Source organism: Mustelus asterias, chromosome 16 (genome assembly GCF_964213995.1).
Source record: "Mustelus asterias chromosome 16, sMusAst1.hap1.1, whole genome shotgun sequence".
In the NCBI taxonomy this organism is placed as follows: domain Eukaryota; kingdom Metazoa; phylum Chordata; class Chondrichthyes; order Carcharhiniformes; family Triakidae; genus Mustelus; species Mustelus asterias.
In genome coordinates, this window is record NC_135816.1 from 34,323,436 (window position 1) to 34,467,614 (window position 144,179).

Sequence of the window (144,179 nt, forward strand, 5' to 3'; positions counted from 1 at the left end):
TTTAACACAGATTTTAGTAACTTCTAATATTTGTTAAACCTGGAACAAATTATGGTGAGAGGGAACTGTTTTATGTACATAGCTGAGTGTCCAAGTAATTTAAGGACCAGCGTGTGTTTCCAAAAGGCTGTCGACAGAATGTTTTAGTTTGAAGTTATTTTAGAAATCCTGTATGAAGGAAATAGGTGATGAAAATAAGAAATACAATGCATTTCACTCCAGACCCCACAGTGCCATCCATGATTATCAAGGGTAACACCTTCTATTGGGTAAATAGATCAAACTATTTTCCATTACCAAATGAGTCAATTACAAATAATGTATTAAGTGTGTTGACTATTTTGGTGAGTTCCATAAGCACATAAATGGTACAAACTAATTTAAGAGGCTCTGTTAACTTCAGCTTCAATTGAGTCTAGAAGCAGTTCAATCAGCTGTTTGCACCTCGGTAAAGTTGCAAGTAATTTTGTGCTGAGATTTTGGATGCAACTGCAAACAATTAGGAGATGCAGTTGCAAGTAAGATTTCCTGTTTTTGTCTTAAATATGTTGGCTAATTATCTTTCCGTTTTTCTCATCTACCCACACAACAGGAAAATTGCAGCTGTGGGAACTGTAACTCACTAAAAGATGTAGCGCTCTTCAAAGTCATCTTGAGACCTTCATTCCACTTGTCATAAAATGCAATGTCAAATGTTTCAAATCAGCCCAACACAGGAATAGGTCTCATTCTGCTTAGGACAACGGGTTTTCATTCTCCATCATGGGGAGTCAACCAAATTTCATATTGCGCTCATGGCTTCACATCAGCTATTACTAGCCAACATCAGAGCTCTGACAAAGGGTCATACAGGCTCAGAATGTTGGTTCTATTCTCTCTCCACAGATGCTGTCAGACCTGCTGAGATTTTCCAGCATTTTCTGTTTTTATTTCAGATTCCAGCATCCGCAGTATCTTGTCTTTAACAATTAATTTGCCCTTGTTCCTGCCACTTCTGCTGTTATTGAAATTTGTGTTGCCTATGCAGGCAATTTCAGTGTAAAAGGGCATATAGCAAGATTCTTAATACATACATTGTACATGCAATTAATATCAGTGGAATTGCCTAGCAGAAATTCATTTATACTCCACTGTGAAGACTAGTGAAGAAGGCGTGAAGGAGTGCAGTACTGGCTTACTTGAGTGATGGGCTCAAAAGGCAGTGTGAACCTTCAGTATGAACTTTCAAAAATGAAGATGCTAGACAGTACATTGAGAGTTAAGGAGAGAGAGAATAACACACAAACTGGAGAGCTGAAACAAGCCCATTGGAGACCAAAGGAAACTAACAGATGGCAAGCAGTCATTATCAAGCTGTTACTGCGGTCTCTGCTCTCTGAAAAGGGATGTCAGTTAAAATGTGGCCTAATGTTAACACAGGCTTTGGTTCTCTTGGAGAGGTTTTGTGGTATTACAACAAAGACATTTGTGTAATGAACTCCCCAGTAGATAATACCTTTTTTTTTCTGAAGTCAAATCAAACTGGCAGTGAGGTTACAGTCTTTGAATGGTCTTTTCATGTACATGATTGGTTGAAGCATCCACTACTCTACGTGTCATGTATATTCATGAGAACTGGCTGCCAATGACTTCGGGCCCTGAACATTTTCTAGCCGAGTCTGTTGCTTGAGTCCTGAAGCATTTTTGGGTCATTGATTCAGAAATTTTGGAGCATTCATTTGGATTTGCTTGAAGAATCCACCTTCAAAACCTGGAATAAGCCTGTTTCGGAGAAATTCAACTCGAATAGACCATGAAGGAAAAAAAAGACAAAATGCAGTGGATGCTAGAATCTGAAACAAAAACAGAAAATGCGACAAAATCTCAGCAGGTTCTGACAGCATCTGTGGAGAGAGAATAGAGCCAACATTTCGAGTCTGGATGACCTGAAGGAGGAAACAGTGTTCAGGGTCACACCGTTCAGAGATTGCTAAATCAGTGATGTATCAGAGGGAGTGAAACACTCTAAGTTATGGATGCCCCCCTCTGGCACCTTGCCTATAGCAGCCATTGTGCACCATTTTGTCCTGCAAGTATTGAATAGTTCTTCAGAAGGAGATTAAGACCGCATTTGAGAAGTGTGTGCCAAGTGGATAAGGGTGAACCAAGAGATGTGGGTGTATGAGATTGTTAAAGTGGAGGGATTGAGTTTTAGGATTGTACATGCAAGCCATTGCTGTAGAAGGACATGGACAGGATACGAATTGAAGGAACCAGGCAGTGTTTCTCACTTACCAGTGAACGGGTAAATCTCTTTGTCTTTTGGGTGCATTAGGGGCACTGAAAAAAGTGCCATTTTCATAAGTGATGTAATTTGAGTGGAAGTCAGTTTTGCTGCACGTGTGTTTTTAGAGTACTTGCCCTGAAGTTTCTTTGCACTTTTCTAAGCTTCCCCATAATTTACTCACTGTCCCACTGGTCTAATTGGTTTATGGCCACTTGTCAATCCTGCCAGGCATTGTAGAAGTTAGTAGCCTTGCTTTACACACTTTTGTCCTTGTAGTAAGACAGACTGAAGTATAGGATGAACAGCTACTGCCTGTGTCACCTGATCTGAACAGAGGCGAGGGGTGAAGGCTTACTAACCCCTAACTCCCACTCATCTCCCCTCCCCCACATCACTCCCCCCACCTAATAATTAGAGAAGTCTAGGAACAGGTACGGCTGTTCCCAGTAATGGTCGGGGGTGGGGGGGGGGGGGGGGGGGGGGGTGGATGAGGGGAGGAGAAAGAGCAGCTCCAGGTTGGAAGGAAAGAGACAGCATAACCAGGCCTCCAGATATTAGCAAACCCCACTCCCCTACTACCCCATTAAAAATAATTTACAAGCAATAGAGCATCAGTGAGACCCTCTCTGAGGAGTTCTGCAATTGAAGAGCTTGTTTCTCAAAAGTCAGGGCATGAAGTTCTCAAACCACCTTTCATCAATCAACATCGCTCATTCAATGGCTAGTGACTTCAGCCTCAACTTTTCAATTTTCTTTCAAGATCCTCAGGCTATCTCTGCAACAAGTCATAGGATACAGCAAGTGCAGGCCTGTATCCATTTGATCACTTATGCCCTTTATAGCAGGGTAGCCTACTTCCTAAGCTTTGACATGGCATTCTGTTGCTTTGTACAAAGGTTTTACTGGCTCTCTGTGTCATGCAGCGTAACCATCAAAAATGCTTTCGATTAAAACGGTACAGAGGCTTTCGCTGCGCCACAAAAGATTGGCTGTTCTGCCAGAATACGGTAGCCATCATTAATAAGACAGGGAACAATCTGTCTGTAATGAAATGCCACAGTGCAGCATACAGAGCACAGAGCAGACATCTGGAAATCATTTGACTGAGGGGGAAGTCAGGACAGGCTGTGTGATGGTGAAAATCTTCCAATCTCCCTAGGTTGGTTCTATGCAGGGGGATTTACTGCTTTGGAAGAACGCCTTAAAAGGAGAAAACACCGCAAGTACATTTTAAGAAATAAAATGGCTTCTTAAAATCAATAGAGGGGAAGGAGAGGAGCAATAAAGACACTCGACCATATTAACTGCTGGCTGCATACATCCAAGTCGACCAATCACTCAAAATATATGATTCTAAATATCAAATAAAGACGCATTTCTCTTGCAGTGTAACATAAGCGTTAAAGTGGCTTCATTATCTGTAAGAATTAAAACAGCCAACTTAAACTTTATTTTTAATTATGTTTGCAGACTGTTGAGAAATGCCAGACATCTTTACCCGCATGGTTTGCAATTTGTCAAACTTGCACTTTGCGCAAAAGACTTAATGAACAGAAGTATGTTCAGCAACATAATTCCACATGCAGACATTCCAAACTGTGGAAATTTTAGCCAAATACTTTCTGATACTATCAGCTTTGAGTGACAAAAAATTGATATCTTAAAAATCATGGGATTCAACAAAATGCTAATTTGATTCCATGCATGCCACTGTGGTAAGGTTCAAAATATGTCAAAGTGACTCAGGCTGAGATAATTGATATGACTTTGATAGATAGAGTCTGAAACTGATGAATAGGTAATGGAAAAGTTGATATAATTTGAAATATTAGTTACATACATGAAAGATATGGAGCTAAACACACTTTGAGAGTTGCAGACAAATTCTGAACTCCAAAAATCTAACTCTGTTATATGTGGTTTGGGAGCCTTGTGTACCAGTGGCCTGGATTTTACTTCAATTGACATACTTGTGGTGGATAGTCTCACCATTCACCAATGTACAACAACAACAAGTTGTAATTATGTAGTTTCTTTGACATAATAAAATGTTCCAATGTGCTATATGGAAGCATTAGAAAGTTAAAACTGATACCAAACTACATAGGATGTTTCAAGTCAGATGACTGTCGAGCAAAGGATTAACATCAACAGCAGAGATGATGCTGATAAAAATGTCAGATTACATGATTGAGAAGTAAGAGTAGTAGAAATAAGAGAAATGTCTTCATATATAACCAGTTTATATTCAAATAACTAAGGTTTGTAACTACTCTATGGCCAGCATATTTTCCACATGGCTATCTGCATCTCCAACTCACCAATCTTAATTCCAAGTCTTTACTACTTGTTCTCTTACACTCAACCCACCAAATGCCTTAATTCCTACACTGGTACTAATATCTCTCCCAATATTTTTTGGATGTTTGTATCCCTCTCCAATATTACTTCCTGGTCACCACACCCCTGACAAGACCGTTACACCCTCCTCAATAGCGTTAGCTTATTGTCCACAAGGAAATTGGTCCTGGCTCTGTTTAGGTGCAACCCCTATGGTCTATATAGGTTTTATCTCTCCGAATGTCCCAAGAATCTCCCTGCACCATCTCTCCAGGTATGCTTTCATCTGCTCTATCCTTTTATTTCTATATTCATTTGTGTGGTATGGGGAGTAATGCAGAGATTATTACTTACCCCAACCTGCTTTACATTCCTCTCCCTGTTGTGTATGAGAGACATGCACTGGAATTTTACCGCCCTGCCCGCCACAGAATCGGAGCGGGCGAGGGGCAGACAACGGAAATGTCCATTGATCTCGGGCACGAATTTCTGGTCTCAATCGAGCGAGGCTGTAAAGTCCTGCCCATGATATGTGGGACAGATTGGAAAATGAATGGAGCTTTATTAATGGTGTGTGATCTCTTCCATGGCTGCTTCTTCTCACTTTGTTTCCCATGCTAAGTCGATCCATGTGCATGCATTAATACAAATGAACTCCAGCGAGCCAATAGGAATAAAGACAAATACACAACTGCACCAGTCTTCTTCTCAATGATTCTGGCTTGCTGCATTCATCTCCCAGTCAAGATGCACAAGAGCTATACACAAGTATCAATCGTGACAATGTTAAAAGATAAGGATAGGGGGCAAGGAGGCTTCCTTGACCAATATGTTCTCAGTCAAATGAGAAAGAAGGCATTTCTAGATCTGGTACTGGGGAATGAGGTGGGCCAAGTAAATCAAGTGGCTATGGGGGAACACCTGAGGGGGAACCTTTTTACAGAAAGGGTGGTAATGACTTAGAACTCACTGTCTACAAGGGAGTAGAAGCAGACATGTTGAATTATTGGGGGTGGGGGGGCGGGGGGGGGGGGTGGGGGGGTGGGGTGGGGGGGGTGGGGTGAGCCTGGGTAGGATACTCTGGTGAAGAGAAGGTGTAAACTCAATAGGTCAGATGGCCTCCTTCTGCACTGCAGGGATTCTTTGAAATAAACTTTTGATTTGATTTATTACTGTCACATTTATTAGGAGACAATGAAAAGTATTGTTTCTTGCGCCAAAGAGACAAACCATATTGTAAATAGAGAAGGACAGGAGAGGATGCAGAATGTTGTGTTACAGTCATACCTAGGGTGTGGAGAAAAAACAACTTAATATAAGATAAGTCTGATGGCAGCTGGGAAGAAGCTGTTCTTGAGTCGGGGTTGGTATGTGATCTAATACTTTTGAATCTTTATCCCGATAGAAGAAGGTGGAAGAGAGTATGCCCGGACTGCGTGGAATCCTTGATTATGGTTGGACTAAACTTGGAGCACTATGGGGAAAAGGTTAGGGAACAGGATTGATGGGTTTGCTCGATGGAGATCTAACGTTAGGTGGAATTTTACGAGATTTTTTCCAAGTGTCCAGCTAGCGTGAAAACAGGAGAGTTCCTGATCTGTTTTTCAGGTGGGGTTTTCACTCCCAATCTTATGGACTCAGACGTTGAAAATATGGACTAGACCATTTCTAGCCACTAGAGGCAATGATCGGGGCTTAATTCACCAGTAAACCAGCAGCTCAGGTCAGAAAAAGCACAAAAACAGGAGCTCTCCTGATAGAACACCTCAGACCAGATACAGCCTTCCCTCCCCCCCCCTTCATATATTGGGGACCCCCCCCCCGACAACATTATCGATCCTCTTACCACCTCACCACCCCCCCCCACCCCCCCAGGCCCCCTTGCACATGGCCCCCTCATCAGCCCATTGCCCCCAATGGTTGAGTTGCATGACCCTTTCTCTCCCCTGCCCCCAATCATCACAGAGGCACATTTTCCCCACTCCACCCCCAGCCATCAGCACACCTGTAAGTGCTGACTTGGCTTTCCCTCCATGGTAACAAGGCAAATTGCATTAAACTCACTGGAATGCTCTAATAGGCGCGTGACCTGCCCAAATTGCCTGCAGCTGATCTGCCCTAACAAGGGAAAGCTCCATAAAAACTCCAAGGATGGACAGGCAGGCAGTGCAGGAAGAAAGAGCCTCCAGGAAGACAGCCTCCCAATTTTCCAATGCAGATCTTGCCAGGTTGCTGGAGACGGTGGAGGCCCCCAGCAGAACAGCACCCCAGAGGAAGGGATGGAAACAAGCCTGGGAGGTGGTGGCAGCATGCGTGAGTGCCAGGGCACGGACCAGGAGAATCCAGAAGCAGTGCTATAAAAAATTGAATGACCTAATCTAGGCAGCAAGGATGAGTGTTTTAGCTCATCTAGCCTCTTCCCCCTAAATGATCCCCAGATCCCCCCAGCCCTAGCACCCAGCATGCTTCCAGCACCTGACCCCGAGCATCTCCCTTCTCCCACCCATGAGTCACACAACCCTTGCCCTCTGAGGCAACGTGCTGGCACCCTCCAGGCCCCGGGCCATCAGGTTTTACACAGGAGAAGAATATCCATAATCGCCGGGAGAAGGTGAAGATAGGGGGTGGTGTGCCTGAGATCTGTCCTCACCCTCTTTGAGGAGCGGGTACTGGATCTTGTGGGAGTGTAGAGGATCCACACAATTAGCGAGCATTGAAGTGAGCACCTGCCAATCCCACACTCATTGGAGATATCTCAAGTAAGTTGTATGCTGCCCAGATTCCTCTCCCTCCATTGCACTTTCCAGCCCATCCCCCGCCACCAACATTGCTTGCTGCTGCTAGCACTAGGACGCTGATTCAACGCTAATACCGGTGGTCAGCGCTCAGTCCTGGGTCCGTGCTGAGAGGCCGAAGTCGGACCCCATTAGCAACAACAGCCCCCAACTTCCACACGCTCGGAGGCTCACCTGACCCGAAACACAACATGGCTGCCATGGAACAACTCCCCCCCCCCCACCCCCCCGCCCCCCCTTGCAGCACGGAGCCACTTGAAAATAGAGACTTACCTCCTCACTCACTCTCACTGCACCAGCGCCTGAAGCCGACTTTTATACATGAGGTGTTTCCCTCACCGGTTGCAGCTGCTGCGAAGGCAAGTGAGCTGGGACTATTGGAAATGAAGCTCGTTAATTGCATTGTGATGAATGCAAAAAAATGCCAATTAATGTTTAGTCCGTTGTAGGTGAGATCCCGATCGTGCTGATTTTTTTTCTTGGTAAGGTGGGAATGAGCGTGAAAAGGGGCGCCACTCTCCCTAGTCGGCTCACTCCCGATTTTACAACATTATTGCGCCAAAAAACAGGATCGATGAGATCATAAAATTCCGCCCATTGATTCAAGGGTCAAGTGATCTCATTCCTTGCTATAAATGACTCCATATTAATATTCTTTTTTTTATATAGAGTTCTGCATTGCGTAGGGATCATGTAAATGCAGGACCCCCCACTGTAACTGTTCGCAGCCCGATTTGTATATTTTTAAATATATGAAGTGTGATGATAAGATAGTTCTCTCCCTTTCCACCCTCTACATTGAAACATTTGTTATTAATGCTAAAATTGCTAATTCCATTCACCCATGTTCAGTTGACACGTTGGTGTAATCTGAGTATCTGCTGAGGATGGGAAACCTTGCAGGACCCAACAAGTGATTAGCAGCCATTCCCATCCTGCCCCTACAAGTAGCAAATCTTTACTGGCACTTTGGAATTATCCCAAATATATCTGTTACAAAATATGATGGTAACATTACGGGCCAATGGAAAATACCAGCCAGCATGTTTAATCCTTATGCATACATTCCTGTCAGAATTTCTAACTTGTGGAGACATTTTCCTTAAATCCAGGATTGAAAGAAATAAACATTTAGAATAGAATGGTCAATACTTCTTCAAGTTTACAAGTTCAGTATCCTTTCAGTTTTCAAAAATATGTGATTGACGATCATTGCTGTTAGTCTAATGAAGAATGGATAGCATGGAAGTTGCTACAAAAAGGAATCCGCTTTCAAGAATTTCACTCTGGGGAAGGATCATTTTCACCGGCTCTGCTGAAAGACTTTGCCTGATTGCCAGTGTGTGCAAAATACACAAAGCCAGAATGTGTCCCAAATTTTAATATTGTTCCACTATATGAATGAAATTGCTTAATAATATGTTGTCCTTTGGGAAGACAGCATCATTCTTTCCAGTAACCATCTGTTTATTTATACTGGAAAATGCATTTTGAAAATAATCAAATGGCAAATGTCACATTCTGTTGATCTCATACTGCGGTGCAATTCCAAACAGTCAGATAAACGCGAAAGATCACTGAAGGAACACTATAACTCCAGTCTGAGAGGGTGCCGACATGACCCGACTGCTAGCTTCTTGACTCCACACACTTGAGCTCCACGGACAACATTGCCAGCAAATTGAGTTCAGTAACCAGGATTTTCCCCTCCTATTTCATTGCATATGTCACAAGATCGGGCTCTGCTCTGACCCTCAAGGGAAATCCCAACAAATTGACAAAGGTGTTGAGAGGGGGAGGCGATGGCCTGGTGGTATTATTGCTGGATTATTAATCCAGAAACTCAGCTAATGTTCTGGGGGTCCAGGTTTGAATCCCACCACGGCAGATGGTGGAATTTGAATTCAATAAAAAATATCTGGAAATAAGAATGACCACAAAACCCATTGTCAATTGTCGGAAAAAAAAAACATCTGGTTCACTAACGTCCTTTAGGGAAGGAAATCTGCCTTCCTTACCTAGTCTGGCCCACATGTGACTCCAGAGTCGCAGCAATGTGGTTGACTCTCAACTGCCCTCCAAGGGCAACTGGGGATGGGCAATAAATGCTGGCTAGCCAGAGATACCCATGTCACATGATTGCATAAAAGAAAACCAGAGAAATGTGGCCTCACCCCTTTGTTTCCTGAACTTTGCACCCAGTCTCCATCTCCTCCATTACCACTGAACTTGTTTGAATTGAATGGAGACTCTGGCCCAAAGGTTTGAGTGAAAACTCTGATGCAAAGCTGGAACTCCATGTGGCATAATTTGCGTCCATGCAAACAACTATTGAGGGCAATGGCACCAGACCATTGATCTGCTGATTCCAGTGTCGACACTAGCAAGAGCGGAACAGTGGAGAGAATACTTCACTGCCCCTCTCTTGTGTATTGCCTAGAGGGTACCTTTTATGCAATTGGCATAGGACAGGAACTAGGTACACAACACAGGAAATAATTTGAAGAAAGTTTAACTTGTACAGTGACACTAAACTCGCTCCTCAAATTTTGTCCCACATCTTATGCCATCATTCTATTCTGATTTATATCTGGCTTGATCACTTGGGTAATAGACTGTCCAGAAATTCATTCAAATACAGTGCACATAGTGTAGAATGACACATACTGCATGAAAAGACTATTTAATGTTAACTTTTGCTATTGAGGTAATAGTGATGGTTTTAAACATGTTTAGTCTAGCATCTTGCCTTGAATTCCGTCAGTGTCTGGGCTCTCTGGACTAGCTTGGGTTCTGATTATGTCATGTATGCTAATCCCACATAGCTGCAGGTACTCATCCCATTAATTAAGCCTTAAGTCATATTCCCAGAAACATTAAAGCCTCTCAGTGACTCATTAATGCTAATTCTTCACACAATATGTTGCATCTAAATATGGAAACCAATCTGTTACAAACTTGGAATATATTAGGTGCACTGGCCTGATATTATTTTCCAGGTGGCAACGATTAGAATGAAGGAATAACCTGAAAAAAATAGACATTTCTGTAGAATTGCATATTAAATATGAGTGGAATAGGAATGAACAATTCATTGTCCCATATGAGGTTTCCTGGACAAACGCCAGTTAGAATTTTTACTTGAAATGTATATAAGACACCTTCTTTGTCAGAACAAATAGGTAAGGCCGTTAAAAACATTATACAGGTTCCTTTGTTTTCAAAATAGAGAACAAGAATAAACAAATTATCCTAAACATTAACAAATCAGGCCTCAACTGGAGTATCATATTCAACTTTGGCCTTCACCTTTTCTGAAGGATGCCAAGGCTTAAGTAAGGGAACAGAGAAGATTTACCAGAATGGTACACAGGATGAGGGTCTTTAGTTCTGTGGAAGGACTAGAGGAGCTGGGATTCTTCTCCTCAGAGCAGAATGATTCAGGTTTAAAAGTCCCAAAGGATTTTGATAGAGCTTTTAGGGGGAAGCGTGGCAGACAAGTCAAAAGCCAAAGGACACACATTGAAGGCGATTGGCAAAAAAGCCAGATATAAGTTGAGAAGAATATTTCTTATGCAACCCATCATCATGATCTTGGATGAAGTGCCTGAAAGGGTGCTGGCAGTAGATTCAATCGTCAATTTCAAAAGAAAACTGGATAAAACAGTCGATAGCACTGCTGCCTCACAGCGCCAGGGACCCAGGTTCGATTCTCGGCTTGGGTCACTGTCTGTGCGGAATCTGCACCTTCTTCCTGGGTCTGCGTGGATTTCCTCCAGGTGCTCTGGTTTCCTCCCACAGTCTGAAAGATGAACTGATTAGGTACATTGACCATGCTAAATTCTCCCTCAGTGTACCCGAACAGGCGCCGGAGTGTGGTGGCTAGGGGATTTTCACAGTAACTTTATTGCACTGTTAATGTAAGCCTACTGGTGACACTAATAAATAATAAATTAAAAGAAAAGGACATTGGAAAATTGCATAACTCTTTCAAGAAGCCTGCACAGGAATGATGGAGCAAATAATCTCTTTTTGTGCTGTCAGGATCTATGATTCTACCAACACATCAATGCGAAACATTAAAGATATCAATACTGAATATCAGAACCAGACTAAAACAGTGAATAGATAGATAGATAGAACAGTACAGCACAGAACAGGCCCTTCGGCCCACGATGTTGTGCCGAGCTTTATCTGAAACCAAGATCAAGCTATCCCACTCCCTATCATCCTGGTGTGCTCCATGTGCCTATCCAATAATTGCTTAAATGTTCCTAAAGTGTCTGACTCCACTATCACTGCAGGCAGTCCATTCCACGCCCCAACCACTCTCTACGTAAAGAACCTACCTCTGATATCCTTCTTATATCTCCCACCATGAACCCTATAGTTATGCCCCCTTGTAATAGCTCCATCCACCCGAGGAAATAGTCTTTGAACGTCCACTCTATCTATCCCCTTCGTCATTTTATAAACTTCTATTAAGTCTCCCCTCAGCCTCCTCCGCTCCAGAGAGAACAGTCCTAGCTCCCTCAACCTTTCCTCATAAGACCTACCCTCCAAACCAGGCAGCATCCTGGTAAATCTCCTCTGCACTCTTTCCAGCACTTCCACATCCTTCTTATAGTGAGGTGACCAGAACTGCACACAATATTCCAAATGTGGTCTCACCAAGGTCCTGTACAGTTGCAGCATAACCCCACGGCTCTTAAACTCCAACCCCCTGTTAATAAAAGCTAACACACTATAGGCCTTCTTCACAGCTCTATCCACTTGAATGGCAACCTTTAGAAATCTGTGGATATGGACCCCAAGATCTCTCTGTTCCTCCACAGTCTTCAGAACCCTACCTTTGACCCTGTAATCCACATTTAAATTAGTCCTACCAAAATGAATCACCCCATATTTATCAGGGTTAAACTCCATTTGCCATTTTTCAGCCCAGCTTTGCATCCTATCTATGTCTCTTTGCAGCCTACAACAGCCCTCCACCTCATCCACTACTCCACCAATCTTGGTGTCATCAGCAAATTTACTGATCCACCCTTCAGCCCCCTCCTCTAAGTCATTAATAAAAATCACAAAGAGCAGAGGACCAAGCACTGATCCCTGTGGCACTCCGCTAGCAACCTGCCTCCAATCCAAAAAATTTCCATCCACCACCACCCTCTGTCTTCGATCAGACAGCCAGTTACCTATCCAATCGGCCAACTTTCCCTCTATCCCACACCTCCTCACTTTCATCATAAGCCGACCCTGGGGGACCTTATCAAACGCATACAACTGCATGCAGCAATATGATGCACTTCTACTTTTGATTATCTTCCAGTTCTTCCATTTTATTTCAAGTAAACAGGCCTGAGAAAAAAAACTTCAAGTAAAATTCCATACTTGCGTCAGCTAAGAATTATATATCATCCCAATACAGACATCTCGGTGAAGTTGATACAGTTATGCACAATATATGTTTCAAAAAGGATAGGTATTATAGAAAAGGATTTATTGAGGATGTGGGATTTCATTATCCCTGAAGGACTGTAGTATGTTTAACAATGTTGGGTTGTGTAATTGATAGCTGGATTTCAGATCAGAAGGTTTAGGATCAAACACTGGCAGGTTTCAGTCTGCCTTTCATTGTGCCGAGGTGCATAAATTAATATCAGGTGTTGGAACATGAGGTGTTGGCACAGATGTATGATCTAACCTTCCTTGTCCTACTAAGGCAACATCTCCTGCCTGATGTTGGAGAGATAGATTATCATTGTATCCAATAAATACTTCATACCAAATCAAGATAATTTTTTGTGACTAAGCTCGCTCTCTGTCTTTCTTGTGCAGTTTGAATATCGTGCCTATGTTTTCATACTGGTTGATTGTTAAAACAGCTCAGTCATCATTAGTACCAAGTTGCCCTGAGATTGATTCTTTTTTAGTTCTCATATCTGAGGAGTGGTGATGAGCTGCAGCAGTTTACATCATAGAATCATAGAATTCCTACAGTGCAGAAGAGGCCATTTGGCCCATCGAGTCTGCACCGACTTATTGATGTGGAGATGCCGGCATTTGACTGGGGTAAACGCAGTAAGAAGTCTAACAACACCAGGTTAAAGTCCAACAGGTTTATTTGGTAGCAAAAGCCACTAGCTTTCCTGACTTATTGACACAGTATCTTACCCAGACCCTCTCCCCCGCCTTATCTCCGTAACTCCACACATATTTCCCTTGGCTAATCTATCTAACCTAAACATCTTGGGACACCAAGGGGCAATTTAGCTTGGCCACTCCACATATCCTGCTCATCTTTGGACTGTGGGAGGAAACCGGAACACCCGGAGAAAACATCAGCAGAAAATGGGGAGAACATGCAAATTCCAGACGGACAGTTACCCAAGGACAGAATTGAACTCAGGTCCCTGCATCTGTGAGGCAGCAGTGCTAACCTCTGTGCCAGCATGCCACCCATATGGTATGGGTACACCCATAGTGCTGTTAGCGAGTTCCAGGATTTTGATCGAGCAACAGTGAAAAAATGACAGTGTAATTCCGAGTTAGGATGGTGTGTGGCTTGCAGGGGAACTTGCAGGTATTGGTGTTCTCAAGCAGCTGCTTTTCTTGTCTTTCTAGGTGGTGGAAGTTGTGGGTTTGGAAGGTGCCATCACAGGAAATTTGATGAGTTGTTGCAGTGCATCTTATAGATGATACATCTTATGCCACGCTGTGCCCATAGTGGAGAACTAAATATTTAAGGAAGTGGATGAAGTGCCCATCAAGTGGATAACTTTCTCTTGAATAGTGTTGATGTTCTCGAGTGTTGTTGGAGCTGCACTCAAGGAGGCAAAGGGAGAATATTCCATCATGCATTGGAATGCAGAGACATGATAGGCTTTTGAAAAAAGGTAGATCTTGAACGTTTTTTCAGGGTCTGGCAGTGCCAAAATGAAACATTTTTTGATCTCTCAGGGATCCCTAACAATTTAATTTCTCACTGGCGGGTACAGCACAATACCTTGTCCTGCTCTCAGCCTTGTAAGTTTGATACTCTGGGCTGGATATTCACAGAGTTAGGAGACCCTGCAAACTTTTAACAATGGCAGGCCGGATGCACATGCAGAAGTCCTGGTCCCATTTGTGACAGATCCCGTCTTTGCTAGCAGGGCATAATTCACACAAGCAGGAAACCAAACACAGCGGAGCTTTTTGAACTACACGCTGAGTTCAAACAGACCCATTTTGGTTGTTCCAAGAGACTCAGGCCGGAATTTTACTGCCCTGCCCGCCATGGGAATTGGAGTGAGCGAGGGGCGGAAAATGGTCCGTTGACCTCGGGCAAGTTTTGGGGCAAGTGAGGTCGTAAAACCCTCAAATCTGTAGTATGGGAATCACATATTGATGGAATTGACAAAATATGGTCTCAAAGGCTGGATAATGTCTTCTTAACTGTCATGATCTGAAATCTTTAAATCCCTTGCTCTTCAAACTTAGAAAAAACCAGGGTTAAGCTGGCAGTAAGAGTTAAAAGAAACATCATCAGCAGCAATGCTTTGATTTATAGGTCATCTGGTTTTGTTTAGAAAAACATAACCATCTGTTTATGCAGTTTAATAAAGTTATTTGTTGATGTTTCCAAAGGGTTTTCTTGTATGATTCTGAATGTTTGGTGAGTTTCAAAAACTATAACTTTCTCTGCAGGGTTTTGAGTTCCCAGTTTAACTGACAGTTTAAGAAGGCTATTAAAGGATTAGTTGTCTTTGATGTCAGATCTGAACACAAGTAGTTTTGATAAGAGAATGAAAGTTCAAGGAGATTTAAAAGCTTTGAATAGGGTTCACAAATGGAAGATTTTTTCCACTATCAAACGAGTGTGAGTGAGAGCTGTATTAGATTGCCAGAAGTTTAATTTTTTCACACTGGATCAGTATCTGTAGAGGTGGCAAGGATGTTCTGAGGGAGCATGGGGCTGGGGAAAGCTTGAGGGTCGTTGGGGAAACGAGTTGGCATGGAGGGGAATTGGGTTGTGGGTGAGGTGTCGGGGCATTTGGGTGAGGGACAAATAGTAGGCCTAACAGCTTCTAAAATAACTGCAATGAAGACCCAGAGAACTGAGCTGGGCCTTCTAACCAGGCCACCCTCAGCATGCGCCCACCACCGTTGCCACTTAGCATCCGCATCTAGAATCTAACAGCCTTACTTAAATTGGTCCCCATCTCTGCAGAGTGAAAATTTGGGCTAACGGGGCCTTGTAAATCAAAGCAGGTCTACTGATTTGGAAAATATCCTGACTTGAGCTACCTGACTTGGTAGTAAAATTCAGCCCTTTACCCAAGAGGAGTCTGAATACAAGTCGCATTGTTAGCTTCTTGCAGCATTGAATCTACAAATATATGTCCTGAGGCCAGGAATAAAGCATTCAAACATCAAAGGATGGATCTCTGGTAAATGCGAATCAGAGCTGGTTGAGGTTCACTCTACTTAATTGCTTCTCGGCTAGGAATTCCAACTCACCCGTACCCATGGGGATATCTGGAAAAAAACATGCAGCAAGATTCTTTAATGCTGCTGCTCCCAGAAAGCCTGTGGATCCACTAGCTTGAAGCTTTTCTGCTGTCCTTGCTGATGACAGTTTTTATGCACCATGGTTTACCACAAGAATCCAGTAAAATTGGATGAATTCTGAGGTGAAGTAAAATATTCGAACTATGGGCAATTCTATCCCTGAGTACATCACTTGGCGATTTACACAGGAGCATTCAGCATAATATATTTATTGTTTCTGGTGTCTTTTAGTTTTCAGTAATACTTTGTTTTTGTGACTTGAGCCTGTTCAAATTTAGGAAAAACACATATGACAGGCTGCATTGCAAAAGGATTAACCCAAATTTTCAGCTTGGCAATGACATGGCAATGAAGTATTAACATTGACTATTTGGCAGCTGAGTAAAAGCTGTTACTATGACAACATATCCCGCGGTTCCATTGTTTGTGCTTCAATTAGAGCGAGGATATTGAAGATGTTGACAGTGACAGATTCCAGAGCTTTAGAAATACAATACCGAGGCATCTTGTTCGGAAATCCCTGTAATTTTTATCATGGTGATTGTGGATGTTATGAAGGTATAAGAGGAAAGTAAGAGTTCTGGGGAATATCAGCAGACCGCCTGATCACCATTTTATCAGAAAACGGTACACTTTGTGGGGAGTAGGCTACCAGTCCACCCTCTCAGCTGGGAATACTAAGTGGTATGGATTGGGAGTCTTCTTGCTCTTCGGCGATCACTCGCTAGTGAACATAATTGTCCACCTGGGCAGCACAGTGGCACAGTGGTTAGCACTGCTGCCTCACAGCACCAGGGACCCGGGTTCAATTCCTGGCTTGGATCACTGTCTATGTGGAGTTTGCACATTCTCCCCGTGTCTGTGTGGGTTTCCTCCCACAGTCCAAAGATGTGCGGGTTAGGTTGGCCATGCTAAATTGCCCCTTAGTGTCAGGGGGACTAGCTAGGGTAAATGTATGGGGATACAGCCTGGGTGGGATTGTGATCAGTGCAGACATGATGGGTCGAATGGGCTCCTTCTGCACTGTAGGATTCTATGATCTATGATTCTACCTAGGAAACTCCATGTCATTGGTCATGGGTTCTGTGGGTCCTTGCGTGGTTGATGAGCCCAATTCTAGAGCCATATCTCTGACCACCCACTTGGAAGGTGTTTCTGGGAGGTTGGATTGGTCCTTGGACTCCTTTCTCGGGCTCATTTTTTTGGGCTCTTGCAATCGGGTCTTCTGGAAGAATTGTGTCCCTTCAAACAGAAGGTTCCTCCAGATAGGTTTCTTCTGAACAAGGGTCTCCCAGGTGTTGCATTTCTTGAAATAAGCCTTCAGGGTGCCTTTGAAACATTTCCTTTGTCCTCTTCCTGTTTGGACATCTTCCATAAGCTGGGTGAAAAAGATTTGCAGTTGGGACTCCGGCATCCTAAGCCTGTGGCTAGCTCAGTGGAGTTGGTTTCAGATGATCATAGCCTTGATGCTGATGATTTTGGCTCCTTCAAGGACGCTGTTGTTAGTACACCTGTCATCCCAGCTGATGCAGAGAATCTGTCTCAGACAGTGTTGATGGTACCTCGCCAGGACCTTGAGTTGACACTTGTACATAGTCCAAGTTTCTGAGCCATACAGAAGAGTTGACAGGATGACTGCCTTGTACACGAGGATCTTAGTGCCAGCATGATCCTCGTGTCAAAAACTCTAATTATTAGGCATCCGAAAGTGGTGCTTGCTGATTGGATACGATGTTGGATCTCTGCATTAGATGAGTGGTGGCTCCCAGGTAGGGGTAATGTTGCGCATTTGGGAGGGTTTCCCTGTTGATCATGGAGGGAGAGACCAGATCTTGCTCTGGGGTTAGTTGGGGTAAAGTACTTGAGTCATCTTAAAGTTGAGGCTGAGACTGATTCTTCGGTGTGATTCCACAAAGGCAAAGATGGTGGCAATGGCAGTGTTGCGGAGGTCGGCAGCAACTTCTTCTCTGTCCCAGGTTTTCAGGAACAGCTGATGAAGATGATGGGTGATCTCTTCTCCTCCAAATCTGAAAATCTCTGCTGGAATCCTGTCCATTCCTGCAGCTTTTCCATTCTCCATGTGTTTAATGTGGCTTCAACTTCATCCACGCTTGGTGGAAGTCCAAGATCATCTTTGATGGGCATTTAGGGGATTTCCTTGAACGTGTCATCTGCAATTGTATCATGGTTTAAGAGTTCCTTGAAGTGTTCTCTCCATTCTCTCCATGATGTTTTCTCTGTCTCTCAAAAGGGTTCAGTCCTTAGTTTGCACCAACTTGAGGCCTCGGGTGTTGGGTCCATATATTGTCTTGGTGTCACTGAAGAAGACCCGGGTGTCGTGCTTGTGGGTGAGGAGTTGCAACTCCTTAGTTTTCTCAATTCACCATCGGTTCTTGATTTCCCCAGTTTCTCTTTGTACTTCCACCTTTACTGTTTGATAAGTTCTCCTCTTTGTCTTGCTGGTGATGCTGTTTTGCCAGGCATGGAGAGCTTTCCCTTTCTTGTCGATGAGGTCTTAGATGATTCGCTTCGAACCAGTTTGTGTGTTTCCTGATCTTGTAACCTTCACAACTTAAGATGATGGCTGTCTTCAGCTCTTTCCAGTTTTCCTCCACTCCAGTAGAAGGAATGCTTTGGGAGTAGACCATTTATCGATCCCTCAACTGTTGAATGCTGCTCAGCGCAAGGATCTGATTCTGAGATATCTGGGAGATCATAGAGTATGAATAGTTCACCACCTATATGTTCAATCCCCTGGACAGGGGATGATGCAAAGTACGGGACACAGGAGCAGCGCCTGAAAAATGACTATTTTTGCTTTAAAAAAAATCCAAATTTTACCTGCTTATTCTCCCGAGAGGAATTCACATAAAAAAATGCTTCAATAATAAATGTTCAGCCACACAGCAGAAATAATTATGATGTACGTTTGGCTTTAATGTCAAATTTAATTTGTAGAATTAAAACAAGACATATAAGCAGTCAGTTTAGTACAAATTTACAGCAGAAGACAGCTTGAGAGCATTGTTAGCATTCCTTCAGAGAAAGCCTTGACTGAGGTTTTATTGCTATGATCTCGACAGGTAGCTGAGAGAGATTTTTAAAATTTATGTCAGTGACAGCGCCATCTGGAAGTTGCCATAACCTTCAACAAAATATATTCAAGAGACTGAGAAAAGATAGTGGGCCCGGTTTTACCAAAACTTCGTGCCTGTTTTCAGGTGCAAAATTGCGGTAAAGTCGGGCGTCGGACCTATACCGCGATCTGCACCCGATTCCGTGCAGATCGCGGCTTTACCGACACCCGATTCGGACGCGGGTCCGGCCCGTGCCCGAATCGGGCAGCCCGACGATTTAAATGCATTAGCATGCATTTAAATGGACTTAATGAACCGCGGGTCCAACCCTACCGCCAAATCCCACTTTACCGTCTTCTGGCCCGTTCCGGATCCGCGCTTTTAGCGATCTGCCGAATAAAAATCCGAAGCGGATCTTCATTCTGCAAGGGAACCTCCGAAGCGGGTCCAGGTCTCTCTGCCCTTGTGAAGTTAGTCTGCGGCCACCTTTGGGATCCTTCTCGACCATCTTCAGTCCTTCGAGAGCCTCAGCACCTTCCTGGCCACAGACTTGGAGCCACGGCTAAAGTGCCTGGGCTTCTCACTGTTCTGCTGGCGTCTGCCATAAATCTTGGTCATGGCGCCAACTCCAACACCACCCCGCAGGTACAGGTGACGCACCATAGAGGCAGCTCGGGAGTAGAACCAGTTCTCATCATAAGGTGCCAGTTCTTTGTGTTTGCCCAGCTTCACTGTGTCAACCCAATCGGATCTCTGGTTCATAGAATCATAGAATCATAGAAACCCTACAGTGCAGAAGGAGGCCATTCAGCCCATCGAGTCTGCACCGACCACAATCCCACCCTGGCCCTACCCCCACATATTTACTCGCTAATCCCTCTAACCTATGCATCTCAGGACTCTATGGGGCAATTTTTTTTTTAACCTGGCCAATCAACCTAACCCGCACATCTTTGGACTGTGGGAGGAAACCAGAGCACCCGGAGGAAACCCACGCAGACACGAGGAGAATGTGCAAACTCCACACAGACAGTGACCCGAGCCGGGAATCGAACCCGGGACCCTGGAACTGTGAAGCAGCAGTGCTAACCACTGCGCTACCGTGCCACCGTTGGGTGGGGGTGGGGGGGGGGGGGGGCGGTGGTGGGGAGGAGGAATCACTGACCTCAGTGGCACATCGGGATCAAACTTATATAAAGAGTTTGAAGCTGAAGCAAGATAGGTAAACAGTTGAAGTAAGAGACACTGCAGGAACACCATTGGAAGCAGTGCAGTGAGGTTAATTTTGGATTGGTTTAGCAAATAACTGGCAGACAGGATGGGGAAAATGTTCTCTGTCTGTACTTTTAGTGCCTGTGGTTCTAAGGGTTAATGATAATTTTAACTGATGATATCAGACAATACTCCAAGCCAGCACCCTTGATGGCATCATGCAATTGTTGAATTGGGAACATTAAGAAATTCTCAACAGGTGGATTATTTCAAGCTTATCTCTGAGGGTTTTATACTGTTCTGCTTTCCCATTCTCTTGGTTTTGTCTCAAACCAACTACCCCAGAGGGTTCCTTCCGAGTTATCTTTTCTTCCTCACTTTAACCTTGTAGATCTGGTGATCACAGCTCGTTTTTATTAAAAATGTCTTTATTTTTAAAAAAATAAAAGAAACAACTTCAACCAAAAAGAAAAGCCCAATAAAGATATATGTTTTTTAAATTATTTTAGTCAATCAGGGTGCGATAGGAGGAATGCAAAGCCGGCAGTGGGTTTGAGTGAGGCAGCATCAGTAGGTAGCAGGCTGACTTGTCCACTTCTCCGCTTTCTTTGTCTTTCGCGCCCGGGAGCGCTGCTTCAGATTTTTTTTCGAACTGCGCACGCGCAGTTCAGAACTCCGATCATTCCGGCAGCGCTAAGCCCCGCCCACTGCGCGGATCGGACCGGAGCCAGCAAAAAGCATATGGGCGCGCTGCAAAGAGGATTCCGGGCTCGGATCTGCATTACGCCCGGATCCGGCCCTTAGACTCCAACTGGTAAAATCGGGCCCTGTGAATTTACAGATTGAGAATAAAACACAGTTTTTGGACACAGCTTTTCCAGGTATTAACATTTTTGTTCAGAAATCTGCTGTGATTAACCGAGTAACTATTAATTTCTCCAGAAAATTATCTTACCAACTGTGGTGAACCATTGTTGGTTCCCACTAGGTAGTGCTGAGCCATGGTCTGGCCAGTACTATGAGTCTGTGTATATGTTACTGTTGGGGTTAGGGTTGGGCTGTTCTACCTGTTAATATAGTTGTTATGGTACACCCCAGTCGGCTCCGCCTCCTGGGAGAGGTATAAAGGTCACTGCTCTGCCTGGTGACCCTTTAGTCTGGGATCGTGTACTGTATATGGTAGCTCTGTTATTGTTGGCAATAAAAGCCTTTATTTCCCGAGTACATCACACCTCTCGTGTGTTATATCGCACATCACCAACCACTTGGTGTGGCCTTCTTTGTCGCAGTTTAGGTCACTACGAGCACCAAATTCTTCACAGATATCTGCTAAGAAAGGGGAATTAACTTCTGGTAAAGTTGAGCTTTCTCCTCAGCCCAAATAAAGATTTCATATAAGCCAATGTTTCTTTGTAAACAGATTCCCAATAAGAGCAGAAATAAATAAGGATGTTAATTTAACCACTCAATGACAAATATCTTCCTGGTCAAGATAAATGGGGATGAAGTGGAAATGGTTGAGAGTTTCAAGTTTCTAGGTGTCCAAATCACTTGTCTTGGTCCCTCCATGCCAACGCTATAGTTAAGAAGGTTAAGGAAATTTGGCATATTTGCTACGACTCTCACTAACTTTTACAGATGTACCATAGAAAGCATTCTTTCTGGTTGTCTCACAGCTTGGTATGGCTCCAGCTGTGTTCAATACTGCAAGGAACTACAAAGGGCTATGAACACAGCCCAGTCCATCATGCAAACCAACCTCCCATCCATTGACTCTGTCTATATTTTCCGCTGCCTCAGCCAGCATAATCAAGGACCCAACACACCCAACACATCCCGGACGTACTCTTTTCCACCTTTTTCCATCAGAAAAAAGACACAAAAGTCTGAAGTCACGTACCAACCGATGCAAGAACATCTTCTTCCCTGCTCCCATCAGACGTTTGAATGGACCTACCTCACACTGAGTTGGTCTTTCTCTACACCCTAGCTATGACTGTAACACTACATTCTGCACTCTCTCCATTCCTTCTCTATATTTGTTATGCTTTGTCTGTATAACGCACAAGAAACAATACTTTTTACAGTATACTAATATATGTAACAATAATAAATCAAATCAAATCAAATCAAACCAGATCAAATATTTGGAACTGTAATGACTTCAATCAGGTTATTGAGGTTGGCCTATTTGAATATGAACTCCCTGATTATGGAGTCAATTGATGGGCCAATCAGGGAGTCTTTACCTTGTATTTAATCGGGAGTGTCAGTTCTCCGGGAGCTCCCAAAGATAAACTGTTGACTCAGTGTACTGCTGTTGGAATTGTAAATAAGGGGATTTTGGTGAAGGGACTTTTGCCTCCAAAGGCTTATTACAGGAACCCCTCCAGAAAAGTAATTGGATAGATCTTGACTCTGTGCGATGGTGTAAAACAAAAGCAAGTCTTAACCTGTTCTAAATCTCTCAATTTTTATTTATTTAAGTCAATGGAAATAAAAATTGAGAGCGGCACAAATCTGGTTACCAACTTGCTATCACCTGTTTAACTATTGATCAAAGTCAAGATCTAGCTCTTTGAGTGGGAGTACATATATTCAGTATTCACAATTTCCCACTTGCCAATTCTGAGTCTAGCTACCAGGAAAGCCTCCTCATGAGGAAGGAGGAGGAATCCCTTGGCTACCATTCTTTGTTCCCAGCAAACAGCTGCAGAGCAGCATTGCCAGAGGCCTCCCACCCAGTTGGAATAGGTGCAGAGAGGAAAATCAAATGTGATGGACGGCCTTGGTTCATGTTGTAACCATCCACATTTAGAATGTGACTCAAGTTCATCTAGCATTGGACTGCAATGAGAAAAGGAAATCATCAACAGCTGCAGATGAATAATAAGCTTCATAGCTTGTGGCAACCAACTGCAAATTGCCTTAATGGTGCAGAGATGCCACACAAGCTAGGCAGTGCAGATGAAATAGTTTACGTTCTTCTTTGCTCTCTGCTGTTTCAGTTGTGTTCAATCTGAAATGCTGTCTGGGCAGCTGCTTGACTACCAATACCACAACATGGTGGGCAGGAAATGCCTGCACATTTATAGCTGCCGTAACCCACTGAATTGGTTAATTGAGGTTGTCATATCGGGTGGAGCGTCAGTTGGTGCAAGGGAACCAGACAGATTATCAAATGAAGCTTAGGAAGGATGTGAAGGCACGAGAAAGGGTACGGGAAAGAATGATGAGCATGGTTCCAGGGATGCGGAACTTTAATCACAGAGATAGATTGGAGAAACTGGGAATGTTCACCTTGGAAAAGAAATGGTTGAGAGAAAATTTGATGGAGGCATTCAAAATCATAAAGAATAGATAGGAAGAAACTGCTCCCATTAGTGGAGAGATCGAAAACCAGACAATCGAAGATAATTGGTTAAAGATGTAATGGCAACATGAGGGAAAACATTTTGTGCTGTGTATGGTTAGGATCTGGAATGCACTTCCTGAGAGTGCAGTGAGAGTGAAGGTTCAATCGAGGAATTTCAAAAGGGAAATTGATCATTATCCAATTCTGATGGTGCTGCCTGTTGGCTGAGATGTTAAACCAAGGCTTTCTCGGGCAGCAGTAAAACAACCCCTCATTGCACTGTCTCACAGAAGAGCAAGTGAATTCTCTGGAGTGTTTTGGCAAATGTTTATCCTTTAAACCACATCTAGTCATTCGCATGTTTCAGTTCAGACACCAAGGCCGGAATTTGATTGGCACGCCCGCCCCAATTCTGGGGGCGGACGAGGCTCAGAGAATGGCATTCTCCGTTGGCCGTGGGCAGAATTGTACGAAACATGGGCGGACGTGCCGGTAATATCCCATCCATCAGTGTGAAAATGGGAGAAATTGTGCCCTTTTTTGCCCCCAGGGGCACTGGCTGGCCAGGCCCCCACCACCTGGGGGGCTTCAGTGGCCTCCATTCCCACTGGCGAGGTCATCACGTCTGGTCCCCATAGTGGGGACCATATGTGATCCTTGCCGGTGAGGACCTCGACTGGCAAGCAGGTAAAGTCAAGTGAGCTGTGACGATAGTGTCTGGGACTCACTCACTACATTAAAATTAGATTGTCAATATTGAAATCCGTTTCGTGCCCTTTGTGGGCGCAAAGCCGATTACGCCGGCCGAACAGAGCCGGGAACATTGCGAGGGGTGAAAAACCAGGCACGAGATCAATTTTACGCCTCTCGCCCGATCCTACCGGCTTGCCGCGCCGATCGACTGGAGTAACAAGCCGGTAAGATTGGCCCCAAAGTCTGGAATTCTCTGACCTTGCCTGCGGTTGGGCTTCTCCTGTCCCGCCGCACTGAATGGAGCTTTGGCTGTGCAACAAATTTTCTGTTCTCGCTGGCAGCAGTGGCGGGGCGAACGGGATCGAAGAATCCCAGCCATCGTTGAGAACAAATTGGTTGCATTTTATATTTACGTTACAAGTGATTATATTTCAAAAATGCCTAATTGGCTGTAAAGCTCTTTGGGAAATTCGGTGGCCCTGAAAGATGCTGTGTAAATACAAGTTCATTCTTCAAACAGTCCTGACAGTGAGGTCAGGTCCTGAGGATGGTGCTATTGGCATTTACTCTGCTAGTCGCCTCCAACCAGAATAGCTGGATAGTTGCCTTGGGTAGTTGCTCCTGTATATGCTGGGGTAATGTGCCTCCTTCCTTGTGCTGAGATCCTAAGACCTCCACGGAGTCACCTAAAAGCCTGTTCTGTGAATTACTTTCCCAATGCTTCTTCTTCCAGCTGAATGACAGTAAAATCTGCATCAGAGAATGTGACCTCGCTTTAAGATACACATTCCCATTTTAAACAGGCCTCAAGAGACATGCCAAACATTGCTCAGAGAAAATGAATGGGTTACCCGTTTCCTGATGCAATCAGTTCAGCAGTCACGTTAACATGAGGATCAGCGGGTCAAATCGCTCAGAAATCATCCCGGAGATGTCAAGGGGTCTGCTTTCCTGACCTTTTTGTCCAACCAATCTCCTCGGAGCTCCAGGTCATATACTGAGCTCAGTAAAACATTAGCAGCTGTCAAATGAATAGATTCGATTCAGCTGCTGTGTAAAAAATCAATGTAATTCTCCTTTGATTTCCATCTCCTGCATATCGAAGGCTGTCCCAATCAATGTATGTTCACTTCCAGGTCAGGAAAATCACTTCCTATTGTCTTCTTGTTCAACAGAATGAATTGCATTTCAGAGGCTGTCTGGAACAAATAACAATTTCCCATATCTTAGATTTATTTTCCCCCTTTCCTCTTTCCGATACATTGCATTATTCAGTTGCAAGGCGGAAAACAGGCAACTTGATTTCAACCTCTGTCAGTATCATTCTGACCCTTGCCATTGTGCCAGCAGACTGGGATGACATGCATCTTCATTTTTCTTTCTTTATTTCCCCAAGGCAGCATCTCACTTCCATGTGGAAACTCCGCACAGATATATAACAGAGTGGCACAGTGATTACCACTGCTGCCTCACAGCGCCAGGGACCCGGGTTCAATTCCGGCCTTGGGTCACTGTCTGTGTGGAGTTTGCACATTCTCCCCGTGTCTGCGTGGGTTTCCTCTGGGTGCTCTGGTTTCCTCCCACAGTCCAAAAATGTACGGGTTAGATTGATTGGCCATGCTAAATTAACCCTAGTGTCAGGAGGATTAGCAGGGTAAATAAAAAGTGGAGTTGTGGGAATAGGGCCCTGGGTGGGATTGTGGCCAGTGCAGACTCGATGGGCCAAATGGCCTCCTTCTGCACTGTAGGGATTCCATGTTTTATTCTATGGTCCTACTAGAACCTCAATGGGTGGAATCTTGTGTCCTCTCCCATGGCAAGTTTGAAGGTAGCTGGGAGGCATTTAATCAGGTGGGAGGGGACCACGCCAGCTTCCTGCCTCCACCCCTATTAAGCCCAGGTCAGGAAGGCTCGCGGATGGCCTTCTTGCCCAGTCGCAAATTGAGGCCCTGGAGTGGGCAATTAGCCTACAAAACTGGCATCAAGCCAGCAATGTGGAAAATTGTCCATGTATGTCCTGTCCATCAAAAGCAGGAGAAATGCAACCCAGCCAATTAATGCCCCAACAGTCGGCTCTCGATCATCAGCAAAGTGATGGAAGATATCGCCGACAGTACTATAAAGCAGCACTTACTCAGCAATAGCCTGCTCACTAATGGTCAGTTTGGGTGCTGCTAGGGCCACTCAGCTCCTGACTTCAGTACAGCCTTGGTTCAAACATGGGCAAAAGAGCTGAACTCATGAGGTGAGGTGAGAGTGACTGTCCTTGATGGCAAAGTAGCATTAGTGTAGCAATGAGGAGCCCTAGCCAAACAAAGGTTAATGGGAATCAGGGTGAAAGCTCTATACTGACTGGAGTCATACCTAGCACACAGGCTGTAGTGGTCAATCATCTCAATCCCAGAACATCACTGCAGGAGTTCCTCAGGATAATGTCCTAGGCCCAACCATCTTCAATTGCTTCATCAATAACCTTCCCACCATCATAAGACAGAAGTGGGGATGTTCGCTGTAAAATATTCAGCACCATTTGTGATTCCTGTTCCGACCAGTCCCAGGTGAGGTTCCCCAAATTTGTTAACTCAGACGACGTCCCTCAATTTGTTAACTTCTGGCTGGGATACCCTCAAATTTTTATTCTTCAGGTGAGGGGGGATGAATTAACTCCTTTTCTTTATTCAATCTCCTCGGTTGTCACAGCAAGACTAATATATGTAAAATAAAATCCCTCCCTCTATGAATACCATTTCCCAGTCCCAATATTTATGTTTTAGGAATGAGCCAATTTAACCAGGCTTTCTTAAATTCAAGAAAGAGTGGATTTATTAATTACTAAATACAAAAAAATGATAAGCACATGCATATACTCTCATACTGATTAGAAATGAGAATAGTCCAAAGAAAGTAAAATTAATTATACAAAACAGTCCTTGACTTGTCCGTGAGGAGTAGATGATGAAACCTTGTGGCCATTGCAATTCGTGATTACAGTAGGGTTGCCTTTAGCAGGTGAACAGTCATTTTTGAGATTCCAATGCTCTGCAGTTTAGCTGAGAAACTGCCCTGTTTCCTTTTCAGCTGTGGCTTTGCTGACTTGCCTTGATTTAGCAATCAGTGAGAAAGATACCTGTGAAAAAACCTTTGCAGGCGTGTCTGCTGCTGGCTCTCTTTTTGCTTCAGTGTCACACACACTGACACCCTTAGAGCTAATCCACAGCTGACCAAACTTTATACCATAAGATCTAGGAGCAGAAGGAGTCCATTCAGCCCATCGAGTCTGCTCCACCATTCAATGACATCATAACTGATTTAATATGATAATCCTCAACTCCACTTTCCCACCTCATACCATAACCGTTGGTTTCCTTACTGATTAAAAATCTGTCTATCGCATACTTGAACATACTTAAACAAGCCAGCCTCTATAGCCCTCTGCGGTAAAGAAAACACAGATTCAGTATCCTCTTTGCAGCTGGCTTTTATCCCAATCTTCGTATATTCCTTGAAGGCAAAACCCACAAATCCATTTGGGACAATGCTTGCAGGATTATCTTGGCTGAGATAATAATTAGCTCCCATTATCTCCACAGGAGATAGTCACTAGTTTTTGTATAGTTTACTTTTTAGTTTAAAGTAGGTATCCTTGTTTTGAAAACAGATTGTGGTTCCATTGGCTCTTTTTTAGTTTCACCCACCAGCAATTCAGCCAGTGACTGAATTTAAATCCTCAGCCATCTTTGCCTTGTATGCTCATTTTTCTTTTGAACCCACAGATCTTATTTAAAGTTCAATACTTTGTACATAATTCAATGTTTTTTCACCATGACACTCCTTAGATATGGAAGCAGTCCCTGTTCAAATGCAGAAAGGCTTGGACCACATTCAGGCTTGGGCTATGTATGGCAAGTTAGATTTGTGCCACACAAGTACCAGACAATGAACATTTCTCACAAGAGATAATCTAACCAACTGCCCTGGATATTCAATGGCATTACCATCGCCGAATCCCCCACTCTCCTCCGCATCCTTGGGGGTTACCATTGACCAGAAACTGGACTGGATTGGCTATATAAGTCCCATGAATACAGGAGAAAGCCAGAGGCTGTGATTTCAGTAACACATCTCCTCACTCCCCAAAGCCTACCCACTATCTACAAGGCACAAGACTGGAGTGTGATGGACACTCTTCACTTGCATGGATGAGTGCAGTTCCAACAACACTCAAGAAATTAAACACCATCCATCACAAAGCAGCCCACTTGATTGGTACCCCAACCAGCACCTTAAATATTCCCTCCATTCCTGTTAAAATTAATTTATTAGTGTCACATTAGGCTTACATTAACATTGCAATGAATTTACTGTGAAAATCCCCTAATCTCCACACTCTGGCGCCTGTTCAGTTACACTGAGGGAGAATTTAGCATGGCCAATGCACCGAACCAGTACATCTTTCAGACTGTGGGAGGAAACCGGAGCACCTGAAAAAAATCCACACAGGCGCAGGGAGAACGTGCAGAATCCACAGACGGTGACCCAAGCCGGGAATCGAACCCTGACACTGTGAGGCAGTCGTGCTAACCATGGTGCCACCGTGCCGCCCACATTGCTGACATACATTGGCAGCAATATGTACCATTTCCAAGATTCACTGCAGCAGCAACTCTTCAAGGTTCCTTCACCTTCCAAACTCATGGCCTCTACCACCAAGAAGAATCTCTTCGCTATCCCAGCCTCTAAAGTGTGTACAGTGTCAATCTCCGAGCTGGTGGCTGCCTGTGTAAAATCGAGTGATTCTTCATTTGCACTGCCTGCACTGACTGGGATGGTTCCAGTTCTTGAATATCTATCATGAAAATGAGACAAGGGTTGGGTTGTGATGAAGGAAGAGGGAAGTTAGAAGTGTGTGTTTATAACATCTGCAGCTTAAGAATCAAAAGAGATTATGACATGAGGGAGGAGTGGAATGAGAGAATGAAAATTAGATATGCCGACACCCTCATCATCACAGTGAGTGACTACAGCCTCAGCAATGTTTCCCATTCCCCCTTCCAGCACTGTCACCTACAGGGAGGATGAGGGGCTGGGGAGGATGGAGAGGGGTGTGGTGTTAAAACACGCAGATGCAGTTTTCCTCCTCCAGTTCTTGCTGACTGCCTCCTGCTACGTGCTAGCTTCCACAGCAAGAAAGTGGGAAGCAAGTCAACACGTTTGGGCTGTGTGACTGCCACAGTTGGATAGCTGCCAGTGTGGGTGAACTGTGACTTGTGGGTGTGAAGCTAGCAACAGTGCCGAGTATGTAAGGATAAGGAAAAGCTCGTGAATTTTAGAGTTAACCACTGAGCAATAGGGATTGTTGGGAGGTGGGTGACGGGGCAGGGTGGGGGGTTGGGTGGGGGGGGGGGGTGTATAGTGATTTGAGCAACGATTTTGTCTGATCATTTTGTTAGAATGTGTGATTTATTTGTCAGCTATGAGTAGTACAATCAGTAACACCACAGCTGCAGCCCAACTGGATCTGAATAATGTGCGTTATTCCAATAAAGTTTAACATGCCAGGTCTCTTGCCTGACTGACTGTTGACATGGTGCGTGTCATGATATCATTTCATTAGTTCATTAATGCTTCGACAGCATTTGCCCATTTTAACTATATAAAGGTTGCCAAAAGATTCAGCTATTAAGCTGAAAGAATGGAGCTTAAAAAGAATTCTGTGCACCACTGTTTTGATAGTGGCATTGGTGCATTATTCAATTTATGCTTCACATTTTTAAGTTGGCTGTGAGTATTACTTTCAATATCAATGTCCACGGCATTTAACACAGTGAATGCAGATGGCCATTTTATGAACACCCTGGGCGGAATTTTCCCACCTGCCAGGGGAATCGTAGCAGGCGGGACACATACCATGCTGAGGTCCGTTGACCTCGGGCGGGACATCCAGGCAGCATGGTGGCACAGTGGTTAGCACCGCTGTCTCACAGTGCCAGGGACCTGGTTCGATTCCCAGCTTGGGTCACTGTCTGTGTGGAGTTTGCACGTTCTCCCTGTGTCTGTGTGGGTTTCCTCCGGGTGCTCCGGTTTTCTCCCCACAGTCTGAAAGACGTGCTGGTTAGGTGCATTGAGCCGAACAGATGCTGGAATGTGGCAACTAGGGGAATTTCATAGTAACTTCACTGCAGTGTTAATGTAAACCTTACTTGTGGCGAATAAATAAACTTTAACTTAATTTTCCGACCTTGGGGTCGAGTGTGGCTGGAAAATCCCTATGTAAAAAAAACAAAGAGAAAGTGGTTATTTACTTGTAAACAGAATCAGCTAACAGTGAAAGGAGAACCGCAAATGGAAGATAGGAAATGTAACACCACGATTCAAGGAAGGGAAGAGGATTCAGGAAAGGAGCATTTCCAAAGTAGCAAGGGAAATTTCAAAGCTCTGGAGCAACATTTTGAGTAAATAAGTGAAGCAGAGTGGGTCAGGAAGGGCCAGAGAGGCAATAGAGCATCAGTGACTCAGTAACATCAGGGAAAAGTGCCCAGAGCATGGAACGTTCACACCAAATTAGATGAATTGATAGCACAGGTAGAAATTAATAAGATTATTCTAATAGCTATGATGGAGACAAAATGAAGTTAAAAGTTTATTTATTAGTCACAAGTAAGGCTTACATTAACACTGTAGTGAAGTTACTGCGAAATTCTCCTCCTCACCACATTCCAGCACCTGCTCAGGTCAATACACCAAACCAGCACATCTTCCAGACTGTGGGGAGGAAACCAGAGCATCCCAGAGGAAACCCACACAAACACGGGGAGAACGTGCAAACTCCACACAGACAGAGACCCAAACCGGGAATCGAACCTGGGTCCCTGGCGCTATGAGGTAGCAGTGTTAACCATTGTGCCACTGTGCCGCCCTGATCAAATTGGGATTAAAATTCCAGGATACTTAGCTTTTAGAAGTGATGGATAAATGGGAAAAAGGAGGATAGGTGACCCTGATAATGAAGGATGGGATAAAGACAGAAGAGTAAGTTCAGAAAAACAAGAAATAGAGTAAGGTTGGATGGAGCTAAGAAACAGCAAGAAACATTGGTGGGATGTAGCTGTAGTGTGTGGTAGAATATAAGTCAGGACATGAGGCACATGTAACAAGAGTAATACACTTTTCATGGGAGACTTTAGCCTTCATACAAGTGGGAAAACCAAATGTGTAATAATAATGTGGAAGATGAGTTCCCCACCATTTTCAGGTGGGAGGGGAAGGGGAGCAGGTTCTAAATAGCACATCCATTGTTCACTGAGGCAACTGCAAATGTTCAAGTCTAACCGCCTCAATCAGATTTGACTTTGCTCGTGCCCATGCTATTTAGACCTGGTCGGGAAAAAAAACAGTACTTGTTATTTCATTCTATTGATGTAAACCTGAGGATTACCATTATAGGATTAGTGCTGTATAACTGATTTTACAACCTATCATAGTGGGGTGCCTTTCATTTCACAGTTTGATTGACAGCTCGAAGTGCATATAAAATCTTTGAACTGAGGCACTGAATACAAGTTATTCTTATAAGGGATTTATGGAAGTTAAATGTAATTTTTAATCAGTTTGTGTTTTTTTCTGATAGTGAATTCATCATTAGACATTTAAGAACTTTATCGAATCTCAGCATTGGAGGATCAAATTTAGGTGTGAATTATACTGTAAATGACAGAACCCTTCGGAACATTAGCATACAGCGGGATCTGGGCGTGCAGGTCCACAGTTCCCTAAAAGTGGCAATGCAGGTGGCCAAGGTGATTGAGAAAACATTTAGCATGCTTGCCTTCACAGCCGGGGCACTGAGTACGAGAGTTGGGAAATCAGCTATATAAAACCTTGGTTAGGCCGCACTTGGAGTATTGCGTACAGTTCTGGTCACCACACTACCAGAAGGACGTGGAACCTTTGGAGAGAGTGCAAAGAAGGTTCACCAGGATGTTGCCTGGTCTCGAGGGTGTTGGCTATGAGGAGAGGTTGAATAAACTAGGATTGTTTTCACTGGAAAGATGGAGGCTGAGGGGAGACCTGATAGAGGTCTACAAAATTATGAGAGGCATGGAAAGGGTGGATAGTAAGAAGCTTTTTCCAAGGGTGCTGATGCGCGACAATTAAGCACGTGGAACCAAGGCTTCGATATTGAAGGCTTTTATTGTGTAACAATGGAACTACGAACACGAATACACCAGTTCAGACTGAAGGGGTCCTGCCGGAGCAGAGGGTCTTATACCTCGCCACCGGAGGCGGGACCCCACTGGAATGTGCCATGATAACACTTATAACAGGTAAACACCCTAACCCAACAACATTGTACAACCCCCAGTGGTGAACCAACGATGGTTCACCACATTCACCCCTCCTTTAAAAACAAAAGGTGGCGGGGTGCAAGAAAAAAACAGGTCATATAAACAGAATTCACAAGTCCAGACGGTCTGGAGGACCGCACCGACGCTGTGATCTCCTCAACACCGGTTGCGAAACCGGAGCAGGTGCTTGCGGTGGCGTTCTCTCCAAAACAACGTCCGGCTGTCCCCTCAAGGACTCCCGGGCCGGTTGGCCCTGGTGAGGCGATGGTGCAGGGGATCCTGGAACCTTTGGTGGTGGTGGTGGTGGTGGTGGTGGTGGTGGTGGTGGTGGCGCCGATCTCCGAGTCTCAGGCAAGCTGTACATGGGAGTAAAAGTGTTATGCACTGGTCCCGGTGCTGACCGCGCCACGTCTGGGGAAGCAATGAGGAGTAGTGGATTCGTGACTGGGGGAATAGGAGCGACAGGAGTTGCTACGTCCCCTGCGGGTGCCAGGTCTCTAATGTAGACAGTGTCCTCTCGCCCGTCAGGATATGCCACATAGGCATACTGAGGGTTGGCGTGGAGGAGTTGGACCGGTTCGACCAAGGGGTCGGACCTGCGAGCCCTCACATGTCGCCGCAGAAGGATGGGTCCTGGGTACGTCAACCAGGCTGGCAATGAGATCCCCGAGGACGACTTCCGAGGGAATGAGAACATCCTCTCGTGGGGAGTAGCATTGGTTGCCGTACACAGGAGGGAGCGGATAGAATGGAGCGCATTTGGAAGGACCTCCTGCCAACGGGAGACTGGAAGGCCCCTGTATTTCAGTGCCAGTAGGACAGCCTTCCAGACTGTAGCATTCTCCCTTTCCACCTGTCCGTTACCCCTAGGGTTGTAGCTCGTGGTTCTACTAGAGGCAATCCCGAATGAGAGCAGGAATTGCCTCAAGTCGTTGCTCATGAACGACGAGCCCCTGTCGCTATGAATGTAGCAGGGGTACCCGAACAGGGTAAAAAGCTCACTGAATGCCTTGATGACGGTGGCAGTCGACGTGTCCGCACAGGGGACAACAAACGGGAACCGGGAGTACTCGTCTATTATGTTGAGGAAATAGACATTCCGGTCCGTTGAGGGAAGGGGGCCCTTAAAATCCACACTCAGCCTCTCAAAAGGGCGAGTGGCCTTGACCAATTGTGCCCGGTCCGGTCGATAAAAGTGTGGTTTGCATTCTGCGCAAATCCGACAGCTTCTCGTCACTGACCTGACATCCTCCACCGAGTAGGGCAGGTTGCGGGCTTTGACGAAATGGTAGAGTCTGGTGACTCCAGGATGACACAGATCATTGTGGAGAGCCTTCAAGCGGTCCTCCTGCATGATGGCGCATGTTCCGCGCGAGAGGGCATCCGAGGGCTCATTGAGCTTCCCTGGACGATACATAATATCGTAATTATAGGTGGAGAGCTCAATTCTCCACCGCAAGATCTTATCGTTCTTGATCTTGCCCCTCTGCGTGTTGCTGAACATAAACGCCATGGATCGTTGATCCGTGATCAGGGTGAACCGCTTCCCTGCCAGGTAATGGCGCCAGTGTCTGACTGCCTCCACAATGGCCTGAGCCTCCTTCTCCACCGCTGAGTGCCGAATTTCGGGGCCTTGAAGGGTGCGGGAAAAGAACGCGACGGGCCTGCCTGCCTGGTTTAGTGTGGCGGCTAGGGCAAAATCAGATGCATCACTCTCCACCTGGAAAGGGATGGATTCATCCACCGCGTGCATCGTGGCTTTCGAGATGTCGCTTTTCAAAGCCTTGAAGGCCAATTGGGCCTCCGGCGTAAGTGGGAAGGTCGTGGACTTAATGAGCGGACGAGCTTTGTCCGCGTAGTTGGGGACCCACTGTGCATAGTACGAAAAGAACCCGAGGCATCTCCTCAGTGCTTTCATGCTAGCGGGCAAGGGAAGTTCAGTAAGTGGGCGCATACGGTCTGGATCAGGGCCAATGACCCCGTTTTCCACCACGTATCCGAGGATGGCTAACCTGCGCGTACGGAATACGCACTTCTCCCTGTTATAGGTCAGATTCAGGCGAGATGCAGTGCGCAGAAAGTGTTGGAGATTCGTGTCGTGGTCCTGCTGGTCATGGCCGCAGATGGTGACGTTATCCAGGTACGGGAAGGTAGCCCGCAACCCGTTCTGGTCCACCATTCGGTCCATAGCACGCTGGAAGACCGAGACCCCATTGGTGACACCAAATGGAACCCTGAGGAATTGGTATAGACGACCATCCGCCTCAAAAGCCGTATATTGTCGGTCCTCTGGGCGGATGGGGAGTTGATGGTAGGCGGACTTAAGGTCTATGGTAGAGAACACTCGGTACTGCGCAATCTGATTGACCATATCAGAAATGCGCGGGAGAGGATACGCATCCAGCTGCGTATAACGATTAATGGTCTGACTATAGTCGATGACCATCCGAGGTTTGTTCCCGCTTTTGACTACCACGACCTGCGCTCTCCACGGACTAGCACTGGCCTGTATGATCCCTTCCTTGAGGAGCCGCTGAACCTCAGATCTAATAAAGATCCGGTCCTCAGCGCTGTAACGCCTACTTTTAGTAGCGATGGGCTTGCAGCCAGGTACCAGATTCTTAAAGAGGGACGGTGTAGTGATTTTCAGGGTGGATAAATTGCATGCGGGGCGCTTTGGGCAATTTGGAGGCTGCGGCTGATTCCCTACTGCCAGTGAAGGGAGTGGCCCACCGTACTGTAGGATCACACTCTTCATGTGGACCATAAAATTTAGTCCGAGGAGAATTGGCGCACAAAGGTAAGGTAACACAAGGAGCCTGTATTGCTCGTAAATTGTGCCCTGTACCTCAAGAGTTACCATACATCGTCCTTGGATCGGTACAGACCGGGACCGTGATGCCATGGAAATTGTCTGCTTGGCAGGGAGAACCCGGAGTCCACACCTTTTAGCAGTGTCAGGGTGTATGAAACTCTCGGTGCTCCCACTGTCAAACAGACAATTCACAGTTCGACCATTTACCTTTATATCCATCATGGAATTCTCAAGCCTGTGGTGCTTAGTCTGGTCCAGGGAGATCGACGCCACCGTTGGCCCCTGGGCGTCACTGCATGCCGCCGATGTTGATGCTGAGGACCCCTGCTGGTCGCTCCTAGTCGTCGTGGACCATGATGGCTGCCCCCATGAATCGCACGTGGGCGAGGGCGCCAAACGCAGCGACTCCTGGTGGTCTTCCTCCTCCTCCGTCAGCCACGATGGCGCCGTCCTGGGTTCGCACGTGGTCGGACTTCGTGGGTACTGCAACGCCGAAGGAGATTGTCTCCGTTCTGGAGGGTTACAAGCTGCACTGCCGTTTTTAGACTTTGACCTGCAGACTTTGCCGTAGTGGCCTTTTTTACCGCACTGGCTGCAGATTGCCGTTCTTGCCGGACACTGTTGCCGTGGATGCTTGGCCCCACCACAAAAATAGCATCGCTGGCCACCTGGAGCTGCCGCCGTCGTCGGATCGATCTGGGAGCGCGGGTTAGCGGGGCGAGGAGGGAGCTGAGCTTGCTCCTGCCATGTTGACTGCACGTGGTCCTCGGGGTACAGCGCCAAGCTCTTCGACGCCGCTTCCAGCATCCCAGCCATCTCCATTGCTTGGGTCAAGTCGAGGTTCCCCTTTTCCAGCAATTTAAGCCTGATGTACGAGGACCCTACCCCTGCTACGAACGCGTCTCGGGCGAGGTCGTACATATATTGTTCGGCTGATACGTCTTTACAATCGCAACCCCTGGCAAGCTGCAGGAGCTCATTGGCATAGTCCTCCATGGTTTCGCCCGACTGCCGACATCGTGTAGCGAGGAGGTAACGAGCGTGTATCTCGTTGGGTGGCTTCGTGTATCGTTTTTTCAGGAGCTCGACGGCCCTCGGGTAAGTGGGAGCCGCACGAATGGCGAGATAAATCGTGTCGCTTACCCTTGCATGGAGGACCTGGAGTTTATCACTGTCTGTAGTGATAGCTACAGAGGCTGCCAGGTAGTCCTCGAAACACTTCCACCAGTGGTCGAATGTGTTAGCGGCACCGACCGCACGTGGGTCCAGTGCCAGACGATCTGGTTTTAAGATCTGTTCCATACTCTTTTTTGTACAGCTGTGAGTTTTCTGTTACACAATAAAATTGATGCGCGACAATTAAGCACATGGAACCAAGGCTTCGATATTGAAGGCTTTTATTGTGTAACAATGGAACTACTAACACGAATACACCAGTTCAGACTGAAGGGGTCCTGCCGGAGCAGAGGGTCTTATACCTCGCCACCGTAGGCGGGACCCCACTGGAATGTGCCATGATAACACTTATAACAGGTAAACACCCTAACCCAACAACATTGTACAACCCCCAGTGGTGAACCAACGATGGTTCACCACAGGTGCAAGTGTCAATTACAAGGTGGGGGGGGGGTGGCACAGGTTCAAGATGAGAGGGGGAAAGTTTAAGGGAGATGTGAGAGGCAGCATTTTCACGCAGAGAGTGGTGGGTGCCTGGAACGCGCTGCCAGAGGAGGTGGTGGATGCAGGCACATTAGCAACATTTAAGAGGCATCTGGATGGGTACCTGAATAGGGAGGGAATAGAGGGACACGGACCGAGTAAGGGCAGAACTTTTTTTTTGTAGTTCAGTTAGGGCATCATGATTAGAAGGCCGAAGGGCCTGTTCCTGTGCTGTACTTTTCTTTGTTTTTTGTTCTTTGGGTCCACCCATAATGGATACTGGGGGTGGTGGGGGAGGGGGGGGGGGGGAAAGTTGCACGGATGGTGTAAGTGAAAGGGGTGGTGGCTGGGAGACATAGGTTTGCATGAGTTGGCACTAAGTTGGCATAGGAGCTTTGAAGGGGGCATGAAGGCTATGGAGAGTGGGTGAGAGACCTGCAGTTGCATGGATGTGGCATGGTGTCTGTCTGGGGGTGAGGGTTGGAAGGCTTTTTTAAAATTCCTCTTTTTCATAGCTTTAACAAAATGCCAGAGCACTGAGGCTGACATTTCTCCCCAGTCTGTCTTCCACCCGACAACTTTCAAACTCTTTCCAGGATGGCAGCCACGACTCCTGTTTTCCTCTACCCATTCCCAATTCCTGAGGCAGAATTTTTAAATTTACGCACTAAGTGCCGCAGCAGATGTGAAAAGCGTTGGGTTTTCACACCGTATCGTTTGCTGCAGATTTTGTTCAATATTCATCCAGGAGAAACACATTGGAAAACTGGTGGGCGGCCTCACATTTGCCCACCATGCCCTGACCTCACTGCTACCTCAGCCCAGGCACCATTCTTCAAGGGCACCTGTATCACTCTATGGAGCCCAGGACTGCTGGACAGCAACCACTTGGCTGCAAAAGCCATGACTGCTGCCCCAAAGTTCAGCAATGCCTCTCTGGACTGCCTGGCAGACACAGTTGAGGCCTGCTGTGATGCGTTCTACAAATTGCTCTGGCCACAGGTCCACCAAGCTCACTGCTCTAGCTTGGGAGGTGGTGGCAACAGTGACCAGTGCCAACTCGGCACACAAGAGGTCCACTACTCAGTGCAAGAAGAGGAAGAATGATCTCATCTGTGCCCCCAAGGTAAGTCCATCATTTCATTACTCCTATCTCACTGACTCATTCACCCATCACACATTCCCATTCATCTCACACACACCATTATTCACTCTCTCACATCTCCATAATATCCTCATCCTGTCCATGGCTCTACTCACCACACACACATGCCAAGCATCCTTATCATCTACCTTGGCATGCTTTGTCTCCATCTGTCTTTATGCAGAACAAGCTCACACACAACAACAGGGAGAGGTCCAAGATCGGAGGTGGAGTGCCCAATATTAGGATCCACACTTCCTTTGAGAAGTGTGCCATCAGGCTGGCTGGCGGGTATGTGGAGTATGCTTGTTGCAATTGGGAAGTGGGTGGTGCACACTAAAGTAAGGATCCTGGTCATCCCACAGCCAACAACACTGAGTGCTTTGTCCTCTTTTCAAGTCATCTGCCAGGCATTAATTTGCTCTCATTCACAGGTACATCTGGAAAGCGCCCGAGGACATCCATAAGCTCTTCCCTTAGCTCCAGTTCTGAGGACACCCCACATGAGGAACATGTGGACATCCCCTTTAAGACCTATCACAATGAGTTACAGAGAGACAGTGGCAAAGTGGTTTTGTCATGGAACTAGCAATCCAGAGGCCCAGAGTAACAATCTGGCACCCGGGTTCGAATCCCACTATGGCAGATGGTGAAAGTTGAATTCAATAAAGATCTGCATTAATAGTCTAATGGTGACCAGGAAACCATTGTTGATTGTTGTAAAAACCTACCTGGTTCACTAGTGTCCTTTAGGGAAGGAAATCTATCATCCTTACCCAGTCTGGTCTACATGTGACGCCAGGCCCACAGCAATGTGGTTAACTCTTAAATGCCCTCGGGGATGGACAATAAATGCTGGACCAGCCAGTGATACCCATATCCTGTGAATGAATTTTTAAAAAACAGCGCTCACTCACAACCTCCACCAGTGCAGATACACACACCTTGATGGGATCTAGATCTGGAGCAGCCTTGCGATCACAACCTGGTATACAGCAGGCGGAGGCAGGGACATTAAAGATCGCCAGCACTTGGGGAACTCAGATTCTGCTGGGACGAGCTTCCACACTCGGTCAAAAACCAGTTGTATGAGTTGCAGCAACAGTCGAAGGATTATCAGGAAGGGATGTTAGCTGTACTCCTCAGATTGTAAGGAACAATGAGGAATCTGTCCATGTTCAGCCCAAAGTGATAGCACTGGCATGCCAATGCACTAAGACCAACACTCAAAAGTTGGTGACTGCCATGGAGACCTTGATCCATTCCATCGGTCCTGCACTGCTGCAGGTACAGCACTGCCTCTCCATAGCCTTTTGTGGCATCCATCAGAGGGGTGGGGGGTGGGGGGGGGGGTATGCCAACTCGATCTCACTCCAGCTGCCCCTTTTCCTCAAGAAATCAGTGAGGGGTCCTCAGGAACCTATAGGGAGGAGGATTATTAGGTGCACAGCCTGAAGCCACCCACATGATTTCTGAAATGTCCATCCAATTCCAAACCCTGCTCCCTGTTCCTCCCCCACCCCCCCCCCCCCCCCCCCCCAACCATCAGCTCCAGCTCCATAGCCCAAAGAAGGTGCTCATAGCCCATGGTAGGATGCCCAAAACAGGCTGATGCCCTCCAGTTCTGGGCTCTTGAGTGGACACGCGATGCCAAAGTAATCATAGACATCTGTGCATATCATTCAGCAGGCTGCCTCCACCTCCACCATGGATGCTGGGAAAGCAGAAAGACATAGTGGCAATGTTAGAAATGCTTTGAACCCCGAGTTAATGTTACTTATGAATGCTAGGTAATCAACATTAGAGCTCAAAGTGAAAAGGAAACCATAGATCAAGATGTAAATTACAAAGATCTAGGAGCACTACCATAGCACGGTGTTAATTACATGCTTATAATGTTCACTAATGCAACACATTTCACATCACTTTTGTGTATGCGTCCTTATGATGAGCTGTGTCGCTGTTAAACAGGTGTGGCATCATATCCCCCAATTGTCACAGATATCGCTATCTTAAAAGTTAACGTTTATTTATTAGTCACAAGTAAGGTTTACACTGCAATGAAGTAACTGTGAAATTCCGCTGGTACCTCTTGTCTATGTGCTCTGTTTCCATCGCATAGCAGTGTGTGCCATTCACACATCAATACCGACATCAGTGATGTATCATCTTTCACGTAAGGTTTATTGTGGGAGACCTGGCTCACATGCTTTGCATGGTCATGCATTGCTAATTCTTATTTGTGTAAAATTGAGGCTGATGTGTATTCCCAACTTGCTTGCTTTCAGGAAATTCAAGACCTACTGTAGAAGGAGAGACTGAAACAGTCCCTCTCCAAAGCTCAAATGCGCTCCTGTGTTTCCAAGTTTCCAAATATACATGTTGGCAAGCTCACCAATAATTGTGAGGATCTTGCCACCTCAATGTACTTAAGCTATGCCCCTTTTAGCCATCTTATGGTCATACCACTAATGCCTTCATCCTTCAGAGTGTATTACCTTTCAGTTGCCTGTCCAGTGGCTGCAAGGCTCCATTCACAATGTAGGGATGCAGCGCTCTGTGTAGCCTGACCTCAACACTCACTAAGGTCGGTGATACTAATTACAAATGGTGAGATATTGCACACAGTGGAGCCTTAGAGCAAGCTCTGGAAGTGCATATGGTGGATTGAGAGAAGCAATTGGATAGGAGTGAAGATTTGGCGAGTCTGACCAGTGTTCTTTATTATCAAGTGAAGGCAGGGACAGCCATGATAGCAGACTGCCTTGGAAAAGGTGAGAGTTGTAGCAGTAATGCAGTGGCTAGCAGTGCAATAATTTTAAGTTTAAATTTATTTATTTATTGTCACAAGTGGGCTTACATTAATACTGCAATGAAGTTACTGTGAAATTCCCCTAGCCGCCTGTTGTGGCACACTGGTTAGCTGCCTCACAGTGCCAGGGATCTGAGTTTGATTCCCAGCTTAGATCACTATCGGTGCAGAGTCTGCACATTCTCCCCATGTCTCTGTGGGTTTCCTCCGGATGCTCCGGTTTCCTTCCACAGTCCCAGTAAGTAGTCTCACAACACCAGGTTAAAGTCCAACAGGTTTATTTGACAGCATGAGCTTTCAGAGCACTGCTCCTTCATCAGGTGAGACTACTTACTGTGCCTATCCCAGTCCAACGCTGGCAACTCCACATCATGGCTCCCACAGTCCAAAAGATGTGCTGGTTAGGTGCATTGGCCGTGTTAAATTCTCCCTCAGTGTACCCAAAAATTTGTTAGATTCATGAACTACATCACAAAATCTTTTGTCTGATTTGTCACTGGAGTGTGAACCATTATACAAGTTGTGCCAAGGATGTGCAGTGGTGTTGGGGAAAAGAACAAGCAGCAGCGTACAATAAAATCAAACATTGATGATGACAGCACCAGTGCTGAAGTACGATGATGTTTATTTTGAAGTCTCCTTACAGGGTGACACCTTTAGGCAGGTCTTGGAACAACCCTAATGCAGCAAGGACAGCCAGTGGCATTGGCATCCAGCGCGTTAACACGAACTGAACAACGCTACATTCAGATGGAGAAAAAGTGCATGCTAATTTGTCTTTTGTTCGGTCAGAAAAGGGGGATGTTTGGGTTTTGAAACGTAACAGTACCCCATGTCGCATCTGGTTTGCTGTAGTCAGGTGACCTCTGCCATGAGGTAATCTCTGTAAACTGCCATCTGAGATCAGTTCAATAAAGACTGACAATGAGTAAGCACCGAGAAGCTCAGCTGTCTTTAATCACGAAACATTGCCCGCCAACCCATATCATCATTAACAAGGGACTGATCAACCAACTTTCCTGCTCAGGTGGATCAAGAAAGGGTTCATGGTGGTGTTGGCAGAAAATAATATTCGCTCTTCACAGATGAGTCTGACGCTATCCTTACTTGACATTGGCATGCGTGCAGCTCAACAAATACTTGATACTTCAACAGAAGTTGAAAGTCTGTCTGATTTTCGCTGCTTAGCTGGGGATACTTAGGTCAGTCATATCATGTTCGCACTATCCTCAGTAAGATCAGCTGACACAGCAAAATGAAATGTTCAACTTTGAATCTGCGTGACTTCTGCGTCTCTTTTTGGCTCAGTGCCACATGAGAACATAGGAAACTTGGTCCCCATTACACTGTAAAAATATCTCCTCCTTCGATGCCAATACAGCTAGTGTCAAGGTTTTATGTATTTATTCTCCTGTCTTTGAAGTGCCGTCTACAGAGTGGAATTGTCTGAAACTCCATCCTTTGCGCAGAAATTCAAACTGAGTGTTAGTTATTACTTGCAGGATTGCTCCATCATGCTGTACACCGTGGGAGATCAGCCAAAAACAACATTGTTCAGATGGTCTCTTTAACTACAAGAGTCAAACTAAAAATGAAATGATTTTGGTGCATCTGTCATTCAAATAAACTAGCAGATCTCACATGGAATTGCTAACAGTACTGTTTTATTACAACAAGAGTGTTATACAATCTAAACAACAACTGCTAATGTCCTTTTATTAAACTGATCCATTACCTTCATAGAATCATAGAATCCCTATGATTCTATGGACAGAAGGAGGCCATTGGCCCATCGAGTCTGCACTGACCACAGTCCCACCCAGGCCCAATCCCCATAACCCCACTTATTTACCTTGTTAATCCCCCTGACACTACGAGCCAATTTAGCATGGCCAATCCACCTAACCTCCACATCTTTGGACTGTGGGAGGAAACCAGAGCACTCGGAGGAAACCCACGCAGACACGGGGAGAATGTGCAAACCACACAGAGAGTGATCCGAGGCCGGAATTCAACCCGGGTCCCTGGTGCTGTGAGGCAGGGACTAACCACTCTGCCACCGTGCTGCCCTCCTGTTGGGGAGATTTCTACGGAACCCTGCTGCTGGGTTTTCAGGTGGTGGGCAGGTCTTAGGTTTTACAAAATGGGCTTTCCGTTTCCCCCCTGCCTACTCCTGATCTGTCTGCAATTTTACAGGGTATTGGGTGGAGGGGGGGCGGTGGGGAGGTGGGGATGGCGCATGGAGGCCAATCCTAGGGCAGCTCTCCTACCCCAATTGAGGCCCTGAAAGTGGCCAAACTGAAGAGCTGCTTCCATCTGGTGTGAAATTTGGGAGGTGATGGGAAAGGAATAGGGCCCTCCATCAGTGCCACAATACCCCCTACCCCCGTAAGGTCTGACCCCCGGGTGCTTCCTCCTGCCTTCGCTTCTCCATCAAGATACCCAATCCTACCCCTCCCACTTCACACACTCCTTCAGGTCTCCCCCCTCCTATCCCTTCAGCGACAACCCCCTCCCCCCCTTGAACTTATCTCCATCTTGGTTCCAACACTTAGCTCCGTGGGTCTACCTGTACTCCAAACATTGGCACTAATGAGTTGTTTTGAAAAAAAAGGGAATCACAACACCAGTGAAAAGATGGACAAGATTTCGCTTTTTTAACTTTTACCATAACAAACCAAAATAATTCAAACATTAATCAAAAGGCAAAGGCTATTCCAAATGGAAAGATAACCATAAAAGAACCACAGAACTATAGAATCCCTACAGTGCAGAAGAGGCCATTTGGCCTATCGAGTCTGTACTGACTCTCTGAAAGACCATCCCATCCAGGCCCTCCTGTCTGACATTAAGCGGCAATTTAGCATGGCCGATCCATCTAACCTGACTGTGGGAGGAATCTAAAGAACACATCGGAAACCCACGTAGACACGGAGAGAATGTGCAAACTCCACACAGACAAAAATAGCTGATACAATAAAGGTACACATCACCTAGTCACAAGCACTCACATTATTTCCTGCATAAATGTGACAGTACATGATATCTCAGTTTTTGTTTCAATTTGACCTTCATCGTGTACAGTTTCTCACTTCCCAGGGAATCACTCTAGCCCTTGATTCACCTCCACCAGCAGTTGTAGTCCATCTGAAATCCCTGGTGATGGTTCGCACTGATGAATCACATAACAGCTAACACTTTCTCACTCGGGCCATTGCAATCTTGATGGCGAAGCTATCCAGGGTTCTCTTTTAACTAACCAACATACTCACCCACTTCACAGTCTGGTTCTCTGATACAAACATTCATCTTGCTCACACATTTCCTCACCCAAAGTGCCAGGAGTTGTATTTTCTTCTTGCTGCCAAACAGAAAATGAATCTATTTGTAGAGAGCTCAGCTTGCTTCCCTGACACAAATTCTGTGTTCTGAACTGTCTGCTACAAGACGGTCTGGAACCAGAAACCACTGCAATTAGCTTTCTATTTACTTTGGGCTTCAACTTTCATCCCAATAACAACTTCAAGTTACATGGGCATTTATTGGATTGTAATGATGCCTTAGCCAGGAAACCAATTACTCGTCTTTCAGAACACTCCCCAGTTTCACCTTGGTCTGAAAGTGGACATCAAACACAAAAGAAATGTCGGCTTTTCCCAAAAGACGTGGGTCATCAGACTTAGATTCGGTGTAGCTCGAATTTTAAAGTGACAGTCAAAGAATTGCAGGGAAAGGGCAGAGGACTGGGACTAGCTGAGGTGTTCTTGCAGAGAGTTCGTTCAGATGTGACAGGCTGAATGGTCTCCTTCGGTGCTCTGACCATTCCGTGAGCACAAAAATTGATTTACTGTCCTGTTCCTACTGCAAACTGGCTGACGGTCAATTGGACTTCAGCCTGAAAACGTCAGAGAGAAACAGAATGTCTTTACAAATTGTGGTTCCCTGATATCATTGAAATGCTATTTTAACTGGGTTGGATGGAATACTGCCCAGTGTCAAATTGCTTTGTGAAGCCTTATGATTGTCCTTCAGAAACTGACTGTCTGGAGTTGCTACAAGGATTTAAAGGGGAACTTCTCTGAATGAATGTAGAGTTGATTGTGGTGTCGTGTTTATGGGACTTCCACAGCATTGGTAAACTGTCACATGGAGTTTTTTTCTCTCTCATTTTTACCTTTAATTATCTTTACAAAGCACTCTTTTCTTCTCATAAGTGGCTGTATTGCTTATGTACTGTGGTCTGAGGGACAGTTGGGAGAGGAGAGCGTTAGCTCCAGGAAGCAGAATGAACAGCAGCTGAACATCTGCGTATTATTCTATCTCAAGGCATCACAGCCAATTCAATGGGCTAAATCTTGCTTGAAAAATAATAGTGTTTTAATGATGTATGCCTTTATTAATGCATAAACCAGCCAGCAAATTCAGGGGATTAAAGATATGCCGACCTTGCAAATCTCCAAAACTCCATTAACATCGCTCCACCATTTGCTTTGCATAAACAGCACATTGCCCTTAGTCGTCCCATCAAGAACATGCTGGATTTGCTCATTAATTGCTCATTAAACTCATTGGAGAAAGTTAGAGTAATTAAGAGTGGTAAGTACCATTTTAATGAAGCGACAATTGTTAATGCAATGCCAGTCAACTTCTCTGGCCATGAAAGGAAACAATTTGAGTAATTAGAAAATAAAAAGATCAAATTTTACTTTTTAAAATTTATATTCTTACCATTCTTTCTGTTGTTTTTATGACTACCTATCCAATCTTTCTTTTCTTCTCTTTGTTTCTTTTTCTATATTTGACTCAAATTCACACTGTTTCTCCATTTTTCTCAATCCTCAAACCTCATTGGTTGAGGAGTTACAGTCTTAATTCTAACATTCACTAAGATACTAGATGCCCTTTTGGCCCCACAGTATGTTATAAACGCACACTTCCAACAAAAATATTTTGAACTAAAGGGTGTGGAATAAAATCTATGTAAAGCACATGCCATGAAATGTCTTGCTCCAAAAGGATTTGGAGTCATGGCACTATGGCAAAACATTTACTGACCTGACTTGCACAAAGCAGCTTGGTCAGAACGTCAGGAGGAAAAAAGCTATAATTTGGGAATGCATCAGTGGCTGTGTTGTTTCAGCCAAACAGTGTGTTACTAATGCTAATGCCTTTATTAATGTTCCCCGCCTGGAGGCCCAACCTGGTCTTCAGTTGGGTCGGGAGCCAGCCACTGATGATGGTCAGAGGAGCAGATAACATCACAGCCGGAACTCTACCACCTCACCCGCCATGGAATCGGCGGGGTCCGACAATGGAAATCCCCATTGACCTCGGGTGGGAATTTCCAGTCTTGCCCGAGCGAGGCCGTAAACTCACGCCCCATGTCTAGAAATTGGGGTTCAGTGGGCTGGGGGTGCCAGTAACCAGAGTGGGATATATCAATTGTGGTGGGGGGTTTGGTGGTCAGAGGTTCAGATTGTGGGGGCTGCCAATTCTTAGAGGGAAGGTGTACAGAAAATCCTGTGAATTCTAAAGTGTTTTAAAGTATTGTAAATAAACCTGTTGTAGATTTGGCACTAGTGTCATCTAAAGTAAATAGCAAACCAGTGAATAAGGACTAGTGAGGGGTGGAGCCAGTTGGAAGTAAGGAGAGCAGACTTAGAGGTGTAGGGAGGGAGAGAAGGGTCTGCTGGTATGAGGAAATTGGAGGCCTTAGAAGGAATGTGGTTGGTGAGGACCCCTGACTCAGAGACTCCTCAGGAAGGGGCCTGGATCTGGGAGGCACGTGTGACTGCACTTTGCTCCTGAATCTGCCATTTGTCTGAAGGAATCTGCTAGGTTCTCCTGGCTGACAGTAATTAAAGTTCAAAAGTGGAATGACAATGAGGTTTGCAACCTCTTGTATTTAGAGTTCCTGCCTCCCTCCTTGAATCCGATTGGCCATCTTCTATCCTCATTTAAAGCCAGAAATAGACAGGTCGGAGGCAGATTTGGATCAGGGAACAGATTCCTGACACTTTAACAACCCACTTGACACATATCCCCTCGCTTTTCTCAGTTAATCATTCAGCTCAATGTCTATACACATGTCTACTTCCATTAGGGAACTTATAATGATCCAATGCAGGAACTCTAGTTGATCATTCCCTCCCCGACCTTGGGCAGCAATGCCAATTCTCATGCCTTTCAAGCTCTCTAGTTGAGATCAGCTAATGCAGCAAAAGACCAAAGCTCAAATCTGTTCTTTCTCATTTTTAACGGCTCAATTGTTCACCACATAAACTTGCTGAACCAACAGGGGATCCTAACATAAATCTTGAGTTTGTTCAAACATACCTGTGAAAAATATTGACAGAACTCTTGCTCTCAGCTACAAGCTTCCTTTGTTCATTGAATTGAGTGGCAGAACATGTTCAAGGTGCTGAAAGATCTACTCCTATTCTTACACTCCTATAACCTTTTTGCCTCTTTTTATCTTTAAGCTCCGATGTTACCTCTTAATTTCCTTGTGTAGCACTATCACCTTTGAAACTTCTGTTTCATTTGTTTTAATCTCAAAAGCTTAGAAGTTATGTAACATTCTGCCAAAAAAAAGCAAACAGGAAGAGAGAGAGAGAGAGAGAGGTTTCTTTAATGTTTCAATGACAAAGCTCTGGGTTACTCTCCAAGTCTGTGGGGTCCTGACCTGCCCACTCGTTACATCAGTTAGGATTTTGCATGTTAACTGTTCCTCCCCGCCCCCTTTAGCTTGGGGTCCTATAAATTACAGCTCTGTTAAAGGCAGCCTCTTACCTCAGGAGACTGCTTGGGTTTTGCAGACGAAAGAAGCTGAGGTCTTTAGTCAGCATGAAGTATTTTGTTCTATTCGTTTTTCCTTTGCTTTTAGTTTGCATAACGTTGACTAGTGCTTTTTTACCCTACAAACAAGTATTACAGCACAGCAGGATCAGAGGCAGACAACATGGGTAAGCAACTTTTAAAGAAAGTTTAACAAAAGTTCTGTTGGAAAGTACTGTGCATCTCACCTTTAATTCAACTTAAAGTAAATGCGACCAAAGGTGTACCGATAGATGCAGGCACACAAAAGTGCATGTGAAAAAGCCAATTAACTTGATTTTAAAACATTTTCGTGCAAGAATCAAGAAGGCTGAATTTTTACATTCAAATTAAAATATATTGTAAAGGCAGGAGTGTAAGAGTGTTCCTGTCAACTAAGAATAAAGAGAACCCCACATGATTACTGAAACAGTGTTTGGGCAATGTTGTGTTGCTTTATATATAGTTTTCAAAAAGAGTAAAACTGAATTTGATGTGACAGTTTTTAATTTAGTCTTGATTTGAAACAATGGTTCCATTGTCGAGCTGGGCAGTAGATGGATTATGCTGTGGCTGCTTCCTGGAAAGCACTTGGTCACCGTTCTTTGCTATAAAAAGAAAAATGTGTGTGTTCTTCCTCAGCCCCAATGTATGTGCTATGCAACAAGTAACGGGATCCAACAAGAAGTACTTCACCAACTGCAAACAGTGGTACCATCGGAAAATCTGTGGCAAACCGACGTAAGTATCACACAATTTAAATTCAATCCTAAATATCAGCATAAAATTTAGAATGTTTAGCAAAATTGTAGATTTTCAGTTTGTAATCACAAGTGGGTGGTGGAATTGGCCTGAATAAAGTTCAAATTACTTGGATTTTTCTGTCAAAGTATTTTCTCTGCGAATTTGTAAATAACCAAGTTTTTCATGCAAAAGAAGTATTTAAAAGTGAAATATTTGGCCGAAGTTGTGCCAATGTATGATGAAAGAATATACGCTGATAATTTATTTTCACAGGTTAAAATGAACAATATCAAGTTTTATCTGGCTTTCCCAGGGCTTAATTTTGAAATTGTAAGTCAAAACTGTATAAATTGCAAAGGATGGTTTGGTGGTGGACTTTGTGTTTTGTATAATGGGGCCTGATTTCCTCAGACAGGTAATAATAAAGGTTCCATTTCTGTGCTGTCTGGATAAAGTCAGCACGTTGGCCATAAAAGCGCAATAAGTGGCAGAATGGAACTTCTGTGGAGGAAATGATTATCAGCTGTAAACGATTTTGAATGAATTATCTTAGCACCTAAAAGGGTAGTCTATTTGGCACAAGCACAGGGAGCTGTGGTAAATGCCCTCCAGCGTGAAATGTTGACAAATCTTCTTTTGTTGCTCAAGCTGTAAGTTTTTGAGTTAAGTCTGGCTCCAGACACCACACAGGCGCGTGGTGCCACTCACATCAGCAGGCCACTGGGGAAGGAAACCGACGACAGAGATCTGATTTCGTGGAATATTTAAGCTTAAATTGGATCAATATGATCCAGACGTTCCAAGGAAGCTTTGTGGCTTTGCTCTGCAAGATTTGCATGATGGAAGGGCAGATGTTTCTGGTTCTTCAGCATGTTTTACAACTTCTCCTCATCACACAAACTGTGAATCAGCTTGTTGCTAATTCTCCACAGAAATCTTTTTGAAATAAACGTCATACCCATGTGGCAGCATCATAATTGAAGACATTGGCCATAAAACTGCCAATTTATAATTGAAATGATATAAAGAGACAAAAATGTTTTATGGTGCTGACACATGCAGATCAATAAATTACCTCATGTAGTAATGAGCAGAGTATATGCTGAGGAGACACCTGACAAGGTTTCATCCAGTTGTGGAATAATCAAAACATATCAGTCATGGATCATGAGGACAATTTATTGCTGGGATTATTAGGGGTGGCATGGCGGCAAAGTGGTTAGCACTGCCACCTCACAGCGGCAGGGACCCAGGTTCGATTCCCGGTTTGGGCCATTGTCTGTGTGGAGTTTGCACGTTCTCCCTGTGTCTGCGTGGGTTTCCTCCGGGTGCTCCGGTTTCCTCCCACATTCTGAAAGACGTGCTGGTTAGGTGCATTGACCCGAACAGGTGCCGGACTGTGGCGACTAGGGGAATTTCACAGTAACTTCATTGCAGTGTTAATGTAAGCCTTACTTGTGACTAATAAATAAACTTTAACTTTAAAAATCATATCCATATTGACTCATATATTTTACCTTACATTGATAGGCACTTGAATCAATTATTCCATACAGGAAATTAAACGTACATGTAGATCTATTATAAATTTTATTTAAAAAGTTGAAGAAAGGTCAGAGGATTTGTTTTCATGCAGTCATTTTGGGCTCTGGAATAGTTAGATAATAACTCTATCATCCAATCAATTTTATATTTCAACTGTCGACATAATCGACACTGTGACTGGGATTTGCATCTATGGGCGTGATTCTCCCATTCCCCCTGTGCTAATTTCCTAGTGCAGCGGACCAGGAGAATTGCATGGGGGGAAATTTGTGGGAATCCCGTGAGCATTAGCACCCCGCTAGCGTCTCCCAGCGCCTGATTTCCGGTGTGGTCTGCTCTGCACCAGAAATTGGCGGGGCTAGCATTTTAGATGATATTTTACAGATAATTTTAATGCTAGTAGCTGGCCCGGCCTGACTTCTCTGGGCCCGCTAGCCTCTCCCATCCCGCCAGAATGTTTCTCAGTGGGGTTTAGAGTAGTATCCCACTTTGGGGAACTAGTGGCACGACTCCTCTGGCGTGAAGAGGGGGCAATCGGGGGCCCCCAAAGTGTCGGGCGGCAGGGGATGCCCCTGGGCATGGGCACCCTGGCAGTGCCAGCCTGTGCCCCCTAGCACTGCCCAAAGTGCAAAATGCCCATTCCCAGAGGGCACCTTGAAGGGGACGGGGCTATTGGGGGAGCGACCTATTGTGGGATGGGGCTTGGGGGAGATCGATGGATGTGGGGGTCCTGCTGCTACTCTGCACTGGGAACAATGGGGGTGGGGGGAGGCCAGTCATTGGGGGGGGGCGGTGCAGTGGGTGGGTCTGCCGGGGGTGATTGGCATTGCGGGGAGGGGTGGCAGGGGATGGAGATTGGGGGTAGTGCTGGGAATGGTCGGGGGGCCGTAATTGGGCCATGGGGAGGTTGGGGGGGCAGTACTGTGGGGGTCTGTGGTTTCAGCCCCCTGAAATCTAATGATGTCCAGGCTGGTGGCCTCTGCATTGCACAGTGTGGTAGATTTTAGCGTGAACTCCACTGAAAAAAATTAACGTGAATTACTCCAGCTTTTCTGCAGAGTCGACACTTAGGCTCTGATTTTAATTGTATGGCTGCCAGAGGCTCGTAAGATCACGCCCGTATCCAATGGGCAATGCCGTTCTGCGAGCCTCACCCGCCCCGATTTCGGGGGCAGCCGTGCCGGTAAAATCAGGGCCTTCGAATTTTTTGGGGAGAATTCTGCCCTGTAACTTTCTTCCCGAGAGTTACACTTCCAGGAAGAAGGAAAAGCCTGTAAAATTAAAAATCAGTTGAATAATAAATCAAAGCTATTACATCAGACAAATACTTCAGTAAAGTTAAACAAGTGGGTTTATCATATGAAGAAGTACTTCAGAAATATCAAGAACTCCAACCATTGTAAACTTCAAAAACCGTAAGGAATTAACAATATAATCAGTGTGTATGACTGTACTGTGGCTCTGAGACACAGACATGCACAGTGATGTTTCCATTTGGTTCATTTCCCCCCCCCCCCCATTTATACTAATTGCCTTTTTTAATGACTACCGGTGAGTATTTTTTTTCTAAAATGAATAGCAGAGAATACCTTTCATGATTCCAGATTTAAACTGGTCAATTACTAAATTCCACTTACTAGACTCCACTAAATTCCAATTTTGTTACTCTTGTTGGCAGTTTGATACCGTAGCTTTGGAGGAGATTTTCAATTCACTTTTCATGTTAAAAATGGGATGACTAGCAATTGAGAAAAAAAATAAAAATAATTGTCGACCAAAGACCTGCATGGCATCGTGTTCAGGTAGACCTTGAAATGGATCATTTGTGCTTCTGCCTGAAACATGCAGGAATCATATTAAAATACTTTGGCTTGAAGAGCCCCAATACCATTTTTGTGTGCCAATGTTCAGTACAAACAACTTACAATCTTCATTTGCTGGCATCAGGCATTGGTTTAACCAGTGCTGCTCGAAGGGACCATTCAAGGTGGCACAGTGGTTAGCACTGCGGCCTCACAGCGCCAGGGACCTGGGTTCGATTCTGACCTCCGGTGACTGTCTGCGTGGAGTTTGCATGTTCTCCCCATGTCTGTATGGGTTTCCTCCGGGTGCTCAGGTTTCCTCCCACAGCCCAAAGATGTGCGGGAGAGGTGAATTGGTCATGCTAAATTATCCCTTCGTGTCCAGGAGACTAGCAGCATAAATAACATGGGGTTATGGGGATGGAACCTGGGTGGGATTGTTGGAAGTGCAGGCTTGATGGGCCGAATGGCCTCCTTCTGCACTGTAAGGATTCTATGATTCTTAGAAAATAGTTTCAAAAGATTTTACAGGATTTCATTGGAGGGGCAGGGGCAGGTGAAGCATGAAGTTATTACTTGTTTCCTTGCTCTGTTCTACCTCCTGTCTCTTGTGTTGAATAACGGAAATCAGTGTTAACTTAATGCTGATGGCCTTAAAATAGAACTAGCAGCCCACTTCTTATGATGCAGCGGCTGTCACCATTTATAATCGGGATTTTCCATAGGTGTCTGAACTGCCATCTGTTTCAGGCGATGGGCTTGGAGAACTGCCTTACTATGCCATTTGTCATCCTATGATATAGGTAGGGCTCTGACTGCAATTTAAGGGACAAATGGGTGAAGTATGTGCTGTACACTGTCCATCCATGTGATTTGATTTGATTTATTATTGTCACATGTATTAACATACAGCAAAAAGTATTGTTTCTTGCGTGCTATACAGACAAAACATACCATTCATAGAGAAGGAAACTAGAGAGTGCAGGATGTCGTGTTATAGTCATAGCTGGGGTGTAGAGAAAGATCAACTTAATGCAAGGTAAGTCCATTCAAAAGTCTGCCAGTGGCAGGGAAGAAGCTGTTCTTGAATCAGTTGTTACGTGACCTCAGACTTTTGTATCTTTTTCTGACGGAAGAAGGTGGAAGAGAGAATGTCCAGGGTCCTTAATTAGGTTGGCTGCTTTGCCGAGGCAGTGGGAAGTGTAGACAGAGTCAATGGATGGGAGGCTGGTTTTTGTGAAGGATGTGCCGAGATCTTTAGCCATCTAATCAGTTGTCCTTAAAGGAATGTTCCTCCTGGTTCCACTAAAAATGTCAGAGGTCATTGCAGCTCATGCTCAGTATTCCACGCCCGCCCCTCACCCACCCATTCTGGCACTTTGCCTTCACCTCAAAACCTACCTGTAGTCAAGTGTAATGTATGAAACAGCCAACATTATACTGGCCACCAGCTGACATTCCTCAGTGATTTGCCTGTTGAGAAGGTGCAGTTTGCCTGTAGAATGGAAATCTGGTCTGAACTGCAAAATAGCTTGGGTTTGGGTGTCATATTGATGGGAACAATAATTAAAATCTCTTTATCTCTCTCTTTCTCAATGCCTCCCAGGTTTATAATCTCTTCAGCTCTTTCATCTTTTTAAATATCCTTCACTGATGTTCTTTTGTTTTTCTTGGCTCTTAAAATTCCTCCTCCCTTTGAAGTAATGATTTGACTGGATAATTGCATGCAGGCATCTATACACAGTGTCCATTCTCTATGTGTAATCTGTGAGAATTAGTAGATGGTTAGAACATAGGGGCCAACATTGCCAAGACTAGTCCCTGCGTACACCCACTGTACACATTCGGATTTGCCATAGATATTTCTCAGATTAATGGCATCAGCTACTTTTATGTGAGTTGACTCTCATTGTCTTCTGTCTATTGTATAGTAGTATAACCCAGTAATCGTAATATTATCTGAACAACACATTTGTGTCTGTTGAACAGCGAAGTTTCTGTGATAAGTGCAAACAGATTGATGATTTTTGTTGCTGTACAGAACTGTCTCAGTAAATATTGCTGCCAAAAAGGTGCCTCTGTCTCAGAAAATTATGAAAGTCTGTCTGGTGCCATCATTTAGTGTGAGGCATAGTTTCATAAGATTGGAGTTAACTTTTATGTGTAATGGTAGTGTATGTTACAGTTAACCAAGAAATTCACATCAGAAACACTTGAGCAGATTGTATGGAAGGGCCTCAAACTATCTCTTTATTGTCGGGGGTAATGACCTTCCAATCACCATGAAACCATAGTTAAGCATAACTGTCTATTATCAATAGTTACTGTGACATTTGAAAAATGAAGGAATTCCAGTAAAACAGTAGACTTTGCAGTAATCGTTAATATTTTACTCCCATAATGCAACCCAATGTATGCAAACCAGACCAACTCCTATAGTTATAAGACATGAAGAGAAGTAGAGTTTTCCCTCAGGGCCAATATTTATCCCTCAGCCAACATCTATAAACAGATAATCAGGCCATTATCTCACTGCAGCCCGTGGGACCTTGCTGTGTGCAAATTGGCTACTGCATTCCCCACATTTCACCAGATTTTAAAAAGTAGTTAATCGACTGTAAAGAACTTTGGGACATCCTGAGGTCATGAAAAGAAAGCCTTTTATTGTATTTGTATATCCTGCAAAACCATTCATCAGTGCTTAAACTGCTGGTATGGCCACAAGGCTGTTTACAGATTGATTCCTTGAGTCAGTGTTAGTGGTTGGAATTTTGTTGCTGTGTAATTACCAGCTATAGCCATATTTTACATTAATTACATGATAAATGCTGTGAGCATTTTCCCCCTTTTATTCTTTGTTTTACAGTTAATGGTTCCTCATGTCATCTTTCGATACTTTTAAAATATGAATTCTCAAAAGTAAGGATTTCTGCTCCCATGTTATACACATGATAGGTTAGAAATTCCTCATATTTACCCTGCTAATCTCCCTAACACTCAGGTTAATTTATCATGGCCAATCAACCTAACCTGCACATCTTTGGACTATGGGAGGAAACCCACACAGACACGGGGAGAATGTGCAAACTCCACACGGGCAGTGACCCAAGGCCGGAATTGAACCCGGGTCCCTGGCGCTGTGAGGCAGCAGTGCTAACCACTGTGCCGCCCCCATTTGGGCCATTCAATATTGGTTCCAATTTATAATGTACACTTCATATGTAATGCAAATATCGATTGGGAAGCATGGTATGGCATTAGGCACCAATGTGTACACCAGCATTCAGTTCCATTGCAGTCAATGGAATTGAATATCAAAGAGGCATTGAAACAATATCTGATCTAATACTACCTCCTCTCCACTACTGCCAAAGGTGAATTTCTATCTCATATTTTTTGGTTTCAACAACCTCAAGGCTAACCCTGGATTTAACGTTTGTTTATGCATGGTGCCTAAGGTGCTTTTTCTGTTGTTTTCTTGTATGTGCGGTATTTGCATTACATATGAAGTGTACATTATAAATTGGAACCAATATTGAATGGCCCAAATGGGGGCGGCACAGTGGTTAGCACTGCTGCCTCACAGCACCAGGAACCCAGGTTCAATTCCGGCCTTGGGTCACTGCCTGTGTGGAGTTTGCACATTCTCCCCATGTCTGTGTGGGTTTCCTCCCACAGTCCAAAGATATGCAGGTTAGGTTGATTGGCCATGATAAATTAACCTGAGGATTAGGGAGATTAGCAGAGTAAATATGAGGAGTTATGGGAATAGGGCATATGTGGGATTGTGGACGGTGCAGAATCGGTGGGCCAAATGGCCTGCTACTGCACTGTAGGTATTCTATGAATGAAGTTGAGTATTTTTGGCCCTTTTTGAATAGACCCCTCCCCCCCACACACACACCACGTTCCACCTGTCTGGCCCTGGTGAACCTGCTGAACTTGGCTGTTTCCTGAGGCCCCATCATCAATGCATGGTGTAGGCCACACTGCAGTACCGGAGTGATCACCGCTTCTGGTGGCACTGGTGAACTCTTAGCTCTGGGTGTCAACTCTTGGGAGGTGAGACACCTGCCCCTTACCGGGATATCCAGGGGGCAGGCGGGGACCCAACTGGAACTGGATGCAAATAGAATTGAAAATAAGGATAGTGAGTAATTCAGATTAGAAATCCTTACTAAGTACAAATGATTTTACTATCTAATGCCTTGAAAGTTTCACTTGTATACTTTGTGGTATAATTATGTGGTACTTGTGGCTGAGCAGACATTAAGATACCTACATCTTAATTTGGCGTATAGTATTCAGTGCATAGAACTGCACAACACATAAGTAGATCATTTGGTCTATCATTTCTAAGCCTGGGAAAGAAAGATTTGCAATTGCATTATGTTTATCATCATTCCAACATACTTTACAGCGAATGAGTACTTTTGCAGTGCACTCTGTTGCAATGTAGGAAAAGTGGGAGCCAATTTGCACACACGACAAGATCCCACAAACAGAAGTGGTTTACTGACCAGCGAATTTATTTGGGTAATGTTGGTTGAAAGATAAATGTAGGACTGGACATCCAGAAACCTCCCCTACTCTTCTTTGAATAGCAACAAGAAATCTTTTACATTTGCCTGGTTTCATGTCTTGTTTGACAGTCGATACATCCAGCACCAAAGCACTTCCAAGTTGGGTTCACTTGAAAGGTAAATATCCCACACTGATTCTTTATTAATATCTCGCTATTAATTTGTTATTAACAACTTGACATAGTATATTAATCACCTGTCATATCATAATTCTAATTGCCAACGTAAGGATAACAATTTTAGGACTGCTCCCCAAAAAAGTTATTGGAAGAATCAATGAGTGAAATTGCCACTCATAGCACATCTCTAACTTACAGAACATTGGATCAAAATGTGAAATGCATATAAGAAAACTAAGATTAAGGAAGTTGGCTAGAAATGGAAATTCTGCGCAGCCCACAGGAATGAAACCTCTACAGAAAACCAGAGCAGCCAAGAAGACAAGACGTCATAAATCTTACATGGGGAGACAGTCATCACTACAGAGAAACCAATGATAGCAACCACAGCTGCATGTTCTTTGAGTCAGAACATTTCTCATTTAGCAAATATTTTTATTCCCTGGCGCTTGTGGTCATTTGCGTATGGTTCTCGGAATACTGAGAACTCCTGTTTGCTTTGCTGCAACCAAAGTTATGAGATTCCCTCCTGTTGCAGTATTTCAAATGGCAAAGCAGCCAGGTGTGAAGGTAATAAGGTTCATCCTGTTAGCTTCTAGGAATATAAATGAAACCAAAAGCTGAACTGTGGACTAATATTTCTTTCAGAAAGCTTAGTTCATCAAGTACTGGCTTATTTTAAATTTCTGGAGACAATCCTCCGAGATCTAGGTGGAAACACTGAGGGGAGTTGGGGGCGAGGGTAAGTTTTGGGGTAAGAAGGCCTAATTTATGCATATGGACAGGCTGCTGCTAAATTTAGCAGGCCTTTTTAGTTTAGGCAACAATTACTGTATGCCCCCTCTCGACATTGAAGTGATCCAGGCACAATGTAAAAAGGACTGCCCAATCGCTACCAACAGTTTTGCATTTTCAATCATGTCAAAGTTGACCCCTTGTTTATGAAAGAGCTGTATGAAGAAGAGAATGTGTGAAACATCATTGATAGCATTATATATAGATTTTTTAATTAACTCAGCGTTCTGAGGTATAGCTGCAGCATATGGTGAGCTCCTGGCTTTAACACAGAGGGCTTGCTTAAGTGCGGACAATTGGAAATTCGGGGACTGTTGAACTGAAAACATCTGACAACTTGGCAACACACCTCTATTATTAAAAATGGAATTTGATCACAATGGTCTAGATCTTCCCTATATTTACTTCTCTTACCTGTCTGATTAATTTCCCATTATTAGGTCCAACAGTCCTCCCTATCTTGTTGAACGTTTTACATTCTGTGTCAGAAAGGAGACCTACATACAATGTTATTTCTCTGTTCCCTATACCTCTATCTCTTCTTATCAGATTATATTGGGGTAGTTAATATCTTGGATGAATATTATACTCTGTCCTTTACCCCTTGCGGTCATGTGATCATGCGGCTACTTAAGGGGTCATGTGTCGGAAGTGTGGGACTTCTCCCCAGAGTGGAAACACTTAAGAGCTGCTCAGAGTACTGAATAAACTCTTGTTGTTATAAGTCCTTGGCTGCCAGTCATTGGAATCCAGTACTTCTATGTAGTGTCAGGAATTGGCAGTATGGCACAGGGACTTTGCCGCATCGACTTGTTCACGTTCAACAAAAACATTGTGGATAACTGGGCCATGTTTGAAAAGGAATCGTGCATCTGCTGTGGCACCAGGTTATCAGACAAATCCAAAAAGATACAAGCATACACCTTTAGTAAAGCTAATGGACCCTGAAGCCATCAAAGTCTTCTGTCTTCCAAATGGAGAAAGGGAACCTCAAGATACTGTTTAAAAAAAGTTTTAAAACATTGCTTGCCAGTGAAGCACATAATACTCGACAGACACACGTCTAACAAAACAAACCAAAGATTTGATGAGTCAATACAGTCATAGACTGCAACTTTAGAAGCTTTAGCAAAAGAACATGTGTTTGGCATATTCACAGATGAATTAGTCAGAGATCGCATAGTCTGTGGGGTTCACATTGATCTTGTTCGCAAAGCAGCTGCTTCAAGAGAAAGATTTAACATTGCAAACAGCCGTCAGTATCTACATGCTAAATGAGCAGTCTGGACAAAAGCAGTAAGGAGTTAAGGCGGGGAACAGGGGTTTCTGTGGTATAGGGCATGCCCTGCCCCATTTGCGATGGCATCACCCTCCGAACAGAACAGCATGTTTGCCATTTGCTAAACACTCCAATAAATGTAACAAATGGAACCGATTTAGAAATTGCTGCAGATCGAAACCACAGGAGCCACACTGCAGCCGACGAGTCCTTCAAGGTTCGGAGCGCGACTCTGGTAAACTAACTGGAGTTCAGCCAGAGCAACCAAACTACTGAGCCTGCAACAACAGTCCGGTGTGAGAGTGTCAATATCATCGCAGAGAAGGCTGAGATCCCCACCACACTGAGCAGTGTTTGCAGCAATGTAAAAATTGACACTGGAGCAAAGCGCAACATATTGCCCAGGCAAATGCGGCGTGAAATAGGCCCATACTCAGCATCAGACTCCAACACCGAGGTGGACCTTGTGGCCTATGGCGGGCAAATCATCCTTATGAAGATGTGGCCACTCCTTTTTGCATACAGGGCAGCTTCAAGTTTCACATAGTCAACCTGAATGTAAGGCCAGTGTTAGGTTTTTGGGATAACATCACACTGGGACTCATCCACTTTGGTCCAGGTGTACAGGCTCTGCATCACCAGGCCCCAGAAATTATGAAGTACAAAGTCCTCTTCAACTACGATGACATTGGTCAGCTACCTATAACATACCACATGAGAGTAGATGATTCGATAGTGCCAATAGTTTGTTCTCAAAGAAGAGTACCATTAGCCATGAAGCAAAAGTAGTCAATGAGCTACATCAGATGACAACACTGCATGACGTAATTCCCATTAATGAGGCCACAGGCGATGGTGGCTGCCAGAAAAAAAGAAGGTTGGGGGGAAGAGCGGGATGGTGATATGAATGCTGGTGGTACTCATTGAGTGGAGGAAGGGGGAGTAAGATTTGCGTTCCAATTGGGGTGCCCTTTAAAGATGGTACCCTGACCTCAGTGGAACTTGTTGCTGGCTCTAAGAGTCCCTGCCTCGCCAGAGTGTTGGCATAAACCCCGGAGCACAGGCAGGGTGGAAGTATGCAAGAGCTGTTTGGAGCCTGTTATTGTTATCAGTCCTTGGTCGCCAGTCATTGGAACCCAGCACTTCTGCATTCATTTCACACATTTGCTTATATATTTCTGCCTTTGCCTCCTTTTCACTCTTTGCTGGCCTACAGTATACCTCTCATAGTGAGATTAATCCCTTCCTATCATTTATTTCAATCCATCTGAATTCTATTTTTATCCTTCTGTTAATTATATCCCTTTTTTTACTGTTATTATGTTATCTCTAATTAGTGCAGCTGTACTACCCCACTGACTGTCTTCCCCATCCTTTCTGAGTATGTAATAATCTGCAATTTTTATTTGTCAGTCTGTTCTATATATGCAGTTTAAAAAAAAAATTCTCCCTGGTCAAATTCCTCCCAGTAAGAAGTCTCACAACACCAGGTCAAAGTCCAACAGGTTTATTTGGTAGCAGCGCTCCGAAAGCTTATGGTATTTGCTACCAAATAAACCTGTTGGACTTTGACCTGGTGTTGTGAGACTTCTTACTGTGTTCACCCCAGTCCAACGCCGGCATCTTCACATCACAAATTCCTCCCTACAGATCATTGTCTCTAGTTCCCCTCCTTTATTTTGGATGATATGTATGTTGCTATGGAATGTAAAATAATTGATTCTTGTATACATAAAATCAAGATGTAGTTTAATCTCACATGATTAAGGTTTTTTTATGAATCTGCAAACTGTCATTAAGTATCTTGAATGAAGGTTGTTTACTTTCTGCAAAAGTATAGGATGTTGGTTGCTAAATGTATCATCATGCCTGTTGCCACATTATGAAATGAGATGGGCAAGATAGTCTTGAATAAGGAAATGGACTTTGGGGCTAAGATAATTTGTTACATGTTGAATAGTAAACAGATTGATCATCTGGAAATTTTATAGGATCTTGTTTGCACTAACATTGTCATCTTGGGCTGTGTGCATGACTAGAGTCCTAAAAAGGTCTTGATCTTTCTTTCACAATTTACGGGAAAATCACGATTGAAAGGATTAATGAAGTTACATCTCCACCCAGAGAAAAATAGGATAATATTGTTTGAATCTTTGTTGGTCTGTTGCTTATAGGTTTGTTCAGCACAACAAAATTATCAAGCTTCAGACATATTTGAAGACAGATTCAAATTATCTTGCAAAAGTTTTAAATGTCTTTAATTGTTCCTTCATATTTATTGTTGGATTCTGGCTTCAAATCCGAGTTCTTCAGAGTCAGTGATGAGGCACAAGCTTTTGGTTATGAACTTTTATTTCGAAGGCACTTGGTGTTCAGTCCAGCCAGTGCGGTGTCGTGACAAAGAAGGTTTCCTTGTGTGCCTCTTCTTATACTCACTCTGTTGCTGAACAGATTTTGCAACTTAAGCAACCTCTCAGTAAGTACCTTTCCATTGTTCTCTAGGCTGCAGCTTGAACCGGTTCTAACCAGCCCCATAGCCACAAGCCTGTTTGCAAACAACCTTTTGTCTTCTACCACAGGTTGCAACAGTTCAGTACGTGATACTTCAAATCCCTCAGTCCCCCTTTGATACAATTAATGCTTCAAGCAGCTAATCGGAATGTTATCCTGGCATGAACTACTTGCAGTTACCAGCATAAGAAATTTAGCAAGCTTAATCACACATACAATCCTAAGGAATGATGTGGAGATGCCGGCGTTGGATTGGGGTGGGCACTATAAGAAGTCTCTCAACACCAGGTTGAAGATCAACAGGTTTATTTGGAATCACGAGCTTTTGGAGCGCTGCTCCTTACCACTCACCTGTATCTGCATTGGGTTAAATAAAATAGGAGGTCCTGACATTGGGGACTGGAGTAAAGGCTGCATGAGTACAGCAGAAGACAATACACTGAAAAACCTTTAAAATGATTAAGATAAGTGAGAGGAAAACAACTAATATAAATAATCCTTGTATGATCCATATCCGTATGCTTCCTAGGATGCCCTCAAGCCACCTGAAAATATCCCAAGGTTTTGAGTCAGCCTTTAGGGCTTTAACCTGTTTGTGGATGTCAGATTAAAGCAGAAACATTGCTCGAATAGTCAGGGATATAGGTACAACATTCATGTCCAATCACTGCACATGTGCCACCTTTTTTGGTCAATGGGAGGTCTAAGGCCATTCGGTTTTGTAACACCATTCTCCCAAGCTGAGCTAGCTCAGCATTCATGGCAGCTATGGCATTTGCAGTGCTATTCCCTATTTTTCTCAACAGCATGCACCAGATGCCTTATTTCGTCTAACGCAACTGTGACTCCATAATTTGGGATAAGAGCGGAGAAGAAACATTGTGTGGGAGTGACTACAACCTCTTCGGGACCGTAAAGGTCACGTTTGGATCAGTGAGGATCTCTAATATGGTGAACCAGCCCCTAACAGCGGGGACTATGTAAGCACCATAGCATGAACGTGACTAATGAGTAGGCAAGTGTTCATACGTCTTAGTACCACAAACATACATAATACCATTTATACAGATCTGGTCGATGTTCCAAACCACGAGTGAAGTTATCCTCATTCCTTCCTTCACAGAGAGTGACATTCAGAGCCCATGTGGAAAAATTATATTTACAATGACTATACCCTGCTATAAGGGCCGTTCCATTGTTGACCCAGCACAGTAGTCTGTTGGGAATGTAAGATAACTTAATAGGTGTATTTGCTTTATCTTTAGGAATTGGTTTGATATAAAAGTTCATATTCTTATTAAGGTACGGATACTTGACAGTATTCTGTAAAGCGACATAATCAGAAAGTGTGAATGGGATGGCAATCATAGGATATGTATGGGATTCCCTGGGTAGCAAACCACAGACCCAACAATCTTTTCGATCCATGACCCTAGCATATGCACGTGTGACCTGTTGGAAGAGGTTAGCACCCGGGACATCATAATGGTCATTGTAGTTGGAAGAGGTTAGCACTCGGGACATCATAATGGTCATCGTAGTTGGTTGGGGGCGGGGGGGGTGGGATTAATGATGACCATGTCCTGGCTACAAGCATGACAGAATGAAAAGCTGCACTTTCATGTCTTGTTTTGTGGGTGATTCATGTACAGTATGATTTAAAACAATGATAGACACACAGATCATAGCAATAAATCTGAGCTTTACAATTAGGTATTTCTTGCCAACCGAGTGATTCCTCTGTTATCTGTGTGATGAATGCAATATCTCTGTTTTAATGTGATTGATGGGGTGAGAACATACATGAGAATCAATTATATAAATTCTGTTTCCTCTGTGTCTATAAAGGCATTCCGCAAAACACAGATATTAGTCCATCCATTGATTCTAAACATCAACTATTTCTTGCTCTTTTCCTCTCCAACTGTCTTCACCTCCCCGCTGAGGAGGAGGATGATTTAGCAGCTTTGCTCAGTGTCTTCTGGCTGTTTGGTATCTTCACCGTCCGTTGCTCAGCGGCATATGCAAGTAAGGAAGAGGTTACCAGCACATCACCTCATTTCGTCTATTCCGGATAGCCCTTACTCAGTTTGCAGTGATTGGCGTGAATCCACTTGGGGGTTTTCCAGCCACTTTGATAGCTGAATTAGTAATTAACAGTACCTGATAGGGACCTTCCCACTTTGCTCCCAGAGGCTGCTTCTGTGGCTCTATATTTCGATTATACTCATAGGCCAGGAACCAGAGTGTCCTCCTTCTGGTGGGTCGTCCAAGGTAGCCTAAACCTGTTGGTGAGCGACTCTAATGGGTTGGGTTAATTCATAACAATAATCAAAGAGTCACTCATTAGATGAACATCAGCTTTTCTCAAATCTGGTGTCCCAGGTAGTGGCATTGGTCTGCCCGTGATGAGCTCATGCGGGCTCAGCCCTATTTCCCTGTTGGCAGTAGCTCTGATACTGCAGAGCACCATCGGTAGGGCTGTCACCCAGTCAGTCCTGGTCTGATACATTTGAGACCGACCTTCTTTGGTCCATTTCATTTTCTCTCTCAACCATCCTTGAGAACTACGGATGATGGGGGCAGTGATATGACCACTGAATGTTCAGTAACCTGCACACTTCTCGACACACTGCCCCTGTAAAATATGTCCCTTGGTCCAAGTGAGATGTCCTCCTTGGACACAGAAGGACGTCTTTCACGAAAGTTTTGGCAGTGTGTGAGGCCGTGGTCTTCCTGGCGGGGACTGCCTCCACCCATCTAGAGAACTTATTCACAATCACCAAGACTTCTGTGTACCCTTTACAAGTTGGTAGTGTGATGTAGTCCACTTGTAAGTGACAAAAGGGTCCCGGAGGAGTTGGTGTATCCAACACGGGTAGCTTGACTGCTGCTCCTGTGTTATTTTTCTGACGCAGATTTCAGCCACTATCTTACTCTGAATGTGAGTTCTCCCATGTCTGGGAGAATCTCTGAACTATTTTATCCATTCCAACATGTCCCAACAAGTGAATCTGCATCGCCAAATAAGGAAGGAGCTACCACTCAATTACTTCCATGTCTCCAGACACCATCAGAAAAGAATTTCATTCTGTTTTCCATCAATTCCTACTTCTCCTCACGGCTTCACGTGCCTTGCATTTCTTCTATCTGCGACAATGTCTGCAGTGTTGTATACACTTGTCACTGCTTTGTTTCATCATCATTTTGTCTGCCCTCCCTAGCGGCTTGTCTTGTAGCTTCGTCTGCTAGCGCATTGCCTTTAACTTCAGGAATATCTTCTGTTGTGTGTGTGTGTTTTACATTTGAGGATAACAACCTCACTTGGGAGCTGCAAAGCTTCCAGAAGCCCCTGGACTAGTAGACCACTTTTAACAGGAGTAACAGCCACAGTAAAGAACCCTCTGTTTCCACAGTTGGCCAAAATCATGCGCTATCCCAAACGCTTGTAAATGTAAGTATTGGCACTCTGACCTTCAGCCAATTTCAGTAAGTGCCTTTAGTTTTGCTTGTTGGGCTGAGGTACTTTCAGGCATCAATCTCTATGCTAATACAGCACTTTCTGTTGTCACAGCCCAGCCTGCCTTCCAAACTCCATCTTCCACCATGGATGACCCATCTGTGTAGAGGAGTCAGTGTGCGTCAGAGGGAGGAGTTTGGGGAACTATTTTGCTGCGATTCCAAGTCTTGAATAATATCTACACAGTCATGGTCTTCTTCTGATGGTAGCTGGTTTGGTCTTGAGAGGACACATATGCGCCACTTCCCCTTTGTCCGAATCATCGCTGTCTGAGTCAGAGCTGGAGTCCTCTTGGTGTGGATCAATTTCGGCTATGAGTCTCCTCCTATTCTCTCTCTACCTCCTCCAAATTCAGATACACACTCACGGTAGGTGGAACTTGTGGGAGCAGTCGGGACAAGTTGCCAACTGTATCTCTACCTCTGCAAGGACTCTGTTTAACTTTCTTGAGAGCTCGCAGTTCTTCTCTCAGCCTTTTCGCATCAGCTTCCGCTCACTCTCTCCACTGACGCCACTCACTGATTTTCTCAGACACAACATGTACCTTCTGTTTTTCCCTATCTAGCTGGGAAACCCAGCTCGATGAGTTTCCTCCCACATTCTGAAAGATGTGCTGGTTTGGTGCATTGACCCAAACAGGTGCTGGACTGTGGCGACTAGGGGAATTTCACAGTAACTTCATTGTAGTGTTAATGTAAGCCTTACTTGTGACTAATAAATAAATAAATTTTAAACTTTATAAAATAAATAAAGCTGCGATTTTAGGGTGATTATCTCTTGCTGTTGCAACTGTGACTTTATCACTACGTACATAGACAATTTCTTTTTCGTATCTCTTTCCCAAGTTATTTTTCCAAATGCCCGTTGCACATCCGGTCGGGGCATACCTCGTTGTGATCGGTGTTAATAGTAAACTTTCTGTCTTAAAATTGCCCTTTGTTTCTCCAACTGAAACTTCTTTTCCAAATATTGACTTATATAATTGTGTATCTCTTGTTACTAACTTCAGGGGGCTCCGTGCCTCCCTTCACAGTTGTAGGTTTCTAATGCGAATTGGCCATTTTTGTTACAAAACCCACATAAAATGTAACTCATTTAAATGAGGCACCCTGTACTTTTTTTTAAGAGATACCCCAAAGTCTTGAATTCCTTAGAGTATAGTATACCCAATTACTTCATCAACTGACTTCTCCTGTGATGTATCATCTGAGACGGAAAAGAAAATCCCTTGATCTTAAGAAAAGAAAGGGAGGAGAGCTTTACTCCTTTATGTTGCACGCGCTTTTGTTTCTCTTTCTCTTATCTTGACTTTGGTGCCTCCTTTCCTGATCTTCAGATGTTAATCACCCTGCCCGACTACGCCAAATGTTGGATTCTGGCTTCAAATCCTGGTTCTTTGGAGAGCCAGTGATTTTGAAGGCACATGGTGTTCAGTCCAGCCATACAGTGTCATACCAAGGAAGGTTTCCTTATGTTCCTCTTACTTTTATACTCTCTCTGTTGCTCAATATGTTTTGCAACTTAAGCAATCTCTCAGTAAGTACTTTTCCATTGTTCTCTAGGCTGCAGCTTGATCCGGTTCTAGCCAGCTCCACAGCCACAAGCCTGTTTGCAAACATCCTTTTTGTCTTCCAGCACAGGTTGCAACAGTTTGATACATGGTGCTTCTAATCCCTCATTATGTTTTATCATTGTATTTTTTCCCTGACCATTTATGTTACACTCATTCCTTACCTCTCTTGCTTGTTTTATCTTCAGATTTATGTTATTTTCAGCAGACCCCTACCCTGCCACTTCATCAGTTTAAAGTCCTGCAAACACCTTAATTGTCCTTTCCATTCTGATTGATCCTACTCTGGTTTCGGGTTGAGCCAGCCCATTATACAGCTACTTCCTGTCACAGCGCGAGTGCCTGTGTCCCATATTTCATGAAATGGCATCTATCGTTCTGTCAGTTATATCCCTTTTATTTACTTCTATCTCTATAAAGATATATTTATTTATCATCAATTATCTGAGCTCGCCAACACCACTTGTTGAGTCTTATTTTTGATACATTCTCTGGCTTTGAGACTGGTACTGCCGGAATGCTGTCTCTCATACAAACTGTTAAACCAGGGCCGGCTTGCCCTCTCAGTTGGATGTAAAAGATCTCATATCACTCTTTGAAGAAGAGCAGGGGAGTTTGCACTGGGTGGCACAGTGTTTAGCACTGCTGCTTCAAAGCGCCAGGAACCCGGGTTCAATTCCAGCCTCAGGTGACTGTCTGTGTGGAGTTTGCACGTTTTCCCCATGTCTGTGTGGGTTTCCTCCCACAGTCCAAAAGACGTGCAGGTTAAGTTGATTGGACATGCTAAATTGCCCTCTTTAGTGTCAGGGGGATTAGCAGGGTAAATACACGGGGTTACGGGGATAGGGCCATGGTAGGATTGTTGTCCGTGGAGGTTTGATGGGCCAAATGGCCATCTTCTGCCCTGCAGTGATTCTATGATTCTAATAGTTATAGCTCGAAGATTACGACTAAAAGATTCTGTGCACAAATAGATTGCTCTCCTGCTATTGTACAAAAGTGACTATATGTGGAAAAGTCCTTAATTTGCAGTGGAGTGCTTTGGAAGGTCCTAAGGTCAGGGAAAGCAAGTTATCTTTTTCCTGCCTTCCATAGAAAACAACACATAGGAAAAGGCTCTAAGTTCCAACTCTATACCAATGTTTCTGCTCCTCATCAGCTTCCTCCCAAGCGACTTCATCAGCATATTGTTCCACTCTCTCCCTCCTGTCTTTATCAAGCCCTCACTAAAATGCATTTATGTTATTCATTTCAATGAGCACATGTGAAAGCTATTTCCACAAATTGCACGATATTAAATCCAGGAAATGAATGAAGATATGTTGTGCTGTAATGAGCTGAACATCTGGCCAACCTGGGATAGAAGGGAAGAAAAGTAGAGAAGAACTTGTTTCCAGTCGGTTTCCACTGACCCTGTTCCTGAAGTGGAAATGTCGGCGTTGGACTGGGGTAAACACAGTAAGGAGTCTAACAACACCAGGTTAAAGTCCAACAGGTTTATTTGGTAGCAAATGCCACTAGCTTTCGGAGCGCTGCTCCTTCGTCAGCTGGAGTGGAAATCTGCCTCTGTTAATTTCCACTCCATCTGACGAAGGAGCAGCGCTCCGAAAGCTAGTGGCGTTGGCTACCAAATAAACCTGTTGGACTTTAACGTGGTGTTGTTAGACTCCTTACCCTGTTCCTGAATCCAGAACTCCCAATTGGAGGGGGGGTGGGATAGTGGGGGGAGAAAGAGTGCTCCAACATCAACTATTTATATCCATAAAGCACCTTTAATGTCATAAAAATGTCTTAAGGAGCTTTATAAAGCAGAATTTAACACTGGGAGAGGAGGGGTGAAGGGCGGTTGTGGGATAGACTGAGATCCAGTGTGCCTGGATGCAGATCTGAGGCAGCCATGGGGTCTGTTTGACCCACAATGCTTCTTTGGGACTTTGTCTCAAGTATATAATCTGGGTTGCCCCTGGGGTTTGCTGCAGTGTGAGCTCAGGTTGAAGTACACTGCAGAATCCAAGCCAAATTTTGGAGATCAGGAAATTGCACCATTAAATTAATCATAATAAATGAATAAATCAACATTCTGTTTTGCTTAACATGAATAGGTTGTCAGGAATTAAATAGAATTTACACACAGCTTTGTCCAGATTGTCTTTATTTATGTGAGTGGCTACGATGCAGAATAGGAATTTTTTAGAAGATAAAAATAATTCGAATGAATAATGTTTCCAACTGCAATTACTCACAAAGCTAAGCAGAAACATTCCAATAAAGTCAATCTTTATTAGATCAGCACTACAGAAGAAGAAATCCTTCCTTTTTGAAGGATTACTCGGAAGACATTCCCAGAGAAAACTGAACGATTACAATGGATTGTGACAACATTGAACATCCATCCAAGAATGAAGGAATGGCTCAGGGCATAAATTCCCAGAGATAATAAAAATGCAATCTGTGTGTGTATCAGCCTTCTCCATTTTCTTTATAAAAATGGCAACACAGGTGGCCAAGGTGATTAAGAAGGCATATGATATGCTTGTCTTCATCAGCCAGGGCACTGAGTACACGAATTGGCAAATCATGTTGCAACTGTCTAAAACCTTGGTTAGGCCGCATTTGGAATATTGTGTGCAGTTCTGGTCACCACACTACCAGAAGGACGTGGAAGCTTTGAAGAGAATACAAAAGGTTCACCAAGATGTTGCCTGGTCTTGAGGGTGTTGGCTGTGAGAAGAGGTTGAATAAACTAGGATTGTTTTCACTGGAAAGATAGATGCTGAAGGGAGACCTGATAGAGGTCTACAAAATTATGAGGCATAGCAGAATGAATAGTCAGAGGCTTTTTCCCAGGGTGGAAGTATCAATTACAAGGGGGCACAGGTTCAAGGTGAGAGGGGAAAGTTTGAGGGAGATGTGCAGGGGAAGTTTTTCACGCAGAGTGGTGGGAGGCTGCAGCACGCTGTCAGAGGAGATAGTGGAAGCAGGCACATTAGCAACATTTAAGACGCATCTGGATGGGTACATGGACAGAGGGATGCTGGCCGACTAAGGGGCAGAAGGTTTTTTTTAGTTAGGGGATCATTATCGGCACAGGCTTGGAGGGCCGAAGGGCCTGTTCCTGTGCAGTACCTTTCCTTTTTCTTTGTAAAAGGTAAGGTTATATTATTTGGGAGGGGTTGGGGTGAGGGTGGGGGAGGGGGGGTGGGGGTGGTTCTTATTTTTCAATTCCATGCTCACTGGCCATCCCTTATGCTCACCCATCCTGCACTCAAACAGTGGTGGCATGTCTGACATCCTGGAAAATGTCTCTCATCTGCCTGAGCTATCACCACATCCATCTGGAAAGTGGCAGAAAGGACTGGGAAGCGGCAGTAAAGGCCTTGAGGGGTCCCAGTAGGAGGAGGGAGTTTTGCAGCATTCTTCCCCACCTCCACTTTGTGTCCAGGGCCCTGGTTCAACTGCTGAAGGACTCAGTCAGCTGAAGCCTTTAGTTTCAGCATTGATATTATTGGAAGGGCACACTTGTCTGTGAGGCATACTTCGCAAAAAATAAAACACAAGCTGAAATTTGAACGAATCCAAATGTTCACATAGTCCCAACTCTGGGCAAAACGATCAAGTCTGAGCTCAGGAGAAGCTGAGGGTTTCAAGTAAAAACTTAAGTCTTTAAAAATCATTAAAGCTGATTTATTGGCTACATTTTAATTGTTATTTGAGAAATATGTAATTGCTGTAAATTTTATCCAGTATGAATTCTTTTGTTTGAAAAATTGAAGTTCAATTTACTGAAGAAAAATGTTCCAGAAAGCACAGTGAATAATTTCTGAGAACCAAACTGTGTAATTTTAAGGTAATATACTCTTAGAATAAACTAACAGCGATTGGGTATCATGCATCATAAGGTCCTATCAGTTTATAAAATTATATAGTTTTATTTATGTGATTATTTATATAATATAAAATAGAAGTTTATAAAATTATGAGGGGTATAGATAGGGTGAACAGTTGAAAGCTTTTTCCCAGGGCACAAATGACAATTACAAGGGGGCACAAGTTCAAGGTGAGGGGGGAAAGTGGAGATGTGCAGATGGGAAGTTTTTTTACACAGAGGGTGGTGGCAGCCTGGAATGCACTGCCAAGTGAGGTAGTTGAGGCAGATACGTTAGTAACATTTAAGACTTATCTGGATAGACTCATGAACAGACGGGAACTAGAGGGATACAAGCGTTTGTTCTAGATAGGACAATGTGATCGGCACAGGCTTGGAGGGCCGAAGGGCCTGTTCCTGTTCTGTACTATTCTTTGTTCTTTGTACTGAGCAACCCATAAAAGCAACAGGTACAGTAATAACTTGTAATAAATCCTCTGTAAAATGCATGCCCTGTATGATAAATCTATTACATGATAGATGTGCCTTTCCAACTTCAGCGTGGTTACTTGATAATCCCATCTTTTTCTACATTGTCAACCATGTAAGCCCTCGTAGTGTATTGCTAGTAGTTTGAGATATTAATGCACAACTGGTTATAAACCATTCTGGTAAATGTTTCCTGTTTATGGCTTCACATGTGTTCTATTTTCTATTTATTTGGAAAGTTTATGCAAGCTGCATTAACCTTACTTCATGCTTGAGGGAGAACTCAGAATTGCTTTTGTCTTGTAAATGTACTGGAAGCAATAAATTAGGTTTCTAACTGCTTTTTTCCAAAGGCATAAATTAAGCAGTTGTACTTGTCATACAAAGGCGCACAATGGTCAAGGAGTAAGTATTGTCAGTGTCAAGTACAGTCACTATGAAATACTGCCAGAGAAAGGTAGCGACAGCATGAGTACTGACAGTGTAAAATACTGCTCATAAAAAGTAATTAATCACAATGTACAGCCAGTGTAATGCACTGCCAGTGTAAATTATTGGCAGTGTAAAGTTTGTTCGTCATTTGTGTACACAGCGTGTCCACTGTTCACAGATATTGTCAACAAACAGTTCAATGAGAACAGTTTGTCCCTGTCTACCCTGTCTAGTCCCCTTATGATTTTGAACACATCTATCAATCTTCTCTCATTTTTCTCTTTTTTTTTTCTATGGAGAATAATTCCAATCTATCCACTTTACTCAAGTCCCGTAAGCTTGGAACCATTCTTGTAAATCTTTTCTGTACCTCTCTAAAGCCTTCACAATGTACTGTTGAGAAATGGACACAATCACTGGAATTCTACCGCCCTGCCTGCCACGGCAATCGGAGCAGGCAAGGGGCAGACAATGGGAAGGTCCGTGGACCTTGGGCGGGATTTTGCAGTTTCGGGACAAGCGAAGCCATAAAATCCTGCCCCTTACTCCAGTTGAGACCGAAACAACAATGTTCACCATAACTTCCTTAGCTTTTACACCTGTGCCCCTATTTATAAAGCCCAGGGTCATATAAGCCATTTTAACCACTTTCTGAAACCGCCCTGAGACTTCCAACAATTTGTGCACATAAATCCCCAGATCCACGCATGTGCCATGGCTAATCCATCTAAGCTATACATTTTGGGACACTGAGGGGCAATTTAGCATGGCCAATCAACCTAACCAGCACATCTTTGGAGTGTGGGAGGAAGCCCACACAGACTCTGGGAGAATGTGCACACTCCACACAATCATCTGAGGCAGGAATTGAACCTGGGTCTCTGGTGCTGTGTCAGCGTGCTGCCTCGAGTATAGAGTTGAAAGCACAAACAACTGAGCCAAACTGGACTGAGGCCCAGGGCACACTATGTGCTTTCAGTTTTTTTTCAACTAGTGGCTGCATCAAGTCTGGATGGACCTAATCCCCTTTATAAAGGATCCCTAACACATCAGATCTTAGGCTCTAGTTATGTTGCACATTGAAATATGTTATTGTATTCAACACAACTCCGAGACACTCAAAGTAAGTTGTTGATAACCAAAACACCCTGTTAACAAAATGATCCCTCCTTACAGCATGAGTAGAAGACACTTGTTTCCGCTGTAGTAATTCTAATTCATATCTAAACTTTAGGCCTGATCAAAACTTGTTCAGGTACAACTTAGTGCAGTAAAGTTTTTATTTTAGCACGAAAGATAAAGTCAACTTTCCATAATTAGAACCTATTTAATTTGTTGTTTTGCAGCGTTATAAGATACGAATGCTGTCCGGGATACTCAAAGGTGCGTGGTGAAAAAGGCTGCCCTGCTGGTAAGATATTAGCAAGAATCAATAAATCATTATTTTATCACAGAAATTCATTGATTTAATGATTGAGTTTGATACAGACAAAGTGTGGTGCTCTTTTGGAAAAGGCTGAGCCCAAAAATTGAAACACTTTGGGAGTGGAATTTAATGTTCACACTGACAGACCTATCCATCAGCTGGTGGTGAGACCCACTGTGGCTATTTCTGGGAGCGGATAGTCAGGATTATGTTACAATTAGGCAGCCTGTTGCCTGTGTCAAGGTTCCCGGCTTCACCAGGGGAAATTGCCCACCACACTTTGCAATGCAGGATGGATATCCCACCTCTGAGAGCTGCTGGCCAGAGGCAGGTCGCTCTCTAATGGTCAGGCTGCCAAGGCAAGGGGAAGGGGTGGGTCATTTTGAAGGGTGGAAGTTTGCATCAGCACGGGGTGGTTCCCATGCCACTGGCAGCTTCCTCTATTGAGCGCAGGGTGCCTGAGAAGTTCCCCACCCTCCCAATAGACGGCACGCATGACTGTTAGGGCTTAGAATTAGAACTTGCCATATAATAGTGAAATCAAACAGTATCTTTTCATACAGGCTTATGGAAATCAGGAGTTCTGTCCCTCCCCCTCCCCCACCCAAAGCCTGGATCCTTGGTCAATTGAAAGTTTCAGTGCTAAGACTGATAGATTTTTCTTAGATAAGGAGCAAAGGTGGACAAATGTAGTTGCGATACAGATCAAGAGTAATGTAATTGCATAATGGAACAGGCTCAAGAGGCTGAATGCTAATGTTCTGTTCCTTTATTCCACTGCTTATACTGCTATTCCTTTATTCCTAAATCTGTTACCAATAAAGGTGCTGCTACAACTGGTAAATGCAATTTTAAAATGGAAGTGATGTTTTAGAGCAGAACTATAGGTTTAATTTTCATCCAGCTGATTGACTCCATGTCTCCTTCAAGTTTGCCATCAAGTGACTCACCTCCAATCTCCCAACTCAAATCTGTATTCAACATTGAGGCAGTTTCTAAGTAACATTTAAATAGTTCATATTTCCAATTCCATTAGAATCATCAGTTAAAATTGTATTCATGAATGCAGACCCTCCATGGATCCAAAATTGCAAACATGTCCTCCACCAAAGCAGTATGTCTTGCTGAGTCTTGATTCTGGTTCCAACAGATCCTGAAATCTTGGTGGTGACATACATTGCTTCATTACATCAATCCCAATATGAGACTTGTTAGAATGAATTTTCCTCTGAATTACTGTCTGCCATAGAAAGCTACTTGCAAGTTGACCTCCCCCTCATCACCGCCAATAATCACTTGTCCCATTTGAGGCCTGCGAATTGCGCCATTCACTGCCTATGCAGTGAATCAATAGGGCATACTAATCTCTGCAACATGTACCCACCAGCCTCTGCCCAAATCTATTACATCATCTTATAAATGGCTGAAGGAGCTGCAGCACAATTTCCCCAAGGTGGACATTGCAGAGCACTCTGGAGGTTGTCACACTGGGAGATTTCTGATATGAAACACAAACTTACCTGAGTGTTGAGCATGGAGGTAGGGAACCCGACAAACCTTGGACTTCGCAAGCTGCACATGTGCAAGGGCTACATGCTGAGAGAGGCACTAAACCTTGGTATAGCTGTCAAGGGATGAAATGGGGAAGGTCCCTGTCTAAGACCGTCCAGCCACAGTGAACTAAAGAATGAAGAAAATGACAACACAGGAACAGGCCTTTCGGCCCTCCAAAGCCTGCACTGACCATGCTGTCTGACTGAACTAAAACCCCCCTACCCTTCCGGGGACCATGTCCCTCCATTTCCATCCTATTCATGTATTTGTCTAGACACCCCTTAACTGAGTTTTATGAACTGAAGGGAATGAAATCATATAGAAACCCCCACGGGCTGTCTGACTTACTGAATGTATTCTATGAATATTACATGTGTTTCAGTTGTATTGAAGCACTTCGGAGAGCAACTTGATCTATGTAGACAACATTTTAATATCTTTGCACCATTTGTAAGGACCATTTGGAAATGTCTGTAATGTTTCTTTGACCGTAATGAAGCACTAACTTGATGTATATAAAGAACCTGAATATTATTGCACTTTGTGTCCCGGCTATTTTGGAATGTCTGTAATGTTCTTTCAGATGTTCTATGAATAAAGTACATTTTTGCGAAAAGCATTTGGGCAATTGTGCATCTTTAAATTCCTTGGCCCAAGACAGGCCCAGTGCTCCTATGCACGAAGAAAGGAAAAATGGCGCAAGAGCCCAGGTCAGGTGATCCGGAACAGAGCACCATGGAATACCCGTGCCCCAGAGGAGGGGCAGGGAGAGGTCCTAATAGGAAGTCCCAAGTAAAGGGCAGAGCCAAGTCTCAGTTAAATTGAAGAAAAAGAGAGGAGCAGAGAAACAGGCTCCAAGGAAAAGGGCTGTGGGAGCAGATTTTGGGCGAAGACAGTAGCCAAAGGTTAGTGACTGCTGTGGGCTATTGGGGAGAAGATACCACTTTGGAGCAGTAGCTTTCTGTGTGCTTTCAGTGTGGCTGAAGATCTGAAGTTGTGACTGCAATTTAGTGCATTCTTGCAACCCAGAGAAATGGGACCTTGAGACAAGATTGAAACCCTGTGAGTGGGCCATTGTTGATGCCATCTGTGTTTTGTAATAGAAGAGTGATCAGGACAAGCGCTGAAGATCCGAGAAGGCAGCAGAAGCTTGGTGACTCCATGCTGAGGGCCTTTGGAACAGTTGTTCTGCTTGGTGTGGCTGAAGAGCTGAAATTATACTTTTAAATAGATGCTTGAGAGTCGGCTTGGGGATCTAGTGGAACGGAACTTCGGGAAACAAGATTTTAACCTTTTGGGGTGGACCATTATTGAAGCCATCCAAGTGGGAGTGAAATTTGGAGAGAATTCTAAGGTGAGATCTTTGAAGGTGAAGATTGGAATCCTTTGAGAGAGATGGAGTTTCAATGGGATTGGTTGACTCGGTATTACTGACTTTGGGTGGGATGTTGAGAAATCCATGTAATCTGTTTTGGTCGCATTTGGCAATTGTTGCACAGTGTGGTGTGTTAAACCACAGTTTGCCTGTTAATTCACTTGTACCTCACACTTAATCTGTTTGTATGAGATAGATGTTGTTAATTGTTTTATCTTTCTGATCTTGCATAGCAAAGTTTATTTTTGTCCGCTAAGCAAGTGTCATAAATCTTAAACTTTGCTTACCTGAAACAAAGCATTAATGGTCTCTAACTGGATCCGAGCAACAACTTGCGAGTGTGGCCAATGATCAAAACAAGGTTCATAATGGCTAGAACAGCATTTTAGAACACTGATAACTTGCCTCTATTGATCTTTTTGAATTTCTAAAGCTTGTTTGGGACATTTCCATCTCTTTTAACATTATCACTAGATATGACACTATAAGCCGAAATCACTCTAAACAGATTGTGTTAACACATTGATTTATTTAGGCGAGGCACATAGGAACATTTATATATCGATTGAAAGCTTAAAGATATCAGCAGCAGGATTCTTTGTGTGTGCTCTGTTCAAAGGCAAAAGTGAAGCTCAGACTGGATCACATGACACACTTCCCTTGTGATGGCATGCTTAAAGGCATCTTACAAAACAGAAAGGGATACTTTCTTTGGGGAGTGCTCCTTCTTCAGGAACGATACTCCAAAAGCTTGGGCTACCAAATAAACCTGTTGGACTTTAACCTGGTGTTGTGAGACTTCTTACTTTAAGTATTCAAAACAGGAATGGATGTTAGAACATAACATTTCAAATGGCAGACATGCTCAAGCCACATCTGTATACAGCCTCAATTTAATCAGGCTTTAAGAATCAGAGCCATTGACTATAAACTTTGGCTCAGTAGCAGCAAAGCTGGAGGGCCTCAAAATGGCTGGCTCATCGTTATTAACTCTTCCAGTATGGTCCATGTGGCACTCCATGCTGGGTAGGGCATGAATACAGGGCTGGCATGTACGTGTTGTAAGTGAAAGTTTTTAAAGTTAAACTTAGGGCCCGATTTTACCAAAACTTCACGCCCGTTTTCGGGCGCAAAATCACGGTAAAGTCAGGCGTCGGGCGATCTGCACCCGAATCCAAGCAGATCGCGGCTTTACCGACACCCGATTCGGGCGCGGGTCCGGTCCACGTCCAAATCGGGCGGCCTGACGATTTAAATGCTTTAGCATGCATTTAAATCGACTTAATGAACCGCGCACCCAACTCTACCATCAAATCCCACTTTACCCTCTTCTGGTCCGTTCCGGATCCACGCTGTAAGCGACCTGCAGAATAAAAATCCGAAGCGGATTTCTATTCTACAGGGGAACCTCCGAAGCCCATCCTCCTCGACCATCCTTCGCAGACCGCCACCCCCCCCCCCCCCCCCCCCCCCCCGGAACTGACCCCCCTGGGAGGCAGGCCCCCCTCGGCAGAGCACATCTCCAACTTACCTCGATTGCTGGTCTCCCTCCACCATCCTTCCGACCTGCAGTCCGTCGAGAGCCTGCAGCACCTTCCTGGCCTTCCGCTGGCATCCGCCGGAGAAGGGGGGGGCAGGCTCAGATGGATCTCTGGTTTGGGGGAGAGGATTGGGGGGGGAGGATGGACTTGGGAGAATCTTGCAAACTGAAAATAATGTAGCATCTTCTTTGTGCTGCCTAATTATCTATGGGAAAGGTAATTAAACTACAGTGTCCTAGTGAGTAATTAATGACCTGTATCATACATTTGTGATTTGTAACTGGATTGTTGATGTCCCTGTAGCCATGAGCCAGGTACTCAAATGTTCAGAGTCATGTGGTGAACTTGGAAGAATTGTCCCCGTGGTGGAACATGGTTGGAAATAAGATTCAAGGAGATTACTAAATCTGAGAAATCAACCATAGTGAAGAGAAGTTTGTATTGGCAGCTCTTCTCTCACGTTCCATGGCAGATGTGCCCCTACTTATGAATGTGATTTGCATGGGCAACTTTGGGTGCAGCTAATCCGCCTCCGGAGCAGCCTTGGATCCTTTCTTTCATCTTGTTTTCAACTGAACATTACACAGAATTTGAGGAATTCCCTTTGGAAGATAATGTCAAAATTATAATCGCAGGAACTGAAAACCTGACAGTCAAAAATTTGGGAAAATATTTCAAAATATATATTTCCCCCCCCCCCCATCATGGGACACTGTAGTATAATTACCTTTCCCATTGATAATTAGGCAGCACAAAGAAGATGCTACATTATTTTCAGTTTGCAAGATTCTCCCAAGTCCATCCTCCCTCCCCATCCTCTTCCCCCCCCCCCCCCTCTCTGCTCTCTCTGCTGTTTCTTTTCTTTCCTGCCCGGGCGCGCTGCTTCAGATTTTTTTCGAACTGCGCATGCGCAGTTCAGAGCTCCAATCGTTCCGGCAGCGTTAAGCCCCGCCCACTGCACGGATCGGACCGGAGCCGGCAAAAAACGTATGGGCGCGCTGCAAAGAGGATTCCGGGCTCGGATCCGGCCCTTAGACTTCAAATGGTAAAATTGGGCCCTTAGTGTCAAAAGTAGGCTTACATTAACACCGCAATTAAGTTACTGTGAAATTCCCCGAGTCGCCACATCCGGTGCCTGTTCGGATACACTGAGGGAGAATTTAGCATGGCCAATGCACCTAACCAGCACATCTTTTGGACTGTGAGAGGAAACTGGAGCACCTGGAGGAAACCCATGCAGACACAGGGAGAACATGCAGATTCTGCACAGACAGTGATCCAAGCTGAGAATTGAACACCGGTCCCTGGCGCTGTGAGGCAGCAGTGCTAACCACTGTGCCACCATGCCACCCAAGCTGTCATGGTAGGCAGATTGTGACAAGAAGCAGCCTTTCAAACAGATTTGATGGATGTTGGGCAATCTTGGACCATGCAGGTCCAGTGTTACATAAACCGCTCACAGCTGAACAGCTGTAAGAGGGACCCTGACTAGTGCTATTTAAAGAGCCAGTCATCTAACTTGCTGAGGTATTTAGTTGATGGAGTTGGAAGTGAATATTACTGCATCCTCACAGTGAGAGCAGAGGAATTTGTAAACCAGTACATGCAAATCTGCAACTGCTTCTGAACATGAGGAGATAGGAATATAAGAAACAGGAGTGGGAGGAGACCATGTGGCCCCTCCAGTTTGCTCTGCCATTCAATACAATCATGACTGACTTTCTGTCTTGATTCCACTTTCTTGCCCACTCCACATATCCTTTGATTTCCTGGGAGACCAAAAGCCCGTCTATCTTCGCCTTGAATATCCTCAATGATGGAATAGTTGATTTGATTTATTATTGTCACATATATTGAGATACAGTGAGAAGTATTGTTTCTTGCATGCTATGCAGACAAAGCATGCCATTCATAGAGTACATAGGGGAGAAGGAGGGGGTGCAGAATATAGTGTTGGAGTCATAGGGTGTAGAGAAAGATCAGCTTAATATCGGGTAGATCCATCCAAAAGTCCGGCAGCAGGGAAGAAGCTGTTCTTGAGCTGGCTGGTATGTGATCTCAGACTTTGGTATCTTTTTTCTCGACGGAAGAAGGTGGAAGAGAGAATGTCCTGGGTGCGTGGGGTCCTTGATTATGTTGGCTGGTTTCCGCTACCCACTGAACATCCACTACCCTCTGAACACTGCAATCCTTCATACAAGAAGACAGCGCACAAGGGCCATGCATGGGCTGATGGCGAATCGTGCAAGGGCACAGCATACACAATTCTGACCTTCGACATCTGATGCATTTGGGATTCAGATAAACAGTAGCAAACTCAATTACCATTGCATCTTTATAACTCTTACCGTCACTTTGTTCTTGCAACTAGTCACATTATTGTACTTGAACACATTTTGACATTGTATATATATATATATGATGAAATTTTATTTTTGTCCTTTCCCCACTTGTACAGCTTTACCAATTGACAATATCTACAACACCCTGGGAAATGTTGGATCCAGCAGCACTCAGTCGTATTCTGACCGTGCAAAGCTTAGACCAGAGATCGAAGGACCTGGAACTTTCACAATATTTGCTCCTAGTAATGAAGCCTGGGCTGCTCTACCTCAAGTAATCAATGCCAACTTTACTTTTGACTTTACCTCCAAGTACATGAAACCCTCATTGGCAGAGTCAGATATTGTCAGCTTGTTCACTTGTGTATCATTGATAAACTAGCTGGTACAATTACCAACTTTTTCCAGCACCCAGAATAGATTAAATAAAAACAGGCATCTATGAAATAGCTTTCACAATCTCAGGATGTCCCAGTGCACATTCCGACCAATGAAGCACTCTTGAAGAGTAGTCACTTTTGCAATGCTGGAAATGCCGTCGCCAATTTGTGAACAGCAAGGTCCCACAAACATAAGTGAAATAAATGAGTGGATCATAGAACATAGAAAAAATACAGCACAAACAGGCCCTTCGGCCCACAAGTTGCGCCGGTCATGTCCCTCCCTACCTAGGCTTATATATAGGCTTACCTATAACCCTCAATCATATTAAGTTCCATGTACTCATCCAGAAGTCTCTTAAAAGACCCTATTGAGTTTGCTTCCACCACTACTGACAGCAGCCGATTCCATTCTATCTTATTTTCACCTGAGAGGGCAGATAGGATCTTGATTTAAAATCTGACTCAGTTGATGGCAGCTCCAACCAAAATGTAGTCCTTCTTCAGCACTGCAATGAAGTGCCAGCCAATAGATTGTGTTCTGCCCTAAGTCAAGTTGTTTCCAGTAATATCAAATAAAATTAATGACAAATTCTGTAAATGAAAAAGTTACAATATTATGTTACAGAAATTAAGTGAACCATTGAAATGATCATAAAATGCATGAGTCGATACATTTATTTTTTTCTCACTTCTAATTTTCTGCCCTTATTTCACCTCCTCTTCCCGCACCCCCCCCCCCCCCCCCGCCCCACCCCACACCCTCGCCCTCTCCCCCCATCCATGTCAGTACATTATATTAGGTTAATCAGCCAGTATATTGTCCAAGAGGCTATTGGGAGTGCCCTTGCCTGCATGATGTTAATAGGTTGGCAATGGGGTCAGCAGCCATACCCAGCAGGACTTTGCACTCTGTGCACAGAGTGCTACCGGCATGCCTCTTTCCAGCTACACAGCCAACATTCTCTCCATGTTCGCTGGCACACTGGCATGGTATTTGCCATCACTTTGGCAGGGTGGAGCCTGATAGATCCGGCAATGTCAGCTCCATAGATATGGGGGCCCCCTTTCTACAGGGCAAAGGGTAGCGTAACCTGCATTAAAACAAAACTGCCCCCTCCCCCAATGGACAAGAGGGATGCAATCCTCCACAAGTACTGGAGCAACCCCTTTCTCACCCTCCCCCCCCCCCCCCCCCCCCCCCCCCCCACCATTAGCACTGGGGCAATCCCCCTCCCTACAGATAAGGGGAACCTCCTAATGCCAACCTCCAGGTTGGCATTGCCAAGTTGGCAATGCCAGGGTATTATGCTAGGGTGCCGGGGGCAGTGCCAGGACATGTTTCCCTCCCCTCGAGGGGCTTACTTTATGCCCCTAGCAGGTTTCTCTTGACTGCTTCACATTCTTAAATACGTGTTGTAATCCTCGCCAATGTGATGTCACGTCAATGAAGGGGGATTCTTTACCTGGGGGATCATATGGTTAAACACCTTTTAAATGGTGTTAATTTATTTAAATGAATTTGAATGGGCAGGAACATTGTTACGTCACTGGTGATGGATGGGAAAATCAGAGAATGTGATGTTGCTGCTGAGATTCCCGGTTCCGTGCTCTTACAGCATTTTACACCGGCGGCATCATTTTGCCTGCGGCAAAGCCGGCGGAGAATCCTCCCCACCATCCTGCTAATATTAATAATGTGGTCAGCTCCATGTGTAACATTATTAATCCGGGGCCATGGGCTCATCTGGGTCATAATAGAAACCCTTAAATTATTGTTTCTTTTCTTAACCTGTGGAGGCCAAGTGAAGTATGACAAGTTTCACTCTAACTGAAATGGGATTAAGCTAGATGCAGAAATAATAGAAAAAAGCATTAGAATGGTTAAATTGTCAGTGGTTTGGAGAGGAGGGATTGGACTTTTGAAGTGGTTTGATAGGACTGAGCATTTGAATCCTGTTGTTACATAACCTAATTTCTCAAGGGTTTCAAGAGTTGTATAGGTAGAAATGGAAAATTTCTACCTATACAACAGGTACTGTGTCCTTCCATTTGTGTGGCTCACCACCACATCATGTGAAGCATCTGCTTATTGAGATTTGAAGAAGAAAATAATAGAATCCCTACAATGCAGAAAAGGCTATTTGGCCCATCGAGTCTGCACCAACTCTTTGACAGAGTCTCTTACCCTCTCCCCTGCCCTATCCCCATAATCCCACACACATTTCCCAGAGCTAATCCATCAAACCTTCACTAAGGGGCAATTTATCATGGTCAATCCACATTAACTTGCACATCTTTGAACTGTGGGAGGAAACCGGAGCACCCAGAGAAAACCCACACAGACATGGGGAGTACATGCAAACTCCACACAGACAGACACTGAAGGCTGAATTGAACCCGGGACCCGAGAGCTGTGAGGCAGCAGTGCTAACCACTGTGCCGCCGTTCTGCCCCTATCTGTTAATAGATTGAATGGTTGCACCATATTTTGCAGTTGGATCTAATTGCCTTTTTCCTTAAACGCAGGAAATCATTGATGCTCTCGTAAGCAATGTCAACATTGAGTTGCTCAACGCCCTACATTACCATATGGTTGACAGACGCATTCTCACAGATGAACTGAGGCATGGTGTGACATTGCCTTCAATGTACCAAGACTTAAATATATACATACACCACTATTCCAATGGCGTAAGAAAAACTTGTTCTTAACTATTCTGCAAACATATTGCACTTTTGTTTTGTTTTGTTTTATTTTTTCACCATTTAAAATGTTTTCAAAGACCAATTCCAATATTGTCACTTTGCATTCCTACAGATTGTTACCGTCAACTGTGCTCGAATACTGAAGGCTGACCATCTTGCAACCAACGGTGTTGTGCATGTCATTGACAAAGTCATCACAGCTTTTACAAACACCATTCTGGATACTCTTGAAGTTGAAGATGACTTTCAACAGCTTAGAGTATGTATAAAGGAATTGACACTTGAGTTACAATAACAGGATTATTTTATGTATGCTGGACAAAGTGTTTATTTGTTGATATTGTAATTTCTAGGATTCTGCATCTAATATCTCCTAATCTGAGTGCTCAATTTCACAGCCATTTTTTTTCTGCTACTTTTGCTCATCTCTTTTCCCAAAGGTAGGGGAGTCTAAAACTGGAGGGCATAGGTTTAAAGTGAGAGCGGAGAGATACAAAAGAGACCAGAGGGGAAATTTTTTCACAGAGGGTGGTATCTGGAACAAGCTGCTAGAGGTAGTAGTAGAGGCGGGTACAATTTTGTCTTTTAAAAAGCATTTAGATAGTACGCTACAATGGCTACGATGGGTATAGAGGGATATGGGCCAAATGTGGGCAATTGGGATTAGTTTAGGGGTTTTAAAGAAGAAAGGGCGGCATGGACAAGTTGGGCTGAAGGGCCTGTTTCCATGCTGTAAACTTCTATGACTCATAAAAGAAAAATTGTCATTAATTATGGAGTCAATACAATTTTCCCATGTTTTCCACCCAATGAAAGTTTATTACAGACAAATAACATAGGGAGGAGAAGCAATGCACAAGACAATAATCTTAAAACCATTTTATCTTGACCTGGGATTCCAAAATTTCTCTGTCTCCTTTAAGACCATAAGACATAGGAGCGCAAGTAGGCCATTCGGCCCATCGAGTCTGTTCCGCCAAGTGCAAATTAAGGTCATGGCAGGTAAATGAGGTGGAATAGGAATTTTGTCCCACCATTTCCCCAAGGCTTTGCAGGCTCAAATGCAAAAGTGCCCAAAGAAGCAATCATCGGCCCGAGTGCTTGGCGTCCTCAGATCAGAATGTCTGAAGGCAACAGGCAGCAACCTGAAAATCACCAAAAAAAGCCTTGCTTTTTTTCCGGAACCCACTGATTGTCTCATGCTACAGGACTTCTCATTACTTTTTAGGACTATTTCCAATACTGCAGGCTGCTTAGACCTGCAGCAGTTGTTGTCTTCCCATCTTGGTTCTAGATGAAGGTCGCTGGTGGGAGCATGCCTGAATCTGAGATAAGTCTGAGCCATGCTGATTTGATTGCATAAATTTGATGAGGTCCAGTCAGCTACACAACAATTCCTTCACTAATTCCCAGAAACGGTGATTGGGGCAAGGAATAAACCCAAAAATGTCACCATGATTGTTGATATAGAAAGCCATAAGGGGCAGCATGGTGGTTAGCACTGCTGACTCATAGCACCAGAGACTTGGGTTCATTTCCTGCCTTGGGTAACTGTCTGTCTGTGTGGAGTTTGCACGATCTCCCTGTGTCTGCGTGGGTTTCTTCCAGGTGTTCCGGTTTCTTCCCACGGTCCAAAAATGTGCATGGTTCCATGGATTGGCCATGCTAAATTGCCCCTTCATGTCCCAAAATGTGTAGGTTAGGGGGATTAGTGGGGTAACTGCATGGAGATAGGGTGAGCGGTGGACTGGGTAAGATGAATATGAGAATGTGCAAACTCCACAGAGTCACCCAGGGCTGGAATTGAACCCAGGACCCTGGTGCTCTGAGGCAGCAGTGCTAACCATGGTGCCACCATGCCGCCCTCGAATGATGAATTTGTCTGAATTTCCAGCCATCAGGATGTCAGGAATTCTTTCTGCTTTCAAGTCTATTTCCTTCGGTGCCATCATGATTGACCAGAGGTTTCTGATTTCAAAATCTGCTTGGGAATTTGGGCTGTGGTTATATTGACACAAGGGACACCATTCAGTTTTGATGATGTTCTTAATGTCCCTATCCATGGACAGATTAGGATCCTGTGCCAGTTGAAGCAAAAAGCAACCTCAGTCCCCATCTATTATTTCCCAGAAAGAATCCATGCAATCGTTGAACCAAAAGAAATCATTGTGAGATATAAAGTGTCATCCCAATGGGTGGAAAGAAATTGACACGAGGTTTGAAAGTTCACGCAACTGTTATCTTTCTAATGCATTTTATTCTATAAATTATTACATATCCTAAGGTTGATTTCACTAATGTGTGCTGCTCAGGGGAAGCCCTGACTGCTGAATCAATTTATCGGCAAATCCTTTGGGTGTAAAATCACAGGAAATGCTTCTGCAATTTCCGAACATCCTTCCAGTGGACAACATTCCACAGAATCGAAATATGTTTATAAAATCAATTGTAAGGTGTGTAGTAATTCAGAAGAAATACATCAAGAAGATAACAGCTATTGAATTTTGAAACTGTTGCAGATTATTTTGTCCAGTATTGAAATTTCAGACATTGGATTTCTTCTCTGTTCTCATGTACTGTGTGTTGCAGGCTGCGGTGGCTGCTGCCGGTCTCGAGGATATGCTTAGCCAGGAAGGAGAGTACACGCTCTTCGCTCCCACTGATGAAGCATTCAAGAAGATACCAAGTGCCACTCTGAACAGGATTTTAGGAGATCCAGAGGCTTTGAAATGTAAGGTAGAACTTAACAATGCAATACAGCTGTGAGTGCAAATCAATAAGGTATCTAATATTCTGCTTTCTTATTGGTCTCATGTAATATTTGAAAAAAGGCCATTCAGTCCAGCAGGTCCATGCTAGTGCTTATGCTCCACACAAGCCTCCTCCCAATCCCATCCGCATAATCCTTTATTCCTTTCTCCCACCTGTATCTATCTAAGTTCCCCTTAAATACATCAATGTACTGACTTCAACCACTCCTTGTGGGAACAAGTTCCTCATTCTGACCAATCTCCAGGTTATAAAGTCTCTCCTGGATTTCTTAATGTATTTATTACTGTCTCTGAATAACGATTCCTGGAAATGTTGTGCCACATTTTCATCAAACCTTGGTTAGACCACACTTTGAGTGCTGCCTGCAGTCCTTGTAAAAAGGATATCGAGGCACTAGAGAAGCTGCAGAGATTTACTAAGATAAAGCAGACATGTATGGGTACAGACATCAGGAAAGGATTGACAGGCTGACTTGCTTTTCTCTTGAAAAAAGAAGGCTAAGGCATGACCTAATAGAGGTATTTAAAATTATGAAAGATTCTGATAGAGAAGATATAGAGAGAATGTTTCCTCTTGTGGGGACAAGCATAACTAGAGGCCATCGATATAAGATAGTCACCAAGCAAATTAATAGGGAATTCAAACGAAACTCCCTTACCCAGAGAGAGTGGTGAGACAAGGGAACTCATGGCCTCAGGGGGCGTTTAAACCAATTATACAGATAAATTTAAAGAGAAGGTAGACAAATATATGAGGAAAAAGGGATAGAGGATTACAATGATAGACTTAGATGAGGAAAGATGGGAGGAGGTTCTAGTAGAGCATGCAGTGATTGGACTGAATGGCTGTTTCTGTGCATTATGTCCGATGTAATTCTGGTCTCCCTGCAAGTGGAAACACCTTCTGCACATACACTCTATCAAAGCTATTTATCAGATTAGCTCACGGGCTTCTGTTTTCTTGAAAAAAGAACCAGAGTACATTCAGTTGTTCCCTATCCCTGTAACTCCAAACATTTAGCATGGCTAATCCCTCCAACCAACATATCTCGGGACACTAAGGAGCAATTTAGCAAAAATCTGGAATTAAAAGTGCAATGGTGACCATTGTCGATTGTCGTCAAAACCTGTCTGGTCCTTTCGTGAAGGAAATCTGCCATCCTTACCTGGTCTGGCCCAAATGGCCATGCCACATTCCATGAATGATTTTTTTTTAAATTAACCGAGCAACAAATGAGTGAAAATTCTGCCACTGCATTATTTCCACAGCTTTGCTGAATTATCATATTTTGAAAAAAATACAATGTGCAGAAGCCATCATCTCAGGCGCACCCATGGAAACCGTGGAGGGTTCCTCATTGGAGGTAGGCTGTAATGGTGACAGTCTTACAATCAACAGCAAGAACATCATTACCAACAAGGACATACTGACAACAAACGGGGTCATTCATACAATTAATGAACTAATGATCCCTGATTCTGGTAAGTTTGTGGTGTCATTCTTCTGCCTCATTAACGCTCAATATTGTAGGAATTTGCTGTAAGGATAAAGGTTATCGCAATGTAACAAATATCAATGTATATTTATATATAGTTACTGATATAACTGAAACCTTTGAGGCTCGTGGAAATCGACCAACATTTGAGTTGCTTTCTTAAAATTGTATGCATTATGAATGAATATAATTTCCGTTATTCTTAATATCAATACAATTTTATTTCAGTCCAATTCAATACAATTTTGGTTCAGGCAAACAGTTCACCACCACCATCTGAAGGACACTTAGAGAGGGCCAATAAATGTTGGTTTTCCCAAAGACACTCCCAACCCATAGAATAATGAATTTGTAAAAATGACTTGTTTCTCCGCCGTGACGTCTATGTAAATATATGATGTTTTTAAGGTTAAAAAGCCTCAGCTTCCTAAGCCTGTTATTGTAGTTAAGGGCTTTTAATGTATTTAGCATTCTGGTGACCCTCATTTGAACCTCTTCCAGAGCCGTTACCTCACCTAGGGGACCAAAATTGGAAATAATAATTTAAATAAGTCTCAACTAAGAATTTATAAAAGAAGAGTACCATACCTCACGTTTGATCCTGATAGGATGTAATTTTGGCACTAACACTTTAATTGCTTTTGCATTAACCTTATGTCACTATTCATGAACATCAGGAATTTATACTATGGCACTCAGACCCAGACTTTCGCTCCTGGGTCAGATGTGGAGTGATGGGAGAATGCTAGGCTTGGCGAACCCAACCTCTTAAAAAAAAATGCCCAAACTTCTGTGTGTGGGGTGGGTTAGAACAGGAGTCAGGGTGGACGACCTGGGACATCGTGAGAGGAGGAGGTGGACCTGATGCAGGTTGGGTGATTCGGGGCATATATGTAAAAAACAACAGGCCCACAAAAATGTCTGTTTGAGAGGTAGGTCATCAATGATCAAGTTGCTGTGCCTCAGAGGAGATGTCATTACCCTGTCAGATAAGTATCAAAGCTGTAAATATTGTCCAACTATTAGCTGACCCTGCAATGGATGGCCCATCATGGGCTTTCCCATATGGGAGAATTCTCCTGACCTTCTGCCCTCTCTCTGGTGACTCATGGTGACTGGTTTCTACGGCCTCTTGTGTCAAGGTGCCATGCCCATCTTTCTTCACATGAATGGGGCGGCACGGTAGCACAGTGGTTAGCACTACTGCTTCACAGCTCCAGGGTCCCGGGTTCGATTCCCGGCTTGGGTCACTGTCTGTGTGGAGTTTGCACATTCTCCTCGCGTCTGCGTGGGTTTCCTCCGGGTGCTCCTGTTTCCTCCCACAGTCCAAAGATGTGCGGGTTAGGTTGATTGGACAGGTTAAAAATTGCCCCTTAGAGTCCTGGATGTGTAGGTTAGCGGGTAAATATGTGGGCGTAGGGCCTAGGTGGGATTGTGGTCGGTGCAGACTCGATGGGCCGAATGGCCTCCTTCTGCACTATAGGATTTCTATGATTTCTATGATGAAGCATTATGCACCTGTTTCCAGCACGACGTTCTTCCTGCCACCTGGGTGCACGAGTCGGTAGGGGCAACAATACTTGCCCTGCAAGACCAGGAGCCTCACCCTTCAGTTTTCTCGGGTTAAGGGAAGACCGCTGGAATTTATTTTGTGCCATTTCTGGGGCAGTGAATAAAATCTTACAGCAAATTCCATAGAGGATCCTAACTCTCCAAAGGGGGTTTTCTGGCTATCCAAAAAAAACACCAAGTTCAGCCCTGTGCTTTTACCAGGTCTGCTTTGCAAACCTCAGCTTTCACACCCCAAGACTACCAGAATGTGATGCTGAAAGTGGAGGCAGTTACTGATAGTGGCCAGCTTCTTCCATTAAATCTGCATACGTGAAAGGTGCCCCATCTCCATTCTCACCACCGCAAAAATGGGCAGTGCCATGTTCAGGGGTGGGACTTACAATTTTCAGGTAGTTCCACTATTTTTGCCACAACTTGGAGTATTGTGTGCAGTTCTGGTCACCTCACTATAGGAAGGATGTGGAAGCGCTGGAAAGAGTGCAGAGGAGATTTACCAGGATGCTGCCTGGTTTGGAGGGTAGGTCTTATGAGGAAAGGTTGCGGGAGCTAGGGCTGGTCTCTCTGGAGCGGAGGAGGCTGAGGGGAGACTTAATAGAGGTTTATAAAATGATGAAGGGGATAGATAGAGTGAACGTTCAAAGACTATTTCCTCGGGTGGATGGAGCTATTACAAGGGGGCATAACTATAGGGTTCGTGGTGGAAGATACAGGAAGGATATCAGAGGTAGGTTCTTTACGCAGAGAGTGGTTGGGGTGTGGAATGGACTGCCTGCAGTGATAGTGGAGTCAGACACTTTAGGAACATTTAAGTGGTTATTGGATAGGCACATGGAGCACACCAGGATGATAGGGAGTGGGATAGCTTGATCTTGGTTTCAGATAAAGCTCGGCACAACATCGTGGGCCGAAGGGCCTGTTCTGTGCTGTACTGTTCTATGTTCTATGTTCTAACTGAGAGGCTCTCCATCATGGTGAATATCTGGGTCTCAGAGGTAGACTAATTCCCTTGGGGATTGCCATATAAAATGGGGGCACAGCTTTGTGATTGTCAGGGAGTTTGGGGGGAGTGGAGGATAAAAACAAAAAGCAACAATTGCTTCAGCTGACTTAATTTAGGGACTATACAAACCTGATAGAAGGACAACCTTCCGTCAGCTTTGTCCCAGTGACATTGTGTTTCCCCAGAGATTTAGTTACAGCATAACAATATGCTGCAGCATCCAATCCCCTGGAACACATCTTTTTTTTTGGTTATTTGTCAATGGTGGACAGGCTTTGGGGTGTCAGGAGGTGAGTTCCACTGAATTCCCAGCCTCTATCCTAATCTTTAGCAACAGTATTTATATGGCTCTTCCAGTTAGGTTTCTACTAATTGGTAATCCCAGGAGAATTCGGCAATGGTAGTGCAGTTGAATGTCAAGGCAGATGGTTAGGTTTTCTCATGTCATTGGCTGACACTCGCATGGTGTGAGTGTTATTTGCAATATTTCAGCCCAAGCTTGAATGTTACAATCATGGAATCATAGAATCCCTGCAGTGCAGAAGGAACCATCGAGTCTGCACCGACAACAATCCCACCCAGGCCTTATCCCCATAACACCATGTATTTACCCTGCTGATCCCCCTGACACTAAGGGGCAATTTAGCATGGCCAAATCAGCCTAATCTGCACATCTTTGGACCATGGGAGGAAACCGAAGCAAGCCTGGTGGGAACCCACGCAAACACGAGAAGAACGTGTAAATTCCGCACAGCCAGTCGCCCGAAGTTGGAATCGAACCCGGGTCCCTGTGAGGCAGCAGTGCTAACCATTGGGCCACCATGCTGTCCAGGTCTTACAATCAATCACTGTGAGACTCCACTGATAACTGAACCACACACAGGGAATGAAACCAATACCTCAACGAACACCAGATCCACCAGATAATGCCACAGGACACATTCTTACCCAATAGCCTATTGTGTGGTACTTGGATCCATCAGCATAGAACATTTCCCAAAATAAAACATGTTGGTGAAACTGGGCCAGCTTTCCAGAAGTCACTTTGAAAGCCTCAAATATCCCCTTCTCTATCAAAGTGTGAAAACCATTTGGTTAGGGAAGGAGAAGATGCAGGAAGTCTTGTCACAAAAGTTGCAATAGTATATTTATAGACAATGGGCCCAATTCTCCCAAACAAATTCCAAGTGATGAATTGGCGGGAAACATTGGTAATTCATGATTGCTTTTTCAGTGGGAGTTCAGACTTGAATCTCCCCACTCTGTGCAATGCAGGGATTGCAATCATGAGTATCATTAAAAGCTCAAGGGGACGGGGCCTATTCACGCCAGAGTTTGAGAGTTCCAGAACTCTGCGCATGCGCAGTGACCCCAAACTGTCAGACTGCGCTCGATTGCTGGCCAGCCTGGGACCCCCGCACTGCTGCCCCTCGCGACATCCCCATTGTCCCCAAGCATTCCAGGGCCAGCCCCGACCCCCGACACCCCCCCCCCACCTTATCCCGGAGGACCGCAATCTCCAGTCACCCCCACCCCCTCCCCTGCGAGGCAAACCCCGCTGCGATCGTTGGCCTTCCTCCAGCCCCCACCGATTCTATCTGCAGAATGGCAGCGGGACCCCCCCCCCCCACACCCACTGATAGGCCCCACCCCATGCCACATCCGATGCCTGGTGGGCAGTGCCAAGGTGCCCCCTGGCCATGGGCACTTTGCCCCTTGGCCTGTGCCAGAGGGAACTGCCAGGGCACCCCATGCCTAGGGGGCACCGATTGCCCCCTTCACTCCAGGAGGGTCTCTCGCTAGTTCCCGAGAAGTGGGGAGCTACTCTAAACCCTGCCGGAGTGAAATACTCCTGGCAGGGTGGGAGATGCTATCGGGCCTGGAGAATTCAATCCCGGGCCCGATAATGGCATTTAAAATAGATTTAAACCACTTACCCAAATGCGCCTGCTCTCCGGCTGTGGGAGTCGCCCATGCGTCGGGAACGCATACGTGAATCCCGCGAAATGGCCGACACACGAATTTCCCAACCCGACGCGCCAAAAAAACGTGCGCGTCGGGATGGGAGAATCAGGCCCAATGAATCATTTTCTATCTCATGATTGTAATGATAAAGAAAGGAGATGCATCAGTGACTTTAGGCCATGGAACATGAAAAATCAACATCCAGTCACATTGGAAAAATCCACATCAGAAATGCACATTGTGTAACATTTACTCACATTAAATAGAGAATTAACGACACTTATTATTCAAAACACCAGATAGTCTGAATGGAGCTGCAAAGATTTGGAAAGTGTCCCACTGATGTAGAGCTCGACCACTTGCGCATTGATTATTTTTATGAAGTAACACTGTGGAAAACGTTCCTTTATGACACAACTTTGAATGTCTAAACATACAGGATTAAAAAACGTCACTTTAAATAAACATCAGGTGAAATCAAATTTCTTCTTGAAAACACCACAATCTTTGAGATGTTTAAAATGATAGAACACAATATAAGCTACTATATTCATGGAATTGTGTTGGGCAGAAACAATTGGAATAGTTTGCCAGCTATTAAATACTTGCTTCAAACCTTTGGTATTAACATTGCAAACTGAGGACTCCTGAGAATTTAAACATTTTAAGATGATGGGTGGTTCCATCTGTACTTAATTCTTGATGTGAAATATTGAAGTACAGGCCACCAGCTTACTTCCTTTCAAATTATATAAAAGTTGGTCGCTTAAATAAACTTTGGATTTTTCCCCTGTTCGAAACTAGTGCGCAGACAATCTAGCCTTACCACAGTTATATTTCGATATTGCCTTGAACATACTGGGCTGGATTTTATGCTCCCAAGACAGTGGATTTGAAGGTTTGGGTGGAGGGGGGGGGGGGGGTGTTATAAAATGCAATGCGCCACCTGTGTACCACTTACCTGCCCAATCACCCCACCTCCTCCCTGCCCCCCACTATACCTGTCTCAAATTTTACTGATGCATGTGGATTCAATGGATGGCCTGTCCGCTCTTGGACCTATTGAATCCCTTAAGTGCCCAACTAATGACCACTTAAGGAACCCATCCTGGCCCTGCCATTATTTTACCCAGGGGAAGGAGAGGTCCACGTAAGTCAAGAAGCTGACAACTTTGGTTGCCTGGACCTGTTTTGAGTGGGGGAGGATGGGACTCCATTGGTGGTTCCCATAGGAGACGTCCTCCCCAAGGTCACGACCTTCCCCCTCCTCCCACTACCCCCAAGGCCTCTCAAACCCAACCTCCAAGTCCCCTCACTCACCATGCTGGGGCCTGCCAGCCTGACTCTGGTGACACCTTAGAACAATCTTGAAGTCCAGCTCCATTGCCCCACCCTTCCTTCTGGGATTGCCTGCTGTTCCAGCTGTGGCCGCCAGTCATACCTGGTGCAGCCATGTCTACAGGGCTGCTGGTTATCCGATTGGCTGGCAGCTCTTCAAGATGAGACTTCCTCCTGAGATAGGAAAGTCTTGCCTTAAACACGTTAACACTACCCTCTGTGTTACATGGCTGTGGGCAGCCAGCAGTATCAAGGACTGACTCCCTTTGACCTTTTAGCCGGGGGGGGCACAAGAGCCACAATACCCCCTAAATCCAGCTCAATGAAATCGAAAAATCCCAATGCACTTCACAGGAGCATTGGTCAACAATGTATGAACTGAGCCACATAAGGAGATGATCAAAGAACTAAAAGCTGGGACTGAAAGTAAGTTTTACAAAATGTCTTAAAGGAAGAAAGTGAAGTAGAGAGGGGGAGAGTTGCAGGGAGGGAATTCTAAAGCCCCTGGAGTAGGCAACTGAAGGAACGACCACCAATAGTTTTGCAATTTTGATTGGGAATGCACAAGAGACTGGAATTAGAGGAGTGCAGATATCATGGACGATTGTGGGGCTAGAGGAGATCAGAGATATGAAGGGGTAAAACCATAGCAAGATTTGAAAACAAGGATGAGAATTTTTAAATCAAGACATTGCTTGGCTGGGAACCAATGTAGATCAGTGAGCAGAGGGATGATAATGGAATGGGACTTGTGGTTTGATTTGACTTATTATTGTCACATGTATTAGTATACAGTGAAAGGTATTGTTTCTTGCATGCAAGAATCAATACCATCCTCCCAGACTACCTGGAGTTACAGTTTGCCTACCGCCACAACAGGTCCACAGCAGACACCATTTCCCTGGCCCTGCACTCAACCCTGGAACACCTAGATAACAAGGACATCTATGTCAGACTCCTATTTGTTGACTACAGCTCAGCCTTCAACACTATTATTCCCACGAAACTCATCTCCAAACTCCATGGCCTGGGCCTCGGCACCTCCCTCTGTGACTGGATCCTGAACTTCCTAACTCACAGACCACAATCAGTAAGGATAGGCAATAACATTTCCTCCACAATCATCCTCAACATAGGTTCCTCACAGGCTGTGTTCTCAGCCCCCTAATATACTCCTTATACACGTATGACTGTGCGGCCAAATTCCCCTCCAATTCGATTTTCAAGTTTGCTGATGACACCACCGTAGTGGGTCGGATCTCAAACAATGATGAGCCGGATTACAGGAATGAGATAGAGAATCTGGTGAACTGGTGCGGCGCCAATAATTTCTCCCTCAATGTCAACAAAACAAAGGAGATTGTCATCGACTTCAGGAAGTATAAAGGAGAACATGCCCCTGTCTACATCAATGGGGATGAAGTAGAAAGGGTCGAGAGCTTCAAGTTTTTAAGGTCCAGATCATCAACAACCTGTCCTGGTCCCCCCATGCTGACACTATAGTTAAGAAAGCTCACTAATGTCTCTACTTTCTCAGAAGACTAAGGAAATTTGATATTTCAGCTACGACTCTCACCAACTTTTACAGATGCACCATAGAAAGCATTCTTCCTGGTTGTATCAGAGCAGGTGCTTGGTATGGCTCCTGCTCTGCTCAAGACCGTAAGGAACTACAAAAGGTTGTGAATGTATCCCAATCCATCACGCAAACCAGCCTCCCATCCATTGACTCTGTCTACACTTCCTGCTGCCTCGGCAAAGCAGCCAGCATAATTAAGGACCCCACACACCTCGGACACTCTCCCTTCCAACTTCTTCCTTCCGGAAAAAGATACAAAAGTCTGAGGTCACATACCAACCGACTCAAGAACAGCTTCTTCCATGCTGCTGTCAGACTTTTGAATGGACTTACCTTGCATTAAGTTGATCTTTCTCTACACCCTAGCTATGACTATAACACTACATTCTGCACTCTCTCTTTCCTTCTCTATGAACGATATCTTTTGTCTGTATAGCGTGCAAGAAATAATACTTTTCACTGTATGTTAATACATGTGATAATAATAAATCAAATACAGTCAAAGCATACTGTACATGAGAAGGAAAGGACAGAATGTAGTGTTATAGTCATAGCTAGGGTGTAGTGAAAGATCAACTTAATGCAAGGTAGGTCCATTCAAAAGTCTGATGGCAGCAGGGAAGAAACTGTACTTGAGTCGGTTGGGACCTGTCCTCAGAATTTTGTATATTTCTCCTGACGGAAGAAGGTGGAAGAGAGTATGTCCGGGGTGCATGGGGTCCTTAATTATGCTGGCTGCTTTTCCGAGGCAGTGGGAAGTATAGACAGTATCAATGGGTGGGAGGTTGGTTTGAGTGATGGACTGCGCTTCATTCATGATCCTTTGTAGTTTCTTGCGGTCTTGGACAGAGCAGGAGCCATACCAAGCTCCTGCTCTGATACAACCAGAAAGAACGCTTTCTATCGTGCATCTGTAAAAGTTGGTGAGACCCGTAGCGGACGTGCCAAATTTGAATGCGGGCGGCAGTTTACAGAGGGTAGAATGTGGGAGACCAGCCATGATCGCATTGGGATCATTAAATATAGAGGTAACAAAGGCATTGGAATGATATTATGGAGGTGGAAATAAGCTGTTTTAGAGAGGCTGGAAACCCATCTCAAAATCAAATGTGACATCAGTATTGTGAATTAATTTCAGACAGTTGCTAGGGAGAGGGGTGGAGTTGGTAGCTAGGGAATAGAGTTTGGAACAAGGACTGAAAACAATGGTTTCAATTTTTCCAATAGTACTTGGAGGAAATTTCTGCTCAACCAGTACTGGATGTTGGATTAGGAAAAGTAAAGATGGTGGTGAATAGTTTGGCATACATTTTGTGCTGTGTCTTCCGTATAGAGTTCACAAGCTCTTTTATGTTCATTTTCGTTTTGACAATTTCCCCCATTGCTGACTTATTTTCTGATCTCTGAACCCTTGATTACTTTGAGATGCTTCCTTGTCGACTCAGTATTAGTTTTCCATTTGACCTGACTGTTTCCTGGAGCAAAACAAAATTGTTGGCAGTTAACAGCAAAGTCAATGTGACAGCCTGATTATTTATTTTATTGCAATTATTTTATTTATATAACACATCATTTGGTATTTAGTTATTGACTTCAGTTCTTTCACTGCTTTACAGTCAAAAGTCAAGCATAATGTTTGATCTAGGTTTTTGAAACACATTTAATTCTGATCAAAAGGTGTAACTCATTGGTGCACAAACAATAATTATGTCCATTTGTATTAGTGTGTTTTTAAAGTCATTGATAAACTGCAGCAAGTTGACAAATGGAGATAAAAGACACATTCGTGAAAGCAAAGCATTTGATTTAGTAAAATCTTTCAATTCTTTAAGCATATAACTCTTTAAAAAATCTTGTTGACTTTCTGTTACAGTTATTCCAAAAGACTCATTTATTTTGATTGTTTTACAGCTAAGACCCTACTGGAGTTGACTGAAAAACCCGGTGTAACAAAGATTGGCGAGCTCTTCAGACAAGCTGGTCTGACTTCCTATTTAGAAGGGAAAGAACTTTTAACGCTACTTGCTCCTCAGGATGTGGCATTCACGGGTAAGGGGAACTTGTGCACTGTTTATGTTTCGAAAAGAAAATCTAATTGACTGTGCCCTTTTTATTTTAAAAACATTCAGCCAAGCATGGCTTTCAAAGAAACAATGCAAAATGTTAAATTGCTCAGTGCAATTGGACAGCGCTGTTCTTGATTCATGGATCAAAATGACTCCTGTTTTGTTGGAAGTCATAGAATTCCTACGGTGCAGAAGGAAGCCATTCAGCCCATTGAGTCTGCATCAACTCTCACCCAGGTTTACCCCGTGTATTTACCCGTTAACCAATATATTTTGGGATACTAATGGGCAATTTAGCACGGCCAATCCACCTAACCTGCATGTATTTGGACTGTGGGAGGCACGGTGGCACAGTGGTTAGCACTGCTGCCTCACATCTCCAGGGGACCTGGGTTCGATTCCCGACTTGGGTCACTGTCAGTGTGGAGTTTGCAAGTTCTCCCCATGTCTGCATGGGTTTCCTCCGGGTGCTCCGGTTTCCTCCCACAGTCCAAAGATGTGCGGGTTAGGTTGATTGGACATGCTAAATTAACCCTTGGTGTCCTGGGATGTGATAGGTTAGAGAGATTCTAACTAAGCGGGGGTATAGCCTGGGTGGGATTGTTGTCAGTGTGGACTCAATGGGCCAAATGGCCTCCTTCTGCACTGTCGGGTTTCTATGATTCTAAACAAGGAGGAGTGGAGCACCCGGAGGAAACTCGCTGCTTTCATAAACAGGATGTGGAGATGCCGGCGTTGGACTGGGGTAAACACAGTAAGAAGTTTAACAACACCAGGTTAAAGTCCAACAGGTTTATTTGGTAGCAAAAGCCACACAAGTGGCTTTTGCTACCAAAAGTGTGGCTTTTGCTACCAAATAAACCTGTTGGACTTTAACCTGGTGTTGTTAAACTTCTTACTTCATAAACAGGGGCAATTGTTAATCTAATAGTTCCAACTAAATGAAAAGTAGAAGGTCTAGCAAAAATAAAACTTCAGCTATCTGTACTAATCTGCATCGGTGACTATAATTTCATCAGTACCACAGGTTGATCAGTGAATTTATATTAATAATTGAGTTTTTGCAATGGTTGAGTTCCTTGTGGTACATTGCTCAGAATGGATGACACAGCAGAAGAGCCCTTCTTGACTCGAAACATTGGGCGAGATTCTCTGGCCTCCCCTCAGCATTTTAACTCAGTGCCCTGCAATTCTCTGGCGGCGGGATGCTCTGGTCCCACTGCTGTCAATGGGAATTCCCGTCAGGAAACCAGTGGCAGAACGTGTGCCGTCGGTAGGACGGAACCCCGCTGATGTGAATGGCCAGAGAATTTCGGCTGTTAGTTCTTTCTCTCTCCACTAATGCTGCCAGCCCTGCTGAGTTTTTCCAGCATTTTCAATTTTTATTTCAGTTTTCCAGCACCTGCAGAATTTTGAACAAGAACAAAGAAAATTACAGCACAGGAACAGGCCCTTCAGCCCTCCAAGTCTGCCCCGACCATGCTGCCCAACTGAACTAAAACCCCCTACCCTTCTGGGGACCATATCCCTCTATTCCCACCCTATTCATGTCAAGACTCCCCTTAAAAGTCACTATCGTGTCTGCTTCCACTACCTCCCCCGGCAGCAAATTCCAGGCACCCATCACCCTCTGTTTAAAAAAACTTGCCTCGTACATCTCCTTTAAACTTTGCCCCTCGCACCTTAAACCTATGTCCCCTAGTAATTGACTCTTCCACCCTGGGAAAAAGCTTCTGACTATCCACTCTGTCCATGCCCCTCATAATCTTGTAGACTTCTATCAGGTCGGTTTGCTTTTATATTGGATGACAGGGGAACTATTGTTTAGCACATTTTGAATGATTGTAACTGAACTGGAAACAATTCCTTTTGTTGAGATGGTCTTTGAGATGAAAATGCAAATATAATTGAGTTAAAGGTAGATATTAGTGTGAATTCCCTGCACGAAAGAAACATTAGTCACTGAAAATTATGCACATAAAGTAGAATAAAATTACTCATATAGGTGTCATGTCGGTAGGGAGCTAAAATATTCTATAATTAATTTGGCCGGAGTGAAATATCCCAGTTCAAACTGAATTTCTGAAGTGCGTTCCATACCTTAAGTCACAGCACTCACCGTGCTGGCACAGTATATTTCACATTAGTGTAAGGAAGTTTGAGCTTTCCCAATCTTCTGATTGGTACATTGGTTGTCCAGACTCTAACTGATCCTGGAATGAAGCAGGATGAGGCTACCAAGGAGCCTTGTGCCACTTTGTTCTTGTACCAGACTCTGACATCAGACTCAGACTGGTCTCACACTGGGGCTGAAGATAAAATTTGCCAAAAATGTCATTGACAGATGAAGTGCAGTTGCCTCACTGCCATGAAGTCTGAGCAGTGCGAAGGCTGATAAGTGGCAAGTAACTTTCACACCACGAGTGCCAGATAATGACCATCTCCGACAAGAGAGAATCTAACAATCTCCCCATAGTATTCAATGGTATTACCAGACTGAATACCCCACCACCAACATCATGTGGGTTATCATTGATCAGAAACTGAACTGGATCAACCATATAAATGCTGTGGCTACAGGAGAAAGTCAGAGGCTGGGAATTCTGTAGCAAGTAACTCACCTCCTGACTCCACAAAGCGGTTCACCACCGACAAGGTACAAGTCAGAATTTTGATAGAATGCATATGATGACTCCATTTGCCTGGATAAATGCAGATCCAATAACACGCAAGAAGCTTGTCAACATCCCAGACACAGCTCAATAGCACATCCACCACCTTAAATTTTCACTCCTTCTGCTATCAGCACACAGTGGCAGCAGTGTGCACCATGTACAAGAGGTACTGCGGCAGCTCACCAAGGACCTTTGACAGCACCAAACCCATGATCTCTACCATCTAAAAGGACAAGAGCAGCAGATGCGTGGAAGCACCATTACCTCCAAATTCCCCTCCATATTCAACACTATCCTGCCTTGGAACTATATCACAGTTCCTGCAGTGTAGCTAGGTCAAAATCCTGGAACCCCTTTCCGAACAGCACTGTGAATGTAACTACACCATATGGACTGTGTGGTTCAAGTTTCTTTTGACCCCTCAAGAATAAAACATGGTTTTGGGCAAATTTTGAATGGTCTCATGATCCCTTTCACACCTGCGGGTTAATTCACTCAATAAGTGGGCTAGTATAAATAGACAGAGCACATAAGTGATGTATGCTTATCCAATTATGTTTCAAAATTAGGGATGGGCAACAAATGCTGGATTTGCTAGTGATGGCCACATCCCAAGAACAAATTGAGAAAAAGACCTGGCCTCATTTGCATCAATCTGTTTGGCTGCTTCTTGTACCAAACAAACACTCTGATGGTGAGGGGTGATCAGCTGGTTCCTGTGAGGAGAAAGGAGGTTCCTAGGTGGCAGGCGGGAGAGAGCTTATGCCCAGAGTGAAATATTTCTGTGGGGTTAGAATGAAAATTTGTGTATTTTTTGACCCCTCAAAAATAAAACAAAATGAATAAATGATTTTGGGCTAATTTTAGAATGGTCCTGTAGGCCTTTTCAGGGTAATTCACTCAATAAATGGGCAGAACATGAGCATCATTTACTATTTACAATTATGCTTCAACATTGTTATGGCTTGCACAGTGCTTAACACTGCTGCCTCACAGCACCAGACACCCGGGTTCAAATATTGCCTTGGCTCACTGTTGCGGAGTCTGCATATTCTCCCCTTGTCTGCATGGGTTTCCTCTGGGTGCTCCAATTTCCTCCCACAGTCCAAAAGGTTAGGTGGTTAGGTGCATTGGCCATGCTAAATTCTCCCTCAGTGTATCCGAACAGGAGTGTGACAACTAGGGGATTTTCACCATAACTTCATTGCAGTGTTAATATAAGCCTACTTGTGACATTAATAAATAAACTTTTAACATTGAAATTAATGCACTATATATGCCATTGGATCCTGATTTATACATCAAAATAGACTTCCTACTTATAACATGTGTGTGTTCCAGCTTCACAAATAAGGTACTTACCAAAGTGGTATAAGGCAAAGCGTGAGTATAATCAGGGCAGTAAATAATCTGAAGACACTGCAGGCTGTTAAATCCCAAGATGGTCACAGCTAAAATTACAACTACAGTGCCAGAACTGCAGCAAAACACAACTACGGTGTGAATGCACTGTAATTGGATTCTTCTGTTTGTTAGTCATTTGGCAAAAGACTAAAAGTACTTTTGTCAATATTAGATAAATCGAGTGGCTAGAAGGAATGTATTTTATGGTCTTTGTGCATATTAATCAAGGTTCAGTTCCTCGTGGAGATATAACTTTTTGACCAATTTAATGTTTAGTCATGTAGAATTTTAGACACTTAAGATATTACACAATGTGAGAAGAATTGTTCTTAAGTTGTTAATATGCAGACATGGATCAGCAGCTCTGTTCAACAAATAGTCTTTTGCTCCACTTATTTCATAGCCGAAGAGATTCTTTGACACTTTAAACTTTAAGAATAGCATTCAATAGCTGTGTAATTTAGTTCATGAAATTCTCTCCTCTGTGTATAAAGAATGTGCGATACTGCAGGGTAGTGAAGAATGGATTTATTTTTTGATTAACTGCACAGGGACAAAGTCGGCTTCTCAAACTGGCTCAACATAAATATGTTTTTAAGTGAAATATTTTCTCTTGAGAGTGCTCTGCTATGTTTTGTACAGAGGAAGCAGCAGTTATGAATGAAGATGTGAGGAACTTACTGATGAGCCACATTGTGAAAGATCAGCACTCCTCCAAGTATCTGTACCATGGGCAGATGCTTGAAACCCTGAGCGGCAAAAGGCTGAGAGTCTTTGTGTACCGTAATGTATGTGTATTTTCATTTTTTATATATATTACTGTGCAGAAGAGCAATAATTGGAGGCACTTGTATCAAGGACAAATATCTAACACATTTGAACCTGGTGGCTAGGGCAAGAATTTCCCAAAAATGCCAGAAACAATTTGAAACTGACACTAAAATATAACTCATTTGATTGGATATGAAGTCAGTTTTGATTGAGCAAATAACAAATTCCATTTCAGCATGACACATTCTTTTAAATCATTACCTGCTAAATGCATTTGTGTACAAGATGAACATGTCAGCTCAGTGTTTGAGGTTTTCAGACAGTCTGAGATATAAGTAATTACATTTGATGATATTGAATATTTTGCAGTGCTGCATTCATCAGCATGGCCTGGTCCCACTAACCTGCCAGGCCAACAACTTCTCATGGAGCATAACGTTCGATTTCAATACACATTGGCATTTGTAGATTACCAGTGCTTGCAGGCACAATTATGGAATGAGAAACCAGAAATAAAATGACTTTAAGTGATCTTTAGAATGGAAATCAGAACACTTTGTCCCAACACTATGATGGTAATGATCCAATACTAGTTAGTTTTTTAAGTATAGCTATTCAAGATAGGACATTGGAAGAGTAGGAACTGAAGCCTAAGGTGCAAAGCATATAAAGTTTGACTAAAGAAAATGTCTTCTGGCCCAAAAAATTCTCTGTTCTCTTTAAGGCTTTATGTGTTGAAAACTCATGTATTGCTGCACATGACAGAAGAGGGAGATACGGGTCAATGATGATAATGGACAAGATAGTGACTCCTCCAGCTGGAACAGTTATGGATATTCTGAAAGCTGATGATCGTTTCAGGTATGGAGTCAGATAAAGCTGAATGGTTATTTCCAACAACAGTGCATAAATATTTGCGGCTTGAATAACTTACTGAAGCTTTTTAATGAAAATTACAATAACGCATTTCAGGAATCCTGCAGTGATGCAGTCCGTGTAGCACAAACATATTGGCCACCAAGTGGGAGGATGTCCATCCATAATTCAGCACTGCATATTATTAATTTAATTGATAAAGGACAGAAAATAATGGAGTAAGCTATTCCAGCAAGCATTCTTCGGTCTTGATCAGTCTGGCTAATGATTGAGATTTGGCAAAGGATACCATAGAATCGCTACAGTGCAGAGTCTGCACCGACTCTCTGACACAGCATCTTACCTCGGCCCCATCTCCCTGCACTATCCCCGTAGCCCCAAGTATTTACCCCGATAATCCCTCTAACCAACACATTTTGGGACACCAAGGGGAAATTTAGCATGGCCAATCCGCTTAACATCACATCTTTGGACTGTGGGAGGAAACCAGAGCACCCGAAGGAAGCCCACATAGACACTGGGAGAATGTGCAAACTCCACACAGACAGTCACCCAAGGCTGAAAGTGAACTCAGGTCCCTGGCGCTGTGAGGCAGCTGCGCTAACCACTGTGCCACCATGCCATCCCAATTAATGTGATAATCAGCTCATTCTCTCAACTGGGGATAATGTAATGGCATGGAAAAACAGAGAGGAGAAAAGGTGGAAAGGGAACACTTAAAAATGAATACATTTTTGTTCATTGTTGCTGATCCTAATCGTGAATTCAATAAATAAAACATTAAGAAAATTAACCTGTTAATGAGAATATTTTGCTTTTTGATTGTTGCAGTATGTTAGTGGGAGCCATCCAGACTGCAGGACTGACTGAAACTCTCAACAGACCTGGCTCATTCACAGTCTTTGCACCAACCAATGAAGCCATCCTCGCTCTACCTAACAGGGAACGCAACAGAATGATGGGTAAAAGCTACAGCATCCTCATCTCGCTTTCAATATATCTGAAATATCATAGCATATAATTTCAATCTGTTTAGAAGATTTCATTGTGCAAACGATTAGTTAGTGTACCTTTGGCAGCAGTAGGAATTTGCAAACCTCTTAACATATGTAGCTTTTCTCGGTGCGTTTGGACATTTTTCCCCAATAAGTTCACCACCGGACCGTGCAGCTCGAACACTGGTAATTTCTTGTCGTGCATTTATGATGCACTTTCATTTAAACATATTCTGAAAAAACAGGGAATCATTTGTTGAGAAAAGTTATATTGTATTGCAATTTTGGAAATTGATCATGTACTAAAAATTAACCATTTCTATTAACTTTCATCTTACAGTCTAACCATTCATCCTTGCAGTGAGATATTTTGTTGGGCAGAACTAAAGCAGTCTCCTGCTCAGTTTAGAGTTTTTAATTTAATGTTTCTGATTGAAATATTGTTGATTATTCTACACTGTTATGCTAGCTTAATTAATCACTTGAAGTTAAATCAGGCTTTCAGTGTGTTAAATGTATGATTATACCCTGTTAGGTTGACCAAAGTACATTGGACTGACATCCTCCCTCTCCAACAACATTATCTAACATAATTTGGAGGACTAGACATTAGAGTCCATAAAAAACTAATGCTTGGTTAACTTTCTCTCTGGATATATGATGCGCTACTCAAACACGAGGCCAGATGCTCGGTAAATGAAAGGCTTTTATTTACTGTAATGAAGCAGCCAGTAATTATATACACTATCCCAGACTGAAGGGGTCCCGGCCCGAGCAGGGAATTTTATACCTCTCCCAGGAGGCGGAGCCCGACTGGGATGTACCACAACACTACAAAGGTGTAACAACCCCACCCTAACCCCAACAGCAACAATAGCACAACCCAACAGTAACATATGTACATCCTTGTAGTACTGGCCAGACCCTGGCTCAGTACTATCCAGTGGGAACCAACGATGGTTCACCACAATATATCAGAGCAGTCAGGAAAGCAGTCCTTCACTGTCAGTTTGACACTGACAAGAAACTTAACCCCAATAAGCATACATTTAAAGAATGGGTGTTTTTATAAATTAAATTTCAAACACTTAACTAGAATCATAGAAGAATCGTAGAATCCCTACATTGCAGAAGGAGTCCATTTGGCCCATCGAGTCTGCACTGACCACAATCTCACCCAGGCCCAACAACCCCATGTATTTACTCTAGCTAGTTCCCCCTTTGGGGCAATTTAGCATGGCCAATCAACCTAACCCGCACATCTTTGGACTGTGGGAGGAAACTGGAGCACCCGGAGGAAATCCATACAAACACGGGGAGAACATGCAAACTCCACACAGCCACCCAAGGCCAGAATCGAACCTAGGTCCCTGGTGCTATGAGGCAGCAGTGCTAACCACTGTGCTATCTCTTCCTTGTTTCTACTACTCACCCTTGTTTCTCTAATTGTGTGTTAGCTTATATCTAAACGCATGAAAAGAACCATGAGCTGATAAGTGTCAAATAATATTCATATCATACAAGTGGCAGACAATAATTTTGTCAATAAGAGAGAGCTTAATCACATATCCTTTATAGTATTACCAGTAGATTATCTCCATGACTGTGGGTAATTTGCTGGAAGTGAGGTAGTGTTGCAGCAAAGGAAATGGAGAAGAGGGTTGGTGTGATGACGCAACGTTGGTTCCAGCCTTCACTGAGGTATGGTGTGTGAAGGTTCCACCGATGAGGATCACAGCTTGCTGGTCATCATGGAGTAGGTGAAGGATGGTGACAAATTCCTGAAAGCAGCCAAATTTGAGGAAGATAGTGCATAAGCCTCCACAGCTGACAGAGTCGAAGACACAGTAAGAAATTTCACAACACCAGATTAAAGTCCTACAGACTTATTCAGAATCACGAGCTTTCAGAGCACTGCTCCTTCCTCAGGTGAGTGATGTAGGATGAAGGAGCAATGCTCCAAAAGCTTTTGATTCCAAATAAGCCTGTTGGACTTTAACCTGGTGTTGTGAGACTTCTTACTGTGCCCACCCCAGTCCAACACCGGCATCTCCACATCATAGAGTCAAAGGCTTTCACGAATCATTCAAAACCTCTGCTGGGAAGGACATTTGCTCGCCTGACTCCAGACACCCAAAACAACAGTTCTACTCAGAACACAATTGAGATAAGAGATTCCAAGGAGGAAAGCGGAAACAGCTCAGGGATATCCTCAAAGCATCCATGAAAAGGTCAAACATCCTCTATGACTTATGGATGTCCCTAGCTTTTGACCAACCAAAATAGAGAAGTTTTATTTTGGAAGGCACTGAACATATCGAGAAATTTCATCGGAGCAAGCAGAGACAAAGTTGAGACATCAAAGAGTGCACAAACCACCTGTGATAACCTCATGAGGTTCATGGGGAATCACTGATTGATCTCCCTGTGGGACTCGTTGAGTATGAGTTTCCCTGGTAACAGGCAGTGGCCTGCCCAGCTGGAACTAATTGGCTATCCTTTTTTAAGGCAGGCTCAGGACTGGGCCTGCTGAACTATAGTCCCAGGCAGGTAGTAGTTTTATTTTGCATCATGTAATGAACTATGTTCCTTTCCGGTCAGGTTTCTTGAGTCATTAAACCACCTACCCAATTCTTCATGCATTATTGTACTGAATAGCCATATCGGAATCCTGAAGTCAGCACAATGACTGGCAAGTTTCACACCACAAACATCCTCAGTGACATCATTAACCAGACACTCAACTGGAAAGACCACATAAATGTCATAACTACTCTATTAGGGCAGAGGCAAATAGTTTTGCTTTTGTCACCCCTTTTCACCACCCTCCAAGTAACAGGTCAGAGATTAACTGGAATACTCTCTGCTTCCATAGGTGGATTCAGCTGGAACAACATTCAAGAAGTTCTAATGTATCAAGGACAAAACAATCCACTTGATTAACACTTCACCTATTAATCTAATGATCCACTGGAGCCACATTAGGCCTGAGTTTGACAGGGTGGTGGCAGAGCGGACGGTTTACAGAAAGTCTACCAGCCAAAGTTCTTTTGGCAACACTTCTGATATCCAGGACCTCCATCACCCAGAAGGACAAGGAAAGAAGATGCATCCGAGTCATGCATAACAGTGACTTGATACTGCTGTTCAGGCTCCACATTCTGGAACTCTCTATTGAATAGCAGTTCAAGAATCATAGAATCCCTAAGGTGCAGAAGGAGACCATTCAGCCCATCAAGTCTGCACCCACCCCAATCCACCCAGGCCTCATTCCCGCAACCCCTCATATTTATCCTGGTAACCCCCTGACACTAGGGTTAATTTAGCATGGCCAATCAACCTAACCCGCACATCTTTGGACTGTGGGAAGAAACCCACGTAGACAATAAGGGAATGTGCAAACTTCACACAGACAGTGACCCGAGGCCGGAATTGAACCCGGGTCCCTGGCGCTGTGAGGCAGCAGTGCTAATCACTGCGCCATAGTGTCGTCCCATGAAAGAAGAAGGCCCACCTCTACCTTCTCATGGGCAACTAGGGACGCGCAATAAATCCTAGGCATTAACCAATGCCTACATCCTGAGAATTAATTATTATAAATACCTGACACCAAAAGGCAGAATTTTACTTTTGAAGAAAGCAACAATGAGCTGCCAGAGTATAACCAGGCCTTGTAGAACATACCAGAACAGATCAGCAAAATAACATCTTTTTCTTTCTTTTAACGTCATGTAATTTGAATTTGCACCAATGTCATAACAACATTCAACAGTTCAATCTGAAATACACCAGATTCTCTTCTATTCATCACACACTGAGTAACTTATAAACATATCTTCCATAATCATAACAAATGGGTTGATACTTGAGGGTCAATTGTTCACCTTAATTCAAGGAAATGTATATATCTTTTTAAAAGCTGCGCAAATAGATGAACTGTCACTTTTGAATTTGAAGTAACAATTCTTCTCAACTGGCTCTGCACTAATTCAAATAAACATTTCTGGGATAAGCAAAACCAATCATTGCTTCCTGAGTCAAGGTTAACAAGTTGTTGACATTATTTGGTCTCGTCTCCTTTCCCATCAGGTGATCCCAGCTTGCTGAAGTACCACATCGCTGAACAAATCCTGGTTAGTGGTGGTGCTGCCAGCCAGATTATGCTGTTGAAATCCCTCCACGGTGCGAAGCTGGAAGTGGGAACAGTTAAGTGTTCAGCTTCTTTCCACTCAATTCCGTCATTACTTCACTTTGGTTCAACGCTGTGAATAAACAGAATTATCGTGTGATCTCTTTCAGAAAAAACACGTTATCCATGTGAATAAAATCCCAGTCATAGAATCCGACCTGATGGCAACAAATGGTGTGATCCATGCTATTAACCGAGTCCTTCAACCCTCCGGTAAGGAGTAGTTTGAATAGAATGAAAAAAAACTTCGACACATTTTCTATTGAAAGAACTGTGCACAGTGCATATGCAGCCTTTAATATTATAGGCTACACTGGAGAGCCAAATGACTTGAGAAAAATTGAAAACCTTTCTTCTTTGGTTTGGTTTATGATCCTCCCCTTTCTAGCTTTCTCCGGCCAGGTAGCGTCTTAAAAAATGATTTCATGGGATGTGGGTGTCACTGGCAAGGGGAGCATTTATTGCCCATCCTTAATTGCCCTTGAACTGCGTGGCTCACTCAGCCAATTCAGAAGGCCGTTCAGTATCAATCACATTGCTATGGGTCTGGAGTCGCGGGTAGGCCAGACCGGGTAAGGATGACCGATTTCCTTCCCTGACGGGCACTATTGATGAGGCAGCTGGGTTTTTACAACAACTGATGATTTGTGTCACCATTATTGAGACTGGCTTTCAATTCCAGATGTATTAATTTGCATTGAAATTCCACTAGCTGCCATGGTGGGATTTGAATCCATATCCTCTGAACATTAATTTGGGCCTCTGAATGACGAGTCCAGTGATATTACCACTATGCCACCATTTCTCCCAAACTGACGAGTTTCCAGACTTCTATCAATGACACCTTTCAATGAAAACAAAACCAAAATACAGTGGCCAGAATTCTCTGGCCGTTCACACCAATTGGGATTCTCTGGTTCCACCGCGGTGAGCGGAGATTTGGCTGAGCACTAAATTCTCCGTCCTCGCTAGCAGCGACGATGGGATGTTGGCAGCTGGAGAGTTCCAGCCGATGTATATTGAAAATATGGATTAAAAACAGAAAATGCTGGGACTGCTCAGCAGCTCAGGCGGTATTTGGGGAAAGAGAAACAATGTTATTTTTTTTCAGTTCAATCATCTTTCAGCTTACAGGTGTAAAGATGATGGACAGGATTTTATGGCCTTGCTCATTGCGAGACCATAAAATCCTGCCCGAGGTCAACAGACCTTCCCATTGTCCGCCTCTTGCCCGCTCCGATTCCCGTGGCAGGCGGGATGGTAAAATTCCGGCCAATATATCCGTGGACATCATATAAAAAGAAAACAAAAGCTTCAAACTAGCAGGTATAAACATGTGAATTTGATCTGAAACTATTGACATATGTGTTTATTTTGGACTGTGCTCATTTGGAGAGCCGGTGCAGACACAATGGGCCAAATGGCCTCCTTCTGCGCCGTAACAATTCTGTGATTCAGTCCGTAATTAATTTTAAAAATACCATCAACTTTGTTTTCAACCAGAGATTTAATTCAGGTAATTCATTGTTAAATGCACCATAACGGGTCTTAAACAAACATATTGTTTCATTTACAAGCCGCAAGACAACCAGAAAGCCGGAATGGCATGGAGATCAGCAGTGAAGATATCCTTCGCTTTGGAGTCAGCCCAGCTAAGGTAAGAACCCCACTGATGTTAAATGTGAAAGTATTCCAAATCTCTGCAGGGAAACTTGGAACACTGGTACTTAACTCTTTAGTTTGCAGTTTGGTATAGCTTGAGGAAAGAGATGAAAACCAGGAAGGGAAATTCCAGTCTTGTTGTAATCATTCAAAAAGAAAAACATTTTATTAAACTGTAAAACACTCAACAAGAAAGACAATACAGAACAAAAATTACACTGAACTACAATAATGGCTACACACATGATGCACTTAGATGAACCCCATTCTAAATCTTTCCACTGTTGTAAACTCTGAGAATATACTTCCCCAAACAACATCCCATCGATTTTAACTGAGCCAAAACCAGCAATTACCACACACAACCTGTATATTTCTTTTGGGATTTAAAAAAAATGGTTTAGAGTAGCAAACCTCCAGAGCAATTGGCGATGAGTAATAAATGTTATCCGAGCCAGCAATGCCCACATCGCATGAATGAATAAAAAGAAATACCATGGTTATAAGAGCAGGTCAGAGGCTGGGAATCCTGAAGAGATGAAAGCACCTCCTGACTCCCAAAATCCAATCCACCATCTACAAGGCACAAATCAGGCGTGCGATGGAATCCTCGCATTTTCCTGAATGAGTTCAGTTCCATCTACACTCAAGAAGTTTAAAATTATCCAGGACAAAGCAGCCCACTTGATTGTCACCCCATCCACAACCTTCACCATCCATTCCCTTCACCATTGATGTACGGTGGCAGCAGTGTGTATCATCTACAAGATGCACAGTAGCAGCTCACCAAGGCTCCTTCAGCAGAACCTTCCAAACCTATGAGCTCTACCACCCAGAAGGACAAGTGTAGTAGATGCACACTCACTGTTGCTAGGTCAAAATACTGAAATCCCTTCCTAACAGTACTGTGGGTGTACCTATATCACAGACTGCAATGGTTCAAGAAGGAAGTTCATCACCACCTTCTCAGAGATAATAAAAATGCTGACATAAGGAGCAACACTCACATCCTTGAAAAAATAACTTTATAACACTTCATGTAGTCCAGTCAAATCTAGTGATGGATAGCAGAACCAGATGGGCCCTAACACATTTTAATGTGAGTCCCTTGGACTTAGAATCATGGAAACCTTAAAATCATAGAATTTCTGGAGTGCAGAAGGAGGCCATTCAACCCTTTGAGTCTGTACTGATGCTCTGACAGCGCATCTTAATCAGGCTCAGCCTCCCACCCCATCCTCTTAACTCCACGCATTTACCCCGCTAATTCCCCCAACCTACACATTGCCCCAAGGGGCAATTTACCATGACCAATCCACCTAACCTGCACATTGGACTGTGGGAGAAAACCAGAGCCCTAGCGGAAACCCACGCAGACATGGGGAGATCAAGCAAAGATCATACAGGCACTCACCCAGGACTGCAATCGAACCCGGGTCCCTGGCGTTGTGAGGTAGCAGTGCTAACCACTGTGCCACCCTTAAGAGACTTAAGATGAGGCAATGACATGTATAAGAAAGAGTAAGAATTTAACTGGGCTTGGACTTCAAAGACAGAGTGAATGTATAAGGAGTGTGACAGCTGTAGACATTCTGTGGCAAATGTAGAAATAAAGGCGAGGTAATGGCAAATTTGAAATTGTGGTTGTAAGTGACTTGCGGGAGTTTCCCAACGGTAGATGCAGAAGGAAGTGAGGTTCGAAGAGGGTTGAAGTTGTAAACCTTGAGGGATGCTAGGAAGTGATTAGACCCTTATGAGAGGAATATGCCATGAGCGATGACAAGTTCAAGGGGTGTCTGTGACTATCTGTAGGAAAGCTGATAGGGAGGTTTGGGGGTGGGAAATTAAGAGAACCAGAGGGCAGTGAAATTGGAGGAGGCATGAGCGAAAGATTGAAATCATGGATTCCAAGAAGTTACTCTTTGCAGAGGCTGACAGAGTAAAGAGTGAGGATGTCTTGGTGAGAAACTCATTGTGGGTCCTGGGGAAACTGTATTCTCTATCAAAGAGACACCTCAGATTGTAAAAATGGGCAGCACAATGGTTAGCATTGATGCCTCACAGCGCCAGGGACACAGGTTCTATTTCAGCTTGGGTGACAGTCTATGTGGAGTTTGTACATTCTCCCCGCGTTTGAATGGGTTTCCTCCGGGTGCTCCGGTTTCCTCCCACACTCCAAAGATGCACAGGTTAGGTGGATTGGCCATGCTAAAATTGCCTCCTAGTGTCAAGGAGATTAGCAGGGTAAATGAGTGGGGATTACGGGGATAGGGCCTGAGTGGGATTGTTGTTGGTGCAGGCTCGATGGGCCGAATGGCCTCCTTCTCTAATGTAGGGATTCTATGAAATCAATGAATAACCTACATCTCCACCCTTGAAAGAATGCATTTATGGGTAATTGGCAAAAGTCTTGTTGATCAGATGTAGTGAGGTTCTTCTGTAAAATTAAATTGTTATGCACAAGAGTGTTACATTCCTTATTAAGATGGAACAAAGATATTAAAGTCTTTTTTCTTCTTTTGGGTTGTAGGTTCCACGACCTAGAGTACGGAAAGGTATGCAACACATCCTGAAATATTTCTATAATTTTGATTTTTGCAATGGTAATAAATCTTACTGCATATTTTAGTGATTCATTGTTGAATGTACTGTAAGTAATATAATACAATTTTATTTTAAATTTCAGTCAGAGAAGCCATTCTGCAAAAGAGCAAGTAATAGGACTGCAAAAAGCAGCCAATTGATCATTGCATGAACCTTTCAGGAACTCTGAATTCTGTGACACAGATTTTTCCCAATTTGAATGTTTATATTCTGTAGCATGTCATTTTGTCACTATAATGTCATATTGCTTGCTTATTTGTATATTTTCAGGATTAGGATTGGAGTTGCAGTGTTACTTTTTTTTGTTGTGTCACCCGAGATTACATTTAGCATTTTATTAATGGCGGAGTGCTGGTGGAGTCTGGTTCGAAGCTATAGCAAGTCTACCAGTGAGGTTTGCAGAGCTGGAACATAGAATATGCATGTATAAGTATGCGTACGTGTTAGTGTTTGTATGCATAACCATAAGTGTGCCTGTTTGCATGAGTGTGAAAGTGCTGTGCATGTGTGTGTATATCCGTGCATATATGTTTGTGTATTGCATGTATGCTTGTGTAACATATTTGTATTTGATTCTTTGTGTGCTCATGCATGTACCATTCGGCAGCACGTTTTTGTGGACCCCTCTTTGTTTTCTAGATTGCTTGTAATGAATATAACCCAACATTTACCTGAAAAGAAATATTATCTACAGTACCACATTTTGTTTCCATTTCATTTTTAATTTTATTTCCTTTTATTATGCACATGTTAGTTTGTGTTTTTGACCTGAGTATTTCATGTCGCTGTTATGATGCTTGCATGTCACAAGCTGCAGTCTGGCTTTGTTCTATATCCCTTCGACTTTGGTAAGGGTCATAAAATATATAAATATATATATATTTCCAAACACGTTGGAAATCCTTTTTAATAGTATATTTATCTTGGAAATTTCTTCTGTAATATTTTCAAAAATATTCATTTCTCTGAAACAGTTTGCAACTACAATAAAATGTTCATTTTTTAGAAAGCCTTCTTATTCTTTATTAATTATTAATCAGTACCTTAAGGTATTGATACCACAATTATTTGGTTGGTTTCTTGAATGATTTTTAAATCTTTCATGGGGTGTGGTTCATCCATCTTTTATTGCCCTTGAGGGGCCATTAAAGAGTCAACCATATTGCTGTGGCCGATTTCCTTCTCTAAAGGGCATTAGTAAATGATGGGGTTTTATGACAATCAACAATGGGTTCTTGGTCATCATTAGACTTTTAATTCCAAACTATTTGTTGGATTCAATTTTCACCATCTGCCATAGTAGGATCCAAACCCAGGTCCCCAGAGCATTCCCTGAGTCCCTGTATTACAGAATCACAGAATTATACAGTGTAGAAGAAGCCCTTTGACCCATCAAGTCTGCACCAAATGTGAGAAACATCTGACCCAACTATCTAGTCCCATTTACCAACACTTGGCCCATAGCCTTGAATGTTATGATCTGTCAAGTGCTCATCCAGGTACTTTTTAAAGGATGTGAGGCAACCTGCCTCCACCACTTTCCCAGGCAGCACATTCCAGGCCATCACCACCCTCTGGGTAAAAACATTTTTCCTCACATTGCACCCCCCAAACTTCCTGCCCTCACCTTGAATTTGTGTTCTCTCATGACTGACCCTTCTACGAAGTTGAACAACTGCATAATCCTGTACTCCTTGATCAGGTCACACCCTCAATCTTCTCTGTTCCAGCAAAAACAACCCAAGTCTATCCAACCTCTCTTCATAACTTAAATGTTTCATCTCAGGCAATATCCTGGTGAATCTCCCCTGCACCCTCTCCAATGGAATCACATCCTTCCTACAATGTGGCAACCAGAACTGCACACAGTACTCCAGCTGTGGCCTCACCAAAGTTCTAAACAACACCAATAAATCAAATAGGTCCCTAGCCTTGCTTCAACAATGAGTTACAATTTATAGTTTGAAAATACCCACCAGGACTCACTGATCAGCTATTCCTGTTGGTCCCGTGTCACGTTCTGAACTGTGACGTCACCTCGGAACTCTGCCATCTGTCCCCTTATTACCACTGATCGTGCCACCTCCATCAAAAAGTTAAGTGCTATAATCTAGTAACATTCACTCAGCCTTGCCCACTACTCACCAAATCAGTTCCCTTGCTCTCGCTTGGTGTTTATGACATTAGCCAATGGGGGAGTTCCCTTCATGGGGCGCTGTTACAGCGGGGAGGCCCGCTAATGGGCGGCACGGTAGCACAGTGGTTAGCCCTGCTGCTTCACAGCTCCAGGGACCTGGGTTCGATTCCCGGCTTGGGTCACTGTCTGTGTGGAGTTTGCACATTCTCCTTGTGTCTGCGTGGGTTCCCTCCGGGTGCTCCGGTTTCCTCCCACAGTCCAAAGATGTACGGGTTAGGTTGATGGGTCATGCTAAAAATTGCCCTTAGTGAACTGGGATGCGTAGGTTAGAGGGATTAGTGGGTAAATATATAGGGATTATGGGGGTAGGGCCTGGGTGGGTTTGTGGTCGGTGCAGACTCGATGGGCCGAATGGCCTCTTTCTGTACTGTAGGGTTTCTATGATTTCTATGAATGACATTTAAATGCCTGCTAATGGGGTTCCTGACCTTTCATGGCAGGAACCCCATCACATCAGTGGTGGGCACAATCTCAATGGGAAGTCCCACCAACGTTTTGGGACTCCCATTGGATTCTCTGCTCCCCTTCACCATTCCCGACCGCCAGAAAATTTTCCCATTGGCTGTTATCTGCTTTGCAAGATTTCCAATCCACAAGTAAATTTCACGAATCTTAAAGGAAGACCGCTACTTCTGATTTAATTCAACTGATACTGAAGCGTGTTGTTGCACATTTTACCTACTCCGGCTACTCTGTATCTGGAGACTGTGTGTAGTCCCAGCCCTGGCCATTGCTGCTGTTCGCGCTGTTGGATCTTCAGAACTGCCAGCCAATCTGATTGGCTGTGGCCCATTTTCCAATCCCTGATTGACCATTTGCCTCACTTTCACCTGGGCCCTATTTGAAATGTTAAGGCCTTGACATTTTTTTTTACACAATGTCATAGGGGCGGCACAGTGGTTAGCACTGCTGCCTCACAGTGCCACAGACCTGGATTCAATTCCTGGCCTGGGTCAGTGTCTGTGCGGGGTCTGCACGTTTTCCCCATGTCTGTGCGGGTTTCCTCCGGGTGCTTCGGTTTCCTCCCACAGTCCGAAAGAAGTGCTGGTTAGATGCATTGGCCATGCTAAATTCTCCCTCAGTGTACCCGAACAGGCGCTGGAGTGTGGTGACTGAGGGATTTTCACAGTAACTTCATTGCAGTGTTAATGTAAGCCGACTTGTGACAATAATAAATAAACTTTAAACTTCATGAAGCAGTTATATACAGGGTGAATGCCAGCATCAAACCTGCATAGCATAGCTTTCAGGCAAATACTTTATAATTATTACCTTAAAATGCCTGCTTCTCACACAGCATACTGGTGCGAAACTGATGATAAATTGTTGTACTATATTAGATAGCCATTTCCGAGGTAATAATTCCAAGGGCAATGCACTTTATAAACTAGTAGCTTAAAACAAAAATATTTTACCTTAAAAGGACGGGAAACATCCAGGGCACTTAACAGCCTTGCTTGAATGAAGTCACTTTATTTGTGTATAAAACATTTTTGATCTCCTGTACCAGAAAATCTCGATGTGGAGATGCCGGAAATCTCAATTGGGAGATCAGTGGGAGAAAATCTCAACAGACAGCTGTGATAATATACAAAAAAACATGTCCCACTATTTTATTCTGAACTGAGTTCCAACCAAAGAAGCACATTGGACCAGAAAAAGAGATATTAAAACAGTCTGAGGTGTAATCTGAGGGAAAATGGTATTGACAGCTATACATGGAAGAAAACCATCAAAGTGAGCAAACTGTGGTGATCTGTTTGCCTGTGGGAGTTAGTGAGATTAAACAAGTTCCAGTTGCCAAAAGAGAAGATAAACATAGATAGAGGAAATAATTTCAGTCTGCGATGACGACACCGGACTCTCCGTTTTGCAATAAATCATGTCTCAGCAGGATTGGTTTACAGAGCTATCCAATGCTCACCAAAGACCTGGCCAACTTTACAACACAAAATATTCTTTTTGGGATGCAAAATAACCTTACACGGTTATCAAGGAACTTGTAATGTCAAAGTCAGTCAAGTGTCCCTAGAAGTCTGGCGGCTGCACAGGCTGCTCTTACCAACCCCCCACACCGCCCCCCCCCCCCCCCCCCCAACCCTCCCCCCGGCCCCGTGCCCCATTTCTCATCTGATTTTTAAGCTATTTTGAGAAAACTGTGGTCACCATTTCTCAAGAAAATCAATCAAAATCATTAATCTCCCTTTACTTTGATACATTGTCCAGTTTTCTTAAATCTCCATAAATATGAAACCCCTACTGATCTGGGGCCAGTAACATCATCTATTCTATTCTCAGCCAATTCTCCAGTTCCTGGATTAAGAACGTAAGAAGAATGAGCAGGAGTTTTTATTTTTTATTTTTTTGTTTTTATTCCAATTCAATCAAATCAAGTCCAATTCAGAGTCTCAACAAGTGAGACATTCCCGATCCAAGCTGACAAGACAGGGCTCTCACCTCCTGTCTTGGGCTTGATCTACATGATCCAAGCTGATTGGAGTAGGCATAGCTCCTCCTCCAAGGCTTGATCTCATTTGCATCTTAGCCAAAAGGCCGAGATGCCGCTTTCAAAAATTGCTTCAAATGAAGCTAAAATGTAACCTAATGACTTCAACCAAGTACAGCATGTCGATACTACACTTGAATCTAAGCCAAAAGGCCGAGAAGCGATTATTTTTATTTTTAGTTTTTGTTTTTAATTAATTTACACAATGTGGGTGTCGCCGGCTTGGCCAGCATTTATTGCTTGTCCCTAGTTGCCCTTGAGAAGATGGTGGTGGGCTGCCTTCTTGGTATATCTGCAGTTAGGGAGGGAATTCCAGGATTTTGACCCAGTGACAGTGAAGGAACAGCAATCAATTTCCAAGTCAGGCTGATGAGTGACTAGGAGAGGAACTTCCAGGTAGTGGTACGCCCAGAAAAGGCGCAAACCTGATTTGAATGAATTTAAATTAATTAACATCTTATTAAATGGCTTAATGCTGCATCTTCTGGGAACGTCAGATGTTCCCCCAATGGGAATCACGACTGGTCTCCAGCAGTCGAGCTGAACATGCCAGGGCATGGAGGCAGGTATAGCCCTTGGGTGGTTAGGGATATGGCTGGGCAATGCAATTTTTGATTTTGATTTGATTTATTATTGTCACATGCATTATCATACAGTAAAAAGTATTGTTTCTTGCACGCCACACAGACAAAACATGTTGCTCATAGAGAAGGAAACAAGAGAGTGCAGAATGTAGTGTTACAGTCATAGCTAGGGTGTAGAGAAACATCAACTTAATGCAAGGTAGGTCCATTCAGAAGTCTGACAGCAGCAGGGATGAAGCTGTTCTTGAGTCGGTTGGTATGTGACCTCAGACTTTTGTATCTTTTTCCAGACGGAAGAAGGTGGAAGAGAGAATGTCCGGGGTGCGTGGGGTCCTTCATTATGCTGGCTGCTTTGCCGAGGCAGCGGGAAATGTAGACAGAGTCAATGGATGGGAGGCTGGTTTGTGTGATGGATTGGGCTACATTCATGACCTTTTGTAGACCCTTGCGGTCTTGGGCAGAGCAGGAGCCATGCCAAGCTGTGATACAACCAGAAAGAATGCTTTCTATGGTGCATCTGTAAAAGTTGGTGAGAGTCGTAGCGGATATACCAAATCTCCTTAGTGTTCTGAGAAAGTAGAGGCGTTGGTGAGCTTTCCTAATTATAGTGTCGGCATGGGGGGACCAGGACAGGTTGTTGGTGATCTGGACACCTAAAAACGTGAAACTCTCGACCCTTTCTACTTCGTCTTTGCAACGCCCCCGGCACTCTAGCAGCAGGTTGGCACTGCAAAGCGGTGGGGCAAGGGGTAGTGTGAGGGTTGTGGGTCTTCCCCTTGTTTGCAGGGGGTTCCGATGTCTGTGGGGGCGGGGCCCTGTCACTTTACTTTGAGATCAGGACATAAGGGAGCAGACAGCATCCTGTCATTGTCCAAGGAACTTGCAGGAATCTGACTCACACCTGGTAGTGCGCATTACTCTAGTTTCCAATAGCTCTGTTCACGACCCAGGGGGACTGACACTGCTGCCCCCAGCCATACCTTTTACAGCTGTTACATAGACAGTTCACCTACTCCTCTGCCATCTATATGAGGATAGAACAACTCTCTCTGACTAATCCAGGAAATTGCCACAACACCTTCAAAAACATTTCAGGTTACTTCCAGACACTTACACTTAATAATTACCTTCCTTGCAGTTTGGGGCCTACAGTTTAAGGGGCATGAATCATACAGGTAAGCAGAGTGACTGACAAATATATTGCCTGGACATTCATGATCCAAACAGTGTCCTAACTTCACATTGGCCTATTGGGCAATGTGATGTCAGGATAGTGCTCCAGGCAGCTTTCTGGTGCCTGCTGGAGATATTGGTGCAGGCACCCTTCTCAAAAGAGTATGCCATGTGGGCTGTCCCAGAAGTGACTGGCAGCACACCACACCTCAGCGAGATGATTCTGGGGCTCCAGAGTTGCTATGAAAGTGAAATTCTCACTCAGGATGCTTGTGAATGTGGGTAGGCATATTCATATTGAGGGAATGGCTTGCACCATCTCCAAGAAGAGCTTGGGAGTTATCCTCTGTGTCCTGGCCAATATTTATCCCTCAATCGACATCACAAGACAGATTATCTGGTCATTATCATACTGGTATTTATGGAAGATTGGGGAGCATTAATGGGCCGTGCATTTCCTTTAACAATAACTACATTTTAAAATTATTTCATTGGCTGTAAAACACTTGGGACATCCTATTGACGCAAAAGGTGTGATATAAATGCAAATGCTTTTTTCTATTTTTCTTTCCCACATGCCTTCGCCCCCACCCCCAACACACACAGACATACAAAGACAATATTAAAAGACTGCAACTAATAGATGGTTACAGTTTTCAAAGCAAAACACTTTTGGGACTTGTTTAAAATCTGAGTTCCTTTTGATGTACATGGCACAGCTTATTCAGCTATCTCCTACAGGATCTACTGCTTTTTCTACTTTTGATGAGGAAACATTAAATGCACAAGTTCTCTTTGCCTCATCTGTATGGTGCTTTTAAGTGTTGCATCTGACTTAAATCAACTTTTGATCTTGCTCAGACATGCTACTGGCAACATCAGTTTAGACTTACGTACATTATAATTAGGGATGTACATTTGAAATTCAATTCTGACACAACTAAATTTTATTGAAGTCTAGTTCCGGGATATGTTTGACTCTGCATAGATAATGCCTTGCCCGTTACTGATCCCGCTCCTGAAAGCATTTATCTGACTGCTATTTGTCATGAGGAAGCTGGCACTTTAATGTATTCGGATGAGCATTTTGGGATTGCTCTTTGGTTTGCCGAATTGGGTGACTTAGATTGAAGTGTAAGAATAAGCTGAGCAATAGGAGTAAGTGATTTAAAAAATCACTTCAATTTACCACACAGTCCAAAATTTTAAGCTTGTTTAATCTTTCCTTAATCAAGCATTTAATTGTTGCAATGTGCAAGTTGCACCAAAGCTCCTTCAACAGCATCTTCCAAACCCACAGCCACTACCATCTGGAAGGACAAGGGTAGCAGACACATGGGAACATCACTACTTGGAAGTTCCCCTCCAACTCACTCAGCATCCTAACTTGGAAATATATCGTTGCTCCTTGACGTTTGCTGGGTCAAAATCCTGGAACTCCCTAACAGCACTGTGGGTGCACCTACACCACATAGACTACAGCAGTTCAAGTAGGCAACCCACCACCATGTTCTCAAGGGCAGTTAGCGATGTGCAATAAATGCTGCCCTATCCAGTGAAGCTGACATCCCTTGAATGAATAAAATAAATTGCTGCATCCATCTCAGTCAAGTTTACTTCATTAATGATGCTACTGGTATAATCAGGTGAGAAAAGGTGACATGGATCCCCTTTTCCTGCTCCTCATATGATGACAACAAGTTTATTCAAAGAATATGCTTGCCAATTCAATGAGTGATTAACCATTTATTTGCTGTGACTGTAGAAGACATACACAAAAGACGGGGTGGGGGGGTGGGGCAATTATCCCATCCCGCTGTGCTGTCTTTTTTAGTGCAGTGGGCCGGGAGACTCAGGTGGAGGCCGTTCTGCGGGTTCCCTGCTGGGTGCCACGGCCTCCGCGCATCTCCCAGTGACAGATTTCCGGCACAGTAAGCTCCGTGCTGGAAATCAGCACGAAGCTACCTAATATATGCAGCAGCTCGTTCAAGTATCATTTCATTGCTATTAGTGGGCACGGGACTGAAATCTCCAGGCCCGCTAGCCTCTCCTCCCATGGCCAGGAGTGATTCCCCCCAGCGGGGTTTACTATGGCTCCCCATTTGCAGGGAGCTGACGACTGGGCCCTGTTGGAGTGAAGGGGGGGGCAATCGCGGCCCCCCCCCCACAGAGGGTTGGATGCTGGAGGAGTGCCCCCTGGGCACTGCCCAAGGGGCAAAGTGCCAATGCCAAGGGGGCACCTTGGCACTGCCCATTGGGCATGGGGCAGTGCCAAAGGGGCGGGATCTCGGGGGGGGGTCAATCGGTGGAGTTGGGGGGGTTCTGCTGCCACTCCATAATTGGGATTGGTGGGACAGGGAGGGAGGCCAGTGATCAGGGCTAGCCATCGGGGTGGGAGTTGGGGCGGTGGGGGGGGGGGGAAAGTCTGTTGTGGGGTCCGGGGCTGCGGCGGGGGGAGGAGGAGATCTGGGCTGCCAATGATGGGGGGGGGGGGAGGGCGGGAGATTGAGGCGGGCTGAGGGGTTGGGGGGATGTTGAGGCTGGGCCTGGGCATGTTCGGGAGGCCTGCGATCGGGCCGGAGAGGGATTGCACGGTTCGCGATGTGAGGGTCACGGGGCTGGCCAGCAGACAGGGGCCACTGCGCATGTGGTGTTAACAGATCCATATAAAAACTTCAAATTTGAAAAGTCCCCTGAAAAGTTCCAAAGAATAGGCACATTGGACACAACTGTGTTTCTCTCTCCCAAGATCCTGCCAGACTGTTTGGATTTTTTCAGCACTTTTTTTGTTTGTATTTATGTCCTCTGCTGTTGCAAAAAAGGTCATTTAACTCAAGCAGGCCATTCTGCTGTTTACCTTCCACTCCGGCTCAGGCTGATGAAGTTTACAAACATTGGAAGAAGAAATAGGATAAATTCAGTGTCAACTGCTGATGCCAAAATACCATCGCCTTGGGTAGTTAAATATTATGGCCCTGATTTTCATGAAAAGTGAGATGAACCCTTCTTGACCCTGGCTATATAAAGACCCAGTTGACTTAAACTCCTGGGCCCCATTTTAATTCCAGAGGTCAGCTGTCCCAGTGGCCAGGAGTGGTCATTGACTGGCAGGAGGCCTGAACCAAACAATAACCAAGGCAAGTCAAAGATAGAAGGTTTCTTGAGCTTTCATTAGTGCTGGAAGGGAGGGGTGGAGTCTGGGACACGGGAGTCCGAAACTTTCTTTGTGGTGCTCAGTGGAGGACTACTTAAAAAAGAAGTGGAAAAAAACGTACTAGATTGCATCTGTTCTGAACGTCTCCCTGTTCTCCAGCCTAGGTTTATTGGTGCCATGCTGTCTACTCTTACACAAGACAAATGGTACTTAGGAGCTGCAATCCTGAGTGAAAAGGAGGACAGCGAAGGGAAAACAGTCAGCATTATTAAAGAGATCAAAGTATAGTATTCAAGTCCGGGAATAATCCTCAAAATCAGCACTCACTGAAAGTAAAATGCTCAGTGTTTTAGGGAAAAGAAATCTGTGCTTTAAGCTGCTATAGAACCTGTATAAAAATCAATGATATGTACATAATTTACCGGCATTGTGAACCATTATAAATCAGAAAATCTGAAATGCAATGCTAATTGCATTGATACTTTTATGTTTTGCATATTAACATTATTTGTATTTAGATCCCTGTCTTTTATACATTGGTTCCATATAAAAAAAGGGTGTAAATAATCCTTTACATAAGCTATTAAGAGACCTGCTGACTCCTTGCACTGATTAGGTTTTATAGCATATATACCTTGGGACTGCACAATCCCCAACAGTGCTATGAATAAACTGCATGAAAAATCTATGATTATGGCTCCTCAATTTCATGTCAGCCCGGCGTGACTGAAAATGTAAATTTTCCAAAATGTGAAACCGCATTAAACTTTCATAAAGTTGCAAAACAGGATGCAGTTACTGTAGAACGCCAGGGAAAAGTGCTGGGATTTTCTTCACACAAATGAATTTAAAGGTTTGTGTGGTCTATGAATATTGGAAAGCCATGCACCGGTATTCTTTCATTAAGGTTTAAAAAAATGGGACAAAAATAACTAGAATGGTGCAGAATGCGAACATTTAATTATAATTTTCGGGTTAAGGTTCCTCAGTGAGATCCACGCTTTGGAATGATAACGCTGGTCTTAATAAATGGCAATTACCATTTCGTTACACTTCCCCTGTGGAAAATGTTCTCACTTTGTTCTTTATTTTATCCTGTTGATGGTTTTATCTTGGCTGCCTTTCTTCCAGCAGGTCTGGAATAAATTGGGTGAAACACAAACCTGAGTGCACAGTAATTTTTATTTTAAGCAACAGGCTTCAAAAGCCACATACCACAATTCCTTTGTTTCTTTGTGCTAATTCATAAACATCCATATAAAGGCCTATTTAGAAGCTTATCATTCATCATTTAGTTTTCATCTGTTACACTGATTTCACATTATCAAACACAAGTAAGTGAGCAGATGTTTTATTTCAAACTATCCAGTAATTATTATTTTGATGTTGTGGCTTGTGCCTTTAGAGACTTCCTGGGGGTTGAATGGCCAAGCTTCCGTGATATTCAGTTTCATGGGGGCTGTCCTATTGGTTTTGCTACCATCTATTTCATCACAGTGAACATCCGCCGGTATCTATAGCATCCAGTTTCCCGTCTAAACGAACATCCTTTGAAAATAATGAATTGAATTTACTTTCCTGATCGATTAACTTCTGTTTGTAGAAAAGTGATTATTTGAAAGGGAGGCCAATATGTGGAAATAAAAGCAGAAAATCCTGCATATTCTTAGCTGGTCAGGCAGCATCTGTGGAGAGACAAACAGAGCTAAAGGTTAAATGTCACCAGGGAGGTGGAGATGGGTATGCTGGAAATTTCTTACAAGAGGAAGGAGCTGTATGATCCCACCAGCCACACAGCGCTAAAGGTTTTTTAATGCAGGCATCTCCAGATGCTGCTATACCCCAATATTAGTGAATGACACATTTAAGAATCCATGTTTCATTTCATTTACATGCAATCGACAGAAGCATGATGAACCGAACCTAAGTGAATCCCAATGTGAATCTATCGCTGCTTCTCTGTCCTCTTCCAAGAGCTTCTGCAGGATGCTCCCTCTCTCTGGGCCTTATTTTACCATTTTGATTCTAAGTGCTGGACAGACTTGAATCTGGGAATGTTTCAGATCCGACTTTTAGACCCGTTCTGAGGCGTCCCCATACGCACTCTGTTTGAAAAAATATCAGCAATTCCGGATCGTGCTGCACAGGGTTTAACGTGCCCAAAACGCTGCAGCTCCCATCGGCATCTCCAACTGCGCATACGCAGGAAAGAAAATGATAGAATGTGGCTCCTCGCCACATCCCTCCTGGGCCGCATAATGCCTCCCCCGACCCCCACAGACATTGCCCCACCCCCCAACATTACAGAACCCCTTGTCCCCCCAACCCCCGCCACCCAGACCGTGCAGCCCATTAAGTCAATTTAAATGCATGCAAATGCATTTAAATGGCCGTTGTGCCCGGGCACAGTCCCGATCACGTCCATTTTTGGGTCTTGATAAAGGGGGAACCAGAGCAGAGAGGGGCACGGATCGCGCTACTCGCCTCATGCCTGACTTTACCAAGTTTTTGCACCTGAAAACAAGCGCAACTTGATGATAAAATTGGGCCCTCTGCGTCCCAAAGGCTGAGGTTTCTATGACATCCATCCTTGGGGTCAAAGTGCCTGCGCGGGCATCACCACAGACTGTGCCAGTTACATCTGTACAGGGGCAGCCTGCTACATGGGGAGCTGAGACATCGGCATGTGTCTCAGTTAGAGGTGCTGAGGGGGAGACATCAAGATTGGCTCTATTTACATATTCGCTGCTTGACTTGGCCCTTAATGCTTAACGGTAGCTCACCTGGCTGATGTCCATGCATTTATGTACCATCACTGCAGTGGAGAGGTCAATGCTGTAGATCATATCATTCTTGCTGTTCATGCCCATTTGTGACTCCTGCATCCATTCCATTCAATAACTTTCCAAGAGGTTGGGTAATCATAAAAACATAAGAACTAGGAGCAGGAGAAGGCCATTTGGCCCCTCAAGCCTGCTCAACCATTCAATAAGATCATGGCTGATCTTTTTGTGGACTCAGCTCCACTTACCCGCCCGCTCACCATCACCCGTCAATCCTTTCCTGTTCAAACATTGATCTATCCTTGCCTTAAAAACATTCAATGAGGTAGCCTCAACTGTTTCTTTGGGCAGGGAATTCCACAGATTCACAACCCTTTGGGTGAAGAAGTTCCTCCTCAAGTCAGTCCTAAATCTGCTCTCCCTTATTTTGTGGCCATGCCCCCGAGTTCTAGTTTCACCAAATCTTTCAGTTGAGGAACTCATGCACTCATTGCACTCCTCCATTCTCTGCCTAGGGGTCTGCAGTGCCTCAAGGAACTCTGACAGATGCTCACAGATTTCCCTTGGCACTCCAAAAGCATCCATTTTGTACATTACTGGCGAGGGGGCAATGCCTCTGTGTAGATGAGCATGGCTGCAGCAGAGTCCTCCGTGCTCGGATAGGGGCTGCCCACTGCTATCTCTTTCTCTATCATCTACTCATGGTGACAGGATGTGAATCTTACCTGGTGCTCTCCATGCCCAAGGCTCCACTGAGTTGCATGTCTCTGTACTAATGGAGGCTGAGCTTGACTCCTGTGATGATGCACGCTCAGAGAGCCTTTCCTCCGCGGAGGTTAGCATGGCTGCCACAATCGGCTGCTCCTCTGACAGTGGCCCAGTGGAAGAATTACTCAATCTTCCAGCTCTTACCTGCCAGCTCTGGCAGTCCATCAACTGTGATGAACTAGATAACCACAGCATAAGCAAGGAAGCTGCTGCAAGCCACATGTTTGGACAGGCACCAAACTTCACACTCTCTCTGCCAGACACCTATCTTACCATCAGCTGTTTACCCTGCGACTGACCCAATGGCAATGGTCTCCACAACATCTGCCAGGTCAGCCACTGCATCCTTAAAATAACATTGCCTGCTAGCAAAGTGAAGATCAAAAGTGTTAGATGCTTCTCATCAGAACATCATGAGACATACACATGTACTGGTCCTGTTAATTTACAGTCCATTATACACCCTCCAGCAGCTACATTGTTGTGAGCCCTTCATTGGATGAGAAGTCCAGATGTTGTCAGTTTTCCCAGGTGTTACCTGCCTTGAGGTCCCTTATGCCCAGAGGTGGGTTCAGCATTTATTTACTTCATGGTTGCCAGCTGGATGGTGCACATTATTCACAGATCTCAGAAAATCATTCACGTGCTTTCTGCACTGGACCACTGTCCTGACTCACCACAGTGCAGCTGCTGACAGCTCAAGCCATCTCCTCAAGCCATCTCCTCCAGCTTTGTTTGCCCTCCTCCTGCCACTCTCCTGAAATAACACAGGTTCTCTTCAGCTCTGTCAGGACCTCCAGAGAGGCTCCCCTGGAGCTGCCTTTCAACAACTCTCTGAATATTGCTGCACATTCTGTAATTATACAGTTTGCCTGCAGCCACACTTATGGCTGACACGTGCCCTTAAAATGGGAAGTGTCCAGCTCCTGGTTCCTCCTGAACATGCCCACTGTCTCCAACTGGACAAAATTGGGGAGCTGGGCCACAATCGATTGCCTCTCTCAATACTCAGACGGACGTCACACAGCTACCTCGAGCTGCTTCGGGGCCTGGGAACGATCCTGATGTTGGATTCTCGACACTCTCGGGAGAATTCAGCCCAAGATGTTTTGATTTGATTGGGTTTGATTTATTATTGTCACATGTATTGGTATACAGTGAAAAGTATTGTTTCTTGCGTGCTACACAGACAAAGCATACTGTTCACAGAGGAGGAAAGGAGAGGGTGCAGAATGTAATGTTACAGTCATAGCTAGGGTGTAGAGAGTTTGAAAGAGTTAGAGTACAGTTTTCAAAGCATAGAACGAGAGTAAAGGATAAAATTGGAGGGTATGCTGGGGACAGCTTGCAAGAAGTCGCCTCACTCCGGTGCCATCTTTGCCTGCGTTCAAGTCAATTCTGCTTTATCAGAACTGGAAAAAGTTAAAGATATAACAAGTCTTAAGCAAGTACAGAGGTAGGGAAAAGGGACAAGGAGTAGAAAGAATGGCAGATTTAGGGAAGGAACTCTGCCTGGTCTGGGCTACATGTGACTCCAGAGCCACAGCAACGTGGTTGACTTTCAACTGCCGTCCAAGGGCAAGTAGGGATGGGTATTAAATGCTGGCCAGCCAGCGATGCCCATGTCCCACGAATGAATGAAAAGGTCTGACCTCTTGGAAGTTGGAGTGATTTAAATGATAAATGGATAACAGTACAAGACAAAACGAGATGGTAACAGGACAAGTAAAGAAACAGTGCAGTAATGTTATGAATTGAATAGCAAGTGCTAACTCAGAACAGATGTTGTAGTTCAAAGCTTCAACTCACAGGGCTGCACATGCTACTTCCTACTGTGGCAGGGTTTTTATTTTTGCTTTTATTTCAGATTCTCAGCAACAACAGTATTTTGCTCTTGCACTGGTAGAGCTGTGTTATTTTTGCCCTCCAGCAAGGGTACATCTTCCTTTTGAACCAAGTGTTTGATTAAAACCTCAACAAAAAAGGAAATCTAAAATATCGTAACAGCTGAATCAGCTATGCTGAATAGCAAATTGGAGTTAAGGCCTTTCTCTCAGGAAGAAACATACATAGTCGATTTTAACAGATCTAATTCGCTCAAAGATTCTTGTCTATCAGAACTTAGAACTCATTATTAAGAATTCTAGAAGAGTTATGTTTCAAGAGGTTTCCAGTTTGAGACTAAACCTTTTTAATGGTTGCAGTATAACACTTTGTTGTAAGTTTAAATCTTGGATTACATTATAATATTATTTGAATACTACAAAATTTACATGCAAGATAAACTAATTCATCTAAAAGTACTAATTTCAAATCCACTTTTGTCATAAAATTGACAGGAAATATAAACAAACAAAAGCACAGTTTTATACTTGCAATACAGAGTCTAAAGGCAGCTTTTGCTGTCTTTGTCTCAGTTTACGGGAAGATCTAACGGACCTTAACCCTTTAAATGCGGAGATCTGACTTCCTCGCGGATTTTGCAGGTCTGACTCCTTGTTTACTTAAGTTTACTTAAGTAATCTAAAGAAAATCTGTGGCCGGTTTAGAATAAGACCCTTATGTGTATCTGAATGTTAAAGTCCCTTTGCTCTGGACAATTATTGAGAATCAAAATAACTTATTGTTCTGGAAACAGGTGCCTTATTATCAGTTTAAGCCTGGTTAGCTGTCTGGTAAGACCTCACTTTCAAAGCTTCTTGTCTGCAGCTGTGAGAAAAAGTGTACTTATTTCGCACAGAAGACTTTTAGCTGTAATCAATTCGAGTTAATTTTTTAACCTTTTCATATACTTAGATGGGTGGCACATTGATTAGCACTGCTGCTTCACAGCACCAGGGAACCATGTTCAATTCCGGCCTTGGGTGACTGTCTGTGTGGAGTTTACGCGTTCTCCCCGTATCTGCACGGGTTTCTTCCGGGTGCTCCGGTTTCCTCCCACAGTCCAAAGATGTGCAGGTTAGATGGATTGGTCATGTTAATTGTCCCTTTGTGTTCCAAGATGTGTAGGTTAGGGGAGTTAGTGGGGTAAATACATGGAGTTACAGGGGGAGGGCCTGGGTGGAAAGATCTGTTGGAAAGTCAATGCAGACCTGATGGGCCAAATTACCTCCTCCTACACTGTAAGGATTCAATGTAGAGACCATGCTTAGCCAATTCCTTAACAGTGCTATGTGCAAAATTCATTGTTAGCAATTAATGTTAGACAATGGAACTCTTTCTAAATTTCAAGCGCTTGATACTCTTTTATCGAAACTTACACAAATTTCCCTTTGGGAAGAACAGATTTAAATGAAAACAACGTTATCAAGTTGTTAAAGGTAACAGCTCTTTCCAGATTTGCTATTTCAATGGCTGTCACTGGGGATCGATTTAGCTCAGTTGGCTGTATGGCTGGTTAGTGATGCAGAGCAACGCCAACATCGCTGGTTCAATTCCCATACTGACTGAGGTTATTCATGGAGGTCCTGCCTTCTCAATCTTGCCCCTCCCCTCAGATGTGCTGATCATCAGGTTAAATCACCACCAGTTAGCTCTCCCCTTAAAAGCAAAAAGCAACCTATGGTCATCTGGGACCATGGTGACTCTATCTTTACTTAACTGCGATACAGGTGCTTCTGATTTAAGACAGCAATGGGAATTCTAATCAGTATTCTGTAATTTGATTTCTGTGTCTGTGCCCTGTTTGAGAACAGAGACCACTCCATCTGACGAAGGAGCATTGCTCCGAAAGCTTATGGCATTTGCTACCAAATAAACCTGTTGGACTTTAACCTGGTGTTGTGAGACTTCTTACTGTGCTTACCCCAGTCCAACGCCGGCATCTCCACATCAAGATATGAAGTGCCATTTAACCTGAACTCACTGTTATATGAGAGAATTGCAGAGACTCAAAAAGACCTTAAAGCGAATGAATGTAAGACAATGGTCTATGTCTTGGTGGTCAACACTGTGAAGCATCACTTGGTGTGGCTCAGGAATCCCACTCTAACGTGGCAGTCCCTGACACACTTGCTGCAGAGAAAGACAGATCAGTATCTGCTCCATGCGCTCCAGCCCCTCAAGTCTTCTCCTGGACTTGTGAGCCACAGTACTAGCATTCACGTGGATCGGACACAATATAGCAATAACAATTCAGCCACATGTAGCAGCCACATTGTACAAAAGAGTTAGATTCTCATAGAACAAGTTGACATATGTCACAGTAGGGGGGAGCTCTCCATCTCAGTCAGTTGGAGCTTTGAACTGCACCATCTGTTCTGAGTTAGCAGTTGCTCTTCATTTTAGAACATTACTGCATTCACATTGTAGCTGTTACAGCTGGTTTGAATCCTCAGCTGAATTCATCTCATTCAGTTATTCATTTTGTTTTTACGGATTTAGGATTCTTCCGACTTTCCTATATGCTACATTAATCCTGGCAAGTGCTGGGAAATCTGTAAACACTTAAGGAAAAAGAAACAATTCATTGTCCATTTATAATAGAATATGGATTGAAGCACAGGGTCAGGGAGTCAGATGGCAAAAAGATTCATGCCGCAATACCGCGTTGCATCATTAATATGTACCTTCCTTCAGGCACAAGAATCCTGTCCAGAAGAGCAGAAACCACATTTCAATAGCAGTGTTGTATCCCAATGATGACACTAGTCAGCTTCCTAACAGAATAGATCCTTTTTACGTTTTTTAAACACTTTTGAAAAATGTCTACTTGTATTCCCAAAACTCAAACAACATAGAACATATAGAACATTACAGCGCAGTACAGGCCCTTCGGCCCTCGATGTTGCGCTGACCAGTGAAACCAATCTAAAGCCCATCTAACCTACACTATTCCAATATCATCCATATGTTTATCCAATAACCATTTGAATGCTCTTAATGTTGACGAGTCCACTACTGCTGCAGGCAGGGCATTCCACGCCCTTACTACTCTCTGAGTAAAGAACTTACCTCTTACATCTGTCCTATATCTATCACCCCTCAATTTAAAGCTATGTCCCCTAGTGTTAGCCATCACCATCTGAGGAAAAAGGCTCTCACTATCCACCCTATCTAATCCTCTGATCATCTTGTATGCCTCTATTAAGTCACCTCTTAACCTTCTTCTCTCTAACGAAAACAACCTCAAGCCCCTCAGCCTTTCCTCATACGATTTTCCCACCATACCAGGCAACATCCTGGTAAATCTCCTCTGCACCCTTTCCAACACTTCCACATCCTTCCTATAATGCGGTGGCCAGAACTGTACGCAATACTCCAAGTGCGGCCGCACCAGAGTTTTGTACAGTTGCAACATGACCTCCTGGCTCCGAAACTCAATCCCTCTACCAATAAAAGCTAACACTCTATACGCCTTCTTAACAACCCTATCAACCTGGGTGCCAACTTTCAGGGATCTATGCACATGGACACCCAGATCCCTCTGTTCATCCACACTACCAAGTATCTTACCATTAGCCCATTCAAACATTTGAAGATCTTCCTCAAAGGCTGCAAATGTATGCACTTAGTGGAAATTCACCATGGTCATTACTTTGATCTGGGGCCATGGTCAACCTGGGTGAGGTTAGCTTCCAGCGAAACAGAAACTTAATTTATACTTGTCCTAACTTGTGTTTAAAATTCCATAATCTTTTGCACTGGTTTGAATGATTTTAGTCAGTTTAGGCTGATAATAAGGACACAGGTAATGGTGGCATAGTGGAAATGTCACACGACCAGCCATCCAGAGGTCCATGCAAGCTAATGCTTTGGTGACATGGGTTTGAATCCCACTGTAGTGAAACTTAAATAATAGCTGCAATTGAAAGCTTGTCTCAGAAATGAGAACCACAATAGTAGCGGTAAAGCTATCATTGATTGTCATAATAATCTATGTGGTCCCCTCATGTCCTTTAAGGAAGAAAATCTACCATCCTTGCCTGGTCTGGCCTCTACGTGACTCCAGAGCCACAGCAATGCGGTTGACTTATCACTACCCTCTGAAATGGCCGAGCAAGACTAAAGCAATTAGGGATGGGCAACAAATGCTGACCTTGCCAGTGACACCCATATCCATGAAAGAATTAAGAAAGGTCTAATGGCAGAACCTTTCTGCTGCTTGAAAAGCTGACCTGGAAAGCAGATAACCTGCTGTGGGCAGTTGGCTATCCATTTGGAAACTGCCTGTCCACTAGCAGACTGTCAAACCAGATTCATCATTCAATAACCCATGAAACTGTAAAATCTAAAGGCAATAGACAGCTGTGTTTCTCAGAATTACATTAGGTCAGCAACCATTCACAGGGTATCAATTGGATTGGTCGACTGCCTAAAAACAATTGTCACTTCCAGTAAAGTGGGGAGAAGTTACATGGTCTGGCTGTCTCTGCCCACAATATCAAGGTTCAGCAAATTGAATAGAACAATGCTTAGGCAGCAAGGTCCCTAGACATTCTGTTGGGAATAATATATCTAAAGTGACCCTTTTGCCTTCCAGGCCTTAATATAAATTCTCTCCAATTTGCCAAATACAGCTAAGGCTGGTTGATCTTAATACCATGAGATCAGAACTGTTAACACATCACATGCTATTACTCATAATAAAGGCTCTAAATCAAAATTTTAGCATCGCCAAAAGTACATTTTTCTCACATTGGTATTAAGTGCAAGTAAATTTTAGCACATCTGGGATTTGATGTCAGGTATGCAGCCAATACTGCAAAGGTTATGAATTCAATAATGCAGGCAAGGATAGCCTTTTATTTAACCCTATATTTCGAGATGATGCGATTAATGGATAATGTTAGATTCAAGAATTCACTGGGTCTTGGACAAGTTTATTAGGAATTCTTTCAAGGTGTACACCAGCTTTTCAGTCTTGCTCACCCTCTCTCTCTCTCACACAAGATGTCACCAGTTTCTCTTCTTTCTATTGTTCTTACACAGTACTATTATTCATTACTCAAGAGAACGCTCATTTACATTCATTGATTAATTAAACACATCACGTAAGGTGGTCAACACTAATTAGTCCGGACCTCTGATCATGCACGAGTTAGTGGCCTTCTGCCAAGGTTAGCTAAATGACACACTGTGAGTATGTGAAGAGCAGAGCAGCACATGTAACATTGCAACATGATCCCAGCAAACTTGAAGCTTCAGCAGGGTTTATCCCGTGTGAAAATGTTAGTAAAAATATACCATAGAAAATGTTATAAAAATGTCATATCAAATAAAGTAAAATAAAAGTAAAATAAAACAGTGGCTTCCCACAATAACATACACACCAGAAATAGATGGGGTCAAGCATGGAGGCTTCAAGCACTCCAGCAATACACATGAAGACATGGGATGAGGAGCCCTTGGGAGAAATGTAATAACTTAAGTAAACAGATAATATTTGGATGAGGATCAACATTATCACAAAGTGCACTACACAGAAGTCGCCATAAAGGAGTGGAAACCGTTCACAAAAGTCTATACAACACATCTGGAATACTGTGCACAGTTCTGGACATTCAGAAAGGATGGTCTGGATTGTTGCTCTAGACAGGAGATTTTCCGGTTCCACAAACCCAGCATGGGAAAATGTGCCCTGAAATTTGGAATTTTTATTCCTGGGAACACGGGTTCTCTGGGAGTGCCTGGAAAGCGGGTCCTCTGGAGCACCTCTTTCATCCTCCTCTTCTTTCTCTTCCACCCTCCTCAGAGGAAAAGTCACCTTCCAGGTCCTTCTCTTCATCCAGTTCCAATACTCTTTATACAGTTATGTTGTGCAGCACACAACAGGCGACCACAATATAAGACACCCTTGTTGGTTTAAACTGGAGGGTATCATCCAACAGGTCAAAAAAACAGAAGTGGATCTTCAAGCAGGCTTGTGTTGGTAAATGGCCCTGGATGTAGCACCTCTCTGCTTGCTGACGCTTGGGAGGTACATCCATTCTCCATTCTCCCTTGATAGGGTTTTCCTCTCCTTGCAGTACCTCTCCAAGCCCCTTTGGTCTCCTCCTGACCAGTAGGATGCATCTGCTGAGGCACCTCCTCTCTACTCTTTCCAAAGTCAGAGTCCCTGCTCACATTTCAACTATCCAGTTGATGCTCATTCATTCACCAGTTTCCTCTATCAGCCTCTGATGCCAGATTGATACCATCAGTTTAATGTCCCGCTCACAAATACAGGCTTCTCAGCACCACTGATGGCAACTCCATGCCTCTGGTTGATCGGCTGAGTATAAATCTCCATTTCTTAAACACATTGACAAGGGCATCAATTGGCCCTCATAACTCCTCACTGTGTTCATAGAGTTGCCAACTGTGGTGAAATGTATTCCTGGAAGTTTCATCACATAACATTCTTCCCGCGCTCCAACCATTCATTGCCTAACACATCCATCCTAGTGATACACTGCCTTTCTATATCAGTTGGAAACAAGATAGACTCTGCCCATTTGGGTGATATTTGATTGTCAACCAAACAACCTTTCCGTTCCTTATTTTCAATATTTAAATTCAGAATTTAAAGGTTTTAAAACAACAGTCCCATTCATAAAAACTCTTCACTACATTTACATCCTTCAACTACATCCTCATAAAAACAAACATTTAATTAACAAACTCTAGAAATCATAGTTCCACTTCAAAGAGTCAATAACTGCTCAATCAAGCTGTGAAATGGAAGGCACCCTACTGTGAAAATGGAAGGTTGTGAAATTAGTCATGTAGAGCTAATCCAGTAATGGTAATCCTCGGACTCCCTGATGCCACGGCACTTTCAAAGACATAGACCTATCGATAGTCTCCTGGACCTGAGGAATTCAGGTGATGACAGCGAATCCAGCAGTCCGGGCATCTTAATGGGCTTGGTCCAGGTCAAAGCGGTGAAGTCAGAGGCCAGGGAATATAGAGCATCTGTGACCTCTTGAATTCACTTGTGGGCTGACGATTGAGATCCCACATGGATCGTTGGTCGAGCCTGGAATGACCCGGTGGCAAAGACATTTGTGGCTGCCATGACCTTCACAGCCACAGAAAGTGGATGTCCTCATCCTCCACTTGGCATGAGGTCTGCAAGGGCATGGCAGAGGTGCCACGCTGTCTCATTGTGCCGATGGAGTCTTCAGTACACATGGTGTCCAACAGTTCCAGGAAGGTCATCCGGACCCTGTCCACCTGAGGTCTCCTTCTCCAATGTCTTCAATCCCCCACTCCTTGGCCTGATGTGTGTTACCGGTCTTGATCCTGACTAGCGGCCTTCTGTTCTCCTGGTGCAGGCTCTACCCTGAGTTGGGCTTCTCGGAGTTGGCATTGTCTGTCTGTCTCCAGTGCTGTAATCAGAATTATCAACAGCTCCACTGGCTCCATACTAAGATAAATCAGTCATCTAAAGTTTAAGTTAAAGTTTATTTATTAGTCACAAGTAGGCTTACATTAATACGCAATGAAGATGTTGTGAAAATACCCTAGTCGCCACACTCCGATGACAGTTTGGGTACACTGAGGGAGAATTTAGCATGGCCAATGCACCTAACCAGCACATCTTTTCAGTAAGAGTAGGGAAGGTGATAAAAGAGGGGGAGGAGTAGCATTGTTAATCAAGGATAGTTTAACGGCTGCAGAAAGGCAGTTTGAGGGGGATCTGCCTATTGAGGTAATATGGACTGAAGTTAGAAATAGGAAAGGAGTGGTCACATTGTTAGGAGTTTTCTATAGGGCCCCAAATAGTAATAGAGATGAGGAGGAAGAAATTGCAAAGCAAATTATGGATAGGTGTGGAGGTCACAGGGTAGTTGTCATGGGTGACTTTAACTTTCCAAATATTGATTGGAACCTTTATAGGTCGAATAGTTCGGATGGGGCAGTCTTTGTACAGTGTGTGCAGGAGGGTTTCCTGACACAATATGTGGATAGGCCGACAAGAGGTGGGGCCACATTGGACTTTGTACTGGGCAATGAACCGGGCCAAGTGTTAGATTTGTTTGTGGGAGAGCACTTTGGAGATAGTGACCACAATTCGGTGTCTTTCATGATTGCAATGGAGAGGGATAGGGCCATACGGCAGGGCAAGGTTTATAATTGGGGGAGGGGTAATGATGCGATTAGGCAAGAATTAGGGAGCATAAGATGGGAACAGAAACTGTCAGGGAAAGGCACAAATGAAAAATGGAGCTTGTTCAGGGAACAAATACTGCGTATCCTTGATATGTATGTCCCTGTCAGGCAGGGAGGAAATGGCCGAGTGAGGGAACCATGGTTCACAAAAGAGGTTGGATGTCTTGTCAAGAGGAAAAAAGGAAGCGTATGTAAAAATGAGAAAACAAGGTTCAGTTGGGTCGCTTGAGGGTTACAAGGTAGCAAGGAATTAACTAAAAAAAGGGCTTAGGAGAGCCAGGAGGGGGCATGAGAAGTTCTTGGCGGGTCAGATCAAGGAAAACCCCAAGGCTTTTTACTCTTATGTGAGGAATAAAAGAATGGCCAGGGTGAGGTTAGGGCCGGTCAAGGATAGTAGTGGGAACTTGTGCATGGAGTCAGAAGAGATAGGAGAGGCGATGAATGAATACTTTTCTTCAGTGTTCACCAACGAGAGGGGCCATGTTTTTGAGGATGAGAGTGTGATACAGACTGATAGGCTGGAGGAGGTAGATGTTCTGAGGGAAGATGTATTAGCAATTTTGAAAAACCTGAGGATCGATAAGTCCCCTGGGCCAGATGAGATATATCCTAGGATTCTTTGGGAGGCAAGGGATGAGATTGCAGAGCCTTTGGCATTGATCTTTGGGTCCTCACTGTCCACTGGGATAGTGCCAGAGGACTGGAGAGTGGCGAATGTTGTTTCTCTGTTCAAGAAAGGAAATAGGAATGACACTGGTAATTATAGGCCGGTTAGTCTTACTTCGGTGGTCGGTAAGTTAATTGGAAAGGTCCTGATGGATAGGATTTATGACCATTTAGAAAGATGCAGCTTAATCTGGAATAGTCAACACGGATTCGTGAAGGGTACCTCACAAATTTGTGAGTCTTGCCTCACAAATTTGATTGAATTCTTTGAGGAGGTAACTAAGTGTAACTAAGTGTGTAGATGAAGGTAGAGCAGTTGATGTTGTATACATGGATTTTAGTAAGGCGTTTGATAAGGTTCCCCATGGTCGGCTCATGAAGAAAGTAAGGAGCTGTGGGATAGAGGGAAATTTGGCCAATTGGATGAGTAACTGGCTATCTCATAGAAGTCATGATGTGGAGATGCCGGCGTTGGACTGGGGTAAGCACAGTAAGAAGTCTCACAACACCAGGTTAAAGTCCAACAGGTTTATTTGGGAGCAAATACCATAAGCTTTCGGAGCACAGCTCCTTCGTCAGATGGAGTGGATATCTGTCCTTCAGTGCACAGATACACAGTGCACAGACTCCATGCACAGATATCCACTCCATCTGACGAAGGAGCTGTGCTCCGAAAGCTTATGGTATTTGCTCCCAAATAAACCTGTTGGACTTTAACCTGGTGTTGTGAGACTTCTTACTATCTCATAGAAGACAGAGGGTGGTGGTGGATGGAAAATTTTCAGACTGGAGACCAGTTACCAGCGGTGTACCACAGGGATCAGTGCTGGGTCCTCTGCTATTTGTGATTTTTATCAATGACTTGGAGGAGGGGGCTGAAGGGTGGGTCAGTAAATTTGCTGATGACACCAAGATTGGTGGAGTAGTGGATGAGGTGGAGGGCTGTTGTAGGCTGCAAAGGGACATTGATAGGATGCAGAGCTGGGCCGAAAAATGGCAGATGGAGTTTAACCCTGATAAGTGCGAGGTGATTCATTTTGGTAGGACAAATTTGAATGCGGATTACAGGGTCAACAGCAGGGTTCTGAGGAATGTGGAGGAACAGAGGGATCTTGGGGTTCATATCCACAGATCTCTGAAGGTTGCCACTCAAGTGGATAGAGTCGTGAAGAAGGCCTATAGTGTGTTAGCATTTATTAACAGGGGGTTTGAGTTTAAGAGCCGTGGGATTATGCTGCAACTGTACAGGACCTTGGTGAGACCACATTTGGAATATTGTGTGCAGTTCTGGAAGCATTGGAGAGAGTGCAGAGGAGATTTACCAGGATGCTGCCTGGTTTGGAGGGTAGGTCTTATGAGGAAAGGTTGAGGGAGCTAGGGCTTTTCTCTTTAGAGCGGAGGAGGATGAGAGGCGACTTAATAGAGGTTTATAAGATGATGCGGGGGATAGATAGAGTGGACGTTCAGAGACTATTTCCTCGGGAGGATGTAGCTGTTACTAGGGGGCATAACTATAAGGTTCATGGAGGGAGATATAGGAGGGATGTCCGAGGTAGGTTCTTTACTCAGAGAGTGGTTGGGGTGTGGAATGGACTGCCTGCTGTGATAGTGGAGTCGGACACTTTAGGAACTTTCAAGCGGTTATTGGATAGGCACATGGAGCACACCAGAATGATAGGGAGTGGGATAGCTTGATCTTGGTTTCGGACAAAGCTCGGCACAACATCGAGGGCCGAAGGGCCTGTTCTGTGCTGTACTGTTCTATGTTCTATCTTTCGGACTGTGGGAGGAATAATCTGGGAGGAATGGGAGAGAGAGAGAAAGAGAGAGATAGTCAGTTACGTGATCCATGCGGTGGCTCTGAATCCCTCCCAACACCCCTTGTCCTTATGATTCTGGAAGCTGACAACTGTACCTCGTATCCAGCAACCAGTCTTACCACAATTCTCTGCTGCCCATCACACATCATTGCTTGGCCGGCCACGGTCACTGCCCTTGCCCCTTCAGAGTCGCCCATGGCCTCGCGTCTGGTTGTTCCCCTCTTTCACATGAGCAGCAGTGGGGTCCATCATGTGTTGTGGCAGCTGCATGCCCATGTGAACCTAGAGGATGCCTGGATCCCCAAGGACAGTTGGGTGGTCATTGCTGTGAGGCACTACCCTCTCCCTCCCGATGCCCTGAACCCAACCTTCAACCTTTGACATGTAAGAATTTAACCTCTCACATTAACTTGGAGAAAGTGGGCAACTGACATTGGTAAGGGTTAAATGATGTCCAAGATTATTTGGAACATGCACAGAATGGATAAGGAGCACCTATTCCCCTTAGTTGAAGGTTCAGTCATGAGGAGACGTAGGTTCAAAGTGAGGGGCAGGAGGTTTTAGAGGGGATGTGAGGAAAATCTTTTTTACCCAGAGGGTGGTGACGGTCTGGAATGTGCTGCCTGGGAGGGTGGTAGAGGCGGGTTGCCTCACATCCTTTAAAAAGTATCTGGATGAGCACTTGGCACATCAGAACATTCAGGGCTATGGACCAAGTGCTGGCAGATGGGATTAGGTGGGAGTTCAGGTGTTTCTAATGTGTTGGGGTTGACCCGTTAGGCCTAAGGGCTTCTTCTTCACTGTATGATTCTATAATTCAATGATGGCCTATTGGTTAGTGGGACAAGACTCTCAGCAATGTTAGATGACTGAAGTAGAACATAGAACATAGAACATAGAACATTACAGCGCAGAACAGGCCCTTCGGCCCACGATGTTGCACCGACCAGTTAAAAAAAAAACTGTGACCCTCCAACCTAAACCAATTTCTTTTCGTCCATGAACCTATCTACGGATCTCTTAAACGCCCCCAAACTAGGCGCATTTACTACTGATGCTGGCAGGGCATTCCAATCCCTCACCACCCTCTGGGTAAAGAACCTACCCCTGACATCGGTTCTATAACTACCCCCCCTCAATTTAAAGCCATGCCCCCTCGTGCTGGATTTCTCCATCAGAGGAAAAAGGCTATCACTATCCACCCTATCTAAACCTCTAATCATCTTATATGTTTCAATAAGATCCCCTCTTAGCCGCCGCCTTTCCAGCGAAAACAATCCCAAATCCCTCAGCCTCTCCTCATAGGATCTCCCCTCCATACCAGGCAACATCCTGGTAAACCTCCTCTGCACCCTCTCCAAAGCCTCCACATCCTTCCTGTAATGTGGGGACCAGAACTGCACACAGTACTCCAAGTGCGGCCGCACCAGAGTTGTGTACAGTTGCAACATAACGCTACGACTCCTAAATTCAATCCCCCTACCAATAAACGCCAAGACACCATATGCCTTCTTAACAACCTTATCTACTTGATTCCCAACTTTCAGGGATCTATGCACACATACACCTAGATCCCTCTGCTCCTCCACACTATTCAAAGTCCTCCCGTTAGCCCTATACTCAACACATCTGTTATTCCTACCAAAGTGAATTACCTCACACTTCTCCGCATTAAACTCCATCCGCCACCTCTCGGCCCAACTTTGCAACCTGTCTAAGTCTTCCTGCAAACTACGACACCCTTCCTCACTGTCTACCACACCACCGACTTTGGTGTCATCAGCAAATTTGCTAATCCACCCAACTATACCCTCATCCAGATCATTAATAAATATTACAAACAGCAGTGGCCCCAAAACAGATCCCTGAGGTACACCACTTGTAACCGCACTCCATGATGAATATTTACTATCAACCACCACCCTCTGTTTCCTATCCGCTAGCCAATTCCTGATCCAATTTCCTAGATCACCCCCAATCCCATACATCTGCATTTTCTGCAGAAGCCTACCATGGTGAACCTTATCAAACGCCTTACTAAAATCCATATATACCACGTCCACTGCCTTGCCCCCATCCACCTCCTTGGTCACTTTCTCAAAAAACTCAATAAGGTTAGTAAGGCACGACCTACCTGCCACAAAACCATGCTGACTATCACCTATCAATTCATTACTCTCCAAATAACTATAAATCCTATCCCTTATAATTTTTTCCAACATCTTGCCGACAACAGAAGTGAGACTCACCGGTCTATAATTCCCGGGGAAGTCTCTGTTCCCCTTCTTAAACAATGGGACAACATTCGCTAACCTCCAATCTTCTGGTACTATACCAGAGGCCAACGACGACCTGAAGATCAGAGCCAGAGGCTCTGCAATCACTTCTCTTGCCTCCCAGAGAATCCTTGGATAAATCCCATCCGGACCAGGGGATTTATCTATTTTCAGACCCTCCAGAATATCCTGCACATCCTCCTTATCAACTGTAATACTGTCTATTCTACTCCCTTGCAACCCAGTGTCCTCCTCAGCTATATTCATGTCCCCTTGCGTGAACACCGAAGAGAAATATTGGTTCAATGCTTCACCAATCTCCTCCGGTTCCACACATAACTTCCCTCTGCCATCTATAACTGGCCCTAAACTTGCCCTAACCAACCTTCTGTTCTTGACATACCTATAGAACGCCTTAGGATTCTCTTTAACCCTATCCGCCAAAGTCTTCTCATGTCCCCTTTTAGCCCTTCTAAGCTCGCTCTTCAACTCCCTCTTAGCCAATCTAAAGCTTTCTAGTGCACTACCCGAGTGCTCACGTCTCATCCGAACATAAGCCTCCTTTTTCTTTTTAACCAACAAAGAAACTTTTTTGGTGCACCACGGTTCCCTAGCCCTACCAATTCCTCCTTGCCTGACAGGGACATACCTATCACAGACTCGCAGTAGCTGCTCCTTGAAAAAACTCCACATGTCGGACGTTCCCAGTCCCTGTAATCTCCTAGTCCAACCTATGTTTCCTAATTCTCTCCTAATAGCCTCATAATTACCCTTCCCCCAGCTAAAACCACTGGCCCGAGGTTCATGCCTATCCCTTTCCATCACTAAGGTGAACGTAACCGAATTGTGGTCACTATCACCAAAATGCACACCAACTTCCAAGTCTAGCACCTGGTCTGGCTCATTTCCCAGCACCAGATCCAATATAGCCTCACCTCTAGTTGGCCTGTCTACATACTGAGTCAAAAAACCTTCCTGCACGCTTTGAACAAAAACTGACCCCTCTAACGAGCTAGAGCTATAACAATTCCAGTCAATATTAGTCAAGTTAAAATCCCCTGTAAAGTACTCTGAGGCAGAGAAGAGCAACACTAATAAGCACCATTAATACTCAGGCTTGGTCATCCCACGCTCTAATTGCTGTCATGGCTTTATATGGAAGACACTTGGGAAGTCACTATATGACCGATACAACCTATGACTACAGCATTCCTCATATTACCCCAACCCCAACTCTTCAGCCTGATCATTACTGTCCTGCCTTCTCTCTCAGGGTGCCTTTCTGGACATAAACCTGATTACCTCAGTGAGGAGGGGCCGTGAAGACCGCATTCAGAGGTCCTGAGTTCCACAAACCCCATTTTTGGCCTCTAACCAGAGTTAGCAGCCATAGTGGGATTCACGTCCATGGTGAACGGGCCCAGAAAATCACAGCCAATGTCTTTGGCATTTTTAAAAAAATAATTTGATTTTCTTAACCACGGTTTGCCTTCTCCAAAGTTAAGTCTTCTTTAGTTTGCAATAGGTCAGACAGAATGTCATCTGTAGCTCCATCTATTTTGCAATGTCGTATCAACTCAGCTTTAAGGTCACCATATTCACAATTTACAGCCTGTTGACATAGGTCATTGATAAAGGTATCTACTGGTTCTTTACTGGTTCACCTGGGTTCTGGACACTTCTGTTAACCTTGGCTCTTTATAATATCTTATGTTTCAATTTTAAATAATTATCAAAGGCTTTGAATTCGTCTCAATTCCATTATTGTCTTGCTAGAACATCATCAGCAATCGCTCCGAAAGAGTACAGTAACGTATTGACTTGTTCAGACTCATTGTCCAATCTGAAATAAATTCTGAATCTTAAAAACCTCTTCCTCCATTGTGCCCAATTCTGTGCTTGAATTGGCCCATCCATGTGTTCAAACTGTTCAGGTAATGTGAATATGGAATCCATGGCTACTTTAAGCTTTTATGTTTTCCTTGATTTTTTAACTTTTGTTGCAATAATGGAATTTTCTCACAATGATCAGCCTTTCACTGACACCCTCTGTGGTCACTTACCTTCTTTGCTAGTCATCTATCACATTCTTTCAACTAATTACTGGAAGTTATTATTCAGCTCTGTTCACTGTTTTTCTCTTGCTGGGACTGCATGCTGTATGGAAACCCGTCTTCACCAAAAACAGGATTTTCTTGTGTTGCCTGCTTACTTTACCATTAATTTGAAGATTTTGATACCTTTTCAAGGTATCACCCTTTCTCAATCTTTGCTAGGTTCTTTGACTCTGCTGCGGGATCAGTATTTTTCATGGACCACCATCTGCTATAGTGCAGCCCTTAATAAGTGGAACAGTTGATTTTTATCTTTGCTTCTCAGCCGCCACATCTTCTATGGAGCTATTTTAGTGATTTTCAACTGTCTTACAAAGTCTTCAGTTTTGGCACCTTTTTTCAGTATTTAGTATTCTGTAACTTGATTTCTGTGTCTCTGTGCACTGTTTGAGAGCACATTTCCACTCCATCTGACGAAGGAGCAGCGCTCCGAAAGCTTATGGTATTTGCTACCAAATAAACCTGTTGGACCTTAACCTGGTGCTGTGAGACTTCTTACCTTTTTTCAGGCCAGACTTGCAGACTTCTTTTTAAAACTTGATTTCTGGAGATCTCAAAGTCTGTCACAGCTGCCACCAGGTTGTATGTTTGCTGTGACTGGCTAAGGAATGATTGCAGAGACATAGATATGTCTGACCAATAACTGGTTTATTGGATGACACAGCTACCTATAGATATACGAGGCTACAGATGTTGCACGTTCTAAGCCATGAGCCTTTCCCTTCTTGACTCTTAGTTACGTGTCTTTTACTCATTATGTGGATTGTAATATTTCTCCAGTTCTGCACATGAACTCTTTCAACCCTGAGTATCCTAATACGACTGATACATTGATGGCAGGTGAAACTAGAACTAAGGGGCTTGGCCTCAAAATAAGGGGGAGCAGATTTAGGACAGAGCTGAGGAGGATCTTCTTCACACAAAGGGTTGTGAATCTGTGGAATTCCCTGCCCAGTGAAGCAGTTGAGGCTACCTCATTGAATGTTTTTAAGGCAAAGATAGATAGATTTTTGAACAATAAAGGAATTAAGGCTTATGGTGAGCAGACAGGTAAGTGGAGCTGAGTCCACGAAAAGATCAGCCATGATCTGATTGAATGGCGGAGCAGGCTCAAGGAGACAGATGGCCTACTCCTGCTCCTAGTTCTTATGTTCTTATGTTGGATGGAGTGGAGAACAGAGTTGCCAGAAATAGCTTCTGAGGAGAGGTTACATAAATTAAACTTGGAAAATAAAAGGCTAAGCAGTGATTTGATTGAGAAATTTAGGATTTTGAAATAAATTGATAGGGTATATAGGGAGAAACATATTTCACTAGCATATGACAAGGGGATATAGCCCAAAAATTATGGTGGCACAGAGGTTAGCATTGCTGCCTCACAGTGCCAAGAATTTGGGTTCGATTCCCGACTTGGGTCACTGTGGGCCCGATTTTACCATTTTCATTCTAAGTGCCGAATCTGGGCGTAGTACAGATCCGACTAAGAAATCCGCTTTCAGGCGCCCCCATACGCTCTCAGCCATTTCCAGTCCGAATCATGCTGTGGGCGGGGCTTAGCACTGCCGGAACAATTGGAGCTCTGAACTGCACAAGCGCAGTTAGAAAAAAATTGGAAAAAGCACACCCATGTCGGGTTGCTCCCGACCCGCAGAAAGCAGAGAAAGCGGCCCGGCAGAGACAAGCGGGAGCGAGGGTATATCTCTGGTGGGGGGGGCAGATGGATCTCTGGTGGGGGGGGCAGATGGATCTCTGGTGGGGGGGCAGATGGATCTCTGGTGGGGGGGCAGATGAATCTCTGGTGGGGGCGCAGGGGAGTCTGCTGCCACTTTGTGGGCGATCAGTCTGGGTAGCGGGGGTGGTGGATAAGGGGGACAGTGATGTGTGTGCGTGACCCTTATTCACCTCGCCCACTACCCAGACCGATCACCAACCCTTTCCCCCTCCGCCCCACCGATCACCCGCAGAGTGGCAGCGGACCCCCCTGCCCCCTACCAGAGATCCCTCTGCCCCCCCACCAGAGATCCATCTGCCCCCCAACAGAGATCCATCTGCCCCCCCCCACCAGAGATCCATCTGCTCCCCCTCCCCAAGATATATCTGCCCCTCCCTCCCCGAGATACATCTTACCCGCCACCCTCCTTCCCCCCCCCCCAAGACAATGATCTGGCCTCACTTCCCCCCCCCCCACCCACCCCCAAGACAACGATCCAGCCTCACTCCCTCCCCCTCCCCCCAAGACAATGATCTGGCCTCTCTACCCCCCCCCCAACCCCCCACCCCCAAGACAACAATCCGGCCTCACTCCCCCCCCCCCCCCCCACCAAGACAACAATCTGGCCTCACTCCCTCCCCCCCACAGAGAATGGTCTGACCTCACTCCCCCTCCCCTCCAGAGGCACATCTGACCCACCTCCCCCCCACCACCAGACAACGATCAGCCCTCCCCCCCCGCCAGAGATACATCTGACCCGCCTCCTCCTCCTCCCACCCACAACCAGACAACGATCTGACCTCACTCCCCTCCTCCCCCTTCCAACCAGAGAATGATCTGACCCGCCTCCCTCCTCCCCCCCACCACTGATCTGAGTCAGAGAGCCGTTGGAAACACTGAACGCGC

The 144,179-nt window shown here is 44.2% G+C and overlaps 1 protein-coding gene and 1 non-coding gene across 2 annotated transcripts; one reads left to right on the forward strand and one right to left on the reverse strand.

The window, feature by feature from the left end:
• The first annotated feature begins 47,869 nt into the window (after nt 1-47,869).
• Nucleotides 47,870-112,432, forward strand: tgfbi (transforming growth factor, beta-induced). Its single transcript, XM_078230890.1, has 17 exons — nt 47,870-48,031; nt 48,525-48,623; nt 72,483-72,547; nt 79,491-79,648; nt 82,284-82,448; nt 82,576-82,722; nt 85,053-85,194; nt 86,504-86,716; nt 96,096-96,233; nt 100,972-101,117; nt 101,825-101,961; nt 102,808-102,938; nt 107,061-107,176; nt 107,271-107,373; nt 108,738-108,817; nt 111,353-111,377; nt 111,509-112,432. Exons 1-17 carry the CDS (start codon nt 47,913-47,915, stop codon nt 111,538-111,540), a joined length of 2,016 nt encoding a protein of 671 aa, XP_078087016.1. The 5' UTR covers nt 47,870-47,912; the 3' UTR covers nt 111,541-112,432.
• Nucleotides 112,433-116,094: 3,662 nt separating this feature from the next.
• Nucleotides 116,095-116,294, reverse strand: LOC144505720 (U2 spliceosomal RNA). Its single transcript, XR_013499854.1, has one exon. It is a non-coding gene; the product is annotated as a U2 spliceosomal RNA (small nuclear RNA).
• Between the last annotated feature and the right edge of the window lie 27,885 nt (nt 116,295-144,179).

Coding starts and splice junctions, on each gene's coding strand:
- tgfbi (XM_078230890.1), top strand. CDS start 47,913: ATGAAGTATTTTGTTCTATTCGTTTTTCCTTTGCTTTTAGTTTGCATA. Junction 48,624..72,482: donor AAAATCTGTGGCAAACCGAC/GTAAGTATCACA, acceptor GTTGTTTTGCAG/CGTTATAAGATACGAATGCT. Junction 72,548..79,490: donor TGAAAAAGGCTGCCCTGCTG/GTAAGATATTAG, acceptor CCACTTGTACAG/CTTTACCAATTGACAATATC.